Source organism: Ammospiza nelsoni, chromosome 1, assembly GCF_027579445.1.
Source record: "Ammospiza nelsoni isolate bAmmNel1 chromosome 1, bAmmNel1.pri, whole genome shotgun sequence".
Taxonomy (NCBI): Eukaryota; Metazoa; Chordata; class Aves; order Passeriformes; family Passerellidae; genus Ammospiza; species Ammospiza nelsoni.
Window position 1 is genome coordinate 111,049,511 of NC_080633.1, and position 136,656 is coordinate 111,186,166.

The 136,656-nt window shown below is 37.9% G+C and overlaps 1 protein-coding gene across 1 annotated transcript; it reads left to right on the forward strand.

Moving 5' to 3' along the window:
- The first annotated feature begins 24,900 nt into the window (after positions 1-24,900).
- ASXL3 (ASXL transcriptional regulator 3) lies at positions 24,901-121,194 on the forward strand. Its single transcript, XM_059482413.1, has 11 exons — positions 24,901-24,977; positions 56,044-56,152; positions 57,512-57,623; positions 67,130-67,251; positions 79,642-79,759; positions 80,678-80,797; positions 85,321-85,484; positions 106,426-106,522; positions 106,996-107,101; positions 112,880-114,818; positions 117,213-121,194. The coding sequence occupies exons 1-11, from the start codon at positions 24,922-24,924 to the stop codon at positions 120,891-120,893; spliced, it is 6,624 nt and encodes a 2,207-aa protein (XP_059338396.1). The 5' UTR covers positions 24,901-24,921; the 3' UTR covers positions 120,894-121,194.
- The last annotated feature ends 15,462 nt before the right edge of the window (positions 121,195-136,656 follow it).

The window sequence follows — 136,656 nt, forward strand, 5'->3', positions numbered from 1 at the left end:
TGTATCTGTTCTCATGATTCTGTATTACTGTTCGCTAAGTGTAACAGAGTACATCGTTTATGTTGTTTTCCCGTTTCGGAGTACGTCTGGGTTCGTTCTCTTTATTCGAGGAATTTTGCAACAAATAGTTACGCACGGTACAGCACGTATGGTTGTACACGTCCGTATGCGTGTCTCCTGCAAAGTTGAGTCTGGTTCAGCTCCAGCTGAGTGCGTAGAAAGACGACAAAGCTGGAAAGATAGGCTGCTGGCTACGCTGCTTTTTTGTATCTACACGAACTTTATCTTTTATTCATCTCTGATACAGATTGAATTGTTTAAGTAACATGCCGTTACTAGTCTTGCATCTGTTTCTGGTAGAGGGTAATGCTATCTTATTCCTATTATTTGTTTAGTGTATTTGTGAAGCACTTTCCTTGTAAAAATGTTTTCACCTCGTTATATGAATTCTTAGATAGGAAGTTCAGCCTCTCTCTCCTACGTAAATAATTATAAGGTATTAGACAGACACTACCTATAGATGTCTCTGTAAGCTGTATCGAGGTACTCTCGTGGGCTTGGGCAGTGCTAAATTCTGATGTGGCTCATTTTACATCCCCCAACATTTTGTAATAATGCAGCGTTAGTGAAGATGCTCTGATATGGTGTCGCTACTGTACTCTCTTATTTCTCGTGATTGTAACAGAAGTTTCACTGCAGTAAAATACTCACTTTTGCCAAAGTTGTTTTGGCAGCAGATGTTGCTCTGGTATTTGTTTCTCCGTGCTCTAAGCTGATGAACATACATTCAAAAGTCTATAAAATACATCAAATTGCTATCCTAACTTTACTCTTTCAAGCTGCTGCTACAGTTACCATTGTAAGCCGTATTTTGTTTGACAAATGTGCATAAAGGATTTTATTGTGTATCGAGTAAAATTGCTGTTCCCATGTGGTCTAATACATGGAAAAGTTTAAAGCCTCTGGAGAACAAAGGCTGAGCCACTGCTGTGAAGAAGGGCTAAGAGTCTTATTTTCATGATGTCCTATTGCTTCACATTTCCCCCTAGAAGAGTAATGATTTGCTAAAATCAAGTAGCTTGTAAGATGATACACTGCTGTATATAAGTGGTGGAGATACACAAGGTCCACAGTGTGTTTTGTCCAGCCTCCTGGGGTTGCCAAGTTCTGCAGAGCTTGTCCCAAGTCTGTTATGTGAATGACATGTGCTGCTGCTCAGACCAACTACAGTCTTGCATTAGTCTTTGCTACTTGTATACAGTCACATATGTTTGCAAATCACTAGGAAAGATTGAAGCTGAAATTGCTGCTCCTTACAGTGTTTTATGTTAGGACCCTGATGGTTCATTATGACTTTGTTTTCTTGGGATACATCAATAATGTATTACTGCATGGTTTGATTAAATCAATTTCTTTCCACAGACAAGTAAACAATGAAGTGATTGATACCTACTCACAAAAAACGACTCATGACTTACCTAGATCAATATGTTGTAAAATTGTGTACTGCTGAATTATTTTTAGGAAAAAGAGGATGAATTAATGTATAGAGCACTGTATGGATATATACATTGTAGATTTTCTATAAAAGCTCTTACACTGCAACAATATTAGGCTTTGAAAGTGAAATGCTAAAAGGTATGAAATTATACAGATAACATTGCTGGCATTGCTTTTATCAGTCTATTTTTCATGTCTGTGTATTACAATGTGCACTTTCAATGATGTACTTTCATGCCAGTTTCCCAACTATTTTAAGTTCACTCATAGATCTACAGAATTTTAGTTATTATTTGTTTGTTGTGAGGTGCCGTACTTAATTTTTTGTACACCTTTCAAACAGTGCTGAAGCAGATTTTCATTTTATGTTTCAATTGTACATACACAGCTATTATTAGCAGCACCCAGTAGCTTCCCAAATGCAAATGTTTCTATACTTGCAACATGCCTATAAGGTTAAGTATTTTGACCTCTGCTTTACCCATGCAGAGTTGAGACATGGAAAGATTAAGTACCTTACTCAAAGCTGTTCAGGAAATCTGTGGGAGAGGTAGTTATGATACCAACAGTGTCTCTGTAGTAGTTCTGTTTCACAGTCATAAAATCATCTTCCTTCTGTGGCTACACTTCTGCCTCATTCATTCTCTGTTACTACTTCTCTCACAGTAATTATGACAGAAATTGATATGGCCGTGTCTCTGTATTCAATCTATATTGAAGCTCGTAATGTACCGTATAATAGTTATGGATAAAAAGGAACACAAGAACTGGACTTCAGCCTGGAGTTCTTTCACAGCTCTCTGTTTCCCATATTCACAATGAAAAAAGCAGAAGTACTTTGGAAATATATATTACATGACTGTCTTAAAACACATTGTAATGTGTAAGCACTGAGACTCCAGACTGTCAGTGTTGTATTTACTCGTTTTCAGTATTTGATTAAGGAGTTTTTGAAAACCTCCTGCAATGCAGTGTTTTTTCAACTGTTCTCTTAATTTTTAAAACATAAGCAGGAAAGGTCTCCCATTCTATTAATCTCTTACTGTAAATACCATGTATGTGATACAGGCAATAAAGCAGGAGCCACTGGCATGCCCTCTATCAGAACTTGCATTTCATGGAAGAAGTCTCCTGCAGAGAGTAGAATCTTTCTGTCTGTGACACACTGCTTTTTTTCTTCATGCAAGTCTGCTTATCTTAGGGCAAGGCATAGCCCAGCTTAGAAGCATTCCTGAGAAATGAACGCATGTGCAGGATCAATGGAATGGTGGCATACCACTAACAGTTCATGTTACAGAGCCCATTTTGTAGAACACACATTTTTATGGACAAAATTGCAACTTGTCTTTACAACCTGCCAAAGGGCATGTCTTTGATGTAGACCCGATATGTCAACTCACTTTGTACTTTGCAGCAGGGCAGACTACAGCAGAGCTTATGTATGACCTGGGCATTATCTCCATGCCAGTTTTCTGCTTTTTGTGTCTGATAGACTAAGATAGAACACTTAAAAGAATGAGAACAAAAGAAAACCTTTCAAGGAAGGAGGAGAAACATCCTGTTTTTCCTTTGTCTCTTAGTTGATCCTCATTTGATGTAGCCGTATTGTTGTTTTCCGATCATACATGGAACTCATTAAAATTGTATAGAAAGGTTAAACACTTGAGTAGTTAAAGCAATTTGTAGTGATTCTTTTCAGATGAAAAATCTTCTGTTTAGCTTCACAAGGACTCTTAAGCTATTGCTGGAAGTCCTGAAGTAGTGAATTCTGCCTCTTAAAAATTTAATGTCATAAAATTCTGCATAAAAACTATTGAAATGAAAAATACTGAGAACAAAACATGCCCAAGGATACTCTGCCACATAAAAACTGATGACAATTTTAAGTAGGCTGCAATGATCCAACTTTTATCATTTGACTTCCAGACATGATCCATTGTTATTTGTAGGACTTTGAACCAAAGGCCTTAACAGAGTGAGTGGAGACTGGTCATTTTGGGAATGCAGAGCTCAGAAGCACACACCATCTGCCTATAAAGGGTGATAGTTTATGGTAACATTTTAAAAACACTTTTTTATTAATAGCTTGCCGTTGTTATTGCCCTTTCCTGTAAGTGGTATTTTGAAATACAGTTGAATTAAGTCTCTGCCACAAGCTGACAATAAAGCAGAAGAAAATCCCAAGAATGAGAACAGTAGTCCTTGTTTGGTTATTTGTGTGCTGGATCACTTCTCTAGTATTTTTGCTTTTTCTTCTCCAAATTGTGTTCTGAAAGAAAGGTTTTCTTAGGTTACTGAGGACTTATGTGCTTTCCAGTTCTATGGAGAGTCCTTGTGGTTCAGGTGACATGTGCATATTGGGTGAGTAATACTCATATCTTAATTCATGTGTTTCTTGTCTCCTGACAGGATCCAGCTCTTAACTAAGAGCTGTTTGTTTCCTCTTGTAAACTGTAAGAAAAATATGCTAATTAATTAGAAAAACTGATGCTGGAAAAAAACATAAAAACCAGCCATTGAAATTGCTCACTTGCATACTACTGTTTAATGTGGCTGGCTGTCCAAAAGCTGATTGTTACTTCATCTGCTATGCTGAGATAATGTAGTTGAAACAGATCACGTAGCGGTATAGAAGTATTTTTGTATTGCATCTTCGTATTTGAAGACCACAAAAGAAACAGAAAACTAGAAGAGTAACTTCTGCATAGCTAGACCATTGATGATAATCCCTTTGACTTTTATGTTAAGTCTTTGATTTTGTTACTATAAATAACATTTAAAAGCATTGTGCTAAAGGAGCTTCATGTGTCTTTAAAAAGGAAAATTTGATATAACTTTGTTTTACAGTATTAAGGATTTCTTTGTTGTTGGCTTAACAGAGACCTGCTATTATTTCCATATTTGTTCTGAGTTAATTCTTTTTCAGACATGCAGAAACATTGTAGCTTGGGAAGTTTTGATGGCCTTTCCCTTTGATCCACAATCAATGCTGCTTTGAAGAGCTGTATTTTAGTTTGGTTTGCTCTAGGGTTTCCTCCCGCTTGTTTTATTCAAAGTAATTTTTGCAGTTGTTAGACAAGGTTGAAGCTGCACTTATTTTTTTTCCTACCTTTTGTGGTTCTGGAGTCAATATTTTATTTTGTTAAATACCATTAATAAGTGTGGGTTTATTATTTTTTATTTAAAATAAAAATATAAAATCTACAAATAATATCATCTATTTCAGCTCACCTTTTGCATTTTTCTAGGGTAGATTGAGAGAAATGAGATTGTTATGTCTTGAGACAGCCCTTTAACCTTTGGCATTGCAGACCTCTAGGTAGGCAAGAACCTTACCCAGGAATGGGACCTGTTTTCAGTAATGTCACATTATTTCTGTCAAAGCAGGGTATCATAGGAGAAGACCCTAACAGGAACCAAAATATGAGCATTCCTCAATAGTATGAAGGTGTTCTCAGTGCCTTAAGGTATGATTTAATGTTCCCTATTACAGTACATATTTCCAGTGTCTTCTGGCTTACCTTTCTCCATAGAAGAGCTAATATTTTCCTGACATATTGGATATTCTGTTGAAGTAACTGTTCTAGTTTTTCTTCTTCCAAGAGTAGATTTGGTCAGTTGCATGTGCAACCACAGTGAAGTAGTTTCCACTAACTACACTCAAGACCCTACCACCCTGCCCAGCGAGGTAAGTTTGGACTTGCTAGCCCAGTTCACCAAGTCCCTGTATCCAAACCATGCCATTACAGCACCTTAGTCTGGACCAGGTAGCGTGCTGTTCTGAAGGTGGAAAGCCAAACTAAACTTACTGTACTTCCTGCTGGAGCTTCTTTTGCTCTTTATACTGTGATCAGCAAATTACAGTTATGTGGAGAATCATGTGCTAAACTTGACCTCTTGACTTTGGAGTAAAAATTTTTCTTTTGTAGTTTTTCTTGAGGTTTTTTTTGAGGTTTTTTTTAATGTTGTAAGCTTCATTGTGTTTTCTGTTTTGCTGGGTGTGATGATGATGGTCTTGGTATTCCCTGCAAATAGCAGTAACTAAATAGAGGCCTCCTTTTTGCTGCCAAAACCCGGGAAAAGATGTGATTAGTGGAAATTTCATTATTGGTCCATGGGTTCCAGATGAAACTGAGCAAATCCTCCTCCTGAGGAACTTGCAGACTGAAGAGACCAAGTATCTTAGCCTTCACTCTGGGTCAGCTTCCAATGCAAAGGCAGAGCAATAAGCAGTACATCTTGGTACATGCCATTTGCTCATCCTGTGAGTTTAGGTAGCAAATCCTTTTGCTGCTCAGGCACAACAGATTGGTCAAAAGTGGTTCATTTAATCACTTACCAACTTTGAATGACAATTAACATCCCCACAGAATCCCAGATTGTTGACATACTGGCCCTCTGAGGATGCTCTCTCTTTTAGAGGTCCTGCCAGATAGTTTTCCGTTGCTGGAGTTACTGTCTTGGGAGGAGATGTACATGATGAGGATGTAAAATGGTAGAGAGGTGCCTTAGACTTGCAGCTAATCTTGGTTTGAAAGGATGACCTACAACTTTCTGAATGGTGATATGGTTCTAGCACAGACATCAAATGAGTGTCAGGAGACAGATAAACCATCTGGCAGTACATGCTGGAGCTTTCTTGATGTCAGTGCACTGATTGTGGTTAGGGGTGGCACTTAGTGTTGAAGGGGTCCAGAGGAGCTCCATTAACTTTTGTTCAAGCAAGCTCTGGTGTTTGTGACATTGGAACAGGAACATCTGGGCGATCTGATATTTTCATTCTTTGACTTAAGAGTTCAGCTCTGTATAATTTCTTGAGCTCAGAAAGACAAAATATGTGGACCCTGCCATGTGACTTTACTCAATATTGGAGGACCTTTTACTTGAGCTTTTTAACATATGGCATCCAGCTTTTGCATTGCAGCTTATGACTGACGTGGCCTCTTGTACCTCAGGTATTTAAGATTTGCTTTGTAGTGTAGCATCGAGTTTTGTTTCTGTCTGACAGCATTTGCCAGGATCAGCAGCCACAGTTCAGTCTGTTGCTCTGGAGTCATCAGACTCATTAGGCTATTTGGGCTGTAGTTCTGTGTATAAGGTATTCCAGGTCACACCCTAGATTATTGTTAATGATTTTTGATCACCAGAAAGTAATTTGTTTAGAAGGCACATATTACATGCTATGTTTTGAAACTTGTCCTCATATATGCATAGATTGGTCTAGACAAGCTTGTGATGAGAATCTCCTCACTGCTTGTAGTGGGTCAGCTCTAGAAATCATTATCCTGTGGGTGACAGTTGCATCCTATAGAACATGGCCTGACTTACAGATAACAACATTTCCTACACCTCTACAACCTCAGAAGTGTTCCTTGAGAGACAAGATCCTGAGCTACTAGGTTATTTGCTTTGGAGGCTAATTAAAGGCTATTTTCTTTCTTTTTTGTGATTTTGCTTAGATCCTATAGACAGACAGAATTAGGAATTTAATGAATCAGTCAGGGTTTATAATTGTTTTATCCTAGTTAACTTCCCATGTAACTTAACATCTAGGGAAGGAAAAGAGCCTTACCCGAAGTATATATCGAACATTTGAAGGTCAAAGTTTGATTCCATTAGCTAACTCTTAGCAGCCTGGAAAACCACCATAACTGTGTAGTGGTTCACATATTTGGTGAGATGCCTGTCTAGAGTCTACTAAATTACAGTCAAATTCATGTCCCACATGATTTGTTCCTACTTTGGTGACTTGAACCTTCTTTTTTATATAAGATGAGGCTTTACCACTATCATTGTGTTGCCAAAGTACTTAACTATTTTTCATTAAGTGATACCATCTGGTTTGATTATTTCTTTTTCTGTTCCATAAATTGAAACTGAATGTCTATTGATATCTAATTTTAGATAAATGGTAATTCTTTTTATGCCTCAAAATTCCCAGTTATCCATCACCTGCTGGCAGTGCTGTATCAGTGAAGCATGTGACATTCCATGTCACTATGCCTGCCTGCCAATATTACCTAGCAAGGGTAAGAGGAAAAAATAGACCCTTATTTTCCATAGCCTGCTGTGGTTCTTCTGGACCAAGATTCTGGCAGCTATCTCAAAATCATTACATTCTCTGATCATACTAGCTTCTTTTAATCTCATTTGGAATTTCTGTAATTTAGAAAAATTCCAGACTGGTAGGACCAATGAGAACCTCTTTGGAACTGGGTGTTTCAGTTGAGAAAAGCATCTTAATTAAAGCATTACTTTGATAGAAGGTGGAGTTGGAAAGGGCCTCAAGGTCACCTTGTCTGTTCACTTGAAAGGAAGTCATACAACCCAAGTTAGTTTTAGTTTTGTGAAATCAATAAAATTACTAACTTTTGTTAATGATAGGAACTATGACTTGTCTGGCTTTGCTAGAATCTGCCCTTTTAGTGAAAATTTACATTCTGCTTTTAAAAATGGAAGAACTAAGAAAATAAAATTATTAGGAAAAGTTGTCCAAAGAGCATGATTTAGAATTTAGATGCATTGTGTTTTTTCTGACAGTGACTAGACAGAAAACATCAATTTTCTAGTGCAGATTGAGAATTCTTTATCCAGTTAATGGTTCTCATTCACGTTTTTTGGTTTTTGAGGCAATTTGGGCTTAGTCTCTTGATTTTTTTTTTTGAGAGTTTGATGCAGCAATGCTGCAGCAGGTTTTTACATACAGCAGTAGTGCTTAATGCATTCTAATCTATTCCATAATTTATTTCATTCATAACGCAGATTTTTGAGACATTTTGCAACTACACGTCTTCTGTTTTAAAAATTAAAATGGAGAATAATATAGTGAGGCTCGTCATCTAGGTGTGGAAAAAACTCAGAATTCACTGTAGAAGAAATCTTCAAATAATGGACTATTAAAGAGATGTTAATGCCTTTAACATTGGTTAAACCAGTAACCAAACATTGCTGGTTTCAGGATGACCCATGGCTCCATAGGTATGTACCTTCCTGAAGGTGCTCTCAGGGGCAACAGCTAAAGTAATTTTGCTAGATATCCCAGGAGGAAGTATTTGGTGGGAGGGGAGAGTAAGGATTAAATGTTTTGATGTGGTCCCTTGAATTCCTGACTTGAAGTTCTAATAATAATATATATATATATATATATATATGTGTGTGTGTGTGTGTGTATGTATGTATGTATGTATGTATGTAGATTTTCAGGTATTGGGTCACAGGCCTGTGAAACTGACTGGGAGAATCACAGAAATGAGGCTTCATGCCTTGGACATTTGATCTGTCCATAATGAGCCTCAGCATCCTTTGTGTAGACAATTATCAATAGCAAGAAATGGATGCTGCTCCCAGTTTCATCTTGCAGTCAGATTTTTCATGCTAAAATCCTGTTCCTCCAGTCAATGTTCAGGGATCAACAGTGCCAACTTCCCGTGTTGCTTTTGGAATGAGAGCTACCCATCTGAGTGCAATGTCAGGGATAACCAACCCTATGACTGTCTTGGACTGATGCCCCTGGTCTTTAGAAAAAGTCTGTTACTGAAATCTGTGCTTTTTGGAGCATGGGATTGGCTCCCAAGGAGCAAACACTGAAAAAAAATGGAATTACTGCTTGGAGCCATCTTGAATGCTGCAGCTGTCTTATGAGGAAGGATCTTCCCTGTTCTTTGTAATAAAACCATTCCAATGACAGTGAGCCCCACTAAGTGGTTGTGGTGTTAAAACATGCTCTGGCTTGGATTTGTAGAAGCACTTCAGAAGTAGAGGGCTGTGGCTTCACAAGGTAGACTTGCAGATTTTTATCAGTCTGTGTGTGCAAGTTACTGCATGCCTTTGCTACATGTATCAGTGACGATTGTTGCATTCGCTGAGTACCTCCGCAGGAGCTTCTCAGAACCTGCGCTGCTGATCTGCCCGTGGCAGTAAGTGTTTGACACTCACTGCAGCCATTGTGGGTTGTTAATTTAGCCTCCTGCCCCAGCAGCATTGGCACTTGAGGAGGAGGCTTCAGAGCTCTCCCGTGGCTGTCTGGGCCTGAGTTTTCCAGTGAGAGGGAGTGTGGGAGAAGTGTGAACAAACAGTTGCATGACTGACTGAAGGATGCAGGATATGATGCAAGAAAGTAATAATGATGTGAGCGAGCAGAGTGAAAGGCCTTGAGAATAAAGTCAGTGTCTGAGCAGAAATTGTAGCTATTGTGTTTCATGGACTCCAGAAACACAGTTTTTGAGGTGGCCTGTGAACTACACACTGAAAAAATCAATAAAAGATGATTTTAAAAGATAGAAGATTTTAAAGGTAAAATATTTTAAAAGATAAAAGAGCTATAAAAATTTTGGAGTAATGGAGTCAAAACAGTTTATCAAAAATATTATGTATATCCATACATAATATTTGAGAGTTAGATAAGAAAAGCATTGTCTTACTGACTTTTAATCTGTTTAATAAAAGGAACAAACCGAAAAACAATCTAAGATACCTTAGTAAAAATGAATAAAGTAATAATAAAAATATTTTTTTTCTTCAGGGACCTACCTGTTTTGTTGGGTTTTCTGGGTTTTTTTTTGTTTGTTTGTTTGTTTGTTTGTTCAGAGTTTTTTGGAGATTAGTATTTAAGTAAATAATTGTTATTTTGCATAACAGAACATTTCTGTCTCCTGCAATTCATAGGGTTAGCTATGTGCTTGGAAATAGACTGTTTGACACATTATCAAACTTTTCTAATCATACAAGAACAGGTTGCTTGGAGAAGCTGTGAATGCCCAATCCCTGGAAGTGTTCAGTGCCAGGTTGGATGGGGCTTTGACCAATGTCATCTAGTGAAAGGTGTCCATGCCCAAGGCAGGGGCGTTGAAACCAGATGATCTCTAAAATCCCTGCCAACCCAAACCATTGTATAGTTCTACAATTCTCATAATCTGTAACACTTCCATTAAATAAAAATCTAACATGAAAAATAATATCTCTGTCATTGTTAGTCAATTTTAGCTGTCCTTGATGAGGACAGACTCAGTTTCATACTGTAATTTTCTTGTGCTAGTTCATTTTATTAGTGTCTGAGCTGTAGGAAAATGTTTCAAGCTATTTAAAGTAATGTTAAATAGAGTGAAATAATGCTTCTGTCTTCATTTTGAGCCAGATCTACAGAAGTGGCAGCTTGGATAAGTGAGGCTGGTATATATGCATGGTGGTTGGGGAAAAGAAAGGTTATGAAAGAGCTGCAAAGAGAATAAAAGGCTTAAGAAAATTTAAAAAACAGTGCACCTGTTTGCTGTTATCTGCATTGTTGGAGCTGTTATGGCAAGAAGCTTCATGTGTGAGTTCAAGTGTTGTTAAATGTTGAATTTAATTTTATAGAAAGATATGTGTGTGGAGGAAGAGGGAGGGGATCTGAGAATTCTGAGAATTAATGTTCTGAAAAAAAAAGAGGTTTTAACTGCTCTGTCCATACATAATAATAAAGAAGCTTATTACTTTTAGCACTTGCATACATTTTCTGTGATTAGTAGGAGAGAATGAAACTAGGTTTATGTCTGTTAGCATGTCATGTAGTGAAAAGAGTGTGTGCCTGGGTTATACTGATGTAATCCTGGGGAGGTAAATTACAGTACTGCATTGGGCAGCAATGGAGAAAATGGAGGTGTTCTTATACCAATGAGAAGTAGAATAGCAAAGATAGTGGAGGAAGTAAAAAAATAAATCTGTCTGACAATGAAAAAATGAGGAAAAAGCCCCAGTTTCTCAATTCAGTGATAAAATCACATATAGTTTGTTTATTTATTAAATTTTCTACCATTTCACTTAATTGCATCATCAGCTAAAGTCCCCAAATGTTCATCTTTAAAGTTTGAATTTTTCTCAGACTTTAGGAGTAAAAGGATTTCAGTAAAATACCAAGATTAAAAAAAACATAGTCTGTCTTTTCTCCTTTATAAAATGCAGGGCCTTTGTCTTGGAAATAAAATACTATCTTTACATGATGTTACATTCAGTTTATTTTTAGAACAAGTTGTACTATGGTCTGTCTTGGCTAAAGGAGTGTTGTTGAAATTATAAATAATGCCCTTGAAATAAATGAAAAAGAAAACCAATTTGTCATCTGAAATATTTTCTCGTTCATTTGGTCGTAAGATCTCCTCTTAGAATTTTCAGAATCGGTTTGAGATTATCTTGCCCATATTAGTACTAGAGCAACAACTATAAAAAAAGACCTAGAGTCCCCTGTTGGAGAGATTCTCCTGCATTCTCCCACTGGAGACTCTAGGTCTGAGGCCATCTTGGGCACAGTGACTACAATATGATGGAGTTCTCAGCGAGGTAAGGAAGGGGTTCACCAAAACTATCTTGGACTTCTGGAGGGCAGACTTCAGCCTGTGCAGGACAGTGGTTCAAAGATCATCTAGGCATCGTCAAAGATCGTCTTGGGAACCAGCCCTTGAAAACAGAGGGGTCCAGGAAGGCTGGACATACTTTTAAGAAAGCCTGCTCCTGTGCCTATAAGATTTCTATCCCTAGGTGCTGAAGGATGAACCATCAGGGAAGACTGGCCTGGCTGAACAGTGAGCTTTGACTGGACTTGGAGAGAAAAAAAAGAGTTTATAAACTTGGGAAATAGGGGCAGACAACTCAAGAAGAGTACAAGGATGTCATCAGGTCTTGTAGAGGGAAAACTGGATTGGTGAAAGCTCATCTAGAGCTCCATGATGTCAATATTGTCAAAGATAATACAAAGTGTTTTTATAAATACATTAACAACAAAAAGAGGGCCAAGGAAAATCTCCATCCTTTATTGGGTGCAAAGGGGAACATTGTAACCAAAGATGAGGAAAAGGCTGAGGTACTCAATGCCTTCTTTGCCTCAGTCTTCAACAGAGAGACCCAACACCCTCAAGGCACGCAGCCTGAGCTGGTAGGGAGGGATAGGGAGCAGAATAGTGCCCTGCTGTGATCCAGGAGGGAGCAGAACAGTGCCCTGCTGTGATCCAGGAGGGACAGACAGTGCCCTGTTGTGATCCAGGAGGGACAGACAGTGCCCTGCTGTGATCCAGGAGGGAGCAGAACAGTGCCCTGTTGTGATCCAGGAGGGACAGACAGTGCCCTGCTGTGATCCAGGAGGGAGCAGAAGTGCCCTGCTGTGATCCAGGAGGGACAGACAGTGCCCTGCTATGCCAGCTGACACTCACCAGTCCATGGGGCCAGATGGGATCCATACCAGGGTACTGAGGGAGCTGGTGGAAGAGCCAGGTCACTCTCCAGCATTTGTCACCAGTCCTGGTCAACCAGAGAATTGGAGACTGGCCAGTGTGATGCCCACCTGCAAGAAGGGTTGGAAGGAGGATCTGGGGAGCTACAGGCCTGTTAGCCTGACCTCAGTGTCTGGGAAGGCACCATCTTGTGGCCTATGCTGGACAACCAGGGGATCAGGCCCAGATAGAACAGATTTAGGAAAGTCATGTCCTGCTTGACCCAGCTGATCACCTTTTTATGACCAGATGACCAGTCTACGGGGTGTGGGAAAGGCTGTGGATGTTGTCTACCTGGATTTCAGTAAGACGTTTGATACTGGCTCCCACAGCATTCTTGTGTAGAAACTGTCTGCTCATGGCTTTGATGGGCACACTCTTCACTGGGTTAAAAACTGGCTGGGTGGCTGAGCCCAGAGAGCAGTGCTGAATGGTGTTAAATCCAAATGGTGGCTGGTCACCAGTGGTGTTCCCCCCAGGGCTCAGTTTTGGGGTCAATATCGGAGCCAGCCATTTTAGTATCTTCTTAAATTATTTGGATGAGGGAATTGAGTGCTCCCTCAGTGAGTTTGCAGATGACAGCAAGTTGGGTGGGAGTTGATCTGCTGGAGGGCAGGGAGGCTCAGCATGGGGATCTGGACAGGCTGGATCAATGGGCTGAGGCCAATGGTGTGAGGTTCAATAGGGCCAAATGCCAGGTCCTGTGCCTGGGTCACAACAACCCCAGGCAGTGCCACAGGCTGGGGGAAGAGCGGCTGGAAAGTGACCCAATGGAAAAAGAAGGGGTGGTGGTTGACAGTGGCTAAACATGAGCCATTGTGTGCCCAGGTGACCAAAAACGCCAGTGGCACCCTGGCCTGTATCAGAAATCATGTGGCCAGCAGGATCAGGGCAGTGATTGTCCCCCTGTACTTAGCACTGATGAGGCCTCACCTTGAATCCTGTGTTCAGTTCTTGGCCACTGAATCCAGGAAGAACATGGAGGTGATGGAGTGAGATTAGAGAAGGGCAGTGGAGCTGGGGAAGGGTCTGGAGCACAAGTGTGATGAGGAGTTGGGGTTGTTTATCCTGGAGAAAAGGAGGCTCAGGGGGCCATTATCATTCTCTACAGCCACCTGTTTCCCAGGAAACCAGCAGCAGGACAAGAGGAAATGGCCTCGTGCTGCACCAGGGGAGGTTCAGGTTGGATAATGGGAAGAAATTTTTCACTGAAACATATTTAAGCATTGGAATGGACTGCCCAGGAAAATCACTATCCCTGAAGTGTTCAGAAATTTCCTGGACATGGCACTCAGTGCTGTAGTCTACTTGACAAGGTGGTGTTTGGTCAAAAGTTGTACTTGAGGAGCTTGGAGGTCTTTTCCAACCTTAGTGATTCTGTGATTCTGATTGTTTCAAAGGTAGAGTGTCAAGTCAGTAATTACACCAGAAACCCAAACTGAGGCACTGTAATTTTTTCCTACAGATAAAATGGATTATTCTTCCATAGACGTAAAATGTATTACTGTCAATTTCTAAAACTTTAAATACAAAATTATGTGCCCAAACCCCATAGACGTTGAATTTATTTGCCAGTAGCATTTCCTAGAACTGACAATTTTTAATCTTGCGTTTGCTGAGGCGATGTGACTTTGAGAATACTCAGATCTTCTTGTGTATCTGTGTTGTTTCTCATAGAAAAAGCAAAGAACCCATGACAGAATATACTGTGTAACAGCCATGTTTTACCCTCTGTTTCTTTGCTTTTCTTGGGTTACAATTACCACCCTGTAAGGTAACAGTCCCTCTGTTCAGTGTGTAGTGAGGGGTGTTGGGATCAAAAATGTCCAATGATATTAGGGACCTCTAAAAATAGAAATTTGTCTTGAACTGGAAGCCCAACTTTATGAGACATCTCTGCATTTATATTCCCTAGAAACATCCTCTATGATTCCCCTCTGTTGGCCAGTGACTTTGCTGTGATTCTGGTGTTTGATGATGGTAGTTGCTTGATGTGTGTGGGTGATGGCCTTTTCACACTGTAACCTGGTCAGTCCAGTCCTGCTTGACTTGGAGGGGTCAGCCAGTCTTGCAGCTTGAAATAATTCCTTTAGGCAGAGTCAGGAGTTTGGAACCTTCGCAACAATTGCAGATTATACTGAACAGTTAGAGGTTGTAATACCCCCATGGGGGAAGACGTGTTCTGTATTTTGTTTCGAGATCTGATTGCAAACTTTTGGTTTAACAATCAGCATTTTGTCTCTTCATGAACTCCTTGAATTCACTGTTCACTTTTCTCCTTTATAGACTGGAGGTCCTATTGAATTTGTTCACCTGTGCCAAGTGATTGCTCCTATTGGTTTTAATCTCTAAGGAGAATCAGCATCCAGCTGGTAGACAGTTGTACTGATGAGGACCCATTGATTTTTCTCTCCTGTACACTTACCATCAATAAGAAATGTCCTTAGCTTTCACAATACTTTTTTCCCTGCCTTAATGTTGCCCTGTTACCTGACTGTCAAGACTGGTCTCAGTTGCTGTTCACGTTGAATGTGGATGTGATTAACAGCCTGATAAAAATGTTTAAGTCAATATTTGAGAAGCCTAGATAAAGATAACACTTTATCATGAGAGCTTTTTAATAATGTGTTCTGTTTGATGTACACCAATGGTAAGGAATTGCTGTTTTGAACAAAAAACCCTTTTGTATCAAGGGATTTTTTGATTAAGCAGTGTTCAGAAAAGGAGATTTAAGAAAATGCAGAATGTTCATGTTCCGGTTTGGGGGAAAAATAATTCTTCCCTTTTTAACAGAACTTTTGCTTATCGTGTTGGTGGTTTTTTGGTTTGGTTGGTTTCTTTTTTTTCACTACAGTATTATTTGAAGTATTTTCTTCCATAAGAAGAAGCAAGCAGCATGTAAACAAAACATTCTGTATGCATTTCTCTAAAGTGATAAGCTTTAAAAAAATTATTGCCTTCAGTTTAGGATGGCCAGATTCTTTTACAAGGTCCCTGGGAAGAGGTGAGCACATATGCAGAGCCATTATATACTCTCACTAACCTGCCTGTGTTGTGACAAATGTTTCTTGGTAATAGTGTTAAATAGTGAATTTTTTAAACCTTTAAACAGATGCTACCAAAAATCAATATAAACCAGCAATATGGACCTCAATTTTACAATAAATGATGTGTTTAAGAGGACAAGTGTGGGTGGACTTAGGTGATGAGATGGGGGAAGGGACCATGTGGAAACACTGCTGAGAAGGACTGAACAAATAAGTGACACAAAGTGGATATGAGTTACTGAGCTGCAAAATATTCTCCTATTTTTGAAAATCCTAGATGACTAATTGTCAACCATGCCATATGTAAGTAATGTAGGCTTCCAAACTTGTGGCAATTAAAACTGCTAAGCATCCTACTCCAGGCCTGTGTTATATTCTGTGTACAAGTCAGTACTGAAGACTAATCTCTTATGACATTAATCGTCTCATGAGGAGAGACGGAATAAATCACAGTAGCCCTTCCTCTCTTCACTCATGAAGATAAATGCCATAACACGATGGCTGATCTTCGTTATGACACTAACCATTATATATTTAACAGAGATAGCAAAATCTCACTGACAGCTAACAAAAGAATTCTCTCTTTATACATTCTTTGAGAAGGCTGTATTTCTTTAGTTCAAAAACATGACTTATTGTATCTATTCTCAGAGCAATTTAAGCAGTAGATCTGGATTGTGCCAGTGAACTGTAGTCTGTACATAATGATGTCATGATTTAGACTAATGAAACCTGATGTGAAGTAATTGTGCAGGCTTTGTAAGGGAAAAAAGGTGCATAACATGCAAGGACTCTTAACTCTGCTCTTTTCTATTGTCTGTTTGGACAAGAAGCAATACTCTCTTGTTTAAAATGAACAACACTTCTCCCTCACCTCCAAAATCAAGCCATTGGTTTTGGATCAAAATTTTTCATTTTGTAGAAATTTTGGTTTTGCATTTTCCCTCAGTACTTAAACAGGTATACTCAGGGAACTTAAAGAACTGTAAGTAGATTTCTATTGTGTCTGTGATTGCAAGGGACTTCTATTTTTTTCAGCTTTATCACTTACTGCACATCTCTCAGAAATTTAATTCTGTGTTTTCCATGCATTGTAGTCTTTCTTTCTGGGATACAAATACTAAAAAATTATGTTCTGCATGTTCATTTGCTTATTATTTTGAAGGGTGTATCATCCTGTGAGTGAGGAACAGTCCAGACAAATGAGTTGTGAAATTTATAGACTTCCCTTCTGAGGTTAGGAGGACCAGTGTGACTTATCCTGGTTGTTCACCAAAACAGCAAAATATGCTGTAAATTTCCTGAGCTAGTTTCTTGCCATCTATCCCACACAATTAAAATGAAATAATAATTTTTATGGTTTTGTGTTTGCTGTCATTAGACATTCTATAAACATAAATATATTCATGGTGCATCAATGGAATCAATGTCAGTTGCAGCATTAAACTTCTCCTTTTAATGAGCAATTTTACAAGGTTGAAATACTTAAAATTGTCTAAACTAATATGTAAGAATATTTATGTAGAATTCATAGTTTAAAATATTCTGTGTTCTATTTTCTCTTCTGTTTTCTCCTGTTTTCTTTTTCGCCTTCTAGAGAACTTAGATCTGTGTCTTTAGGACACTGTCTAACAAGATAAGCTCTGATAGTAAACCAATGGCAAGAAAATCAGCACAACTGTCACTTCCTGTTAAATTTGGTACATTTATGGAGTAGCCAGTAGGAATTTTATTTCTCACATTAAAAGTAACCCTTACAGATTATGCTTGCCTGAGGAAAATAAAGCGATAAAAGCTTTTGAAACAAAGATATATTCGTTCTCTCTGTTGATTTTTCTGTAAAGTTTTGCTCTTTGTAATTATTTTTTATCCTGCTATGCTGAAACATAACTTATACAGCAAACCTTTCAGTGCCTCAGAAAAATAAAAATCTGTATCATCTTGCAATAGAGAAAACAGCATATATGGAAACAAATATGTTTAAGGTTTGGTGTTTCTTAGTTTTAAAGGGTTTTTTTGTTCCTTTAGTAGTGATGAATGTATTCACACTGATAGGAGTTCTTTCTTATCTGTAGTGTAAAGGAAGCTGACAGGGCCTCCATTCAGCTATCCATTTTTTTGTGCCAAGTAGATGCCAAAGGAGGATTTTTATCCCTGCCACAATTAGAGGTATTTCAGGAAAATGGCCTATGTGATCACTGAATGAGTACAGATTTCAGTAACACTTTCAGATGGCAGAGCTTTTTTTTGTTCCTTGTCTCTTCTCTGAAATAATAATTTGTAGTTTTAAAAGTTTTCACTCAAGTTTTCCAGCTTGGTCAGTGCTGGTGAAACTTCTGCTGTAAAGTAAGTAGGCAAGAAAATGTGGTCCACAAGCCGGAGAAGGTGTACATCACAATTTGTCCTGTCAGCACGTGAGAGCTGCAGTTGCTGCCAGCAAGGTGCCAGTGCTGAGTATCTATGCAGCTCTTGTGTGCCTGTGTGCAGGTTTGGGGGAACCCATGGCATGAGCTGCATCTCTATGAATACACTCGTGTTTGAGGGGGTAGAGGGCGTAGGAATGTCCTGTAGGCTTGTACTGTGGTAAGGATTAGGGAAGAAAGGTATTTGGGTAGGTGTGGGCAGGTGAGAGATACACAAGTTAGGGTTATTGCAAAATCTCAGAAGATGAGAGCATCAATTTGAGAGTAGGGAAAGGCTGGGCACAGTGAGAGGCAATGGAGTATTGGAAGAGGAAGCAAGGAGAGGAATGGCTTGCATGGCTAAGCAGAACTGGCATTGAACATGGCACTGTCAGAACTGAGCAGTCATTCTGGGAATCTGGATGCTCCATTGCTTGAACTGAAAGCATTGTTAGTAATCCTGCTGCTACTAGTGGAACCCATTCTGGGATTGCAAGTTTGACGCCATGCTCACTGGGGTATCTTTGATCCTGATCTTAGAAATCTGATAGGATTCTGTGTGCTCCCTAGGTTCATCCTGCTTGTCACAGAGGTGTTTATGGATCTGTCCTGACAGAGCCTGTAAGTGAAAGTTCCTGGTTGCTTGGACAGGCTGATTGTGTTAGTAAAGAGAGAAATATAAAGGTTTCCATTTTTCTTTTAGTATGTTAGACCAGCTCAATAAGTTATTATAATAAGTCAATTGTTCAGAGCTAAACACTTTACCCTACATTTTCTGTAGTGATGTATGAGATCAGCTAGCAATAGCAGGATGGCACTGCTGTTAGAGCTTGTGCCTTTTAAAGGAATAGCCCAACTGTATGTTAATTTTAACTGAATTGTAATACAAGTTCTTTTGAATTCAAAATGTCAAGAGTACAGTTTATCTGGAATTTCTAAAGCTGCCTTTATATCCATTTGAAATATGACATTGTAAATAAATTTTGGAAAGAACAATAAAAGTTTCAGACGTCTTGGAACAAGCCTCAAATGTTCTGGTTAAAGCAATGGCACGAACAAAGACATTATTCAACTTCTTTCTTGCTCTTTTCTTTCATTCAGTATTTTAGCAGATGATGATAATATCTTATGAATCTGGCAGGTTAGCAAAGCTAGATGGTTTCGGACCTACTTGCAAAGTCTGTAGTAGAAATTCTCTTGCAGGAAACACCTGCCCAGTTGTTCCCTATAGTTCACACTAAAGGAGCAGCAAAATGCTTTTCACCAAAATAGAGCTGGGGAAAATTACTCTATGAGTGTGCTTTAAACTTTTTGAGTTCTGTTGGTCAGTGGCATTACCGCTGAACCTAAAAAAAGTGTGGACTAGCAAGTATGGACAAAACTGATGTTAAAAGTTATTATGTTTTGGTATTTTTTATGTTATGGTATTTTTTGGTATTTTGTGTTTTCGTATTTTATTTTTTGTTATGTTATGTTTTGGTATTTTTTCATGTAATGGTATTTTTTTATGTATTCCTTTGTTATTGATGGGACATCTTTATTCCTTTTCTTGCTTGATGTTTCTTTTCTTGTTTATCTGTAGTGTCAAGTGGATTATAAAGACAAATACATAGCGTGGAGCATACTGAGAGTGATGTCTTATGAAATGCACCTTCTTCTGCTTAGATCTTATAATTTCCTTATTCTAATTTCAACTGCTCAAAGACAAAAGTCCTACCAGGAGAATTATTATTCCTGTTTCAAGTTCTTTTAATATTTTAGTACCTGGAAACCACTCTTTACCTTTTTTTTGATCACTATCAGCAAGAGTTCTGTGAATACCTGTTTGAGAACTTGTGTTATAATAGGTCATAGTGCACCTACCCTTATAAACATCCCTCTTTTTCATGCATGTGTTCCATCCTTGCTGTTTTCACCTCTTACCCATCTCTGTACACTTCCTTTCTTTGCCCTCTCTGTATCCTCCCCTACTCTCCAAACCATTTACCCATCTTTCTTCACACAAAGGGCTTTGAACTTTTACCAAGCTGCTGATAATTCCCCAATGACTGAAGCTGTTAATCAAAAATGAACACAAAAGATTTTAGTGGGGCATTTCCCACAATAGAAGTCAGTCCTCCTGTTAACCTCACATAAGCAGCTGTAGAAGACAATGCTGGATTTTTTCCAGGATGCTGTTATTTCTTGTACTCTGCTTGATACTCCATCTTTCAATTCATTAATTTAGTAATGTGTGGCTAGAAAATAATTTATATTTTCTGCTTAGGAGAAAGAAAGTTTTTGGGGCGTTTTGTTTGGTGGTTTTGTTTACTTGTTTGTTTGGTTGTTTTTTTTGTTCTTTTATTCACCCTGCTGTCTTTGGGCAGTAAAGATTGTCCATTGTGTAGTTCAGCCTCACTTATCTTTTAGCTGATGAGTAAGAGCACTGGGAATAACTGTACTGTTCCTTTTCCTCCTCCTTCCTAGTTTTTAAAAATAATGTTCTAAGGAGAATTGCTTCAGTTTCTGACTAGTGGCTCAGCCTATTACGATAAAATGATCCTGCTTTTTGTCAGCTACCTGACCTTCAGATGCCTGCCAGCAGAATCCAGAAGTGGAAGAAGCTCTGGCTGGTTTCAGACTGTTTAGTCACACCATCAGCTGTGTCAAGCCCACTAGGCTGATCTGCCCGCTGCTTTTGGACTACAATGCAGTATCAAAACACACTTGGTTCTTGTTTAGAAGAATTATTTTCTGTCAGTGTGATAACTGATAGCTGCAGGCAAAGCTTCCCACTTTCTGCAGGAATGTTTATGGGTGGCAAAAGGGCCAAGTCTCTGGTTTGACTTTCTTCACTTTGTCCCTCTGCTGTGTTCTCTTCAGTATCTAAAATGCAAATGGTTGAGCAAATCTGATTCAGCTAGTCACAAGCATCTGTACATAAAAATTAAACTAATAATGCCATCAGTTACAGGGAAGTCTTCTGATTTTGTAGGCAAGCTGAACATTCAGGATTTCTCTTATGCAAAGCTGCAAGTCTTGACTCTGCAATTGAGTCTTCCTGCTTACAGTTCACTGGAATGTGTTTTTCCTTGGTGTGGCAACTGATTTTTTTCAGGTAGTTGACAACACACAGACGATGATAGATGCCGTGGTGAGAAAAGGAATTTGTATTTCTTCTTGTTCCAAATAAGTGACATGACTTTTCCAATGAAACTGGGAATGCATGTGTTTGTGGCACCTGTGTGATTATTTAATATCTTGGAAGTTTTGAGTTGATACCTGTAGGTGACACAAATACTACAATTTGTCAGGCTGCTACCCTTTGTTGGGGTATTTGATTTCCAATATGCTTGGTATGATCTGACCCTACTTCTCCTTGAGCTGTTAACCAGGGTTTGAATGAACACTGAAAATGTGTTTTGTGCAGTGACTACTTCTGTTCTCTTTTTTTCTGACTGTCCTGATGGGTATCACATTATTTGTCCCAGTTATTTACCGTCTGTCCCCTTTTAAGGCTATGGTTGAATGGCAGGAATAAATAGAGCATATCTGATCCCCTGTGATAGTTGTTGCCGTCAGTGTAAACCATTCTTCTGCCATTGTCCCTCTTTACAAAATGCATTGAAACAGTCATGTTCTTCACGACAGTACTTTGGCATGCTTTAATTTCAGCATTATTAGTCACTGCCCATATATGATACGAGTGTTGGTGGATGCAGTGGGAGGAAGAAGAAAGATATTTAAAACAAATTACGGCTTCCTCCGCTGGTGTGCATTGCTATGTCTGACCAAGAAGCCTATGAGTTAACTATTCCTTCTGTGTTTTAGTATGTTGTTTGCCTTAAGGCACAGTTAGTTATTCAGTTTGAATTTCTAATATTATTTTTAAAAGTCTTAGAAATGCAAAAGGAATTGAAGGCTTTTGGCAGTGTAAGAGGTGAGATACAGAGGCAAGAGACACTAGCGTAATTAACAGTTCAATGTATTCATTAGCTCACAGAATCTTAAATAATATTCTCATGCTGTTTTCCATAACTGAGAGAAGAAAATTTTATTATAATGTAAAGGTTTTTACAAGCAATTATTTTTATTTTCTTATTGCAATAAATGATTAGGCTAAAACTGGGGGGAGGGGAGGAACAAGGATGAGGATGTGCAGCATGGTGGGAGGGTCAGGAAAAACCCATCCTTACTAAGGTTCTCTGTTACTTAATCTTTGTTATGATAAAGAAAACTAATTATGTATACAATAGCAGGATTTTCAGCTTAAGCAGTGTTTAAATTGGAGAATTTATGCTTTTCTGTTAGGGTATGGACAGTTCTTTAAACAGGGTTTAAAGGGTTAGATGAACAGAACTAAATTTGTGGAGTATATGAACTGCGGCCCACACTGCATGTCCAGTGTAAAGCAAATCCACACAATGGGCAATTATTTACTCCAGCACTTTCAGCCTGCCTAACAGTCTGCATTTCAATTTGTCATTATACCCTGAATGTGTTCACTTCATACTGTGGTATTTGAAATCTGCCCTGTGGGTTTCATTAAACTTTCTGTAGTGGTGTTACGCATCCTACTTGTTGGTTTCATTGTTGCTTGGTGAAGATGATCTTCCGTATCCGTATGTCTGGCCATTGTTTCCACAACCAGTTCAGTGCAGCTTCCTCAGCACAAACTGCTCTCCCTTCTCCCACTGTCCAGGACAGGGTGAATTCTGATGTTTGCTTAGCTTTATTGTTTCTTTCCCATTATCGTCAAACTCTCATGGTAATACTTGGCACTTTTACTGACGTTATAGAGCAGGATGTGATGTCATAGAGAAGGGGACAGGGCTACCCAAATTTTCTCAATTGCAGGGAGGAGCTGCCCAGGTGTGCTGAGGGGCCTGTACTCAGGAAGAGAAACAGGGAATCCTCCACAGTGAGTAACCCCACTTTCAAGTGCACACAGTTTCCTTCATAGCCGTGTCCAGTACAGTGTAGTATCCTCTCCTGTCCTTTCCAGTTTGCCCTTTGGAATGTTCCCAGTTTGGTTCTCTTTTCTCTTTATTTTGGTGGATTCTCATTTTACCTTGTACTTTGTCTTCTTTCTAAAGGTTAAAGTTTCCATTTTTGTCTCTTCACACCATTAATCTTTTCTCATCCTAGTCTTAATCTTTATACGCATTGTCATTTTTCCAATGTGTCATTGTTGTTCTGTCACTAATACATCATATCATTTCTCTTCCCTTGTGTGCAATGGCCCTTTTCCCAGCTCTGTGCAGTTTCTTCGGTCCTTGCGCATTGCTGTACATTTACTCTTTCCAACCTTCTCTTCTTCTCTTCTTTCTCCTTTCAAATCACCTTCTGTTTTTCCTTTCCTAATGGGTCCCTTTTGAATCTTGCCTACTGATGTACACGAGATAAGCTCAGTTCAGCTCCCTGACCTTTCTAGTGCAACTTTCATCTATACTTTTCCTTTGTGGAACTGAAAGATAAAGGATAAAAAGCTCATCTGTAACAAAGAATTGGAGGATTTGGTAAACTGGCTGTGGAAGAGAACCGGCAGGAAATCGAACTAAAATGGCAGAAAAGGGCTGAGCTGGTCAAGCTGTAATGAGTAGGCAGTCTTTGGCTTTAGGTGAGCTGCTGAATTACAGCCCTGGCCAGCACCCTTCACAGTTTGACTTGTGTGATATGATGTGGTGGTGTCTCTAGTTCCTAGTGTGCAGTTATCCACACAGTAGTAGCTGCTTTCACAATTGCCATTATTTGGTAGTAACTACTACAGAGAAGCTCAGGATGATTTGAATTAGACCAAACTGATTTCATAGTTACAGAGGGTAGAAATGCAAGTTCTGACTGAGATATATTGGCAAAATGCTCTGGGAAACTTGATTGTTGTGGCCTGTGCCACACCTTTTACTGCTGATTGAAGGGTTTTGTTTTCCAGGGCTATCAGTCTGGCATTTTACAGGAGCAAAAGAGTGGCTGTTTGTTCAACAGCATAAAACTGATGGGGACAAAAAGGAAGTGGAAAATCAGAAAAATTCTTACAAGATGGTTCTATCTGTAAAGAGGACTGAGTTACTTTGGGCTCAATTGGAAAAGGCAAAGGAGTGGAAAACTGAGCTGAACTGGAAAAATATACTGCACTCTGTCATGTAGCATCTTGTGTGCTGTGACTGTTCTGACTACTTCATTTTTCATTGTTTTTAGAATTAAAAGGCATTTTAAAATTGAAACCCCACTGTGTCAGTTCTTACAGTAGCTTCTGGTCTACAAATGGAAGGTTTTAGCCAATTTTTTTTCTGAGGTCATGGCAAAGCTAAGCGTAGAATAGTCAAATGACCTCAAAGAATTCTAAAGTAATAAAAATCAAAGAAAGTGCTAGTGGGTATTTTTTTTCCCCTTTTGACTCTTGTGTTTTATGTATTTCCCCTCATGCCTGAAAGAAAATCTGTTGCTGTGTCATAAAATCAGTTGTGTATTCCAACTCATTTATTTGTAACTTGATAAGAGTTTTCCCAGGCAGAGGTAACAGATGATGCACAAAAGCAGCAAGTAAATCTTTTTCTTGATGAAGTTTCCTGGGTTGTATCTGTCCTTCCAACAGACAGAGGACTCCAGTCTCAACACTGTCATTCCCTGCCTTTTACAAATGACTGCATTAAAACTGCATGATCACATAACCTTTCTGATTCACAGGACAGCTGTGTCTTGTCACTTACATTTGTTATTTCTTTCTAGGCGTTGGAAAAGTATCCCAACTCACCAATGACTGCAAAACAAATACTGGAAGTCATTCAGAAAGAAGGGTTAAAAGAAACAAGGTCAGTGTTTATATGTTCTGAATTTCTGCTATCTCTGTGAAAATGATATAAGAATGGTGTATAATCTTTACACAACTTCAAGTGCTGGCTTAATTCATTTCCGGTGTCAAAGTGGGAAATACATTTGATGGGTATTGATTGTTAGTTCAGGGCTTTTGAAAGGGTTAGTGTCTGTCTTAACTTGGTATGTTACCAAAGGAGTCTGGGCCAGCTCCAGTCCAATGGCCTGTCTTTAGAAAGTTAGTGCCATTTCCTCAGACAGCCCAGTGCTCCATCTCCTTTTTGCTTAAGGACTGAAGTTCATCAGCTGGGTTACCTCTGCCACTGTGTGCATGGAGAAAGGGCAAGAGGAAACTTGGTGCACTTTACACTTGGGTTTATGGTGTGTCACTTAAATCATTGTTAGGACCTGCTGGTGTTAGGACCTTGCCTGTGGTAGCAGAGATTGTGCTGATAAAGGTCTGGGAATGGAAGGAGAGGAGGGTTTGGATGCTGGGAACCAGTCTGTGTCTGCAGAGAGTGGATATAGTAATAGTGATACAGCAACTCAACTTGCTTGATAACAGCATACTTTGGATGTAGATTCAAGTGATAATAATTACCCTTTTAGAGGATAGATCTGTTTTCCAGAGAGTGTGGAAATCAATGAGTTGTCTTCCATTGCTGCCTGGTTCAGATGTACATGCAGCTTTTTATTCTCAAAGGTGTCTGTCTACTTGCTAGGTCCTCTAGTGACCTTCAAGTGAAAACTTGGGCAGAAAGTGAAAATAAGGAAAAACTGGTTGGCTGGTGGGGGTGTCCTACAAGATGCAATTGCCTCTTCTTCAAATATTATAGTAAACGTTTCCAGTTCAATAAATTAATACTTGTTGCTGTCTCAAATCACAAAGAGATATGTGCTTCTATTTTAATTATACTCTTCCAGTGTGGAACCTAAGGTTCAGAACAACAGAACTTAAAAGTCCATGTAAAGGTGAACCAGAAGTAACCATGGGATATATTTTTACTGAATTCACTGTTGTTCCTAGGAAACAGAACAGAACACAATCTGTGTGACTGTTTGCACAGCATAACCATGCACTTCATTGTTGGCAGCCTTATAACAAGCTCGTAATAGCTATATTTTGATAAAATTGCAAAAAGATGGTATGGAAAGTGAAATTGAATTTGCCACCTTTTACAGATTTAAAGTGCTTTAGTTCCTGTTGAGAAATTGCTTTGAGTATATTTGGCAATGATTCCAGGGAAGAAAGGAGATGAAAACTTTAGAAAATGAATGTCCAAACGTGTTATACTGCAATGATTTGCATACAACAACAACAAAAATGCAAGAAAACACAGTTTTGAAAATCTGTTCTATTAAGATACTGTTGTCACAGCAGTGAATGAATTGCTTTCTTCTTATGTCTTGTGATATGAAGCAATTGCATGGGAGAGGCTCTAACACCTGCTGATATAATTTCTTTGTAATTAAAAAAATTCTTGTTTTCATGCTCACTGCATGAATAAAATTTTGAGTGGACAACCTATGGAAAGGAATGAAAGCAATGTTTTCTATTTTAAACATAGAAAAAGTCTAAGCCCTTTTTAATTGCTGCAGAATGAGTAGTAAGAGAAAGATTCCTTTAAAGAGGTTCCAAACTAGATAATCTTTCATTTCTTTAGTTACTGAGAAACTGAAAATTGCAGAGAAATAGGAAAGAAATTCAGATTTGTTCTGATTTTTATTCATAGTACATGCAGGTATATGTTACAGCACAATAGATTGCAGGATACTGTATGTGATCGTGAGTTCTGGAAAACTCAAAAGGATAAAATTCAATGTTCTTTATACTTGAAACATTTTAATCCTAAAGTCTTTAACCTAAGTATTCTAAATTCTGCAATTGTAAAATGAGAAAATGTTGATTCTGTATTGATTGCTAAGTATTTTAATTTTCATTTAACTTCTGATTTCATGTAAAAATTGCACTTCTGCTGCATTTCAATATTGATTAGGGACAAACTTTCAGAGTTACCTCAGTAGCTAACTCATTATAGGAGCCAATAAGGAGTTTGACTTCATACGCAGATTTGTTGATTGGGCCTCAGCATGTCACTAATGTTTGGTTTTCACAGTACTTGAATTTAGAGTCTCCTGTCCACTTCGTCCCGCTCTGCAATTTCTTTCAGTACCTTCCTGCCAGTTGGTGCCTTTGCTGCTACTAAAGATGGTCTTTGCTGGTCTCTCTGCTGCAGCCAGCTAAGATGAGCAAGGGATGTAAATTTATGGTGTGCAGTCACCTGGCCATAAGCAGCAGAATGGCACTAGCATATTTTATTCTGTATTGATTTGTGTATTCTTCCAAGTCTGAACTTGAGCCAGGAATATGTTACTACTCTAATACACTTTACTTATTCCTTTATACTGATTATCATTGTCAGTAGAACCTTGGCAATTACTACATTAAGTTCTTAAGAAACTCTCCTCTCTACTCTTCCATTTATAGATGAATGAGGTTAATTGTCTTAGTCATTTTTCATATATATTGTAGCATTAATTAATCTAAAGCTTTTTGCTGTGATAGTAAATCTGAAAGACTAATGTATGATTTTCAGCCATCTCATTGTCATTATGTGTAATCTTTAAAAAGACACTGTCAGACTATTCAGCCTCTTTTCCTTTTTTGCCAGGAAGGCATCAAGTTGCACATTTATTTTTGTATTACTCATATAATTAAATAAAAAAGGATTAAATTACAAATTACAAAGCAGATATATGTTAGAAAATAAACCAAAAAGCTCTACTGATATACCCTGTGAGAGGTTATGCACCTACCTCGTTCTTTACATCTTGGGGAAGAAACAACTCATTTTTGTTTCTTAAATATCTTTCCTGTTATGCTTGTTGGTTGTAAAATGGTCAGTAGGCAAGCTGATCTTCTACTACCTAGAAGGAGTAAAAACTTTTAAGACAAACCTTTCAGGGATGTAGAAAATATATGGCTTTCTTCTGTGGGAGGGAGAAGTGTTTACTTAACTTTCATGCCTGTGCTGATGGTGAACAATGTCAGGCCAACAGACTTGGACACTGAAATCTCTTTACTAGGAAAACAGCAGCACACTTAAGAGCACAATGCTGTGTATTTTCTGTGCTGAAAGCATTTCCCTATCCTGCTGTAAATTTCTAGGCTCACCACCTGCTGTCTGTATACCCTAGCATGAGCTTTTGCTGATTTTGCTAGTGTGACACAGACTACTAGTCAGAGAATGATCCACTCTCTCGCCTCAGTGCTCCTTTTCCCCTTGCTGCTGCCTTGCTAGTTGTTTTCCATCTTGCATTTATTTTGTTACTTGTTAAGCTCTAAAATTTCCCCTACTGAATTGTGTTTAGGTTTTCTGCAGACTGTTTCTCAAATGCAGTAAAATTGCTTTAACAATGTACTCCTGTCATCCAGCATGCACGCAGCTTTTCCAAGCTTTAGTGGCATCTGCTTATTAGAACTTGTTTTCTTTGGAAGCATTATATTTCTTTTTTTGCTTATGGAAGTCCATGGGAAACCAAAACTTACTAAGTTGAGCTACATGGTACTACTGCTGCTTCTCTAGCTATAGAATCTGCTGCTGTGTCACAAAGAATATTTTGATAGATTTGAAGTAACTTGTTCTTGAGGCCTATGTATTAGTCAGCTTATTATTGCTTATTATGGCTAAAAACTTCCAAATTATTTTTATTCCAAATTTTGTGGGAATTGAAATTGAGTTTCTGCATCCCTACTTCTTTGGACCTGTCTTTTAAAGCTAATCACTGAGTGTTTTCCATTCTTTTGGAATCACTGATACCCTCTACAAATTCTCAAAAATTTTTATTGATAATTCTAAAGGCTGATCCATTCAGCTTTAATTATCTATGGTGAATTTCAGCACATTTGACTGATGTGAGAATACTTAATTTATTTAATTGTCATCTAATCAAATTTCCCATGTTTGTTTCTCGTGTTGGTTTTAGCAGCTGTCTAATCATATACACATTTCTGATTAGGCATTAGAACTCCTGTGCTTAGAGGGTAAGTGCTCAGTGCCAGCCCCTTCTTGAAAGACCAAGTCAGTTCCCTTTCTGCTCATATGCTTACAGAAATTTCTTTGTGCGTGTTGTGTGGGTGAGTTTGAAGTTTAATTTCCTGAAGCCCTTTTTCTTCTTTTTGTGCTCTCCCTTGTTTTCCTAAAAATGAAGAATCATCCTTTCATGAATGCTCAGTGTTTTAGCTGCTTTTTCCCCATGGGTTCAAGTCAAGCTAGTACAGTCCCAGAAACTTGCCCGATGATTTTCTGACCCTTTCTTTTCTCTTGGTTTTGTCCTTTTTTGTCATTACCTGGAAATTGCCTGCAGAACTAGCAAGAGTAAGCTATCTGTTTGTTGCATTTTCTTTGGAGCACTGCATCTTTGTGAGGAGTAGGACCACTTGAAGCCCACTTAAAATTATCAGGGAGTTAAAAATAAGACAGAAGCTGGTATGACTTAGTTATTTGGATTAAGGAAGAGAGGATTGAATATAGGCATAGTAAATCTTCAGCTACACAAAAGAAAGGAAGAGTGAAGGGGTTATCCTGAATGTCTGCTATGGGCAGAACAAGAAATAAGGTCTTTGAATTGGAATAAGAGAAGATGCCAATTAGAAAGTACAAAGTGTTTTTTTGTTGTTGTTGGTTTTTTTTAACAGGAATTATTAATTCCTCTCCTGAACCATGGAAGAGATGTGAAAGATTGGTAGGTCTCACCACAACCCAGTGTAGCAATGTGTCTGTCAGGAGTTAGGTAGATTTGGTTGATCCTGCCTTGAACTAGGGAAATTAACTAGTATATCCCTTGATCCGTGTTTTTCTATTAATTTTTCTAGAACAGTTTTCAGTACTTGGGCCATACACATTGTTTTAGTCCTAGGGGAGAATATCCAGCCAAGCTCTGATAAATGTTTGATGCTAATAACCCTAGATTATGTCTTGGCTTTCTGTAGTTCCCTTTCTCCTGTGCAGGGTGAGGCTGGGAAATTGACTTGTCTGGATAAGATTAAAGCCAAAGATTCTCAGTACAAGTTAAAAGCCAATAAACTTTCAAAATGGGACAAACTGCTTAATTTCTTGGAGTACAACTTTAGCCCACAGCTATGCTAGCTATTTGCTTTCCTCCTCCATTATACTCAGGACTGTGAATGCTGGAATGGGATAATTCCATAGTGTTTTTGCTATTCAGCTGGAGTAATTGATTTCTGTATGGTCAACTAACTTGACCATGACATTATTCTGTTCAGGTAATTCATAGAAGAGTTTTTTTAAAGTTGCTTTGTCTCACTCTATTTTCCATAGGAAATAGGAATCTCAAACTTCATTCTTGATGGTTTTTTGTTGATCCTTATTTCACCTATGGGAATCAGAGCATCAGTCGTATCTCCTCTTCTTTCTCTCTTTTTTCCTCTGCATATTTTGCCTTTTGCTTTGCAAGACTAAGCTATCTATTGATTTATTGTTGTGACAGTAGTCTTTCAGAAGACTAAGAGGAGATCCTTGCCACTGGCACTGGCAATAGTGCTGTTTCTTGTGCACTCCACAGTGTTGATAATATTTATCATGAGTGATATCATAACACATTAAGTCTTCTGAGCCTAGGAAAGCAGCACAAAGTATGACCCTAATAAATCTCAAAGACACTCTTACTAGATTTACAGTCTTTGTGCAAAAATATGAAACTAGTGGGTTATCTAGAATTAAATTCACTTTGAACTGCAGAATGGAGTCATCAATGGAATAAAACACACTATCCATGCAGGGTTTGTCTTTAGCTTTGAAGTTAGAGGGGACTCCTGAAAATATTACTGTCACTTGTGAATCCTTTGATCTTTTTGACAGTGTCTCTTTAAGCCTTTGCATTCTTCATCCTTAGAGCTATTGACTTAAAAAGAAATCCCTTCTGAATGCTGCTGTTTCTGTAAATAGGCTAAATGAGCTGGCAACTGTCTTCTATTGTTTATCGTTTTCAGGTTCCTTGTTTTATTGTGTGCATATAGGCAGAGAATTTTTTGCTTTCTTTCTCTGTAAAGTCATTCCAAAATGTCAATGTAATTCATAATTATTGTCACAGTTTTTATTTTTCACTTAAAAAAGAAGAAAACCAAATGCCCTGCAATTACCAAACACCCTTAAAAATTTAATAGAAAGAACCACAGTTTTTGTCTTAAGGCTGTGTTTGCCATCAGAAGAGCACGGACAGTTAGGAGGCTTCTTTGGTTGCATGTGTCTGATAGAATTTATTTGGGAGCCTCTTCAGCTGAGGGAGTGTATTGTTTTGTCTGAAGGTAGTTATTCCCTGCAATGGACTGAAAGGAAGTCCTGATGGAAAGAGAAGGGAAAAGCTATTCAAATTCTTTTGCCTGGCATTATTAGGTTGATTTTCATGCATCTAGAGATGTGGCTTTTGGCTGTAAAGCAGTGAAAGAAACAAACTTTCAGGACAACCTGTCTTTCTGCATAAATTCACTTCAGACATGTCTTTGAAATGCTGTTCTCTCCAGTGTAACAACAGACCACCTAATTTGGTAGGCAACTCTGATAGCAGCAATTTGCCAGCTGAAAATCTCAGGCTTGCTCCTTCTTGCCTAGACAATTCCCAGCATTGTTGTGTGGTGCAGTTTAGCCCGGTAAAAACTAGTGGGTTTTCTATATTGCATTCCAGCACTGGAACTGTAATTTGCATAATCACACCTCTGTCACCTCTGTAATATTTTTTTCAGGTTTTGGTAGTGATGTAGCCCTAGAACAGCTAAAGTATTAACTCAAGCCTAAGATCAGGATTGTGAATTCCTGATTGCATGCTGCTGCATTGTGATTACCCCACTGTTCAAAGCTTGCCTATATCTGGACAGCAGTATTCCCACCTTTGTATTGATTTGGAAAACTGGTTTTGAGTGAGATGTAGACCAGATGTTAAATCATAAAACCTCAAATGTTTGCGCTTAGTGAATTGCAAAAATGAAGAATTTTTTAGTGTGCTGAATCTTCCATTGTGTATACCTATATATTTCAATACAAGACATTTAGCTACCTGGAATGTTTTTGTTTTGTTTTTTTGTTTTTTTGGGTTTTTTTGCCTGAGCCACCATTATCCTTATTTTTTTTGCATATTTTAGTATTTTTGTAATTATTCAGAATGTTTAGTTTGTTTTAATACTGCTCTTCTTTCCTTCACAGGACACCGGAGTCTGTGTCTAGGGACTTTATTAAACAGTCCAGTAAAATCAGTCTGCATGTCAGTGGTTCTTATAAAACTATCTTTATAATTAAAGTGTGAACTTAATTTTGAGTTTCAGATGATAAATGGCATAGCTTAAGCTGTAAGCACCTTTTGAGTATGACACAGAATACGTTGGAGGGTACTGTTCTTAGTGATAAGAGTATTAATTGAGCATATGTAGAAAGAGAGTGGAGACAGAACCAAAGTAGTACTTATCAATGCTAAATGGTGAGCTAAGAATATAAGCTGGTCCTTGCCTCTTCCACTCCTAATGTCCCATCCATTAAATTGGTGCTGCCTGTGCAGTATCTACTATTTCCCATCTCTATGCAGTCCTGTGTCCCACGAGGTTCTGCAAGATGAATCTTCCTCCTTTCTCATTCGGGGTCATCCACCCCATGGTCTCCAGTTACCCTGATCTGCTGTCATCCTTTTTTCCTTCCTTTACAGAATCAAATCTACTCAGGCACCTTTCCAATGTGCCTGAAATTTTCCTAAGTATTACATTGTAAACATCCCAGTATTTGTTTCATGTTTGGACTTGAGGCCAGTCAAGCGTTCTGCCTTAGTTTGGTTCCAGGACCAATTATGAGAAAATAAAGCAATTCCATTTTTTCACCTTGTCTGGGACCTTCAACTGATGGTTTAGAAGCGTTCATATAATTTCCTCTTTTTGTACTTAGCCTTTGATTTGTCATCATGTTGAAGGTTGTTCCTGTATTCTTGGGTCAACTGAGATTTTAGAACAGTCAATTCTCTTTCCTTTAAGATTAGCATGTTGCTGTTACATTTCCATATGCATTTTTGCCCATTTAGTGTTTAGGACTTCAGTTTTCCATTTGGTACAATATTTCTCTCTATTTGAATGCTAAAACAGATAACCAGCTTTTCTTCTATCATATAAATTATAGGAAATAGTCCTTCTTTATTTTTTATTTTAATATTTTTGAAGGTCTGCCATAAACCTTTTTGCTTTCCGTCTATTAACAGTTCTGCAAAACGTATCTGCAAAGATTGGGAAAACAGAAATCTAGTCTGTGTGGCACACCTGTCTCCTAGGTGCTATTAAACTATTTTACTTATGCTATTTTGGTTTCTGCTCCTTCCACACAAGCCTAATCTGTGTATAAAGCACTGTATGAAGCTTTTGTTTTATTTGGTTAATGCTTTCCTGGTAAGGGAGAGTGAGCTGTATGATTGTTAAATATTCAAGGTATAATAATTCAGCGGATATGTGAAAAATTTGAAAGTTTATTTTTTTACCTGTAATGGGAAAAATTATGATAGTTAGTTTTGTGAGGTGATAAACATTTCAAGTTCTAAAGATCTATACTGCAAAAATTTTTTATGTTTAAGTGCACCAAAGTCCTTCCTCCATATCGCACCCTAACATTCTGAAATTAAGACTTCTGTTATTTAATGTTAAAGATACTAATTTTTTTTAAATACAAGTGGAAATCCGGCAACTTAAATGTAACAAATAATGTATAGCTGTGCACATCTTAAAATATTTACTAGTTTTGTGCAGTCATGACATCACTTCCTGTTAAAGGTTGTTTTATTTTGAAGTATGAGGTGGACATCAGCTGTGACTAGATAATATAAATTTGTCAGCTATTCCAGTGTTGCTTTTCATAGTGTAGTGATTTCTTTATCAATATATTTTTATGTTTAACGTAAGAATTTAAGTTGTTTTGGCCTTTTCCTATGTTGTGTCTCTCAGTGTAGACTTCTATGAAAAGAGACTGAAAAGCAACAATGTAATTGTTCATCAGCAAGGCTGATGAAAAGAGAAATGTTCTACATTATAAATTGGTGTTACCAAAAGAGTATATTGTGTCCTGTCTTCCCATATTTTTCCTAGACAGTGTAACTACACTGTATGCTGCAGACTTTTTTTCTATAATGTTTCGGTATTTTGAAGAGTAATTCTGCATTTAAAATAGTATCTCTTTTTCAAAAATAAAGCTATCCAAGAGACCTAAATGCATTCAAAACAATCAGACACTCTCTGAAGTCACATCAGCAAAGTTTCACCATATCTTCAATCCATCCTCCCAGCAGTGGAAGTTTTAGGGTTGGTGTATTTGTTTGGGTTGGGAGTTTGGTTTGGTTCAGTGGTTATTTTGTTTTGTGTGTCTGTAGTATGTTTCCAGTAGTGTAGTGCATTAAGCCTCAATTTTTAAAAAATATAACTGAAGAGATGCAGTTTTCCAGTCTATAGACTGTTTTTTTTTCCTTTTTTCCAAAGTCTGGCTGCAGTTGTGTGACTGTGTTAAAGGTAAGTAGATTAAATGTGTTCTCTGATTCTACTGCCTTAATCAGATTGTTTTGCCAGCATCACTTTAAGAGAAGCAAGGACATAGAACAGCGTTCCAATAATAGTTATCCAGACACAAAATTTTGAAAGATATTCTAGGGAGACTGAAAGTTGACAGAATGTGTTTTTCCTTTTATCATTGTTCTGAAATGAAGATCTGCCACATACTAACACTAAAGTACAGAGGCAATAAACCAGTGGTTTTGAAATAAAAATCAGAAGCAAGAGAGCTTAATATCAGTGCAGTTGATGTAACTAATAGATATAACTGATGCTTGCTAGGGGCAAAATGTAAGAGTCTTGCTGAGTAGCCAGAAACCTTGCTCAGCTCTCTTGTGCTTGGAAAAGGCAAGACTAATCTACTGGATTTACCTCAGGTATTATTTGGACAAATGCGATTCAACACATATGCCTGTCAGGAGCAGCCATATATATAAAAATTTAAAACACAGAAGGATACAGACACTTTAGCTAGAAGGAGTCATCCTTTGAATGTACACTCTGGTAAAATATGCTTAGGAGAAGAGTTTAATCTATTGAGGGCTTAAAACCTGCATTGAAAATTGAAGTCTGGCTGAGAACTTGAAGACATGCCTGTATTTAATGGATTTATGAGCTTTTGTTGCACCATACAAGTAACCTAAGAAGCTGCTTTTCCTTGCATGTGTAAAATGAATTACTCTAGGTTTCAACTTGCTAGTTGCTGATTGAGATTTACTTGTTGGGCTTGAATTTTTTTGGCATTTGTTTTGTTCTCTGTATTTCCCTTTAACATTGAAAAGTTAGTATTTAAGCCTTTTATTTATTACTGCTTTGAATTTCATTTATCCCACAGCTGACTTTTGTCTTTATTTCTAAGCATTCTGTCTTGAGGGACATGCACAACATCCCACAAAATAGTATAATCTTCTTTATGCTATTTCTAGTATTCCATAGCAACTGAGGGAAAAAAAAAAAAAAGGAGACTAAACTGAACGCTACAACACAGGCAATTCATTACAGATTTTCCGCTTAGTATTCAGTAAATTGTGAAGTCCTTATTTTCATCATTAGCATATTTTTCACAGAGCAGAAGCATAGCCATTTCTGGCAGACTGAATTAAATCTGTTTTACTTGAATGTGAAAGAAGAAAACATTGTCAGGCTTTCTATGAAAGCATCATTTTCTAGTAATAATTCATTTCTCTGGAACAGTTTGCTGTGGATGTCTTTATGTTTCTATAAAGATATGGGTGTGTATGTTTCAGTCTACCTGTAATTAAACCATTTCTAAGCTGTAGGGGAAAAACCACAGAAAAATATGTGAGGGGTTTTTTTGTTTGGTTGGTTGTTTTTTGGTGGTTTTTTCCCTGTTCATATTGCATGAGCTGAGAAATTTACTAGTTCTCTTTTAGAGATTGATGGCTATGCACTGGCACATTTAATTTAATTTTTCTTAGTACATTTTTATAGGAACAGGCCCCTCAAAAAGCATCAGAATTTCACTGTCTGAGGACAATGAAAAAGATCAGGTGTAACTTTCCAGAAAATGTTTTACATACGTGAATTTCCTTTCTTTGTAAGACTAGCTGATAGCAATTCCATTTGATTTGAGTCTCACACATAGTCTTAATTACTGTAAAATTAAATTATGTGCATCCTTGTCATTTCAAAACAGAATTTAAGAAGTGCCTGAACATATTTTGCTTTCTTATGTACTGTCATGTAAAGTAAAAATGTTTTATTCAAGATATGATTTTTCTTTCAGCAGTTTAGAAAGCTGTCTTCTATTTCTAATCCAATGAACTTTGGATTGGTCACTGAGTCTGTTTTATGATAGCTGTATGCTAGAACCAGTCATTGTGTGGCTGACAGATATTTACAATATTAAAAGATAACTGGGGACCAAAATGTATACCTCAAGGGAAAGTATATATAAAAAACCTAAAAATCTACATGTATGAAATTGTGTTTATGGGCTTGAACATGTAAATAACACCTACAAACACAAATTCACGACTGTACATGTACACATGCCCTTATATGCATATAAATTGGAAATCATATTATTATTATAATTATAATCAAATACATCCTTTGCTCAGTTATTCCAAGAGCTGAGTATGGGAAAGAGCTCAAATGGTCCTCAAGAACTGTTTTGCTGTTTGCCCTCAATAGCTAAAAGAGGACAAATTGATTTCTCCCTCATTGCCTTTGGTTCTCATTGTATTTGTAATATGAGGAAAAGAAAATGCATTCTAGTAGCTCTTTTCAGTAGGTACTACCTCCCAGCGAGAAAGAAACAAGTGCACATAGCTGAGTCACCCTATTTAGGATCTTGCAGCATCCATAGCTACTGCTGCATTGTTAATGTTTCAGTAGGCTTGCTTAAGATACAGATATTTGCTATCAGAATCCATGGAGATACACTATTCAGAGATTCACTGGCATGCTTTTGTAGTTATTTAGCAAATAAAATAAAACAAGTGTGGGATCCGGACAACTATTCTCTCTTGTAAATGGTCCCTAATATTTGCTATTCCTTCCTTTCTTTTTTTTATTTTACCAATACACCTGGAGTTTTTGTTTTCTAGACTGCTAAATACTTTAGGGGTAAACATTATCAAACATGAAATAATTGTGTAAAAAATAATGTGTCCTCTACAGTCATTGCAAAAGAAAAACAGCTATGACCCATAAGTGACAGCAAGGAGGTTTTTGAGAAGACACCTTGAAGAATATATGACAAGCAGGAAGTTGTTGTTTTGTTTTTATTTGTTACTTTATTTTGTTAAAGAATGCTTGTTTTCTATCAGGGAATCTTTCCTTGGCCAGTGAAAATTTGGCAGTTTCAAAGTGTATTTGTACTCTTTACTGTCTCTCCCCTTTGTCCAAAGCCAACATCACTAAACCCAGTACAATCATTGACCTTTCTCTGTTTACAGTAGTAGCTGATATAAATGTAAAATATTTCATCAAAATATGATTCAGTCATATGATATGAGCTATATAAACTAGTGTTGGTCTAGGATTATTTGTGTCCAAGGTACAATCCAGGAATTAATGACATGATTGGTACTGTTGATTAATTTAATATTCTATTTCTCATTCTGTTTTTATTAAAAACAGAAAGCAATTTTAGTCTACAACTGAATTTTCTTTTTGTGATCCATGTTATTTTACGTTTCTTTGGCATGTGTGGCTCAGCTCTTTCATTCAAAGGGACTTTAATAAGGACTTCAGCAAGCTTCCTTTCAGGTAGAATGATGTGGTTATCAAAAATGACTAGTCTGAAATGGTTTTTTTTTTGGTTATCCATGCTATATTTTCACAAAATATGTGATGGTTTCTTTTGTTATAATTTGAAAACATTGTATGTGACATTTTGAAATCGGATTGACTTCTATTTATAAGTTAAATAGAAACTTAAATTTCCTAGTTCCAGACTTAAGGGGCTGTCTAAAGTCAAAGAAGAATAAGGAGCTCTACTAATAGACTAATTTGCAACAGCTGGAGTAAGTTAAAGCACAAAAATAAAAGTATCTGCTTGGTCCTTTGAGGGAAGGAAAAAAAGTTTTACTATGCTGTTTTGCCAAGTTAAACTCCCTTACGTACTACAGGCGTAATTTAACATTTCACATCAACACAAATATTTTAATTTGACACAATACAATAAATCATACATTGCTATATTTTTTAAGGTACAGGGTGCACTGTGATTGCCTATTCTGTGTTTATTTTTGGGCTTTTCGTACAGGCAAGGGCTCTTAGCAAAAATATTCTATGCACATAATTGGCATGTATTAGTCAGCAAAGTTGTAGTAGTTACATTTATTTTAATATTTAGGGTGAAAGTATGGTCTTGCTTATTTTTCTAGGAACAAGTATTACTAGAAACAGTACAAGTATTACTAGAAAACAGTAATTTGCTTCAGATTTAATTTTATTCATGATTACTCCCAGCTTCCTTATTCTTTGTGTCAGTTTGATTTTTCTGCCTGTTTTGGTGATGGACAACATTCCCAAGTTCTGCTTGACTCTTCAAGTACAAGAGTAATGAGAAAAATCTTCTGTAAGGAAGGAATGATTCTTTTTATTAATTTATTCTCTCACATGATATGACAGACTTTAGAATTTATTCTTTTTTCAATTGAATGTGAATTGAAGGTGTAGAAGTAGGTTGTTTGTTTAAGTCCTAGCTTTCTCTTTTTGGGTTGGTTGCAATGTTTTGGATGTTAAAAATAAACATATGCTTTCTGCGTAATTGTGCCAGAATTTGACACTTAGTTTCAAAATTCTGAACTCCTTCACTTAGAAGTTATGTCCTGATTGAAAATTGGAGAGAGGGGAAAAAAAGAAACTGTGGAGATTTTCCTGAACTTTAGTGAATAAGAAGGCACAAGATGTGGTGCACTTTCTTTGGCTTTGAATAGAAATGGACAAAACTAAAATTAAATTTAGGGATTTCAATTTTTCTTGCTTCATAACAAAAGATTTAGCATTATTTTATATTTCTGCTTTAAAAGAAAGACGATTCTTTTATCAGGACAGGAAGTCATAGGATGAAGGTGGGGAGGACAGGAGAGAAAGAGAGAAGACACTGGGAGAAGAATAAGGAAGAGAGAAGATATAGGAAGCAAAGACAGAAGATGGGAAAGTAGAAGGATCAAGGAGAGAGGAAAGGGAAATAAAAGAAGAAGACAAGACAGAATGAAGAGGTGGTTATGACAATGCTCTGGCAGTGTGGGGTTGTAGGGCCAGACACGGCCTCATGGCTGAGATAATGGTGCCTCTGGGGTATCATATTTAAGAAAAGGCAAAATCAGCACTCAGGCAGAAGAGAAGGGTAAAAAATAAAGTGTAGAACCAAGGCCAGAGAAGAAGGAAGGAAGGGGGTGCTCTGGGCACCAGAGCAGAGGATCCCTTGAAGGCTGTGGAGGGCCACCCTGGAGAAAATATCTGCTCTGCAGCCAGTGGAGGAGACAACACTGGGACATTTGGCTATTTCCTGAAGGAGGTGTTGCCCACAGAGCATCCAGGCTGGAGCAGACAAAAACTGAGGAGGAGGCAGTGGCAGAGAGGAGCAGTTGTGGACTGAGTGTAACCCCCTGAGTGCAATTCAGAGTGGGAAAGGTTGAGAAATTGAGAAGGAAGGAGGAAGGATGACTCTGTAAGGGTAAAGCTGTTGTTTGAAATTCTTTTGGTCTTTATTTCTCTCTACCAAAATCTTTTTTTAATGGCAATAAATATATTTTCATCAAGTCGACTCTGCTTTGTCTCTTACTGTAACTTGTAAGCAATCTCCATGTCTTTATCTCAGCCCACAGGTTTTTCATCCCCTCTTCTCCCTGTTTCCTGTTGGGGAGGGAGGGAAAGGCTGGGTGGGCATTTGGCTGCTGGCCAAAGCAAACCCACCACAGGAGGAAAGAAATGAAAAGCAAGGGAGAAAAAGAGAGGAACAAATAAGGTAAAGAGAATAGAAATGAGAGGAATAAAGCTAGAAGGAAAAAAAAGAGAAGGAAGAGAAAAGTGAAAATGCAGCAAAAATAAAACTGAGAAAAGAGAAAATAAGAAAGCAAGAAGAGAAGAGGGACAAATAAAAAGAGAAAAGAAAAGGAAGAAAGAAAGAAAAGGAAAGAAAATAAATACAGGAAAACAAAATAGAAAGCAATGAAAAATAAGCAAGTGGAAAAGAAAGAACAGAACATAGAAGAAGGGAGGGAGAAAAGATAAAAAGGAAAGAAAAGAGAAATTAAAGGGGAAAGAAAAATGTACAGTGGGAGAGAGAAAAGAGAGAAAAAAGAGAGGAAGAAAAATAAAAGATTGAGAATAAAAAGAAATATAAGGGAAAGAACTGAAGAAAAGCAGACAGGAAAGAAAATAAAAGCAAAAAATAATGAAAAGGAATCAAGTCCGAGCAAGTTCACTGGGGCTGAGGAATCTGTAGCTGAATGCTTTTAGCAGAAAAGTTAAAATTTTTAACTGACAGAAAAAGCTCATATGTGGTAACCAAGACCCTGGAAATTATTTTCCATCAGTTAAAAGTGGTAAAATCCCTATATTAAAATAACTCAACTTTGATTTCAGCATTGCCATTCAGTGAATAGATATTTTCCAGGTAAAAATTTCCAAAGAAATTCTAATAAGCATTAAGAACTCTCTTACTGATTTGGACTGATTACTTTGGGTGGGTGGGTGGTGTGGCTGAAGTGGCCTAGTAAACTCTGGCACGACAGCATGTTGGCATACATTGGTTTTCCAGAAGAGTTCAAGTTACTGAGCCAGTTTAATTGGGATAACTGAGTAGGATTTTTGATAGTAAAAAAGAAAAAAATATGTTTAAGTTCAGCATTGCAATTTACTTCCATGCTGTTGTTTCTATCAGGAAGAAATATTGTTTAATAAAGTAATGTCATATTACAGCTCAACATTCAGTAACATATTAAAGATTTAAAGATTTCTGATATGAAAAAATAAATCCGTAATTCTTATAAAATAAAAAGAATAGTTTTAAACTGTGCAGTACTTAGTAAAGTTCTTTATATAGTACTTTGCTTGGCAGTCCTCTTTTATTATTTCCTTAAGTGGTTAAATCTTGCCATAATTTCAGCGTTTTCACTGACATACATTACATGCCTTTTCAAATTTAATTTGGATATGTCTTAACAGCATGTTGTGCTTTGCCTTTTGTGTTTTGTTTTCATTACTGGGGGAAGGTAGAAGGAGATGTATGTTCATAGACCCATCTTGGAGTTTTATAAATTTAGTTGCAATTGGTTTTAGTGGCAGCGACTGGGAAATTGCACTGAAATCGCGCGAGAGAGCCAAGAACATGACAAAGGCTCCGGCGCAGGAGCACGTGGGCGTGCGGGGCTCCACCAGGCTCGGTGATCGTGCTCTCCCTCAGCAGGGTGGTACCCAGCTCCCCTCCTCTGCCTCCTCTGGTGCCAGTGCAGCAGCCCAAGGGGTTAGGGCTGAGGCGAGCCAGCTGCATCTGGCACTGGGTCCGGGAGCGGCTGCAGGGAGCGCGGTGCCTTCGCTGACAAAAGGTGAAATACAGGCCTTGCTCCACCGGGTCTGAAATGGGAACCAGTTGTGTCAGTCTGAGGCCATCCTTCTCCAGTTACTGTAAACCAATATTGTAGCTGAAAGAATAATCCTCTTCTCTCCAAGCTGCTTTTCCTGTTCTGGGCTGCCCACCTCCCTGGATGCTGGCACAAGCATTCATATGGCTGTTTGGGGAAATAATCAAGTTTTAAATAAAGAAAAAAGGGCTGTGAGGGGAGAACATGTCATGGATACTGAAACATGTGGTCTGCCGTAGAGGGTAGCCACTCAAGCTGCTATTTTGAGTGACAGAGCTGATAGAAAGAGACATGAGTCCAGTATTAGTCCTGGTGTAAATCTTGCTGGTGAAAGCAGCCCTACAAAAAGGTACAGAAATGCACTATTGCTGGCATAACTGCAGGGTGGTGTCTTGTAACCATTACAGCTGTGGTAACAGAAATTCCTGCTGTGGATGATAAGAAGGGCTGGAAATTCTTCTAATCAGTCAGGGGAGAAGTTTGGCTGGAAGCTGTGACTTGCATCTGGATTATGGTCCTGGTATAGCATGATAAAGTAGGAATCCTACTCGGTCTTCTGATCTAGGCCTGGCTCACAGTGGTTTTCTGGCACCACTTTCTTCTTCCTTTTTTTTCACTTTTTCATTGTGCAACAGAGTTAATGAAGCCACTGTCAGATGCTGCACGGGCTTCTTCTGTGGGTGGTGCAGCAGCTCAGAAGTCCTGTTGTTCTTTTGCAGTGTATTTTTTCACTTTGTTGCAGATCTCCAGCAGAGGCAGCTAATCAGAGAATGAGCAGTTGCAGCAGTTTCCAGGCTTCTTGAGCAAACTTTAGGCAAAATCTCCTGGGAGCTCCTGGGAGTTTCTGGGAACTTTGGTGGTACACTTCAGCATGTCAGGGGACAGCTTATGGAGGCATTTGGCTCTGTCAGTTCTGACAGCTTTTTTTGGCTGCTTACTGGTTGTGGACTACCTGTGTGGTAGTTGTAAGCTCACTGTGGATAGAGACTCCTAAGATGGGCAACATGGAAACTTAGGATTTCTGGTAATAGAAGAAAGCTTCTCTGCCCACAGAGAAGGATAGGTGTAGTGCACTGGAGGGAGGTCAGTTGGATCGTCAGAGGAGACAGCCAGAGCCAACTGAGGCTCAGCCATGGTGTGTACATGAATAGGAAAATGAGGGTGATAATTATTTGAGATCATATCAAGACAGTCACCCATCTTGCAACCTGGTGTTCTTGCTGTAGCTGGAGGTTTACTTCTTGTTGGATACTTGAATTACATATGGTGCAGATTGACATCTCTGAGGGTTGTCCAACCCTCAGACAATCCATGGATGAACCCTTGGTGTTCATCCACGTGGTTTCCATGATACTACTGAGGCGAGCCCAAACCTGTTAAAAGTGACTGCACGGCTCTAGTGACAAGGGTGAAGAGCACAAATGCTCAGGTGGTGTTTTTCTTAGTCCTATAAATGAGGTGGAAATTCTCAGGTGACAGAGGACACATCCATCAAGTCCAAGTCTGGCTGCATGACTGGTGTTACAGGCAAAGCCGTAGCACCCTCTTTGAGGAATAAGGACTACTGAATAGGGGCAGGATTCAAAACATGGAGTATGGTAAAGGCATCTTTGCTGACAGTCTCAGTCTTCTTTTCTGGAGGGCCTTGAAGTAGCTACTTAATGTGAAGGTTGCTGGAATTTGAAGAGAAATAAAGGCATGGGGAGCATCATGGAAGTATCTAGGGAAAAACATAATTGGAAAAATGTTGCACTTGCTTTATGCAGTCTCTGCACAATTTCAGAGCACCTAAGGGATAATGCACAAAATGGATGCTACTGTGCATAGATGGAGGGATGCAGGCTGACAAAGAGGGGCAGTGCATGCAAAGGAGGGTGGGTGTGCACAGTGCTTTGCCCTGGAATGAGTACTGAGTCTGAGGCAGAACAACATGAGTAGTGCTGGGGTAAACATCTGCTGCTGACCATCTGGCCAAGAAGTAGATGAGGCCTTGAAGTAACTGCTGGGTGCCTTGCACTTATTGCAGACCATAGTAGTTGTGGGGAATGCAAGCAAGCCAGGACATTCCTGAAAGACAATTTCTTGATGCAGGCGATGTGCTTCTTGGCTTGTTACATGTGAAGGTCTGGTTGAGTGTATGAAGGTTGGTGACCGCCCTGGTCAAGCTATGGACAAAAGGGTCCAGGAAGGCTGTTTTATCTCCCTGGGTGAATGACAATGGCTCATTATAATGCACAAAAAAATCCAGCTAGTGTGGCAGAAAGCCAGTCTGAGTGAGAAGAGGCAAATCATGCCTGGCCAGCCACTTCACCTTCTATGTCCAGATGACTGGTTCTGTGCATGAGATGATAGCAGTGGATATCTTTTACCTTGACTTCAGCAAGACACTTGGCATTATTTTCCATAGTATCTTCACAGCAGATCAATGACATAGGAGCTCAAAAAGTGAACCGTAAGGTAGATGGACATTTGCTCTGACTTCACGCCCCAAAGTGTTTTGATCAAAGGTGCTAACTCCAGTTGGTGACCAGTTATTAAATGGTGTTGCTCACACATTGATACTGAGGCTGTTACTGGTAATGTGGCTGTTAAACACCTAGAATATGGGACAGTGCACACTAAGCAGGTTTAGAGGAAGCAGTTGGTACATTGCAGAGTGGGCTGTTGTTCAGAGGGATCTACACAGCAGAGAACTGTGCTAACAGGAGCTTGTGAAATTCAACACAGGCAAGAGCAAACTTCACCTGGAACACAGTCATCTGTGGTGGTATAGGCTGAGGGGCTAACATGGCAGGAATCAGCATTGCAGAAAATTACCTGGGAGTCCTGGTGGTTAACAAGGCAGCTATTTGTCCTTCAATGTGCCCTTGCAGCAGAGGAGGGCAGGCCCATGTTGGGCTGTGTTAGCAGGACTGTGGCCAGCAGGCCAAGTGAACTGATCCTTCTCCTCTGTTCAGCACGTGTGAGACTGCATTTGGAGAACCATGTCCAGTTTTGGGCCTGCTATACCAGGAAAGAGATTGATACAGCAGAGTCCAGTGAAGGTTCACCAAGATGGCTGGAGGCTGGAGCATATGGGAAATGAGGAGAGGCTGAGAGCTGGGCTTGTTCATAGAGCAGAAGAGAAGGCTCAGGGGGATCCTGTGGCCCTCCACTGCTAAGTGATGGCAAGGTCTTTTTCCTTGTCATCTTCCCTCTTCTTCTGTGGGGAAGACAGACCCAGGCTTTTCTTGGAGGTTGCACAGTGATAGCATGAGAAGCAAAGAATGAGAGGCAGCCGATACAAATTGGAACATGAAACATTCTGATTTGATACTAAGAAAAATGCTTCCCTAGTTAGAGCAGTTAAGCACAGGAGGAAGGTGGTCCAGGGAGGCTGTGAAGTCTCCATTCCGGGAGATTGCACAAAACTTGAGTGGACAAGGCTGAGATCCAAGTGGTCCTGCTTTGAGTAGAAGGTTGGACCAGATAACTTTTGGACTAGAAAACTTTTGGAAGTTCCTAGCAGTGTAAATTATATGAGGCCATGAAACTTGGTGGAGATGAATGTTCTTAAAAATAGCTGTAACTTTTTTTTTTTTTTAAGGAGGAGAGGTGGGTGGGGTGGGTTGTGATGTATTTTTTATTTTGCATTTGACTAATGTTATTGTGTATCAACAACACATATACACACACACACACACACACACACACACACACACACACATACATAAGATATTTTAAACACTAAGTTAAAACACTAAAGGGAAAGTTATGCAGACTGGCCAATTAGAAAGCCAAATTAAACTAGAGAATTTGGGGTAATTTCATACAGATCCCTTGTGTGGAGTGATTAAGTTTTAGAGGCCAAAAGGCATTCAGTGATTATTGACTATGTCTTGTTCAGTATAGTCACTTTACTTTCCACCTTAACAATTTTTTTTTTCCTTGAGGAGTAAGCTTCTAGGCTTCACCCACCTTGAAGCCAAGAATATTTGGAAGGGTGGGGTGTTTTTTTTTTCATTTTATACATTGCACATTTTGTGGCAATGTTTTTCTTGGGTTTAGTACATTTTTGACTGTAGCACAGTCATTACTTCATTTTTCTAAGCATATGTATTTAAAGCCCACAAGGGTCTGTGAAATTTGATACTAAAATAAGACATCATATATATAAAAACCATGGTTTCTTATGAAAGCCATTTTTTAACCTCTACTCCAGAATTCCTTTAATGTGGTAGGAATTCATTTTTTTCCTTTATTTATAGTTTTGTCCTTCATGGTGATTATTGATATTGGAGCAGAAAGTGAAAAATGTACTACTGCATTTTAATGAAATCAGTTAAAAGTATTAAAAGGAAATATTTTATTAAAAGAGAAAAGGACAAAAAAGTACATTCTTGGATAGGAAGTAGCTGTCAGAGAGAACTGTGTTATTTAGACAGCATAAGAATTTGTTACATACAAAAAAAAAAAAATATTTTTAAGTGGTGTTGAATGAAGAGGGTGTTTTCAGTCCAGGGGACACCCTGGCTGTCATGACTCTCTCTGACACATGCTGATTTCTTGTTCTTTTGGGACGATTTTCTTTCTGAAACCCTTTTCTTTCAGGATGATTTCAAGAGGTACTCTTTAATATTTGCCTGTGTCTTTCAACAACATGTTCAAAGCGCTCTTTTTTGTTAGCATTGCATTTTTTCTTGTATTATTTGTACTACATTTAATGAAATAGTAAGGATTCAAAGTTCAGGGATGCATTTACATATATCCTTTCTTTGAGGTTTTTCTTCACAAAGAAGAAAAACCTGGGGTTTTCCCAGGTGTTAGGGAGCACGGAGAAGTGTAAACATTTCTCTATAAAACTTGTATTCTCATTTCCTTTCTGGTTGAGGAATGCTTGTTGCCATATGTGAATATCATTTAAAGAGGTGTCATGGTGTTTCAAACATACTTTATGGAAAATTCAAAGTTATTCAAGGAGATCTACTCAGAGGCATGGCTGGCAAAGGGTAATCAGCAAAACTAATAGCTATGGGTACTTGAATTTCAGGAAAATTGTTAATATTTTTCAGTCCATAGTATATAATGTGGCATTGGTATGATAGGTTTGTGTGCTTTTTATTTTCTCTTCTCAAATTCACCTGCTACACTGAGAGCATCTTGTTTTCAGATACATTACAAATATTTTTTGGGGAAAATACATAACAGTAGCTCCATAAAATTCTGTTCAGGAACCCTTAAATTTTACACAGGTTCTGGAACTTTTATAAATAAAATTTTTCATGTGACAGATAAAAAGGGGGAAAAAGCCTGGCTGGCTTAAGGAGTACTGAGATTTGCAGTGAACTTTAGTTCATGGGGCTTTTCATTTTATTGTTTTAGAAGAGAGGTAATAAAGCTCCACTTTCAGCACGGATGAACTCCATTTTCTGTTTTGCTCTGAAACATTACTGTGGCTATTGTCACCAGATTTGACACCATCAGAAGTTTTCTCAGGCTGCCAGCACCATGAGATAAAATAGATTTTGCTCTAGATAGCAAAAAGATTCATTACCAGTGTTATACAGTATAGAACTTTATCTACCTTGGCCTCAGACCACAGAGCACTCAAAAGGTAAGGGTGGAAATGCCAAACCTGATTGAAATGTCTATGAAAGGCCATTGCACAGGGCAGAGGGCAGGATCAGATGTGTTTTCAGTAATCTTTACCCCGAGGAAAAAAAGAAACATCAGATACATGACAGTGCTGCAATACAGCTAAAAGCTGAAAAAATGCCTAAGACTATGGCATCATTTTCAAAAGTGAGTCAAACTCTTAGCTACTTAGAGGGAATTAGAATTAAAACGTATGTGTAGCCATGTATGAGAGCTTTGCTTTCCAAGAAACATCTTTGACTTTGTGGTCAGTTAGTCACTTGCAACTGATTGTGGGTGAATGCACCCAGTCTGGCAAATTCTTAAGGAAAAAAGCCACATTTTCTTACCAGCATGCCCTGTCTTTCTGTCCTGTTTGCCTTCAGCCAGCAGTTTCATTCACTTGTCCACCTTAGTTTTGACATGATGATGTATGTCTAGATGTTTATTACATTTGTGCTTTATTACATATGTGTTAATGCTGTGTAATCACTGCACACAATGACTGTATCTAGATGTACAAAAAGTCCAGAGGGAGATTGCTTCTTGCAAGAGGATCCTGGGATTAGTAGAACTAGGTCCTAAAGGTAGTGGCATAAGCTCCAGTATTTGTTTATTATGTATATTCTTCATAGAAGTCTTGAATAGTATTTGTACGTTTTTCTTCCAAGGTGAGCCAGTATTGTTTAATGGTTCAAAGGCACTTTGGTAATAGAGTGAGGAAACTGTTCTATGAAAGCAGCTTCACTTCTGACTCCTTCCCTGATTAAAGTTTGGGCTCATTCAAAATGTGAAACTAGATTTAGGTGAGACTGTAAGTGAGAATTCCTGCTGAGAATGCAAAAAGAATACCTTTTCTTAATACCTAGCTTGAATTTAGGATCCAGATTGAGTTTTTATACATTATTGCTCCAGATCATTTTGTATTTGAAGGATATTGATAAGGTTTAATTTCTTGGTGATGTATCACTTTAGTCAACTGTGATTCCAGCTGCTTGTAACTCCTTCAAGGCTGCAAAGGGTAGGGTTCAAGTTCATTGCTCAATTCTTCTGGTTTAGATATTTGGGGTTCAGGACTTTGGTTACCTTCAGTGAAGACTGATAGGTAAGTGCTGTTTGTGAGACACGTTGGGTATCTATGACAGATATGGTACATCTGTACTGGTCCTTGCTTTTTTCCATCATACTATCAATAATCATGCCTCTATCTCCATCTGATTTAGAAAAACAAGAAATCTCTATGACAGTTGAGGATGAAGAATGTCAGTAGTAAAAACAATAAGTCTTTTTCTCTAGCATCCTGCGGTAGTTATTTGCATTCTGTGAGCCTATAGACAAATGAGCTATACTACTTTGTCTTGTTGCCTGATAGCCTGGCTTATTTGCTCTGCCCAAGAATAGCAGCCCTGTTGGTGATACTGGAAGGCTGAAAAGTCAGGTACCATGTGTGAAGCATAAGTAGGACCAGAGATGTAAAAATTTTCTTCAGGGTGCTGCCCAAATGAGAACAAAACTGGTGTTAATTCTGGTTAATGTGGACAAAAATGATTGAAAATAAACTTTAAAAAACATATTTATTTTAAGAATTGTCTTTTAATCCTTTAAAATACATTTAAATATTCAAGTGGGAGAGCTTATTTTAGGAGTAAACCTGAAGTATGATTTATTCAGACTATATAAATAGTATTCAACCTGTATGTACTTCAGTTCCTATAAAACTTAAGCAAATAACTTAAGGCTTAAGACTTTATTTATTATGACTTTATTATTTAAATGGTTAAGACTTCAGAACATAAATAGTTTTGACAGTCATGTCAGCTGTTCATATTGAGTATTCTCTGTAGTTCTCATTAGTAGTCCCTTTAAAATTAAAAAGCCAATTGGAAGCTCAAAAAGAAAAATGCTTTTTTTATTGCTCCAATTTATGAAATAAGAACTTTATGTGAGAGGCTGAGATCTTCCAGCTCTAGAGTTTCACTAGACTGTATATATAAAAATAGTAGATGGTTCCCTAGCTACCTACTACCCACATATTAAGAGATGGTTTTATTGTTTAATAAATCATGTTGGATATGTGATATTTTGGAAAGTCTCTCCTTTTTTCCTTTTATATCCTGCACATCCAGTGTATTTTCATTCAGCATTTAAAATTCAATCTCTTAATCAAATTGAGGTTCTTTCCAGAAATTATTTGACAGAAATAAGTACACTTGTAAAGATTTAGTAAATACGGTGTCATTGCTATTTTAACATTGAAAAATACGACATGGATTAATTTCTGTACAATAAATTAGATAATTGATGAATGCATTTGTAGTCTCTGAATAAATAAAAAGTGAGATTACATTAAAGCTCTATTTATTGTCTGATTGGGGTATTTTAATTATTTCAAGCAATGAACAAATTAGCCTTGCAGTGGGAAAATAAATGGAAAAAATCAAAAGCAAGATTTTAATTGATTGTTCAAATCAAATTTTCTTTTTGGGAATTTAAATTGCTTTAGTTTGGATTATCATGTTTGGTTTTACAATTTTGCTACTGAAATAAGGATGGCTGAGTGCAGTTGTACCCGGAATACATGGTCTCTATATAACAGTGGCTGAGAAAGCAAATATACTGCTGGCAGTCTTGCTGTGTCTTTTGGGTTTTCAAGGCCAGGTTTTGATAGTGGGGGGCCACAGGGGCGTCTCCTATGAGAAGCTTCCCTCATGTCCCATGGAGTAAACGCCAGCTGGCTCCAGAACCAACCCCCTGCTGCCCCAGGCCAAGCCCATCAGCCGTGATGGTGCTGCCTCTGGGCTCACAGAGCTAAGGAGGGGGGAGAACCCTGCACAGCAGCAGCTACAGCTGCAGGGAGGAGGGAGAATATGTGAGAGGCACAACTGTGCAGGCACCAGGGGCAGTGAAGAAGGAGGGAGAGGAGGTGCTCCCCATGCTGGAGCAGAGATTGCACTGCCGCCTGTGGTGAAGAACATGGTCCTGAAGGACTGCCCCCTGCGGAAGGGACCCACCCCAGGGCAGGGGGAGAGTGTGAGGGGTCCCCACCCTAAAGGGATGAGCAGCAGAGACAATGTGTCATGAACTGACCGCAACTCCCGTTCCCCTGTGCTGCTGGGGAGGAGGTAGAGAAAAACATGAGTGAAATTAAGCCCAGGAAGGAGGGAAGGGAGGAGGGGAGGAAGGTGTCTTAAGGTTTGGTTTTATTTCTCATTTTTATACTTTGATTTGATTGGTAATAAACTTGATGCTTATTCCCCCAAGTCAAGTCCATTTTGCCCGGGGTGATTATTTGCCCGGAGTGATCTTTCCCTGTCCTTACCTCGTGAGCCTTTCCTTATATTTTCTCTCCACAGCCCAGTTGAGAAGGGGAGTGATAAAGCAGCTTTGGTGGGCAAGTGATGTCCAGCCAGGGACAACTGGTTGGTTTATTTAGACTAACTTGATGTGTTTATTGATGAGAAAGTTGTAGATGCTTGGCAGGAAATCTTGCCAAAAACTCACCAACAGCTTTGTTTTCCACTGTTTACCTGTGCTTTCTGCTTCCCTCTGTGCCAAGGGAATGATCCTGTGCCATTTGAGTATGTTAAAATATCTGGGTCTTTTATTCAGTCTTCAATTCATTGGACATCTCCTGGTTGTTCCCCCTGAGCCCAGGCTGGTGAATGTGCCTTGGCCCCAGCACTGACTGCTGCTGCAGCCCTGCCAGCTCCATCAGGCCTGGCTGTGGGAGGAGAACAGCTCTGGACTGGTCAGCAGCACTTGGCCTGTCACCTTGAATAGCACAGCTGTCATCTCTTTTTGGTATAGCTGCTTAGGTTCCTGGTGGGTTTCTGTGTCACTCCTGACACAGGTCACGGCTGCAGCCTTGGGAGGCAGGGTGGGACATTTTGCTGACACTTGAGAGCAGGACTGTGGGAACATGGCTCCTTGAAGATTGTGGGAGAGCTTTTAGGAGGAATCCAAGGGCCTCATCATACCAGGCATGCAGTGCTGTGTGGGACACTTCAACAAACAATGCAGGTCTAGACATTGAGTCAATTCTCCAGCATTTCTAGCTGCTGAATGTGTTGGACCAAGTATACTTAGGGCACATGATTAACCTCAACCTTAACCAAAATGTAGATTTATTGAAGAGGTATAGCAGGTTACAGTGCTGGATGGGTGCTCAAGAGATCATTCAACACAAACACTGGGACAGGTTTCAGTCTATGCATCATCCGGGACTGGTGTTTGGATGATCTGATGAAGGTCATTTTACAAACTCCCCTGCTCTGTTTTGGTGTTGATTAAAACATGAGCAGCTACATTCACACTTCTGGCTATCCATGAACTTTCTTTTTCTTCCCACAGTGGCCATGAAGAACATTCATCTCCATTGACTTCAACAGCTTTTTACATATTTCTGGAAAATTACAATTATGCTTTCTTTTACTTTTCCATTTACTGTACCACACAAGTGGGTTTTCTGTGGCCTTTCCTGATCAGTTTTATTTCCTTTATCTGTTGTCTCTCTAAAATTGATGTCACTTACATGCATTATGAACATATTGTATTCTGTGTGACTTCAAGTCATGCCTAGAAATTATTTCTTAAGCCTTTTGGTTTTACTTCATTTCTAGCAGTGAGTAAAAATTGTTGCTCCCATGTGACTATTTATGGATGTGTATAAAAAGAGCAGATGATTCAAACAAATAAATGCTGAACAAATTTATGACACCAAGATGCTCCTCTTACAGCAGTCACCATTAGATCTGGGGATATGTCAGGCAGAGGAGGGGGTTGCACCATGTACAGTGGGGCTGAGAGGCTGAAATGCTGCTGCTGCAGGACCCAAGGTGCCTTGTCTGCAAAGTGTCAGGGAACTTTCAGTCTGAGACACTGTATTGGCTGGACAATGCAGCTTTAGTCAATTTATTTTCCATATTTAAGACATCTTTTTTTTGCCAAGATCATAATTTTTGTCTCTTGGCAAGCAGTCTAGCAAAGTCCATTAGAATTATATGAATAACCACAGAAGTTTTCAGGGTTTTTCTGACAGAACCATGTGTTTGAGAAGTTTCCAATATAAAAATAAGTCACGTTTTTACTGGTGTTTTTACAAATTTTTAATAGGGTTTTGGGGAGGGTGGCAGAGGAGGAAGTACCGGAAATCTGTACTTCCCCTACACGTTTTAGTAGAGATTGGTGTGTGGAAAGTCTGGGATTTCAATTTAGGTAACACTGGCTGTGTGACCAGTAGAGGGAGCCCAGAATCACAAAATGTTGGAGATAATTTTGACTGGGGGAGTTGGGGGTGCAAACTTTTGTTTGATAATATGCAGATATTTTGAAGTACTACCAGTATATAGTGATTTTGGGAGAGAGAATTTATGAAACATTGAAATACCTGATGTCTTATGAATGATGAAGTTGTATTAGCAACCTTTTTATTGGAAGGTTAATGAGTGTTTTGTTTTCTTTTCTTTCCTATGTTGCTGGTTTTTGTAACATCATAACATCACTTTTACAGAAAGTAAGTAACTTTTCATCTTTTTAACTGTTTTTCAAGTGTGTGTGGGGCAATAGTGCTTGTATATGTGTATAGATGTATAGGTATATAAAATGAACATACAAGCTGAAAAATACCAATCTTAAAGACATAGTGCTGCAGATTGTAACTTCTGTATATAAATGGCTTCTAGAATACTGCAGTGGTTTAAAACAGTCTCACCCAAATGATGATAAATAGTATGAAAGTTCTGCATCTCAAGACTGTAAATGGTAAACATATTTCTTGTGTGCAGACTATGGCAATAAAACTTGCAGCATATCAATTTAAAATATATTATGGCTCTAAAAATTCACAGATATCAAGTTACAAAGTTGAATATTATTGTATCCAACATCATTTAACTGAATCAAAGTTGAACTGATTTGGAGTGTTTTAGGAACTGGGGTCAAGCTGTGCCATTTTTGATATTCAGAGATACTCATGCCTTGACTGCTGTATTAATACATGCCAGGAGCTCTGAGCAGAAGGAACATGTCCTCAGGCTGTAGGAGAATTTAGAAAGCATGCAATAAGTAGTACAGATCCCTCAGAAAATGCTCTATGATTCAGACATCAGTCTGCATCATGGGATCTATGATTGCTGGCTTTTTGAACCACAGTCCCATGTGTTGTGATAGCATGTGTTGCAAGCATTTCCAACATCAGTTGTGTGTAACAATTGGGATTTTTAATACAGTGTTTTACGGATGCCAGTGCTGACAGAAGAATAGGCAAGTAATTGGTTGACATGGGTCAAAGCACAGCTGACAAAGGACACCGTGGAACTTCAGTTTGATCTGTTAGCTCAAAATAAATCCCACCCCTCAATGTTCCCATATTATTTTTATTTGCATCTTAAGTGTGTTCTGTGTGGTTGGTTTTGCGCTCCTTATGGACATACCCAAGTCCAGTTTTCAAGAAGGGTGGATGTGGCCCTTTGACTGCATGCCATTAGGAGCTGCAGATACCTGTAAGAAACAAGAATAGCAGTAGTTAAAGTGCTTGTTGGCTCAGTAGCTGATACGGGTTTCTTTCTAAGTCAGAGAGTAGTTTCTGTTGTCCACTTGCCAGTTGTCTAGACTTTGAAGATTAAGATATCTGCTGTGAGCACAGTAGTGATCATAAGATGTTGCCAAATCCTCTATTTTGGGCTCATTCATCCTGTATCGTTTCAATTGGTTAATGATATCTAAAAATAAGTGTGGAGTCCAGCGTATATCCATCAGAATAGGAGGAGAATACAAATCGTGCATACATGCACACACAGTTTTGCTTCTTGTTGACATACCAAGTTTTTCTTCTGCTGCAGAGTCAGCAAGTTCTTTCTGTCTTGCAGAGAAAGCCTTAATCGGTGATAATGTTTCACTAAAAAGATCCAAGTCTGAGAGAGTTGAAATTGCTTCACGTTATGTATGTTAACATATGGAAGAAATTACACAACCGTAACTGCTGTATTAAATGCTTTGTCTCATTGCTTGTCAAGCATTAATACAGTAAGGAAAATGTGTAAAGAGAAGTGTCCTACATATTACAAAAATGTTTAAGTAATCGTTAAACTCAATGAACTCTCCTAATGTCTTCTGTCCCACTGCTAGCAGTATCATTTTATTTCCAACATATTTTGGTTTGTATTTTGTTAAAGTATTATATCAAAACCAAATGTGCCGCTAGTTTTATTTGCAGGGAAGCCAAAGAAACCACAGAAACTTGTCAGAATTTTCATATTGCGTGATGATCATGTTTAGAATAGCCATAAAATAAATATCTATTGCATATCTGATGTGTTTATCAAAAAGCAGCATTTTTACCTGCAATTTTTTATTTTAGATGTAGTAATTTGATACATTAGGTGACCTGCAGTAAATAAATTATAATAGACAGGACTTCCTGGCCTGAGGGCACTTTATAGTTTAATTTTTACCGGAAGAGCAATTACCACACTATCGATCTTGCCATTAAAATAATGATATATGTACAGTAAGGATGAATTTTTTTGTAACAGAGCCATGGAAATCAACAGAAAGCATAACCATATGAAATACAACAATTTCAATCCAGTTTCATGTATTAAAAAAAAATCAGACTTGCAATTTTCAACCAAGATTGGATGTTGTGTTATAATACCACAGACTAAGGAAGAATAATTTCTGATGAACTTCGAAGCCCCTGCTCCTGGTTTATAGTTGAGTATATAATTAATCCTGAAATACTTTGCAACACACTTAATTTAATGCAGAGGCATTGTTCCACTTAACCAAGTGGAATATATTTACGTGGCTGAAGATAAGTGTGCGTGCAGGCTGGGGACCCCAGGGAAGAAGCACAGTTTCAAGCTCAGTCCCTGAGTACACCGTGTACAGTAGCCAGCAAATGGGGATAAAGATGTGATAGTACATCTACAGATCTTGTACTTGAATTTTTAAATTAAAATAAAATAATTTATGACTGCCTTCTTCCCCAGCATCTTTTAGATCAACTTTTCAGAATAGTATGCATCTAGCTAGGGTAGGAATATTTGCTTTCTTTTTCTCATGTAAACATGTATATAGTACAAAGATATCCCTGTCCAAATGCTCATTTTTTTTCTAAATGTGTTGTGTTTCTTTTTAAATAGTCCTTTAACATACATTCCACAGTGGTATTAAAATTATTACCTTGAGGATGTCAGTCTCATAATCTCTAAAACAATTCTAATTAGAAAAGATTATGTTTCATAAAAGGCACAAATGTCCTTATATTTGTATATAATCATGCATGCTGACCATGTTGAGCCAGAAGAAGGCTTTACTATATATCACTTTTAATTTTAAATGTGTTCTTTCTGGGCTCTTTATTATTCTTTTGTTGCCTTTCATCCTATGGGATGCAGCTGCCCTTGAACTTGGTACTGTTTTGATCATTGATGTGCAGCAGCCACATTGTCTGTAACATTTTAAAAATGAGGCTTCATGGTGTTATTTATGAAGTAATTTCACATAAATATTTGGACTTTGGTTCTTTCAGAATGTGGAGCTGGTTTCTGTATGAAGAAAAACGTAATTATAATTCACAGACTTTTTGCCTCAAGCCTAGGGGACAGATGCATATGATTAAGTTTGAAACTGGCCTGTTATTGTAATGTAGATGTTTTCAGGGTTGAGAGAATTAAAAAAAAGGCGGGGGGGGGGGGGGGGACAAAAAAAAACCAGGCAAGCATGAGTTTTTAAAAAAAATAGAACGAGGGAATAGTTTTACAAGAGGCACTCAATCTTAGACTGCACAATTTTATTTTTCAGTGGAACCTCTCCATTAGCTTGCCTGAATGCAATGCTTCATACTAACACTCGTGTAGGTGATGGAACATTCTTCAAAATCCCTGGGAAATCAGGACTCTATGCTCTCAAAGTAAGTTTAAATTTTGTATATGGATTGTACATAGAGCTATTAATCCATTTTATGAATGTCTCAATAGATATAAAGGTAAACAGATTAGATTCTTTGGCAAGGAAATGACCTGATAGTCCTTCTAACTGCTTTCAGATGTCTTTTAAAAGGATTTATAATGAAAGTAAACATTGAATGTTTTATCCTAGAAAGCATATACGTGTTCTCGAATTTGGCACATGGTATAAAAAACACGTAGCTTAGTTAAAATGCTGCTTTACTGAGTTGCTCACAGTAAGGCCTTTGTTTTAGGACTAGTGAGCTCAAGAGGATCACTGACTTTCTAATTAAGTAATTGTATTGATGTTTGATTTTTGAATAGTGAAAAATTATTTGCAAGTCTAATATAAATCAGCTTTTAATTCAAAGGTTGCATCATTGCTTTTGAGAAGAATATAATTATAGTGATAGAATTTTGCCTATATTCTATTTATATTCCTTTTTAATTTTTTCATTTTGGTATGAACATGATGTTTATTGTGGGTGGAAATTTTTTCTCGTTGTACATGATCAAACTTAAAGGAGTTTCACAATAGAAGTAGAATAATGTGAGGCAGAGATGAGAAAAAAGAAAGTGAGGTTATCTGCTTGGCAGTGTAAATGTAGTCAACTGAAATTTTAGGCTGGGGCGAAGGATCTTTTGTAATTTATGACAGATGTATTTGATGTAAGGGTATAAAAATATAAAAGTATATAAATTTGTCAGCTCCTGCTAACTAAAAATCCTGAAAAAATTGAATATTTGAAATTGAATTAATAGTTTTCAGAAGCTGTCTTTCCTAATTTACTAGAACAAATGCTGTTGTTTTTCTTTAAATCGGGAGATATTCTTGGCACAATTCCAGGAATTCACAATCACTCCCATGCTTGTGAGCTCCAGGTTGCTTCAGCTATTTGAATTCAGGAAACAGGCAAAGGCAGAAAAGAAACATTAAAGGATTTTTGTTTTGCTGCAGTGTTGTAGACACTCAAGTGGAAAACTAGGATTTTTAACAGCCACACAAGTCTGTTTCTGTTAAAAAAAACAAAAAGGAAAACTGGAGAATCTTGCATTTTATGTGACTTTTTTGGTTTTAAAAAGTGCATGTTATGACCTCACAAAACAGCTTTTTCGCTTTTAGTTTGCAAGTTTTTTCATGAAAGTCTGTTTTTTATGGCTCTCTCTAGAGTAACTCACAGGCATATTTTATTTTATTCTTGCTTTTTCTGAAATGTAAGCATGAGAGTACACTGCAGTAATCTATTTTCGGAGATGCTGCAGGATCATGATTGATTTTTTTCTTGTTAATTTTATTTTTTATTTTTATTTTTTAACTGTAGAAAGAAGAATCAACATGCCCTACTGATGGAACATTGGATTTAGGATGTGAATCTGAGTTAGATGGCACTGAAATGGCTGAGACAAACAATAATAATGGAGAAGAAAATGGTGGTAGGTGATTTAATCTCAATATTAGAGGGCATATTTTGGGGAAAAAAATTGTTTTCTTCAGATTTTCATGGTGTGTTTTCTAAGCAATATAAATAATCTTTTGTACTCAGTGGAACTATTTTGAGTAATTCCCTCTCTTTTTTGGCCTTATGAAGGAATCAGGAACGCTAAATGCCTTTATTTTACTTCAGGTTTTAAAGGACAAAGTGTAATGATGTTGGGTGTGTTTTCAGCAGGTAATTTTTTGGCTTACATTTTTTTGTTTAGGGCTCAGAGCTGAAGTATAATTTGCCTTTACCAGGCTTCAGACTGGCAGTTGTCAGATTCAGACATCTCATTGATTTCAGTGTGGACATGCAGGGTTGGTCCGTCAGTAGAGTTCTGGGCAGAGGACAAAGGTTTGTATTTTTTTCTTTCAGGCAGAGCTACTCCTGTTTGCCATCATCACATAATGACATCTTGAAGTATCAAATGCTGTGCATTTTTTTCCTCTAAAATAATAGCAAACTGAGACATTGAAATAACTTTAAAATGGCAACCTTATAATTTTTTTTTTCATTTTTGAGAGTTAATAATTATTCATAAAGAGGACATCAGTCACCTAAAATTACTTTGCAAGTAACAGGAGGAGTATTATAACTACACTCATAGTGATTATAAAGTGAATGCTTTATAAAAAAAATTAGACTGTCCAGGACTTCTGAAATGAGCCTTCCCTCGATCAGTTCTCTTCTGCTGTCCCATCTCAACCTGTCCCACTGGGGGACTGCTGCCTGCTGTTTTGGCTTACTTGGTATATGGTGAGATGGTGTCCTGTCTACAGCTAGGGCATGAAAAGGCTCAACTCATGTTGTTGTTCTGCTACAGGCTTCCTTTTTTAGCTTGAGCAGCTTACCTAGCTCCCAGGCTGCACCTTTACAGGACTGATACTGCAGTTTTTGTATTGCTCTCCAGCAGCATTGGAAAATCATAAAGTGTTCAGTGATAGGTGTAACAGAACTATCCAAGGCATGTTGTGGGTCTGTCTAGCACTGAAGTTTTGAAGCTCTGTGGAAACAAATGTCCAGAGTTATTAAATGTCTCTGCTTCTTCATTTTCTTTGATATATGATGTCTATAATTTAACAGACTCTGCATGTGCAGTGGTTTGATGTTTATGTAGTGTGTGCTGCATGTGTAAGTGAACTTACGTGTTCTTTAACAATTCCTCTTTGATACTCAGAAAATTTGTTGATTGCAGGAAGAATAGAGCAGTAAAAAGCGGTGTAAATACAGTTACAAATACAAAGCAAAAGTTGGTGTTACTTGTTATAAACAAAGAAAAATCATGGCAAAAAAAGCCAGGCAATTATTTAGGAGTGTTAGGATGTAAATAGGATATTATAGAATGTAAATAGGATGTCATAATTCCAGAAGTAGAAAATTGCTGGGTTTTGACTGGGAGAAGGCTATGTACTATTTTCACAGTTCACAGTAATAAAAATAATTATAGCACTTGTGATGACATAAAAGAGAAGCTGCAAAAAATTTAACATTTTGAAATAGAGCATTAAATTACACCTAGATTGGTTTTAAAGCTGAGAATTTGCCATCATTTTTCATCTTTAATGAATCTTGGAAAATTGCAATATATTTAACATTTTGAGAACAGGACATTTTATTTTTTTTTTGTCCTGCAATGGATATCAATGGATATATTTTTAAAAAGTATGTGGCATGGCAGTAGTGAGTGTCTGTTGCATATAGAAAAGCCAATGCTTGACATGATCAATTAAGAATGAAATGCAGCATATATTTAATAAATAGCATATCAGTCAGCTAGTACAGGACATAATTTTGCCAAACATTTTTCTCAATATATGATATTATTAAACATAATATCATTTCTTGAGAGTGCAAGTTTGTTGTTAAAGATATCATTTATATACATTTAGAATTCTGATTTCATTTACTGTATAGAAGGCTTGGCTTAAAATAGGACCATGCCCAAAAAATACATCCAGTTTTTGGTGGATTGAAATTACAAATTATTTAATCTGAAAAGTCATAAGAATCACCTTCCACAGTAGGCATTTTGCTTTGGAGGATGTGATTTGACCACTCTTCATTCAATATTTTTTATGTCTATAATTTTTTGAAAACTATCAAATCTTTCTAGTTTAAATTTATTGGTAATAAATAAAAATTGTGAGACTTCTTGTGATTGCCTTGTAAATTATTGCAGTTCAACAGCATGAATTTTTTTGGACTTTCAAGCAAAAGAATAGGTCATATTTATGCAGCAGAAAAATGTGTTCAATAAATCAGTATATCTGAAAAGCATTTAAGAATCACAACAGAAAATAAATTGAACATGAATGAGATGCTTTTGCTAATTAGTCCAATGTAGTTCTTAGACTGTAATTCTGATAGTACTGATTAAGGAATATAGGCAGAGATTTTCCTTTGGGTATAGCACTAGCTAAATGATTACCAGTGTATTGCATTCATTATAGCTGTAAGAAGGAATTAAGGTAAACAGGAAAGGATTTATAAAAGACACATAAGAAGTCCTGAGTGAACAAATAGGTCCTTTGTTCTGGGGAATTTAATAGGGATGGTCTCATTAGTTTATGAAAGGTGAAGTGGGGACTTGATGGGTTTGTAAATACTTGAGAATAGTTATTTCTATAGAAAATATTTGGTCTAACAGACCAATTATACTTTTCACACTAGAGCTGGGGATTTTTTTTTCTTTCCAGGAAATTATTCTGTGGCATAAAAGTAGCATTTAGTTCAGTGCAAAAAACACTTCATTAAATTCTCTGGCTTGTTTTAGAATATGTGTGATACCTATGAGGATGGGCGTTGCTTGCACATTGAATTCTTAATTGCCCAATTGATTACATTTTTATTTGCCCTTTTCCACTCTGATAGAGTCCAGAAGCCACAGTTCTGACAGATTGATCAGAAATTGTTTAACAAGAGTTTAAAAAATGCCTCTTTAAATGTAGCTGGAAGCAAAAGGATGAAACTGTAAGCAACAGCCTCTGCCCATTTGTGGGCTTTTAGACCACAGTCTTTCAGAATAAAAACTACCAGCTGACACTCAGAGAAGAATCACATCATTCCTAAGCAGGCACATTTTTTGCAATATAAATGCAGGCTACTGAACAATTTTACTAGCATAATAATGTAAAAATTCCTAACCGTTATGGAAAAAATACTTGGCAAAAGCTATTACACCACATCAGTATTGCTAAGTAGACAAGTAGAATGGTCACATCTCAGGATTTTGCAGATGCTGTGGAGAATTTTTCTTTCCCCACCTTCTCCAAAGAAATGTTAAAGAAACTCTTTATGCTACAGTTGATTTTGTTTGGAATGGGATTTCTAATTGAAGCTCTGTAGCAGCCCCATATCTTTAAAATTCCATTTTCCTCAAATACAGGGGTAGCATGTAAAGATGCTGTGGGTAAAAGAATTAAAATCCCAATTACTGTTGCCTGGGAAAATGATGACTATAATATCCTTTTGCCCATCAATAGGATGTTCAGTTCTCAAAAAGCATTTGTCCCTAGGGTTTCTGAAGCCAGGGCTAATCCATCAGCCATGGAGCACAGTTGATTAAAAATGGTCTTCGTGCGAGCCAATGGAATGCACAATGATGTACATGTGGAGGAGACAGCAATTCCTGCTGCAGCGTGACTTCCCTCCCCACCTCAGCCCCAACAGGGCTTCTCATGTGTGCCCAAATAGCAGCAACGTGTGTCTCCTCTTGGAACACTTTGGCTTTCAGCACTTCCTACAAGTGTATGTTCTTCAACTAGGAACATGAAATGGCAGACTTAATTCCTTAGGTAATTTTTTTGGAGATAGCTGACAAAATGATAGACAGCAGAGGATTATGTTCATGCTGAATCCTGAAATTTTGCTTTGTAGCTACTGTGCTCTTGAACACCTTGTGCTTTTTAGACTAGGAAACCCTATAGCAAACAGTGTATATTCACCACTGTTTGAAACCTGAGTCCCCATATGGATATTCAGTTCCTTTCCAGGAATGGAATTCCTGGCGATTCAGTGAAACCTTTTACTGTTAGCATCTTGTCTCTTGGGAATAATGTTGCATGGTTCTACTGAAAATGTTTGTGACACGTGGCAACATCTGGATGTGAGATAGATTCTTCTAAAAGCAGAAGAGCAGCAATGAAGTAGCAGCTCAAACATAGCATTTTGGGTGACACATCAGCAGGTTTTTCACTTTGCTTAGATTTTTTTTTGTGTATTTTTCTTTCATCTTCCTGCAACTATAAAATGAAAATATGGTACCTGGGATTGAGTTTAATTTCTTTTGTTTCATTACTGCTTGAAGGGAGTCATAAGAATAAGAGAAGATACTGTGAAGCTTGAGGATGTTTCTCATCTATTTGTTTTTTTTTTCCTGTACATTAGTTAATGAAGTCTAAGAAATTGGTAGCTTAATGATGACAAGCTGTATATTTTCAGTGGAAAATGTTGACTTGCTTTGGAATAAAGATTCACAGTTTTCCAAGTTTTGTGAAATGTTTGGGCTCAAAAACATGCTATTAATAAATGGGATTCAGTGCAAGCTACAAAGCTGATGTGGTATTTGATGTATTTTTCCAAAAGATACTATTCAATACTATTTATTAATTCACAGTGCTAGTATTGCTTTTCAGAAAGAATATTGCAGTCACTGGAGTACTCTTGATATATACATCTGTTTTTGCTTGCTTTGGCAAACTCATACAATTAACTAACTCCCAGACTGGTTTTCATTTTCAAGAGCTGATGGCAACAGCCGAGTTCTGAATTGTTCAGTTTTGGCAAGTTGGGCTCTAGAGATCAAAGAGTGATGGAGGTGAATTACTCGATACATCTGTGCTGGCAAAGTGCAACTATTTATGTCAATACAAGTATAGATCTGTGTCACCCAAAGAAAATATTGAATTTTATGGATATTTTAGGGAGAGCTATTGTGTGTGTGTTTTCCTGAGGGAGTTCTCTCTGAAATTTCATGTCTCCAGAGCGTGTGCATACATTTTATGCTTGAGGTAGACTCTAGTCTTTAGCATATGGCAACAATATTAATTGATGTTTTGTAATGTGGCCATTAGTAAACAATCCTTCTCATCTGCTGTGGTTTCTTTAAAAAAAAGGGAAGTGGACTGCTGTTGATTTTGCTTGTTTGATTTTAAATCAAGATGATCTGACTGAACTAAAAATTAATTGTGCTGTTGATTTTGGGAAAATAAGCCCTTTACTGGGCAGGAATTTCTCTGTCCATCTAGTTACATAAATCTGTTTACAGTTATTTCTAATAACTTCCAGTGGCAAGGAGACACAATAATTTTTTGTTGTGTTCCTCAAAAAATTGTTTCTTTGAAGAAACATGTGTTCCAATATGTTTTACATGGGTGTCATTTATTGGGTGGGGAAGGTAAAAGGTAATAAAAACAATGGAGATAGCCTGTAAAATTTGAAATTCAAAGACAGCATTGCTTATTTTTATAAATTATAGCCTTTCATAATAATTAACAAAACTAGTCTTGGAAAAATGGAAGAGAAGAAGTTATTTTAAATGGAGCTTCCCAAAAACATTTTTAACATACTCTTTTTGCTACATAATTCTAATTCTATCGTTCATGTTAACAGTCTCTGAACACTCACTAAGGAGGTCTTATCTTCAGAAACCCAGCTGCTCTTCCAGCTCATAACCTAACAGTTTACAGCTTAATAGTTGCTTTTGCTTTATTCCTTCACTCGGTCCTGGCCCTTGAGGAAGCCGATTTAAAGAATGGAGCCTAATTATTCTCCACTAAATGGAAATGCCTCCTGTAGGCTTAAAACCACTCTTGTTTCCTTTTTCTACTGTAGCAATAATGGTGAATCGTCTTTATTTGCTACCCAAATATTTTCCCTCGATCTGTCACGTTCTCTCAGGGCTTTTTCCCCCCCTCCCCAGCACCCAGTTTATTTTTAGCATTCTTTTCTGATACAGATTTTCAAGTGAACATGGATCTGATAATATTCATGGATCTTCAGTTCTTATGGAAAAAGTGGCTGCAGCTTTCCAAAGTTGTATATATGTACAAAGAACACTTTAAATTTGTTTTTCTTTTACTGTGATCTTTGGTTTCCATAGGAAAAATGTCTGTTTTGTTCTTAAGGCATTGAGTTTTTCACTAGGATCATCAATGGTGACTTCACTTATATATATTTCTGTCATATTTTTCCCTTTCTTTATGTCTAACCCATTCAGAGAAAAACAGTTGGACTTTATCCATAGAAATTAAGAAATAATGACAATTTTATGTGGTCACATGCATTTTAATGCAGTCACACTTTGGCACAGATTGATTTAAATTGCTAAGTAGCAGAACATGTTTTAAAGATTAAATTTATTCATTGTCTCATATTTGTATTTCATTTCATACAGAAAAAAACAGTTCTTATTGTTTATTAACAATATCTTGATTATCTTCTAAATAAAGCTTGTATGCCAATTTTAGTATTATTTTTTGCTAATAAAATCAGTAGACTCTATAAGTTGTTAAGCAATTGTATAATTTAACACAATGTATTTAGATTTTTAATGCTTGTGTCTTCTGCTTTTGGAAAATAGGCAATGGCATCTCTTACTTACTAGAGAGTTAGGTTCATAACCATGTTTTCTGTCAAGCTGGTTTTAAATGGAAATGGAAATTTAATTAAAACATAAAAAGTGAAATTTAAAATAGTTTCCTACTATCTTACTATTTTAAGCTACAAGATATATGAAGAAAAATAGAATGTACAGAATAAGTTTTATGAATGAAGTATAATTTGTTATAAATAAATTGAGTTTCTCTAATCACAGTGTCATTTAAGCAGCATATTTCAACCTCATGTATCTATTTCTTTAATCATGAACTACAGAAAAAACTCAGGATTTTTTTCAAAACTCTGAACTAGTTTTGGGTTGCACTAAAGAACCCAGCCTGAAGTGAGGTATTCTTTCTGTATCTGTAGGAGAGATTGCAGTGATGGAAAGCTATTTATTGTTTCAGTGGGTTTCAGTTCCAGTTGTTTCACTCACTAGAACAGCCCCTGTTTCTTGGTTTAGCACTGTTGTAAAAGATTCAAAGGAGCAGAGGCAAAATAAACCAATACACCAAAATTATTTTATGCAAAACTGAATTGTAGGAATTTAAAGTATGGCGTCTTATAAATTCTGTCACAACTCCAGGTTTTTTGTTAAAAGAGAAATGAATGAAAGTAAAAAATTAATACAGAGCTGTGCTTATTTTTATTCCTGCTATATCATGACTTTGATGTTTTTGGTTCTGGTGTTGAGCATCATCAGATCGTTGTCAAACCTCTTGAGGATGAGCTTTATCACCAAAATAAATAGGGGAGACTCCTGGATAATGTCCTAGATCACCTTAATGAAAATCTGAATTTCCCATTTCAACAAGAAGGTAATAGGAGTTGCAGTGAATCTGGGGAACAGGGGTAGGTTTATCATGACAGGTCACATTGTATCTCTCCTATTTCAGGAGGGGCACTTAAATTTACCAGTTTCTATTCTTTAGGGATTTTTGAATGTGTTCTCTTCTCCTCTTGTTAACTTTGGGGTTTGTGAGCGCATGCTATTTCTGGGATTTTTTCCTTCAATTCTTTGACTCTCAATTACTCTTTGACAGTAAAAAAAGTTTATTTGAAGGAGAAGACAAAATCTGGGCAATTTGAAATGTCACATTTTTATTTTTATGTAGGTATTCTTTGTTTCAGGAGCTTAGCTGTTGCAGTGATTTGGATTATATGAACCAGCTATTGTTTGTTTTCTGCTGACACTTTGCAGCTGTTTTACATTGTCTTATTTGATAGTAAGCTTTGCTCATCATGTAGAAAAGATTGATCCAAACCAGGTGATTCTGTAAACTGAGAACCTGTTTTGTGTTGCACCTTCTTTGTGTATTTTGACAAATCCTGCAAGTATAAGGTAAAAAAAAAGACAGAAATCAGTTATAAATCTTGTGATAAAACAGTTTTTCTTTTACCTGGTAATGAAAAATTCTAATCTAATATGACAGTTATCTTGGCATAACAGCAGTGCCATAGAGTGTATTCTCTCTTACTGAGGTAAGTTTTAATTACTTTTTCTTTCAGTGCAAAAAAAAGATTTAATAACACATGCATCTTGTGATGGCCATTACTTATTGGTAGCTAAATTTTCTGTGTCTTTTTGGCTTACAAACACAAATCAAAGAACATTACAACGTTTCTTCTCAGAAACATTGCTAAAGGCACGGGACTTAGGTACTTCAGGTGTCTGCTCATCCCACTGAGGGATGGGCAGAGAAAATAGATTAACACTGGGCTACATTATTTCTGGCACATGTCTGTGCAGCCTCTTTGAGTGTATCCAGACTATTCTGGTGGTGCAAAGTATGGCAAATCTTGGAAAAACATTTACTGCTGCAAAACATAATAAAGAAGGTATGTCAACGCACAAACCAGCTTTGAATGCTGCTGGAAGGCAGACTTGGACTGAGTCAGCAGAGTAGAATGGAAGAAAATCTGCTTCATTTCTGGATCCATGCTAATACTGGTTTAGCTGAGCACTCTTAGGTTACTAGTGAGAGTAATAGTAATGCAAGGCATTAAGAGTGGAAAGGTTTCTACAACCCTTTCAGTTGAGTTTGCTGACCACCGAGACTAATGGGATCCTGCAGCTATTCTCACAGCTTTCATATCTGTTTAATAAAGCTGTTAAAAAAAATCATATTTTCATTTATTTTTAACCAATAGACTTTTTTCTGTGTCGCACGCAACGTTTGTTCAAGAGGCTGTTTAATGCAAGTACTTGTAGTATTTGTTAATTAAAGCATGTATTATTTAGAAGGCTGACAAGTACAGCAGCATGTATTACCTGACAAGTATAGCAGCATGTATTACCTGAGAGACCAGAATTCATCTTGCAGGATATTCCAGTCTACCCATTAAACAGCAAAATGTGTTCTTAGCTGTACCAAGAGGTACTTGTAAAGTAGGTGAGTCTGGCTCCTAAGAAGACATTACAATCTGGTATGAAGTTACATATGTATGAATCTTTTTAGATCCAGGGGTCATCAGTGTCTCTTGTATAAATGCTCATTTGGATATCTTATAATCCATTGAAATGTGTTGATGAGGAAGGTAGTTTTTATCTAGTTTCTGTGTGAAATCTGTTAAACTATTTCAGTTACCTTTTCGGACCTGAAAGGCAAAATATGCAAGGCCTCCTGAACTGCATAGAAAGGGTATGATGTGGTACAAATATTAGTGAAGCAGTGCATTTTCTTAGAATATGGCTGGATTTTCAGCTAATGTGGACCTCAAGATCAGCTGAATTTTCTACAGCAAGCTTTTTGGTTTTGAGGCATTTTCTTGTGTTGATTTATTTTTCCATCCTTATGACTCTCCAAAAAATAGGGAAGGTAACCCCCATAACAGTATTCTGATATTTTATTTCTTTTTATAAAGTTTGCCCAAAGCAGACATCTGAGGAAATGTCTTCCAATCGTGATTCAAGCCTTACTAATGCACCGGTGCAAAGCAAGCTAGTATCTTCCTTCCAGCAGCACACAAAGAAAGCACTTAAACAGGTAAGCTTGTATTGACTGACCATCAGTTGGCTTCCCTTTAGCATCTCTGGCATTCCTCTGTGAGTGGGATGTCAGCAGAATTTAAAGAGTCTTCTAAGGATTTTTAGTGTTGTGTTTAGTGGCGTTTTGTTGGGGGTTTTGCTATGTTTTTAGCAAGGGTGCAGTCCTATTTGTTGTGAGTTTAAAGGGGTTTTAATTGTACTAAGCACTTAAAGTCAATTTCAAGTAAGCAGAATTCTTTATATTATCACATCCCTGCTTTTCCTATGTAAGCATTTGTGTTGAAAATTTTATGTGAGGTTGATAATAAATTTTAAAAAAACTTTGAAAGAAGTGCTGCAGATAGGAAACACTCTAGGTGTACTTGTTTAGTTTTTCTTTATGATCTGTTAACTAATTTTTTTTCATACTGAATTTGCTGCTACAGGATGTTAAAGTGGGGTTGGGTTATTTTTTTAAAAAACTTAGGTTTTGGATGATTTAGGTTCCATGATAAGTATTAAAGCTTGCAAAAGCAGCTGATTATTCAAAGTCACCTATTAGCTGAAAGCATAATAAGGTGAAAATTATTTTCCAGCATTGCCAAATTAATTCAACTTACAACCAGACAAATGAAAAATGAAAACTAAAATGGTAGAATTCAAAAAACCTCTATCATGACCTCTTCCCCATTTGGAGTTGTGACTTTTCTATAGTGTTAGGATAATGAGGTGATGTTGTAATTTTTCTCACAACTGCTCTCCTAGTTATGCTTAATGAAGATCATGTATTTAATGGGGTAGTTTGTTGCTGAGTTCTTTGTTTAGGCTTAAGTTAAGCAAAGCCTGTGCACATCTCCTCTAAACACTTTAGTTTTTCATGCAGGCTGAGTTTAAATCCAGTAAAATTAGTAGATGTTTATCTTTCACATAAGGTTATGTTGTATTTAGAGGCTTTGATGACTGAAAAGGATTGAGGTCTTACGTGTATTTCTTCAGGAAAATTGAACAATTGGCACAAAGCAGCTCACTAACCATTAGGATAGTTGTGAAAAATTTGCACTTCTTGGGAGCTCTTCTATGCAGATCTTTTGGGATCTGCGAACTTACAGATCCAGGGGTGGAGGGAGTAGGCAAAGGGGAAAGAAGGGAATAAAAAGAGCAAAGCCACAAATGTTTGAACTTCTGTAATTGTTTAAACTCTACCATTTGTCATTTAGCAGATATGTAGCATTGAGAATAATTTTAAAAGGGCAAATTAATCAGAATAGCTTAATTAATATAAAAAGTCATAACATTGATATGAATCGTTGAAAACATTCCCTAAGGCAGTAGGGTTAAAGCAACATCAGAAAGTTAAGTAATCGATAAAAAGAAATTAGTTTTAATTAAGTTGATGGTAATTAGATCCTGTACTTCAGAGTATGAGAGTAGCATTACAGCTATCAGCAAAGTGTTTTCTCTATGCACAGTGTGAGACAAGTGGGCATTTGTACAGTGGAATAGTAGTTTTTTTCTTTATTTTCTCTTAAAGTTTCAGGTTTTGGCTACTGCCATATATACACATTGCAGGTTTGATTTGGTGTTGTAGTAGAGGTGAATAAACCTTAACAGTGATTTTATTTATAAAATTGCTGTTGGAAATTTATTCTTTTGCTTTCCAATCTTTCAATTGCTTTTATGGATGCATAGTACCTAAAATTCATACAAAGAACCTGTCAAACCTTTGAATACAGAAGAAACTTTTAGACACACTATGTAACACTCTTACAACCAATACAAACTTACTGATTCCATGCTAAAATAACAGAGGATAAGCCATCCTCATACTCTCAGCAAGTGCTTATAATATATAAATGTATATATACTGTGTATAATATACTGTAATGGGGTCTTCCTTAGCTGTTGCTTTTTATCTACTGCAAAACGGTCTTCAAAGAATGAAAACCTGCAAGTCAATTTTCAGTTTCCTACTCAATTTATTTAAAACCAGTGTGTTCTTCACATTACTTTGATCTTGTATGTATTTGTTTTGTAACCTCTAAAAATAAAGTGAGAGGGAAGTTGATAATGTGCAGTTCTGCTTGAAGATTTGAGCTGGAAATAGAATATTTTCACTACTGTTTATCTACTTATTAACCACTCATGTGTAATTCTCTTTAAATTATTACGTGCTGGATTTACATATGATTTGATTTTTAAAATTAATTCTGGAGATATATTCCTGGGTTTAGATTGCAATCTCCTGTTTGGTTTGTAACAGCCCACATTTCAGGATGTTCTCATGAATCAAATTAGTCACAATGCTGCCTTTCTTGAGCTCTGCAAGGAGCATGGAGGAAAGGGAATTTTTTGGTTTTGGCTCTTGGTTTTGATTTCTGTCAGGTAGCAGTGGATTTGGGGTGTTTTGCAGAGACTAAGAAGGCTTGCAGTTGCAGTGGATTTTCATAAGCTCTGTGTCAAAGATCAGCCCTTATGTCCTCACCTTTCAAAGGCTGGGCTGCCATTTTGGTCTGGACACTTTCACCACCTTCCATGGTGTCCTTGTTGGGAAAGAGATTTTGAGTGTTTTACCACTGAGTGTGTTTCGTGCTTCCCTTTGGTTTCTGACAGAGTTTCAGTTTTCTCTTGTAAAATGCTTACACTTTGGTCTGGGTTTGTGATGTCCCACAAACCAGTTCCTGTTCATGAGGGTATAGGCAAGAGCCTATGGTGTAGAGCTGCCTTTTATGCTTGGCTTTCTGATGGCAGATTTTACAGATTTCTGTTTCCATTGAGCTGTTGGAAGTGCTTGGTTATGTGTGCCCAGCTGTTGCTGATCTTGTACCTTTGAAAAGAAGGCTTATGGCACGCTGATTTCCGATCAGTACTGATCAGTTCCATACTGATTTACCTCATTTTCACACTCGAGAGTTTTGGCATATAAGGACCTCTTCCTGGGAAGGTACTGAACTACTCCTGCATCTGCTAGCAGTGATACATGGGCACACTACTGTGTGCATTATTCTTGCTCTGGACAAGGCTAACTCCAGTATGGACATCAAGTCATGGCATAGTACCTACATGCTTCTGTCTGGTCCAGTTTCTGTTCCATTGACTTGAGGTAATACTTTTTTGTGGAAGTCTTCGCTGTATACAGATTTATCTTTATCTACCAAGATGTTCTTGGAACATTTCTCAGAAGAAAGGATCATACCTGCAAACTGGCCTCACATAGGTAACACTGAGAATGTGTGAATATCCAGGACATTGAGGTGGTGTTAGTGTCTGTTGGACTCTGATAGCCAAGTGTAAGAGCACCTTGCTCATCAGTGTACCAGGTGGTCCCTGGGTCAGTACCAAGAGAGGAGAAAGAACTTGAAGATGCGCTCTCATGGTGTCTGGGATGATAGTAGACCTCTCAGACATGGAAGAAAATCCTGCCTCCCTTTTGGCGCTTTGGAATCAGCACCAAGAAGGGTACCCATAAATTTTCTGTTGGGAGAAGAGAAGGATACTCCATTCAGACTCAGGATCTGAATACAGAACCAGGACATGTCTGAGACTGTGCTGGGCATCCAGATCTCTTTGTAGAGACAGAAACTCCAGAGACAGCAGCCAAGTGGGTTTGGGAGGAGAGAAGCTCAGGAAATAAGGGAATCAACACAAGGTATGTCACTGCCATGATTTGTTTTGTTTTCCTTAACTTTGGGCTTTGTCTGCATGCTTGGTGGCTGGGTTCATATATGTGCCACTATATAGTTCATAAAGTGGGTAGATGCAGTTTTTTAATGAGAAGGAAAGCGCCCATTTGTAGGATTTGTTCTTATGATAGAAATGGCGACTCCACACCCTTTTTTTTCCTGTGGATGCTGTCATGCCCCAAGCAGTAATAGAGCAATGGGGAAGTTAGGGTTTAGCTCATATATTGCTTCCGAATTGTAGGACATTAGATCTGACCAGCTCCAAATAATATGATATTTCTACCACAATGTAATTCTTATTTAGAAACCAACCTACAAGAGACTAAATTTCAAGATGGTTAACACTGTAATTTAGCCCTGATTTACCCAAATTCATATAACTAGTTTACCAAGATATGTTTGTTTCCTTTTTCTTTTTTTTTGGACACAGGTGTCCAAGTGTCTAGGTTGACACTGAAGGTAGAATCCTGATCTCCCATGAGGGTGGTGTGAATTTGCTTCCCTGTCTTCAGCTCACACTGCTTACCTTTCTTTGAGAGAAGAGCAAACTCACCAGTCTTGCTCCCTCCACACTCATTCTGTTAGGACTTCTTTCCTTGACTACAGCCAGATACATGCAGGTTATCTTGAAGCATTTTGCTGTCCATAGGAAGTAATCCAGTATGAGTCTGTCTGTGGTGTCTCTCCTTTGACTCATTTGAGCAACTGCTCCCTCACATGCTCTAATATAAGCCTGATACATTTGCCTGCCCTGCTTTCCCTTCCTCACCCCAAAGAAGCAAAGGTGACAGAAGAGATCACTATGATTTTGTCCACTTAGAATTTAAATGCAGGGTGTCTTCCTGAAAGGCTCTGAAAATCCACTGTGAACTGAGAGGTATTTTTTATACTGAATTCCTCGTTACAGAGAGTTTGCTGCACTTGCTCAGTGTTTCTCTTAACCACCTTCTTATGTTTCATTTCAGATGCAACAAATGTACCAATGCCACAGTTGGAGAATTCTGGCTCCCTAGCTGAAGCATTTGATCAAATGTCTGGCAACATAAGTGATGATTCTTGACAAATTTTCCTGACAACAAATGGAAAAGAAGGAAAACATGTTGCTTTTTGACTTCTAGAGAGACATGGGAAGGGACACTGGAGTTTACAAAATGCATTCCGGAAAATGGAAGTTCGAAGATGATAAACTAAACTGATTTTCTGATTGCCAAGACAAGTCTAGGGAAGAGGACAGAGAAGCTATGGCAGGGAGACTGCATAAGGGGGAAAAGAAGCTGGGAGAGCAAGAGTTCCAGCAGAAGCTGTTCAGGGAGTACATGCATTGCCCGAAGGCTGGCTGCACGGTATGTCCCTCTAAAGGTCCCTATGCATGGGCAGCACGCACCAGCTGCTCAACACAGTGCTTTGGTAAGACCCAAGACAATGTTTGTGAGACTTTCTTCTGGGTCATCCCTGTGGTCCTCAGCCCTTCCCTGTGATGGAAAGAAGGGGACAGGAATCCACACAATCCCTGCTTTTTAGTGCTTTTGTTATAACCCTCCCACTTGCTGGAGCGTTCTGCTTGTTTCTCCTCTGGGGTTGTTGGCACAGCTTTTTACTGTGCTCCTGCACCTTTTCTGTTTTAATAAATGTATTTTAGAGAACTTCTTAGTCTGAGAAATAACTAAAGAATTTTAAAGCAATTATAAGTGTTGAAGCGTAGTTTCCCCTCTACCTCAGTGTCGGACAGTATCCCTCATTCAAAATATGTCCTGGCATGAGCATTGCATTTGTTTAAACCTGCCACTGCAACATAGTGAAATCTTCTTCCCAAAAATAGGTTGAAAGTGTTCTCTTTTCTGTAGATGCAGTGGCTTTTTCCAAGTCTCAGGTAGTCAAGCTGAAGATAGCAGCCTAGTTCTAAGCATTGCATTTATCTGTCATGTGTTTCTGTAAGTAGCCTGTCCCTTAAGTAGCCTGGGGAACTATTTCAGATGGATTGGTCATTGCTGTTGTGTTATTGAAAATAAAATCACTAGAGACTGGAGTCCCAGTTAAGCTTTTCCATTGGAGTTATATGATTTTTCCTTGTAGTGACAGTGAATATCTAAGTATCTTCTTTTGGGCCGTGTGAAAGGAACAGCTTTTGATTTTAATAGTTTGTAACATGAAATTAAAACCAGGTGTCAATGAATCATGCCTTGTTTTTGAAGTGCATCCTAGAAAGTGTTGGTCTTTTCAGGGAAAGGCAGGATTTGGAACAGCTCACAACTCTTCAGAGCTCTAGAAAACCTCCTACAAAATGTTGACAAGCAGTTTCTGCAAATGGTGTTCCAGGAGCTGTTGTGTAGGTCCCCAGAAGTCTGTGTCCTCAGGATGTGTGGGCAAGCAAGAGTACCCAGGCTGAAACAGGGTGTCAGGCAGAAAGACATTAACTGCTTACATTGGTGCAATGTAAATTCTCTGAGTGGTAATATGAGAAGATTTTTGATCTGCAGAGTCTGGCCATTAAGCCCCTGCTGTGTGCTTTGGCTCCTGTGCAGAGGGTGCTTGAAAATCAACACATCATGGAAAGTGTTGATTACTGTTTTAAGATTTTGTATTGACACTGCTATCTGTGTTTTAATTTGTTTTTAAACTGCTTTCTACAAACTGTTTCCTTACCTACATGTGCTTTGTTGTGCCAAAGAACCCATTTCCCCATAAAACACTTTTCAACTGATGGATGTTGTTAATTTAATACTACACAAAACATTTTAAAAAAGCCCAATTCTTCTCATTGTTAAAAAGCTTTCACTGTGTTGATGCATATGCTATCATCATTCCCATTCACATGCAAGTCAAAACAGACATTGAACAGATCACGTGTTTTTTGTCCTTTTTTCTGTGGTTGGGAAAGCACCAAAAGCATTTACTCTGCAGTCTGTTGTGATCTGCAGCAACTGTAGCTGTGACTGCATTATTTTAATCCTGCAGAAAGTAGTGCTAGCTTGCAGGTGTACAGACACACATGTGAACAGATAAATCTCCTTGTTCCGCCCCACAAAGGTCCAAGCACTTCAGTTCAGTGTTGGTTAGCACACAGATAAATGTTCAGTGTTAATGTGTACTGTAGTCCTACAGAAAGCCCTACTGAAAGCCCCTGAGCCCTTCTGAAACCTAACAAACAAATATATTTTTTTATTCCAAATACAGATGTAACTATCACAAGGTAGGAGGATGGCATGGGACAAGGATAGATGCTTATTTGAGAAGGTGTTAGCAATTGTTTCAAAATAAACCCCAGATTTCCAAACTTCCATCCTGTTGATTCTGACACTACTTTTCATCTGTAGATGACCAAATGTGTACTCTTGGCATCACACCAACATGTTTAGTGTACTAGTATGGTTGGAAGTAAATTAATTTGCTTTGGAAATGGCATTTTGTGCTTGGTAGTTGTTTCTATAGGACATCTATATCGTGTTTTAATCTTATGGTGGCATGCTTATAACTGAGTGCTTTGTGTATGTTTAATATAAGAATTAGTGGCATCTAGGAAATAGTAATGGGTTTACTCTTCATGATTTGTGGTGCTTACTGTTTTAGTTTAACTGCTCTGTCTGTCTGTGAAACAGGTTGCCACTGAGAAATTTTAATTTAACTGAGATGTGGGAATTAAAGGCTCTTAATTTTACTAAACAAAATGAGGGTGAGAGAGAAGACAAAGACTGAATTTTGTGCTGGTGTTAAGTGAATTAGTGATAAACCATAAATCTGTTTCATCTTTGTCAATTTGGGATCCATAATCATGATGTGGAGTTGTTACTTATTTTGTGCAAGAGACTTTGCTCAGTGTATCATAGCCAGTGTTTTCACATGGCAGAATGGAGGCATTCCATAGCTTTGCATTTCTGATCCATAATGTGTGAAATTTCAAAGGGTATGTTTCATTACATGAGTTTCAGAATGTAGACTTGACATTTATGGAACAAGTAGAAATCTGGGACGATGTTGCTTAATGCAACCAAGTGTTACATGTCTTTGTTGATAATGACTTAATTTTTAACATTCTCAGCGTGTCACACATTTAAGCTCAAATGAAAGTGGTTTTCTGCATTAATGGTTTATCTGTGTGCTCCATTTTTTCATTCTGAGTTTAAAAGACATGGGAAAGAAAAATAACAAAAAAAATTGCCGAGCAGCAGTAAAATCAGAGCACAGAGGATGACATTTTGCTTCTGGTGCTCTTTTGGGGGAGTATTTTGCTCCCATCTCCAGTTACGATTTAGTTTATGTTGTTTCCTTTCATTCCTGCTTGAAAGATGACTTTGAGTTTTTACTGAAGACAGTCAAACATTGTGTCACATGGGTGAAGAAGTCCTTCCTGTGTTAAGATCAACTAAACATGAAATGACTATTCTTAAGAGCATATAATGGCATTCATGAAACCTCCAAAATACTGCTATACTCCAGTAGGGATAGAAACTCTCTGAAAAGCAGAAGGAGTCTTGCTCTTGTCACCTCTTTATTTAAAAAAACCCACTTGGAACTAGAAGTTCACTGTTAATTTCATGGTGTTTTTCTTTTGTCATCTATCTTCAGTGTTTATGTTTTCTTAATTTTCATCTTTTTTATTTTATTTTGAATTCTTTGGATGAAAATGGATTGATAGTTTACTTAAAGATTTTGGCAATAAAAATAGCTTCATTAAACCAAATAATTATGCCAAGCACTGTATAATGACCATGGCAGTGTTATTCAACAGATGGTCACAGGTTCATTTTTATGAATGGGAATACTGGGAATTCTCCATACTCATTATGTGCGAGAGATTCACAGATGTCCTTTGCAAATCTGCTTGTGAAAGACTGGATGTAAGTATTATGTTTTGGTGGTAATTTTAAGAGAGCTTGTAATGTTTTAACTTGTATATTACATGAACTTTCATTTCCTTTCATTTTTTAAAATGTATTTGTTATACAAATAGGATGGTAGTAATGTCTTACAGAATACTACGACAGTGATAAGTTCTAGGTATTTAAAACATGCAGCTTTTCTAACTCAAGCATTTAGCATGAAGTGATTGAATGCATTTGAAATGTAAATGTAGCATCTCATTAAAGAAAAATATTCTTTATTTGAGCTATCATATGCACTACATGTGTTTTTTTCTAATTTATCATAGTGAAAATGACACCTTATCATTTGATAAAATCATCATCTGTTTCTTGCAGTTCTGTAGGAAGTCCAGCTAGGAGGTTATATATCTCTAAATATGGATGAGATGGAAAAGGCTGTGTCTGTGAAAGATGACAATGTAGTATGTGTTAGTTACTGTTTCTGTATCTACAGGGATATCTGGAACCATTTTTCCGTGGAATAAGTTACAACATTTCTCATTTTCTTCAGTGCTAGTTATAAATTTGATTTATTTGGCCGTGGTGAGTAGGAAAGCACTAAATTAGCTTGGCGCACTAAAAGCTCAGTATAGCAGGCATTTGGTGCATGTTTCACTTGGAGTAATCTCATTGACTTCCCAGCTAAGCAGAATTAATCTTGGGTTACAAGATTCTTGTCTTATCCTACAGTAGTCTTGTATTCTAAAATGAATGTCCCTCAGGCTAGGTATAGAGAAGTTATATATTTGTCCTCAGTGGAGACTACAGGGGTTGTCCTTTTGTACTTAACTCTTTCTGGGGTTTGGCTTCCCTTGTAACTGGGTGTCAGTCAGCAGTTTCTCCTGCTGCAGGGTTGTCTTGCAAAGACTTGTCTGCCCAAAATTGTCAGATCCTGCAGCTTCAAATTCAGGGGAGAAATTACCACAAAATTGTTGTGATTAGCTGGGTGTATCACAACAAAGCTGTCTGTGCAGAATCTCAGCCATCTCTTTACCCTGCAAATCATATGTTAGATTATTTACTTGTTATCTTTGTACCCTCTTCCCCCATCTTACATCTTTCATTTCACAAATGAAAAGACAGAGAGGCATGGGAAAGGTTATGTTTCTATTCTCTGTACTCAGGGTAATTCACTGGTAATTCATTAACTTTCTGTTAAAAGTTTTGCTTAGATTTAACATCCATATTGTGAGGGATTGGGTTTTGGGGGGGTTTTGGGGTTGGGTTTTTTGGGGTTTTTTTTGTTTTTTTGGTTTGTTTGGTTGGTTGGTTGGTTTGGTTTTGATTTTTTTTTTTTTGTTTTTTTTTTTTTTTTTGTTTTTTTTTTTTTTTTTTGTTTTCTGGATTTTTTTTTTTGTTCTACAGACTGTCCTTCAGGTGTGTGTAGCTTTACTGTCAGCTTGATTTTCAGACTTCACTTGGGCCCTTTTTGGTGATCAGTTCCTTGCGCTGTGAAACTGGAGGAGCTGGGGAAGAGCCTGGCAGCGAATCAATGCATGTTAGGGAAAAAGAAACCCTGAAAAACAAATGTTTGTCAAAGGGAAATGGTGTCTTTAAGGTTTTTGCTTGACCCTTGTATATAGAGGTGCTTAGGCTGTAGCTAGAGGAGTGCGCTATGCCTTGAAGTAAATAATTCTGGTAGCTTTGGCCGCTCCCAGCTGTATTTCCTCATCTGATTGTCCAGGGAGTGTCTTGCATTAGTGCTCCATGGGCATGAGTTGGCCTGTGCTTCTTGTAAATGCCAGATCAGTTGCATAAATGTGTGCTTAAGGACCACAGGGGGCCCTGCCAGTAACAGAAAAGAAGGTAAGAGGTGCTCCTGTCAAATATTGGGTACCGCTGCCCTCGCTCCAGCAGCACGTGTGTCAGCTGAAGTGTATGAACACTGTGTGCCTGCCACTGGTGGTGGATACACTGCTGGTTCCTTTCTCTCCTTCATGGGAGTTCAGTCTAAGCATTGAAAATCAACTGTGGGGCTTGACAGAGAATCTGCCTTTGCCACGGTGGCTGTATAAGTCATTAAAATGGTGTTTCCATGGATGCTGGCTGCAAGGCTGTGAAACCTTGGTGAGGGTGGAAATTGTCTTGGAAAGTCAGGAGGAGGCAGGAGGACAACAAAGAGCATTGTTTGGGCTCTAACCATTTGCCTTGGGTGGAGGAAATGAGGATGACATGAGGCAAATCAGGCAGTGGGGCACCATGATATGATGTTGTGTTATATTGGTATATTGGTGGTGCAGACATTGCCAGTCTTTTCAGTTAATTTTTAATGAACTTTTTCCCACTGTCTCCATGGTATTACTGTTAATTAAGGATCACCTGATTTGCCACTTTGGTTTGCAGGGTCATTTTGAGGAATTTTGAAGAAATGTTAACACTTTAGAATTTTCCATCCACAAGTCAGACTGTGCTTGCTTGATACCAGTATGAAATTTCTGTCTCAAAAATGTTTGAAGTAACAGCTGTTCTTTATGGCTTTCTGCTGCTTCTTTGGTTCAGTGTAGATCTGACCAGCTTCCTCTCTTTGTTTGATTTCAAGTGTTCTAATTTGATTTTTATTGCACAGTGCTTACGCGTCCTTTCAGAAGTACAATAAAATGGGTTAATCCATGAAATAGCTTCTCTGTGGCCTGGTGTATTTTATGTTGTGTAGAGTGTTATTTAGAGGAATAGACCAATATCGATTTCTTTCTTCTCAGAGGTTTTTTTTCCCTATTATTTAGCTGTGTGAACAATTTGGAAAGGTATTACAATCCAATAAAGTTACAGACTTAAACCTTATAGGGCATAAGTCATTTATGCTCATAAACCTTTGGGATAATTCATATCAAATATGTACCTTGTTGATATGGTATTACTTTAATAAATCTCTCAAGTTCATAACACAAATCACAATTGTAAAAATAGAGTGCACAGTAAGAAAGGAGAAAAATAGACAGGAGGCTAGGAGAAGTCTGTATTAAGCCCAGCCCATTCCGATTAATACCAGAATTTTAATGCTTGCAGATGTATTAATTGGCAGGTATTCATATTTTTATGTTTTAAGACCTTTTGAATGATATATAATTTTTCATATAAAGCAGTCTGATGGATATTTGCTATTTCTAATCTGTAGATATTTTATATTACATTATCAGCCCTGTATTTGATACATTTATGAAACACAAAGCACTACCATTTGTAGAGATTTATTCGTGTATCATTTTCCCCCAGATTTGCCAGAACACCATCATGTTCGTGTTCTGAAGGTTAATGCCCAAAGTCAAACAGACAGAAGCCAAATGCTGCAAGGTTTCCAAGATTAGGACTGATTCCCTTCACGAAAATAAATGATTCCTGCCATGTTCAGTGATTTTGTGCAGCACTACTCACGGCTGAGTGAGTGCATCAATACTGTAGTCCTTACATGCTGTACATACTGATGACACTCTGTGTTAACTTGATTGACTGAGCAGTATACTGGAGAGGATGCACCTGCGAGAGATGTGCAGACATATATATTTTTATTCTGATTTTGAAACATTTTGGGTTTACTTTTTTTTTTGGAAGTCTTAGTTTCACATTTCATGAGTTATCATGTTGTGCTGTTAAGGTAGAGCAAACAGTTATGTGCTTCTTTGTTGTCAAAATGGATTGGAAAATGATCTAAGGTGCATCTTCTTTCTCTATAAAAAAAGGAGAAAAAGCCTGATTTTGTCTTTTAAAAGAAAATGACATAAAGAGGACGAGTGTGAAGTCTGGCAAGTCAGTAGCTGTGTAAATTATGCTTATTTTAAGGGATTCAGTTTAATGGTAGAGAAATGTCATGTGTAATTCACTTATAAGCATTATTCTTTGCTACAGTTATATGTTTTGTTATCGTTTTTGTAGGCTTTGAGACAACAGCAGAAAAGAAGAAATGGAGTCTCAATGATGGTAAACAAGACTGTTCCTCGTGTTGTTTTGACACCATTAAAGGTGTCCGATGAGCAGTCGGATTCACCTTCAGGTAAATAGCTAAAGGACCGTTTGCAAGATCAGCTCTGGTCTCAGAGCCTTCCTCTGAATCAGATGTGTAGCATACAGAATTTGGAATTGCTGAAATACTGTTTCCACTGGGTGGCTTTGTTTAACATCTTTATTTCTTTATCAAGACTCGTGTCTCAAGGCTGGAGATTTTTCTTTAATAAAGAGCTGAAGGCACACACTAAAATGACAATTGGTAATAGCAGCAGCTTTAAAGGAATGCAAAGTAACATTTTGTTTGGCTCTGGAGCTCTAATAGAGGACCACATGCTGGTATTCAGTGCCATAAAAAGAGGAGGGGGGGGGGAAGGCAAGCTTCTCCCTGAATGAATTTGTGTCTCAGTTCTGCATTGCAATACTCAAATCCTTTTGTTAGCTTTTCTTCTTATACCATGCTTATCACTGCAGCATAACCTTGACCTTTAGCTCTGGTGATTAAGTTACTTCATTTTAAGAGATTTCTGTGTCTATGTTTAACACAAATTGACAATTGTATTTCCAAACATATCTTTTTTTTAAATGTTTCTTCAAAAAGAAATTATCTTTTTTTTCAGCCTTAGGTTGCTTTACTGCCCCATAACTTAAGGTTAAAATATTTTTAAAATATCTCCTGGGCATTATAGAACTGTTATTTTTATTAGATCGCTGAACATTTTTATTGACTGCAGTGTTCAGTAAACTTTAGTTTTCAGCATTTAATTGATTTATTGAGCTTTTACATCCAATTCCTCTGATGAGGAGGAATTGTATTGTGACCAGAAAAGTATATTGCCTTTCAGCAAGAAAATGTCAATTTTTTAAAAATCCTGTTTTTGTTTTGTTTATGGTGTAGGGGGTGCTGAGGGGATTGTTAGTAAAAGTGCAAAAGCATCATATTTGAGGGATTTTACTTTTTCCAAAGGATCGGAATCTAAAAATGGCGAAGCAGATGGTTCTGATAAAGAGATGAAACATGGGCAAAAGTCTCCAACTGGAAAGCAAACAAGCCAGCACTTAAAGAGATTAAAAAAATCTGGTTTAGGTGAGTAGGAGTAAAATAAATATCTTACTTGTAATACTGATAGTTTTCTAAACTCGGTGTTGTCTTGGAAAGTTTTATTTTTCTGTTTACCTGTCCCTTTTTCAAACTCAGCAGCTGATCCTTTCTCAAGAAGACATCTTTCTGTCTACCTGGAAAATCCATGGTCAGTTTTTTTTTCATCCTCAGTGGTTGCTTTTTAAAGTTTGACAGACCTAAGCAATTGCAGGCAGAGAGGTGATTTAGCAATTAGATTGTGATTGTTATGTAATGATTTTTTGGGGGATGGGGGCGGTGTGTAACAGATATTCTTTCTTCATGGTGAATTTGCTTGCCTAATGTGCAATTGTTCCCAGAGAAAGTAGCATATTTGCTTACATCCTTGCCCAATTAGAAGATAACATTCTCTTTTCTTCATTTGCGTTATTGCATGTCATATAGAGATTTGGCATAAAGGTTTTGGTTCGTTCTTCTTTGGTTGATTTACTTCTTCAGCTGGATCTGTAACTATTTTGAAGCTACATCTCTTGAGGTGGTAGATACAGTTTCTGATTTTATTTTCTGTGGGTTTTTTGGTGAGGTTCGTGGATCACGTTCTGTAATTAACAAAGAATTTTCTCTGAAGAGATACTAAGAGTAAATTCTAAATCTCCATGTCATAGGCAGATTTTCCTGCCCAGCATGAAATTTAATTGGAAAAGTTCCCTAGAGAGCACAAAATGTAGTGTTCACTAAGACTCTTGTCTCTGCTTAAGTGAAGTCAAAGAATGACATAACTGTTTCTTTATCTTTAGAAAGTACTTTTTGCATTCAGCAGAATGCTGAATCATTTAGAGAAGTATTTTGCAATGTGGCCATGTTGGAAGAGATAACAAACAAGCTTTTTGTAGTGCTAAATCCTAGAAGTCATTTTATGTCTGTCTTTGTGGGGATAAGACTGTTCTTCTTTATTAATCATCCAGCCTAGTCCTATTTTTATATATAATGATCCTGTAAAATAGCTCCAAGGCACTTTGCTTCCTAAATGCCATAGGAGAGTTGTTCAATGTGCTATTGCCAGTTCCTGGCAGTGTAAGCTATAAGCCTTATTGTGTCACAGCCTCCCGTGAAAGTGTACTTTGGTTTCATACATGATCTTTCTGCAGATTATCAATCAGTCCCATGTGGATAGCTAGTTCTCTATGTTGATCCAACATCATTATTCAAAATAGACAATATTACAGTATTACAGCTTTTGCTATGTAAACTGATATTCAGTGTTAGATGATTTCCTGTCATTTTTCTCTACATTTAAGACTGAGATGCGTAATTTCAAGTATATATTCCTCTCTATCTTCAGTTATGACATCAACTGTTGGCTCATGATATCAAATGAATTAATTAAGGGTTTTTTTGGTGAATTTTAGTAATTAAACCTATTGGCCTTTTGTGACACCACACATGAAGTGCAGGGAACTTTGTGTAAGATTTAAGGGTTTCTGTTCTTGTACCTGTTGAAATGTTTCTCTCATGACACAGCATTTCTTGGGATGCTAGAAGTGCAGTTGTAGAGCAGCTTTGAGAACAGGTCCACGGTCCTGTGTAGTGCACAATTCAGGTCCAGATATTGTTTGGTTGTCTGAAATTCTGCTGATGTGCCCAACATTCACGACATGTTGTGTTTAGTAGACTTTCTGAGCTCTGATTTAATAAGATTACTTTTTTTTCCATTTTAGTTAACAGATTTTGCCAACAGTGTAATTTCTGTCCTTTTTCTGTTTTCATTTTCATATCTTGATGTAGATTTATGGTGCTCCCATCTCCTTATGGTTAATTCTCTGTGTTGAGGAGTAAACTCTTATTTTCAAGTCTGCAAGCCTGAGTTTCTCTCTTGTCTTACAGCTTCTATTTCTGATTTGGACAGTGATACCCTTGAACTGTATAAGGGTTCAAAATGTCTTTCTGTGTGGAAAACAACATAAAAAACACTGGCACATGTTTTGTCATAAACTCTTCTCAGCTATGATTAGTGATGCAGTAGTGTCACACTTCCATGCTGCTCCCAAATACTTCACTAAATCTTATTACAAACTTGGGACCTGCTATACAGAACCTAAATTAGCCATAGGAAGGGAGCAGGAGACAGAATTTGTTGTTTTTCTGAACAGATTTTGAGAGTTTTTTTTAAAGTAGAACTGTGGTGGGCACCCACAGTTTGCTACACACACAGAAGCAATACACACATTTCTTCCAGAAGCTGATAAAACCTCCATAGTACTTTGTAAGTGATAGAAGGCCAAATAAATCAGAAAATGTAGATTTGAAGGCCAAATAAATCAGAAAATGTAGATTTGACTCTTTGTCTTGGGCTTTTAATGCTATGAGAGTATCTGACACTGAAGGATGTTACTGATTTTGCAGTCATGTATCTTATTTCAGTTTGAATTATCTCTGTGTGTATGCCTTCCCAAAGGATATGAAGCTCTAGCTGGGGAAAATGTTACTCTAATTTGAAGTCACTTACAAGATGGGGATATGTATTTTGTATTGATTAAAACAAAGAATATACATACAGGCATTAAAATTCAGTACATCATACAACTTGTGTTATGCTCAGGGACTGTGTTCTTTTTACATTTATATTTAGTGGGTGGAACAGATGGTGAGGATAGTTTATTGTGATGCATTCATGAAAATGGGCACTTCTTCCATGCAATTGTCCTGTATAACAGGGCATTCATTTGTTGGTAATGGAGTCTTAGCTGTACTGAAATAGAGTATGCTAGAAATATATGTTGGAAAAGGTTATTCTGTGCTGAGTGCAAAGTAGTTCTTGTCTCATTCAGTTATATTCAGCTGCTGAAAAATAAAATAAAATTACAAGAATGTTTACAGGAGGCTGTGACTGAAGTGGAGCTTTTAGAATTTACAAGTCTTCATTTTCTTGCATATGGTATATGTATATTTTGTAGTTACAGACTTTCAGGGAAGAGACCACCCACCATAGGTCCTCTAAGAAATCCAAAGCATAGTTGCATTCCTTCTATTGTGATTACTGTTAAGTTACTACTTGCTGCTTGTAGCATTTGAGACATTGCTAATAACCAGTATGCCCAAATTTTTTCATTTTTAAAACATATTTAATCTTCTTAACATGTCAGTTTTAATTGTTGCTGAGAGGTCCTATGTAAATGCCAAATGCCATCATTCATCATAGCAGTGGAATAATCTTTTAATCACTTTTTTAGGTATTCTGATGGAGTTTTTTATATAGTTCAGACCCCTCTTACACCATTTTTGAAATATTTGAAAGTACAATAAACTGAAACCTGAAGAAGCTTCCTGGGAGGGTTTAGAAGCTTTTGAGAAGCTTTTTCCAGCCACCTGAACTTTGATATGTTAAGACTTAGAGGAAAAAAAGGATTGCAGCAGTATATAAGCACCTTGAAGCACATAGCTCTTTAGGAAACTTTAAAAAGTTTTTTCTAAACATTATCCTAGAAATACTAACAAAATCAGACCAGACAGGATCTCCAGTGGTCATCAAATTTGTTCATCATAGGTCAAAATCAGATATGCATCTGTTATTAGTGACAGGTATTTGTCTAACATATTCTTAAAACATTTTGATGGAGACTGTAGTACCTCCCTATGGATTTAATTCAGCATCTCCTTGTTCTTGGTGGCTGAAAGCTTTCTTTTCCCAGCATCTTAACAGATATATTTCTTACTGTGCAAGAGTTTAAGATGATAGCCTTTCTGTCCACTGTTTAAAGTAAGAAGACATTATTCTGTAGTGCTGTGCAGGAACCATATGTTTGTTTCCCTTTCCCTCTGCTTTGTCTTTATCTTACTCCTGTGTTTGTATCGTTCGTCTCATACCTTGTTCACTGATCTCACAATTCCTGCTGCTGCCTTCTGTGTTTTGATCATTTTAGATCATAGTTCTTAGGAAAATTCTGAAAAATTCTTTTGGTTTTTGTTGTTAATGTTTTCAAACATTAACATATTAAATATTCTCATCTCTTTGATCACTCTCTATTCACACATGTTTTAGCCGGTGCAACGGGACAAGTTCTGTAGGCCATAGGGCACTGCTGATGGCAAAAGAGAAGCTGTCCATAATTATTGATTCACATCAGCCTCATCAAGCAGCCTTTTGCTTGGAAATAGGTGCTGGTATAATTATTGTTGATGACATGACAGGATTATTTTCTGCAGCTGTTGAGTTGGTCTCAAGCTGGAAGTAAGAATACGTCAGTTGTGATGTTTACTGAAACAGAAGAGATTAAGAGACAAATGCATTTTGTCTCTTTATTATAAAATAAAAATACTTTATCTTCAAGAGACAAATATAATTTTTTTTATAATTATACAAATATAAAAGCTGTTAAGACACCTAGAAAAGGCTGTGTTACCCTTCTCAGAGTACCATTTCTCTAGAGCTTATTGTATTGTACAGTAAAAGTGAAAAACTTAAAAAGAAGACTTATTCCTACTCTCTTCCTTTATTTATGTTTAAAGTTATTTCTGTTTATTTACTCCAGGACATTTGAAATGGACCAAAGCTGAGGATATTGACATAGAAACACCGGGATCTATTCTAGTGAACACTAACCTGAGGGCTTTAATAAATAAACACACCTTTGCTTCTTTACCTCAGCATTTTCAACAGTACCTCCTGCTTTTGCTTCCAGAAGTAGACAGGCAGGTAAGTAGCATCATAAAATATTTCTATTTTTAATGAGACTTTTTTACAGCATGTTTGTATAGGCTGATTTGACTGACTAGGAATCGTTCCAGGAAAGAATTAGAAAATCTCCATACTTCCTTAGGTAAAAGTGTTAGATGTAGAATGACTGTAAAGTTTGTCTGAAAACCAGCTCCTGCTTCTTTGCTTCCTGAAAACTCTGCAGGTCCCTGATTTGTCTGAATGGAAACTGGGCAGCAAATCTTTCAAACTTGCCAAATCACTTAATTAGCTTTTCTACCTATGGTGTTGAAGATAAACTTCTCATTCTCAAGACTTCCTTTATTTTGAGTCTCTTTTCACCTGTGATCTTTCTTGGTGCTCTGCCAGCAATGTCCAGGTCAACATTAGTCAATTAGTCAATATTTGTTCTCCTGCTCTTCATCTTTTGCACAAGCCTACAAAAGCTCTCTCAGCTCCAGTGCACTGAATCCACTTATTCACACCTTTTATAAGGAATATCTTCCCCAGAACTTATGGCTGTGTGCTCAGATCTGTTGAGAGAATGACTTGGAGAGGAACAGGCTGGAAATAAAATTTCAGTTTTGTGATCTTTCCTACAATGTCTGGTCCTTCCTGCATTTGTTGGTCAGATTGCAGGGTTTCTTAGGGAGAGGAAAAAAAAGAGTCTAGCATGTCTAGCAGTTAAAATAGATGAGAAATTTCATTTACTCACTTGCCTCACTTAGGGATTCAGTCTTACCAGTTTCAATGGGGAATACTTATGCACTTAATTCAGACTCATTAACTTACACAAATAGGGCATTATATTTTTTGCAGATGGTCAGTATCCCTCTTTTAATATAGTAACTAGAGAATGCAGATTACTTAAATGAATAATTAAAACCTGCATCTTAAATCAGTATTTAATTTCAGTATTGCAGATTTTATTGCTTAAACTGTTAGCAGTTAATCTATCACTAAAGCAGGGAGAACTGGTGCAATGTGACATAAAAGAGAAAAAAAATTGTATTGATGTACATTTACTCGGCCTCTTATCAAATTAGATACTGTATGTTGTGGACCACAAGTATTTAATAACAGAATGTTAGAAAGAACATCAGAACAAGATCCATAGGAGAAACAATATAAATGTATTTATTCTCAAGCTCCCACAACGCAGTCAAAGTCAGTATTGACAAGTCTTAAGAAAAGTTTTTTCCCTGCTGTCAAACAGATTTTAACTTAGTGTCCAGCAAATATTTTTCTGATAGTTTTGATTTTTTGTTCTCTTTCTAGTTATTTCATCAGAAAAGATTAAAAAAAATATACTAGATAAAATCATGTTTTCTCTCCAGCCATCAAAGACCCAATGTTCATAAATTACATTTCAAGTATGGGGTCTTTATTTAGAAGTTTTATACTTTAAAATTTATTTTTTAAAATGGAGTATCTACAACTGACAAGCCGCTTACCTTCTTATCAGCGTTCTTACAGCAGAGTTTTTTGGCAAGAAAATCAAGAGAATATTTTTGAATTTAAACATGCTTCACTAGTTAAAAGCATTGCATTTTTTTCACTTTTATTTCAAAAACCATTCACATAATGCATAAAATATGTTATTTCAGAGGCCCAACACTGCATAATTGGACACTGTTACTTCACAAGCAAATGTTGTGATGAGACATTTGCAGGTGTCCTTCTCTCTGTCATCTTCTCACAGCATTCTGTGGGTTTGTGTAGCATCCCAGGTTTTCACCTGCATTTGGAAGGCAGGAGTCACCTGTCATCTCTGGAAGTTAAATGGAAATGTTTGGCCTCTAAGTGTGAAAGTTGGAAAATTATGTTCAGGTGGAGAGTGGAATAGCCCTGAACCCTCCCTTTGCAGAAGTCTTGGCAGAGGAAGGAATGCATCTCTTTTCTTGATGTCTGAGAATATGTCCTCAGCTATGCCTCAAGTATGGCATCCCAGATACAGACAGATGAAAGCAATTGAACTGATGTTCTTTTCCTTCCTGTGGCAAGTGGAAAACACCAGTGTAATGCTCAAGGATCAAATAAAAGGATAGAGAATTTTAGCCAGGGAGTTCTGGTGGGAGTCTCTGCTGTTGGTCACTCTGACTGAACAAGGCAAGAGTATTCAGTTTTCCTCTTTTATTTCTACTTTCTAAATCAAATGGGGCATCAGGCAAGCTATACTATTCTTTGAATTAGTGCACATCTTTTGGGGTTCAGTTTTATTGTTTTATATTGGCCTTTCTTTGATTAATCTGAAAATTCTTATTTTGCTTTTCTGGCTCAGAATTGTTTCCTCCCTTTGTGCTGCTCTGCAGTTGGCTGCTGTTGTCTTCCCCAGAGAAAGCTGCATTTCTGTCTTGCCATGTGGATAGAGTATGTGAAGTACTGTAATAAATGGCACTATAAAAATGTAATAGAGTTATGCTATTTGTGTATATATAGTGATCTGTGAAATAAATTACTAATGAAGTGCAGTTTCATTTAGGCTTTATTACTGCTTCACATAGAAAAACCCCATGATGAATGATTCTTTGTCATTTCTGTCATAAACACCATTTTTCTGGGTGGTATAACTCCTCCTCCTTAAATCGTACTCAGCCAAAACTTGTCATGCATGTGTCACTTGGAATAAGCATTTTTAGAAACCATTAGTTAAGGGAGTTGAGGTTTTTTGGGGTTTTGTGTGCAAGTGTTTATTATAAATAAATGACTTCTTTCTCAACCTTGGTTAGTCTAATGTGTTCAAGAAAAGTTCAGGGACAAGTTAGGAGCTTGTTGGGATGTGTTTTCTGATTGTTTTTCATTTTCAAGTGTTGTGATTGATATCAGACAGCGATTGGACCCCATGGAACAGAAAGCCTTAGGAAAGATGTCCCAGAATGGAAGAAGTCAAGATCTATTCTTCTGATGTTCATGCTGTCCCTACTCCAGCTAGATTTTTGACGAAGTGGAAGAATAGGGTCATTGCTTTTTTTTCCCCTTGGGAAAAGATAAATTGTATCATGAATTATAATTACAATTTAAATTGATTTCAGATGGCATATTAGTTTAAATTCTATTTTAGTAGCAATGAGGCCTTTGTGTAATTTTCTGTATTAAAAATGCCTGTAAAAGAACTTGGAGCAAGTTGACAGTTATGGTAGATGCATTTTATCAAGGATTTTTTTTGTTTTGATTTGGATTCAGAGGGAATAAGTATGTAGACATTGTTCAAATCATAGAAACAAAGAATGTCCTGAGCTGGAAGGGACCCATGAGGATCATCCAGTCAAACTTCTCACCCTGCACAGGACAGCCCCAAGAATCATACAATGTGCATTGTCCAAATGCTTCTTGAGCTCTGTCAGGCTTGGTGCTGTGACCACTTCCCTGGGGAGCCTGTTCCAGTCCCCAAACACCCTCTGGGTGAAGAACCTTTCCCTAATACCCAACCTAAACCTCCCCTGACACGACTTCAGGCCATTCCCTTGTGTCCTCATCACCACAGGTCATACCTGAGAAGCAGCCATGTCCCAGACTTGTCTGTTTAGCAGACTGCTCCAAAATCTTGCATCACTGCATACCAGGAACCTCATGACCGAAATTTGAACATCCAGATTTTCAGCTCCTCATTAATCTGTATGGATTCAAAAACTCAAAATCCTTGAAGCTCATCTGATACAGAAACCTGTTGGGTGATTCCCTGGGAGACCCACGACTGAGCTGGAAATATAGAAAACATGCAGGTATAGAAACTATATGGAAGGAAAAATCTCTGCACAAGATATTTAAGTTATCACAAATTCCAGCAAGGTATTTTGCTTTACAGCTCTAATTAGAACAATCTACAGCTAAGGAACAATGGATTTTTCATCAAATACCTACTTCTGACATGGATACATCAAGCTGATCATTACATGTAACAGAAGCCTTCTTGACTACCTCTCAGCAAATACTCACCTTCAAAGCAGGAAATTTTTCTGTATATCTAGATTGCTGTATGGCATCAGTGAGTCTTCAAATATTAATTAAACAATGTATATTGTGCAAGGATGGGTAACAGGTCTGTACAACAGGCTGCTGAAAATGAATGGCAGTTGGCAATGTTGTCTCTACACCAACTTTCCATGTTGGTGCTCCTGGGAAGTCAAATTCCTGCTCTTAACACGGGGGAATGGGCAAAAGGAAGGGAAACACACCCACCTACTTAGCTTCCAAAAAGAAATGTAACTTCATCTGAAGAGCAGCAGAAAGCTGAAGTGACTTTACTAATCCTTAGAGTGCTAAACAAAACGTTCTCTCCTGAGTGCTCTGAAAAAAAAGTGTGTCTTTCCAGACGCCATGACTCCTTAACACCCTTCTGATCTTTGAGAATTTAACTCTGTCTTGCATTTTCTCTTCTGGCAATACTGGGCTCATTGAGTCTCTTGTGATTTGCACCTACCCTGCCCTTTCACATAGGATGTGAATTTCTTCCTACAAAAATACTTCAAATCCTCCTCAGATGTGTGTTAGGTAGCCCTGCCATTTTATCAGACCGAATCTCTTCTGGAAGAGCATTTAAAACAGTAGAGGGAATCACAGCAATAATTACATCTTGTCTCAGCTTTACTTGTTTAATGAAAGAAATTTACCAATTATCTACCTTTTATCTACAGTTTATAGCTAGTCAAGTTAGTTACCTAAATTTAAAACTTCAGTATTCTTAAGGAATAACTTAAGGTGTGTAGTATTGCAGAAGGTCATGTGAATATTTCAGGTTTGTAGCAGGTCAGTCCACTGAAAAGAAAAACATGATGTACAAATCAAAGGATTCTAAAATGGATCAAAACCCACCTTATTCTCTTTCTTTTAATTTCTAAATCAGCTAATCCCAAAATAATTATTGCCTCTTGGGTGAGTGCTAGTATTGATATGTAATCACATCACATCATCCTTTTATTTTAAGGTCAGTGCAGGTTCTGTGTTTCTGTCTTGGCCTGTTCATTTTAGGTTGGTGCAGTTTGAAGCTGTCACCTTGTAAAGATTCCTTCTCCCCCTGCATTGAGAAAAGACACGGGGTGATGTCAGCTAGTGATTTACTCTGTTCCTTTGAAAATATTAAGAAGTAATTTTGGGGAAGGTTATCTGCAGAATTCCAATTCAAACCTTTGTTTTCATGCAGTATGAATCAGCTTAATATTTGTTCCTGCAATTTGAGCAATGATAGCAAAAGGTAACCATTGGACTGATGTGCACAAATTACTCCCACTCCCAAGCACATCAGTTGGAATTCTGTGGTGGAGAGTGGGTAATGAATAATACAAAATATTACTTCACTTGTAAAAGGCAAGAAGAGAAGTCTGGTATCTGACATTCTGAATGCTTAGTACTTAGTAGATACCTCACTGTTTATTAGTATTTTAGTATTTTAGAAGAGAGTGAGTGAAGCTTGATTTTCACAATTTGCTTTTTGTAGCAATGTAACCATCTACCTGCTCGTTTTATTAACTTCATCAGTGCTTGAGGATTATATGTGCCATTGGTATTTTGCAGTATTTCATTTATAAAAAGACCAACTGCAGAAATTAGTGCTGCATGTATTATTTGCTTCCAGCTTTATTTTAGGTTTCTCTCCATGGAATTATTGTGCAATGTTAGTTAAATGGTTACCTTATGTTACTTTGCTGCCTTTTTTGCTTATACTGCAATCTTTTAGCTTTTTACTTTTCCATTCTATCAATCAGTAGCTTTCCAATATTTATTGTTATGTTCCTGTAAATGTTTGAGTTTTACACTGAAATAGTTTTAGGGTAATGACAAAAGCATTTAGTTCAGAGAACATTTGCAATTGAAGGTTAAATGTAACATATGTCATCTGCACCTAAGCAGATTTAAAAAGCTGTTAAATTGGCACCCCTGTGTGTGCAGTAATTGAAGGTCATTTTATGACACATTTTTCCCTTTAGCTGACATTTTTTCTTTGCTTTTACTGGATAATGTGGACAGCATGGTGTTGTTGTAATGTGCCTTATTTGTACAGCTTTATTAGGGTAGTTCTAATGCAGGTATCTTAGATAGATACCTGTTAAAACTACCCTAATAAAACTTTGGAATTTATTCATCTATCTAGATGATAGATATTCATCTACCATCTAGATAAATGAACAAATTCCAAAGATTTAAGCTGCCTTTTCCATAAAAATCTGGGTCTGATTCCTGAGCTGAGCTAGCCAAGGGTTTTCAGACAGATTACTACTCCCAGCTGACCCTCTGTCCTTATGCAGCAAGTTAATACTCATTTTACCTAACGCACCTGTATGGATGGTGTATGTGTGTATTTCACAGTCATGTATTAACAACAAACATCAGTTTCACTTTATGTGAGTTGAAAGCTGAAAGATTTTACATCAAAATCCCAGTTGTCCTTAGCTACAAGAGAGCTACTCTTTCAGCTTCCCTAGGCAGTCCAGAAAGGCTCACTGCAATTGCATTGCAATCTGGCTGCTCTGATTGATGTGGTAATGGAATTCTTGTTTGCTTGTTTGCAGTAATCCCCAGAGGTCCTCCTCAGTATCAGAATGTCTACATATGTAAATAGGAAGCTTTACATTTTTGATTAGGTGTCATGGTTTCATATTTCTACAGGCTTGGTCACTGTATTTCAGAAGTGTAAATCAGTGTTTTCCACCCTGCCACATCCATGTTGTGGAAGTTCTTTTTTGATTTTTAAAGCCTAGTTACAAGCTCTTATCACACTTAAAACATGTCTCACCTTTTAAGAACACATTTTGCAGAGGTGTTAGCAGAACTATTGCATTTGCTTTTGTCTGTAGCAAGGCTAAACTCAGTTGGAACATCTAGTAGGACACAGCAATGGTGCTGTGCCCCTTGAAAACTAAAAAATACAAGATTCACAGCTGTCTCTACAGCATCCTTTCCCATAAGTCTTTCTGATGTGTGAGGGGCCCTTCACTCAAGGTTGTTCTTCTGATGCAGACTGGTGAAGCTTTTGTTCCCCTCTTGTTCCCTTCAAGCAAGTTTTCTAAAACACAGTGCACAGCTGTTAGGACTTAAAAAAAAGAGGACTTTGTACGCAGAACAAGTTCCTTTTACATTTGACAGAATTATTAGTACTTCAAAAAGAGAACTGATAAAGCACCCCCCTGTCAGTGGGAAAGTGTGTGCCTCACATAAGTGCCTTTTTAAAAGACTGTTCTAGGAGCTGTGTTATGAGAGCATAACTAACGTGTGGACATAAGTGGTAATGTATGTGGACACAAGAGACTGGTATGCTGCAAGTCATGTAGCTGTTGAGGGTGCTCTGCAGCACTGCAGCGTGCAGTGTGTTCCAACTGCCCCTCCCTTGCAAAGCGCTCATGAGTGGCGAGTCGGTCTGCAGTGCCTCCAGTGTTGCCACTGTAGGGCTGCACAGGAATTAGATGGAGAACTGAACATTCCTTTCCATTCTGAATCTGAAGACATTCAAGGACTTGAAGCAGGATGTTGGATGCAGGTGCAGCAAAAGGAAGAGCAAGCAGAAGTGATCCATCCGTGCTTCTGCAGCGCTCTCCTCCTCTTCTCCCTTACTCCCACCCTCTCTCTCTGCTTCTCCCCTCGCCTTTCCCTCCCCTCACCCTTTTCCAATATATTTGTTTGGCTTAAGTACAAAAGCATAAAAAAAAAGTTGAGACTTTTTTTCTTATTATTTCAGAACATTACTATCCTTTGAATTATTTAATCTCAGATTTCATTTAGTTCTCTCTTGTGTTAAGGACATGCAGCCATTTTTTTGCATAGAAAAGCAGTGTTTTCTAGTGCCTAGAGAAAAGAGATTGGATGCAGGATTTTCATTTTTGACAGTCATCAAAAATGACAGACTAATTTTAGATGCTTACATGTAACTTCCCCTCACCTTCTGCTTCTCAAAGGTATATGTCTATAATTTTATTATTAAAGGCTAAGTGAATAGACTCTGGTTGTTTATATCCCTTTTCCTGTACTCTCCACAAAATGTGAACATTCTTGGATAATTCAATAATGTTTCAGTTTCTCAGAGTCTCTAGTCATCTTTCCTTAAACAAGTTCCATACATGCTTGCCTTGGTCACAATCCATATATGCTTTTCTGCCTATTTTCCCCCAGGCTTATGTGCCTTTTCTAGTACCTTTATAAATACTTGGTTTTTTCTGTGTGTTCTGACATGCTTGGGTTCACTAATTAGGTGAACTTTGTATTAGGGGTTTTAATTGTTACTTCTAGAATTTAAATGCAGTGACATGGTACTATTTGCTGCATGCTCTTGGGGTTTTTTTTCTATTTTGCATGGATTTTGCTTCATTTTAAAACATGCCTTATCTTTTCATTTTGCCAGATTTATTACTCGCCTAAAATTCTTCATCTAATTTCTTGCATCTGAGCTCAAACAGATTGGATTCTATTGTCTTTTTTGACACTACTGCGTATTGGAATGAATATAGCTATCCCACTTGTCTTCTTGATTTAGACAAGGTCTAAATTAACAAGTCACATTTCATTTTGAAAACATATGTTTGCAATTCTTCAGTTTTACTCCGCATATTTCCCACTTTAGTGAAGATGGAAAAGGTCTTTGTTTCCTTCTCTCAAAGATGCTTCTCGCTTTTCTTCCCATGTCTGAAGCAATTATTCCTGTAGTAGTAGATATTTTCTTTTTCATCCTTTGATGTTTTATTTCTCAGTTTAATCTGGTTATTTTTATATGACTAAAGTAATACTCAGAATCGCTTTCACCATCTGTCTTAAAAATCTGTCTTTTCATTTTGTATTTGAAGGCAGACTGTTCATGTTATGTCAGTGATCAGGTAGAAATGACAAAGAGCTTTTCTTATAAGAATTGATAACTTCATAATCAGAACTAAAGAAAATGAGCCATAATCTGGGTCATGTTACCCTTTACTGTGAGGAGGTGAGACCCATGGAAGAGAACTTATGCAGAGTGAACATGAACACCCAAGCTGAGGTACATCAGAATTGCTGAGAGAGCCATGGAATGAGTTGGTACCTATCCATGTCACCTCCCCAGACCTGAATTTGTGGTGGCTGACTTTGCTGTTCTTTCAGCAGCTCTTGAGTCAGACCATGTATTTCTGTGTGCTGTATTTATGTATGTATATAGTGTTGGGTGTATCTCTTACCAGTCATGTATCTCTCAGTGTTACTGTGGATGTTTTGTGGTCACAACCGCAGAAAGGCCCTGGTAATTGCATCTTGTCAGAAGTATTTCCTTTATATTCCTGTTCATATACTTCTTACTCAGAAACTCCTCCTCTCTTGGTTGTAAATACATGGCACCTGGTTAAAGAAAGGATAGATTTTTCATCAGCCATGGCACTGTGTAAATGTGTGCATTTTTCTGTTTGAGATGAGCTGCTGAGTGTTCCTTATCTTCAGGCAAAGAAACAATTGCTGTCCTATTGTGTCTGTGGGTTTTTGCAAGGCTTGTCTATTTTTTTTTTATGTTCTGTGTCTTCAGCTGGATTACTTCTTTCACATGCCTACCATCTATGTCCTCAAGACCTGAAGTCATCAATGTTTTGTACTAAACTTGGTGATTACTGACTCCTTAGCTATTCGTTCCCCTCCTTTTTTTGCTTCTCTCCAGGATTACACTGTGCCTTTCTCTGCATGTTTCTCTTTCCTTTTTTTTATGTATATCAGAACTCTTGACAAGCTTTTGCTTCTCTTGAAACAAAAGACAGGCAGAGAAGAAAAGGGGAGTGGTTGTTGCCCTCAAGGGGATCAGCATGTGTGTAGACCTCTTCTATAGGCTGGATGACAGTCTGGTTCAGATTTTAGGGGTCAGGGTCAGAGAAGAGGCATGAATTCCACTCAGTGGCATGAATGCCTTTGTGATGTGAGTTTAACAGACCATCCCATCTAACTCAGCACTCAGAAGGCCACACCTAGTGTACCTTGTCCAGTTCTAGGACTTTGCCTAGATAAGAGAAGGGCCAGGAGCATTTTTATCAGTGTGTATAAAAGGGTATGGCCCTAGCAGAGGCAATAGGTACAAACCAAAAGGCAGGAGCTTTCATATGGACATGAAGTAAAACTTTTTTTTTGTAAGGGCATTGGCTGCCTAAAGAGGTTGTGAGTTCCCCATCCTCAGACATACTAAAAATTAATTGATTTTTATTTCCATCTGAAGTGTGCTATTATATAGTTCAATAATAACAACCATGTTAATACTTTCAGTGTCATTCTCTCAGGTCTGGCAGATGAATGAAAACTTTGTGCCTTAACTTGATAGGTTATCTATCATGTTCAGGTACTGCCTTTGGATGTGGTTTTGTGCAACCTGGCCTAGTGGAAGGTGTCCCAGGCCATGGCAGGAGGTTGGAACTTGATGATCTTTTAAGGTCCCTTCCAATCAAACCATTCTTTGATTTATTGTAGGATTTGCTGTTTGGTACTGGAAATTAGGTGGGTTATTCCATTTCTAGTTTCTAAATCAAATTTGAAAAGAAAATATGGTCATGATTATGGGCAGCTCAGCAGAAACATCTGTTCAGTCAACCTTTAAGCAACAACAACACCAGGGAGGCTGCACTAAATGAAATACCCTTTTCATCAAATAAATACTATTAAGTCATCATCTTCAATATTAAGCCTGGCTGGTTTAGTTCAGAAGCTGTGGAAAGAACCCAGAGGAGGGCATTAAAATTTGCATGAGCCATAAAAATGTCTCAAGAAAAATTACTGGACATGAGCTTTTTAATCTACTAGAACAAAATTAAAACTGAAAAGTATCAAATGTAATACAATCAATTGCTGTATTTCATACAATAGACAACTAACCCATGAAGTGTTTTGCATACTAAAAGTTAGTATTGATTGCTGCCACAGTTCAACTGATATAAGTAGAAGATGATGGATGCACATATATGAGTAGTAGCCACAGTTATATCAAAGAGACTGAAATATTTATGGATGTTAAAATTTCCTTTTTCAGTCTTATGCCAGCTAAACTAAATAGAAATAAAAAACTTTTATTTGACAGCTTTCCTAGTAACTGGCTATTATGTGGTCTTTCACAGGCTTTATCTATATGATCTGTTCCTTACAATTATCAAGGTTAGTTCAACCTCTGCTTTGATCTGATATTTGTTACCATATGGTACCACTCAGATATGACTAAATGCTGAAAAATACAACATCTTTGCTTAGCGCTGAGTAGTGTAGCAGAAACATTACCATCAGAAATGCAGCCATTGTTTAACAGAACTTGCATATTTTTTGTGACAGCTACAGCTGCTTTTCCTTTTGACCCAAGTGTATTCACACTCATTCTCTATTATAGACTTGCCAACTGTTAGAGCATCCTTTTAGTTTGGTCCCATTTATCACAATCTCTTTTGAATAGTAGTTGTTTAAGTGGAAAAATGACTTTTAGATAGGTAATGGCATATTTGAACAGTCAGCAGTATTCTATATGAAATGGAGAAAGTTACTCAATTATTTTCTTACTAGAAATACATGCAAGTTCACTTTAAAGTATTTTGCAGATGGATAGAAGTTAAGTTTTATAATTGCCCTGTATTATTTAACAAGGAGAGCTCTAGCTGTGAATAACTCTTTGACATAATTGGTTCCCAGGTCACTAGCCAAAGTAGTGAACAGGATAATGATTGTTTTGTATTCTTGTAAAGAATTTAGGCTTTTATAAGTGCAAGCAGATCTTGTTAGTTTCTGAAGAATGTGTCAGTCAGAACATGAGCAGTCCAGAGACTAACAGGAGCACACATAGTAATAAGTTCGGTTTTACTTTGTAGTACCTCATGCTAAAATATCAGTATGGACAAAGTATATGGCCTTGTAATACTAGTCTCTGCAGCCATTCAGTATTTCCCAATGAGAATTTCTGTCTTTTGGGCTTAATGAGAAATCTCCTCCACAGGGTTGTCACACTCAGCCTCAAGGGAGAAGGTATCTACCTTGACTTTTAACATGGCTCAAGCTATCAACTGCTAGTAAAAAAGTTGTTGATGAATAAGTAAGGGTCCTTCCAGCCATCATGAAGCATAACTGGTAACAGATACAATGAGTTTGTGTTTGAGAATGATGATTCCAGAAACTGAGTGTAGTCTAAGGTTTTAATTGTATGCAGGCAAGCTAAGCCATTGTCTTATGAGATCACAGTGCTTCCAAAGGTCACTCTGTCCAAGTGAGGGGCTCTTTCAGATACAAATCATGGGCTGTTATGTTAGACTGCATAGAGTGACTCACTGGAAGGGCATGAAGAGGTTAGAAGCCTGGAAGCTAGAATACAAGAACTGACTCTTGAGCACCTTTCTTTGAAATTGGAGGTTGACAACTGGTCAGAAGTTAAGTATCTGCAAGAACACTTTTAGGTTTTTTTAAATGATATTGTAATAGATGGCAATTTGTTACACCATCTTGACATAGAAAACATGGCAAAAAAGGAAAATTTATCTCATCTTCTTTACACTAAGGCAAAATCAACATCTGATTTTCTTTTATATTGGCTAAAACTTTTTCTGACTGTTCAGTGGTGGATAATTCACAGCCTCTCCCAAGGAAATCTAGTGCTTCATTGTTTTCACTGATAGAAAGCTTTTTCCTCAGGGTCTGATCTGAATCTCTCTTGTTGTAATTCTGACTGATACTCTTTGCTCTTTTTGGCATGTACATGTAGCGTGTGGAGATTGCTGTGTTCCTGTTTCTTTTTCTTGAGAAAAAGCCCATAATAATGCAGTCTTTGTAGACCTAGGGCCTTAAGTCTGTTCTTAGCCTCATTTATCTCCTTTGCATTTTGTATGGTTTCTGAGTTGCATCAGTCAGAATTTAATGTATTGCTGCAGCTCAGCTGGTAACACCAAGGAAAGCAAAACTAATTTCTCTGCTTTTGCACAGTACTCCTGTTTCTAACTTAGAGTTGTGCTCACCTTCTTTGCAGTTGCAAGATCGACTTATATTCAGTTTGTGAACAATTCATCAATACAAGTACTCTTTTAAAGAACCATTGCATAGACACTTAATTTCCTCATTTTGCATTTCTCTAGTTCTGTGTTATACAAGTGTCAAACTTTGCATTTGCCACTATTGCAATGCCCTGCTTATCCCTGTTGTTTCCAAAGTAATTCACAAAACCATCAAAAGAATTCTGATGCTCTCTGTACATGCTCTCTGACTGATAGTATTTTCAAATTACTTCCATCTTTTTTCATGCCTCTGAATACACAGACTCCCAGTTGATAATAAATAAACAATAGTTCCCTAAGTAGAGTTCTGAGTAGTTCTTTGGTGACCTAATTGCAATTTATATATCCTGGCATTGCTTGAGAAAATGTTAAGCAACACTGCATTGTTATGATCAAGATACACAACTTGTGCAGCTTCTCTTCTATCACAAGGCCATTTATTCTGTCAGAGAGATAATAGACTGATCTGAGGTAACCTTCTCTTGACAAATCTACATTGGCTGTAGCTCAACTCTTGGTTAATTTTCAGGCAGTTGTGTATGGTGTGATATTTACATGGGTTAGTGGTGGGCTTGGCAGTGCTGGGCTAATGGTTGGACTCAATGGTGTTACAGGTCTTTTCCAACCTAAGTGATCCAATGATTCTATCTTGTGCTTTAACCATTGCACATATTTTCCAAAGCATGAAGACAGAGGGAAGAAGCAAGGTATTTAAACACAGGTTTCTTGGGTCAGCTGAGAGGCTAACACCTAACTTCTTTAAAATGTTTAAAGTGCCATAGATTCTGGGTTGTGTCTGCTCAGAATGTGTCCACATCAGTATCTTAGGGCAGCCTAGAGTATCACAAAAAATAATGGATGGTCTGTTCATAGGCCATGGAGTTCTGAAGCTGGCTAAGTCTGTAAGTCCTCATCTCTTCCTATTCCCTTCTTTAGACAGAGGTGATGCATATATGCTATATATGTATAACTAGCATGTATAAGTTTGTATTTGTACTCATCATTTCTTCAAAATTTGTCTTTTAACAGTTCTGAAGTAGATTCCTATCTGGACATTTAACAGGCTACACTATCAAGCCCACATCATTTGAATGCATTTAAGTAATATTTGTTGAGCTCCTTGCCTGTTCAAGATCAGTTCTGACTCTTTTGCTTTTTGTTGCTGGTATTAATTGTATTAAACACCTCAACCCATTAGATTTGTGGTGAAGGTTCATGCAAAGAAAGAGGAAGTTTTAACATTAGCTTTGTCTCTGTATTCCTCTAGTATTCCCCAGTGTTGCACAGTGTACTTTTTCTTTCATCCTCTTCTTGCCTTTAATGTACTTACACAATTATTTCTTCTGGAGTTTGATGTGTCCCTTTCCAACTGTGTCTAATTTTGGCCCATTATACCATGTTCTGCTGTGGTATTCTTCCTTAGTAAGTTGACCTCGTTTCCATTCTCTACATGCTGTGAGATCAACAGTGAGATCCTAACTAAGACAATGTGGTCTTATTGTACAATCCCCATTACTCCTTTGCAGGAGGCTTTGCACTCCATGTGGTCAGCATTGTTTATTTAAAGAACTGTGTCAGTTTTTTTTTTAACTCCTTTTTCACTAGCACCATGTTCTTCAGGATTCTTCCAACTAATTCTGCATTTAAGGAAGAATGCCTACTTAAATCATATTTTTAAAATTCTTTTGTCATTTCCTTCTTTTCTTCTTTTTCACAAACAAGCCTAATCTTTTATATTACTATCAGTCATGAATTATCAGATAATCATTTTGCCACTTAAGTCAAAAATGTCAATTGTCTGCTAAATCTTCCAAGTCCTCCTACATACCATTTGCAGTTCTTGCACTAGTGTTCAACCATCAAAGACTGAAATAAATGTACCACTTCCATCACATTATCCTCTTCTTTAACCCCCTGTTTTATAAATAAATTTATTTTGGTAGTGGATAACAGAACAGGATTTATTTGAATTTGATTTGCCCCATCATATTGGGTTGTGTATATAAATATAGCCAAATTCTGAAGAATCAAGCAGGTCTGTCTATAGAGCATGTTCCTTTTCTCCACAAGGGATGTTTGAAATCACTGTTTACCTATTTCCATATCGCCAAACTTTCTTGGGGCATCACCATGTGTTGAAGATGACAAAGCCATTCTGCCTTTAGCATCTATTAAACCACCACTTCATTATCAGTATATGTCTATCACTGCTGATAAAAATATCAACAGATCCCTAGGTTCTGAGGAATCCTACAGCCTCCTTGTCACTTCTGATCCACTCAGTCTGATGTCTGGATATATTCTTAAGGTAAAGGTGGTGGGACATCATAAACAGTGAAAATTGTAGTTTTTGCACATGTCATACCTACCAACACCTTCCTGAGGCTCATCACACAGTCTCTGTTGTCCTCATTCCCTCATTTCAGATGTAGGTCAAGTCAATACTTGAGCATAAAGCTCTGCAACATGTCTGCCTTCAGACAGAATGTCAGTCACTAAAATTGCTGTATCTTCAGATGCTCCATCTGCACTGCACAATAATCACAGGTCAGTGAAATGCTGGTGCCCAGTGCTAGAGAATCAAATTTGTTACAAATTCATGTTACAAAACAGCAGTGGTGTCTCTTTGCACACATAAATAAAATGTTATGTTTCCTGTGTGTGATATAAATGCTCCTAAATTTTTCATTTGTAATATTTTAGAATCTTTAATGCAAAAGAATCAAAATGTATTTTCTCATATCTTCCATCTTTTGTAGATACCTTTGGGAAAGTATGTGAATTATGGGATTGTTCCCCCAGATAAAATATAGAGTTAGTAGCAATTTTTAGAAAGGGTATAAAAAATGAGTGGTACTGGACCCCTCATTTAGATGAATCTTCACTTCCTTTGCTGATTTTTTGATTGCTTTTGTATTTGTATTTTTGGTTGGTTAGTTTTGGTTTTCTTTGGTATATTTGTTGTAAGGCTGAGAGAATTGGGATGACTGGGCCTGTGAAAAAGATGGGGGAAAACTTTTTTGCAGAGCCTGTTGCTGTGGGACTGAGGGGTAATGGTTTTAAACTGGAGGAGGGTTGATTCAGATTAGATATAAAGAAGAAAGGTTTTTATGAAGAAACCTGGAAGAGGTTGTTCCTGGAGGTGGTAGGTGCCTCATGCTGGAAACTTTCAGAGTCAGTTTGGATGAGGCTCTGAGACACCTGATGGTGAATGTGTCCCTCTGATAGTTCACTGTGTCCCTGCTTATTGCAGAGGTTGGACTAGATGACCTCTAAAAGGTTCCTTCCAACTCAAACTATTTTCTGATTCTAGTCAAATGGCATGATATTGACACATAAGCTTCCATGTAAGAAACATGGTATACTACACAAGAACTGTATACAGTGGATCATTGGAAATTTTATAAATACATTAGGAGAATCTTGAGTCATTTGAAAGAGATATAGAAACAATAGATTGACTAATTCCTTGTCTTTCTAGCCAAAATCAGATAACCTACCAGTATACACTTATGCAGTAATTGCTGTATACTTACTAAACACCAATGTGCATCTTCGGGTTGAGCTAAAAAAAACAACCCCTGCCTTATCTTCAGAAGAGAATTTTCAGTGGAACTTGGAGGAAAATAATTGAAGTAGTTGTTCTAGAAAGGTTACTCAGTTTGTTCTGATAAGAGTGTTTGACATCTGCTTTGTAATGCAAATTGATGCTGGGTTTTAAAAGATATGTTTTGGGGTTGGGTGGTTTTTTGTTTGCTTTCAATAAAATGAGGAACTTTCAAAAGCCATTGTGAATTCAGCATGAACGTATTAATTAGAAAACATAATACTAGCATTGTGCTTAATCAGAAAAACCCAGAAATTTAAAGCCCAACAGAATGAAACATGAATTTTCCAAGAAATGTTTGTTGTTCCAGCTCATTAACACACTGTCTCTGTTGGACAGCATTTTTTAAATACCATAAAAATTAACAGTGTATTTAAGAACTGCTTTATTGTTTCTCCAAATTCTAATTTAAAGCTGGTGGTTAATCGTGCTGTCTCTATCATCAGGGCTTAGAGAAGTGAATACACTCCATGGTTTCAAAATTTCCACTTTAACTTGTTTGATTCAGGTGAAAATGCATTCTCCAAATGAAGTATGAAAATATTTCAGTGGAGGTTGTTAGCTAACATTATAAAAGGATGACCTCTTAGTCCTTCAAAGTTTAACAGAGCATAAAAGATGTTAGCCTGATTTCACATTATTAGGGTATTGACAAAAAGCATAAAACATCTTTTTTAGTTTTGTTGTTTCTGAGGGACTTCTTCAAAACAACTAGACATAAAATTACTTGGGTTTTGTCTGTTCCAACTTGTTCAAACTGTTTTTCACTGTGTAGAAATCTTTAAATGAACTGAAAATGGCTAAATTATTGAACTTTTTGTTAACTTAGTTTGGGTGGCGGTATCTGCTGTCTGCATAGTGCTTTATTCTTTCTATAACATTTCCAAAATTTCTGTTTCATTTGCTTTATCTCTTTGACCATTATGAGTTTCTTTAACATTTTTGTCCTCATCCTTTTCTCTTTGAGCTTTTTCTGGTTGAATAAATCCTTCCTGTTCCGTTCTCAGCAAATATTTTCTTTGATCTCAAATTCCTAAGCAAGTTGGGTGAACTGGGGCTGCACAACTCTTTATTTCTTCAATTTTTGATATTAGTGTCCATATGTGTACCAAGTCTAGATAATGATATCTACTTTCATACTCTCTACAATATTTAAGCCTGATTCTTTCATGTCATGTTAAAATAGATCATTGTAATCTTCTCCTCTAATTAATTTGTGCGTTTCCACGTTCTGTATCATTAGATGTTCCTGTGTTTAGATTTTGGTTCTTCTAGCTACATAAATCTTCCATGAATTATGTAGACCTGTGAACACAGGTCTCTGGAAAGGCCCTTCTCTGCCAGTTAGTCAGAGGCAATGACTACCATGCAGTCAATCAGTGACCTCATGTTGAGTTTGTTGTTCTTACATTTCTTAACCTAAGCATCTTACACATCATCTTTTCAGTCTTGTGGACATAGTGCCCCAATATTTGTAAGCTGCTGCTGTTCATGCCTAAAGTGGTCAGCAAAGTGTGCATCTGGTTTTTTATACAGTTCACAAATGGATTGTTATTCTATTGTTAGTTGACCTATAATAATTTCTCTTAGGTAATCAACATAATTCTCCCTTTTTGCTATTCTTTTGGGAGTTTGTTTCCCCTTCTTTTTTTTCTTTTACAGATACTTACTACTTGGCATTTTTTCTGGTCCACAAGAACTAATGACCTTTACCCATGACCTTGCTAACACTTCCTCCCTTCTGTTCTGAGGTTCCAGCCTGTGCTTTTTTCTCAGGTGAACTAGATCACATTTGAATTTGTTTGGACCTTTTCCTAGCATTTAGCTTGGGATTCACAGTTTCTTTTTGAAACTTTGTTAGGAAATTCTTACCCAGAAACTTGGCACTTTTTTTTCTGAAGTATATTAGCCAACAAAAATAAAAGGTGGGGTAACTCTTCCTGCAAAGCTTGATTTTCTCCTGTCCTTACAACAACAGGGTTGCAATGAAGCTAATACTGTTTTTCTTGTATTCACATGGTAATATAACTTGGCAGTCTTTACAATGCTCTTCATTTATGCAGTCTGGTGAAATATCTCAATCACACTTGGCTGCAGTTTCAAATTATGTTTAATGCAATCTGATAGTGGATTGCTGCTGACAAGTGGCAATCTCTTTCCACCTATTGTGGTACATTTCAGCTTTGCATGAAATCTAATAGAGGTGTGACCTTAGAATAAGTTGGATAATTTTGCTCATTTAACAGAAAGTTATTGTCCACAAATCATTACTTTCCTATGAGATCTTTTCATGTGGCTGATGATATGGCTACACTGTTTGTCATCAGTTGAGCCATGGAGTTTCAGAAGGCCCATACCTTTGAGCCTGCAGTTAAATGTGGTTAAATATTATTAGAATTTAATGTCTGTATGACTATTTTTTGCAAAACACTTCCAGGCTTAGAGAAAAAAAATCTTGAATTTAATGAAGATTGGAGTAGAAAATATATTGGCAAGTGAGTGTTTCCATTTCATCTCCTTTTATGTTGAAACTTAAGGTAGCTTCAGCACCATTCTTAGAGGAACAAAGCGTTGTTTGTTTAGTAAGTTGTGATTCTCTTCTTTGTGACATTGCATCTAACCTTTCTAGAAAGTTGTGTAAGTGCTGGTTTTGACGCTATACTGGTTTGTTTGTTCAGGTGCAAGAGGGACTGGTATTTAAAAATCCCTGTTTAATATATTAATTGTGCAATTTAAGTATTTCTGGCAAAATTCATTTATGCAGGAAGAGGATAAAGTGTCATAGTAGTTTGATTTATACAATAAGTACACGCTCTTTATCACCTTTCTCACCTCACTGGTTTTATTATCTTGGTCCTTCTGCTGCATGTTTCACTGTATCTTTCAGTTTTCCTCTAGTTTCAGCATTAGTCATAGCCTACCTGTAATTAATATGCACGTGTTCCATAACCCACATCATGAGATGTATAGAAACCTTACATATCCAACCCACTTAAACCCAACTTCTGTGACATGTTGGCAAAACAATGCCATGTAGCAGGAAAGCACAGGCAGCAGTTCTGTAAGTTCATATCCTGTGAGGAACTCTGTACCACACACATATTATTTCCTTACTATAATCAAATGCCTTTAGCAATGCCTGTTTTTCAGAGTCCATGCTAATTGCTATTTCTCTGATTACTACTTAACATCTTTCTGGTTTACTTCACTGAGTTAATTGTGGGACAGGATGTCAGCTAGGCTATGAGTAAATTAACAAAGACTTCTTGAAATAGGGCCTCTATTATTAGTGAAATATAGAGCTCCATGAGGTAACTGCATCGAAATATCATTCAATGTTTCTGGTATGCCTGTGTCTTTCTGGCTCTTGTTTGAAACAGGCACTGAGAACTAGGGGATATTACTTAGCTAAATCATCTGCTAATATGCTGGAAAATGTGCTGGATTTCACTGCTAGATTACAAATAGTGTTGTCAAACATTTATCTCTTACTTACCTGGAAGGATGTGAAATAGTGAGAGTGCTTGTTCTAGCAACATTACCTCTGCTACTGTTTCCTTTCTTTTTAATTTGCTACTTTTTGTACTGTCTATTTATTATGCTAAAGGTGATACCCACTGCTAATTTGTTTCATATAATTACTTTTTTCAATTATAATTCTTTTGGAAACAGAAATATCCTCACAAGTCTGAAAATATACACTAAGTTTTTTGGTAAAAGACAGCTCAACAGTCAGATTGCTTTTAAAAATTATTGTAGAAAATATTGTGAATAAGACTTTTAATGTTGTCTGATCACTGCATATTTGACAGATGTAGGAAACACAAATAATTCTAATGTTCTTTCACAGATTTCACTTTTGATGCCTATAAAATTATGCGTAGAGCTGTTCTCAGTTTCAGTTATGAGTTTATATCAGTTCTTTTGTTAAGAAATGCCTGCCATCCACTCTTTGGCCAATACAGCTTATTAGCTAACACGAGTATTAGGTTTATTTAGAAACACCGAAGTTACTGTCTTCATTGCATTTAATTAATTTGTTTTGCACCATATTATAGGCAGATGCACAAGTACAATAATGATCTTGATTTTTGATTGCGTACAATGCCTCTAGACATAGTCTCAAGACAGGGCTGTGATTAAAGCACATCAATCAGTTGCAAACTGAGTTATCATCAGTAACACTTATGACTGAAGAGAGCACATTGATGCTGGATTGGTTCACTCCCATTTACAGTAACGACTAGCATGAAAATGCTGTTTTAGTAGTAGTCATTTTGTGTTCTTCCCACTGCCTACACTTCCCCCATTTCCCCTAATTGAAACTGTGTTTTGATGTGATCTTAGCTGGCGCTGTTTCTGACGCTGTCTTCTGCTACCACGGCTTATTTTCTAGATGGGGAGCGATGGAGTTTTGCGCCTCAGTAGCTCCGCTCTAAATAACGAGTTCTTCGCGTATGCGGCGCAAGGGTGGAAACAGCGGCTGGCAGAAGGTAACTCTCTGCTTGCTCTCAGGTCTGCCCAAGGTTAATTGTTTTTATGAAGAGTGTCTCTTTTTTCTACATTTGAGGAGTACTTTTAGAATAGAAACTGTAATAGACCAGTAATTCAGCAAAAGAGAAATTGCTGATTCCATTTTGAATTTAGAGTACATTTTTGCAGCTTGCTGTGGCAGCTTATTTTGACAGTTAAAAAAAAACCCAAGTATTTTCATCACTGTCAGCCTTGGAAACATGAATGCATGCAACTAAACCCTGCCAATATACCCTTGAAATACTGATGGTATATGGTAAATTAAATCTTTCTATATCACTCTCCGTTTTGATTTTCATTAATTTCATTTGGCATTGTTGGATGATTGTATCAGAAATCACTGTATGTCATCTTTGTATTTACAATTTATAATTATCCATATTAAATTAATCCTTGACAACTTTTATTCAATATGTTAGTATTTGTTTTTTAGGAGAATTTACACCAGAAATGCAGTTGCGCATCAGACAAGAGATTGAAAAGGAAAAGAAAACAGAACCTTGGAAAGAAAAATTCTTTGAAAGGTTTTATGGTGAAAAGTAAGTACTGAAGCTAATAAAAGGATTTTTTTATATTTTCTTTTAGGAGGAAATGAAAATATAATTCTATGCTTCACATAGCACGGTCATATGCTGTAAAACTTAATAAAGCAGTTATCAAGAGCAGTCATTCCCCAATATAAGAAGTTGTGGGTAGAATTATAGTCGTGTGTCTGCACTTGCATTACAATTGCATTTTTAAAGAGTCATAAGTCATCCATAAAAATTCATTCCAAAGAGAGCTTAAGACACAAGTATGTGAATATTTTTTAATTATCTTTTAAAAGATAGCATTAGGGCAATTCCTCCCTCCTGCAAACTATAAATACAGCTTCTACAGTTGAGAAGACCAGTAGCAATAGAAGACCAGAAGCAATATTTCTGTAATATGTTTTAATTTGTTTTATTTTTTCTCAGCTAGTTGCAGAGTTACTGAAATCAAATAGTTTTTGATTTTTTTACTGAGATGTCCCATTGGCCTGAGAAGAATATATGACATAGAAAAAATGTTAGCTAGAGACAAATGAAAGTGACAATGACTAGTTTAATTTTAGAAATAAGATGGAAAGAATAAATAAACACTTTTAATTGACTAAAATTAAATATAGTATCACTCCAGGTGCACAACTGGGGTGAGTCAGCACAATTTCATTGATGATGATGATGCAGCAATGGCATTCTTCAGCAGCTAATGATTCAGTGTTTATCTTCATTTGTTTAAAAAAAAAATTTAAGGAGATTCACATCTTCTTAAAATCCAAGAATTTTCCTTTTAGAAATTATTTTTAAAATCTAATTCATCAATACTTAGAATTATATCTCTGTTTTTAAAAATACTAAGAATTTATTAGAAAGTATAAACTAGCTATTTAACAATTACTGATTTTTTTCTTTTTATTTTTAAGTGTTTTTAATTATATCCCAGAACCACAGAGTGGTAATGTTGGAAGGGACCACAGTCGCTCATCTGGTCCAAGCTTCCTGCTCAAACAGGGTCATCTCAGAGCACATGGCAGAGGATTGTATTCAGGCAGTTTTCCAGTGAGAGAGACTCCACAGTCTCTGGGCAATCTGTTCCAGTGCTCAATCACTGCATAGTGAAGTTCTTCCTCACATTCAGGTGGAATTTCCTGTGCCTCAGTTTCTGCCCATTGCCTGGGAAGAGCCTGACCCCATCCTCTTGACACTCTCCCTTTGGGCACTTAGAGAAATTGATGAGGTCTCCTTTCAGTTGCCTCTTCTCAAGGCTGAAAAAACCCAGCTCCCTCAGCCTGTCCTCCTAAGAGAGATGCAACAGCCCCTCAATCATCTTTGTTGCCCTCCACTGGACCATCTCTAGAAGCTCCATGTCTCTCTTGTACCAAGGAGCCAGAACTGGATACAGCACTCCACCTGTGGCCTCACCCGGGCACAGCAGAGAGGCAGGAACACCTCCCCAACCTGCTGGAACGCTCTTTGTAATGCTTCCAGAATACCCATGGCCATCTTGGCCCCAAGGGTGTTGCTGGCTCATGGACAGCTCATTGTCCACCAGGAACCCAGGTCCTTCTCTGCAGAGCTGCTTCCCAGTAGGTCAGCCCCCAGCCTGTGCTGGTGCCAGAGTTATTCCTCCCCAGATGCAGGACCCTGCCCATCTCTCCCACCTCTCAGGCTCCTTCTGAAGGGCTGCACAGGCTCTGGTGTATTGGCCACTCATCCCAGCTTTGTGCTGTCAGTGAACTTGCTGAGGAGGCATCTACCCCTTCATCCAATTCATTGATGAGTAAGTTAAACAATATTGGGCCCAGTGTTGAACCTTGGGGGACACCACTAGTGATGGGCCTCCAAATACAGCCTGTGCCACTGATTACAACCTGCTGGGATTCAGTCAGTTCTCTATCTCACTGTGCTCAATCAAATGTATGTGTTACACTTAGCAGAAAAATTGTTCAATGGGAAGCATCATTACATAAGTTGTCTTAGTTTTGCTGTCAGATATTTTTCACTTAAGAAATCCAGGGCACAGGGAATCCTTCATATAATTGATTATCTTAAAGAGTAACTAAAATGTTTCTGTAGTAACAGTACTACTTCTCACAATCAGCTGTCTTGGACCACTGGGAAATGTAGTGAAAATGAGGCAAGAAATGGACAGATCCATTTTAGTATTTTATTTTGTGCACCATTGCTAGATGCTTTTCCCCCAGTGTATTTTTTCTACAGCACCTTATCTTTACATATAATGAAAATTCTAGGCTCTAATGTGTCAGACTGTCTTATTATAAAGTGCTTAATTTCTTAGTCAAGAGCTTTGAGACTTCAGTTTAGTCCAGATGTTGATACTTTTAGTATCAAAAAATACTAGTTAGGTTTTCAGATAAAGAACATAATGGCTTTTCATTATGCATGTCAATAGAAGAGTTGGTGACTAACCTTTCATGGAGGAAGGGGCTGTGTAAGATCCTGGTATAGGGCCTTCCACAAGAAGTAGAAGTTTATTACCAGCAGTGCAGGAGTTCTTCAGTCAAAAATTGCTGTCACATGCACAGAGAATGATGCTCATAATTCTGCAGAGCCAGCAGTCCTGCTGTGCTGGCTGAATGCTGGATACCATGGTGCTTGGCAGATAATTGCTCAGTCTGTGATGATACATGTCATTTGGTTTCTTAGGTTTCTGACATCAACATTGTTATGCAAAATGTCATATTCCACATCATTTCCATTTTGACTGAAGTATTGAATCTGGTCCTCCCTGCCCTATCCCCTGCTTGCACTGTTTCACTTGCATTCTTCTGCTTGGCTGTCATGTAGGCAGATGTACTTTGCTCACTTAAATGCTTTTCCTCATTGTTTACTCACTGACTGGTAGCTTTTACTGTAGATTCCACCTTGTGTTGGTTCATGGGGCAGTCCTGTGCCAGGACAAGAGCTGGACTCGGTGATCTTGTGGATCCTTTTCAACTCAGGATATGCTGTGGCTCCGTGATTCTCTTACCTTTTTTCACTTTGGTTTTTAAACTAGCTTTCAGTATGATTGGGCTGTGTCTCTTTTCAGCCATGTTGATTTGACTGAACTAGCAGAATTTGTAAGCTTCCCCGAGCTGGTTCTCACATTCACTATCTGCAAAATGAATCTGTCTTGCAGGCTAACTTGCACACTTTACAGAGTAGTATTTTTGCTCTGACTGAAGTGAATTTGATCTTCTAATATTCCATAAGTAAATTCAAGTTTCACCTTCTACTTAGGGAAGGACTATTAATAGATGCAGAATCTCTGTAAGCATTTTTATGCACTCCAGTTGATAGCAATCAAAGACTTTAGGGTGCCTTTTCCCTGTTGGCTCTCAGCATTGCATCTTTCGCTCTTTTCTGTACCCAGGCTGTTTATCGTGGCACTGTCAGTTGCAGTTTGTGTCTATCCATTTTTGTTCTTTTTCCACTTTCTCATATTTGTTCATTTTTCCCCTCTCTGACTTTTTTCAAAATACAAAATATTATTCTGCACTCATTTATTTAGGATCAGCTGATGCATCTTGCTAGAAATCCACATTCTTCTGGCTTGTTGCCCCAAGATGGCAAGGGTTATACTCTATTATGTCAATATATTATTTCTTTTCTCACTTTTGAGAGTTACATGTCAGGATAGTACTATCAGCTAGATCAGAGCTTTAATTTTGGATAGACCTCCTTCAAATTTTATTGCTGATTTAATCCTTTTCTTACTTTGGTTCTTTCCCCCCCGCCCCCCAACTACTATTTATCACAGCACTAGGATATCAGCATTCATATATCCTTGAGTAGCTTTTTGGGGTTTTTTTACTGGATGACTGAGTGCCCTTACTTTACCAGTTGAATCCTGTCCTTAGCACTTTCATTGAAATCTGCTTGCTGCTGCACTCATATTTTTTGTGCTGTTTTGCAAACTTTGGGTGTCTTTTTCTCTAAGGGAAAAGACAGATCAGCTGTTTATTTTGCAATCTGAGATTGCTTTAAACATGCTGATCTTGAGCCTTCTTTAGAAAGCCTTTTTCTTCAGTTTCTTCTTCAACATAGTAGTATTTCCAATACTGAAAAAAATGATTAAGATTCAGTACGTGTTCTGCTGGCCTTAATCTGCTTTATCTTATTTCCCTTACAGTTCTTTATCTTCAATATGTTAGAAGAATGTGTGTATTTGTGTAGTGTCCACGTGACAGTTTCATTCACCTTTACCCTGTCCTTCATTCCTTTGCTGATTTTCAATCCATGAAGATAACCATCAAGCAGTATCTTTTCATGATGTAAACCAGCTAGAGAAAATGGACCATTGATTAAGTTTTCAGTGATGGAGTGGATTTTTTTTTTCCTTTCCCATTTTCCTGAGATAACTTTGTCTCCTTAACACAAGGAATTCTAGAGGAAGTTACTTACTCACCAAAAGCCTGGTAAACTTACAACCTGAACTTAAACCACGTGGGGAACTTATAGTTTATGCAGAAGAAAGACACATCTTCTGAAATGCATTCAGTGTGGGAGTTGTTAATTTGCTGCTCCTAATTGCTCTCTAGAGGATCCTTCCTCAGCATATTGATGGCAAAGGGAGACTTTGTTCATTATTAGTGTCTAGTTGTAGGCAATACTAATAATTAAGTGTGCTTTTTGGGATGCCAGTTCCAGGCTGGGTTGGTTTGGGGTTTTTTTCTTGGGTTTACAGCTCTCACTGTAATACATCTGTTCAGTGTTTTTAAAATGCACAACCACAGATTTTGGTTTTTTATGTGTTCTGTACTTTCATCTGAATAGGGCTTTGTATCTCTGTATCCTCTGGCTACACACTGACAAGCAATTTTTGCTTCCATAGCTTCTGAATATCTTTTATGCTTGCTTGTTTCCATTTTCTGATTAAATGATAACAGAGATCTGTTTAGTAGATTAGAAGATCCTTAAGACCATGAAATTTCTTTTAAGGCCTCCCACCAAGCTTTTGTGTGTTTTCTACTATTATGGAATTGCTGAGGCATAAAGTCTGCTTGGAAAATCTTCTTAAAGGTGCTGAGCGTCTGTACTCCCACTGGCCTTAGAAGGAAATGAGGATGTCAGAGCGCATACATTTTTTAAAACAACCTTTTTTTTTCATCTCTTGGTTTTAGTTTTGTTTTGGGGTTTTTTTGATGTTTTAGTTCTGCTGAAGTAATAAAACTTAATTTAAGCTAGTATTTTCAGGATCAAAGATAAGAAAATCTTCAGAAGCACACATAGTATACATGGTTCCTTTGCACTTCATCCCTGAGAATGAATGCATAGATTGTAAATATGTATCTTTTAGCTCCTTAAGAATGTTAGACTTCTTTCATATTGTCAGCTTTGTTGACCCTAAAAGCAAGTGAAGGAGGGGAAAAGCCCCGAGTTCCACCCCTTAAGGTAAAATGCTCCCACTAGGAGATGATGCAGTTGTGCATTTCTTCTGCAATGGATGCTGTACCAGTGTTGCAATATTGTGCTGGCATTAAAAAAAAAAAAAAAAAAAAAAAAAAAAACAACCACCAAAAAAACCACCAAAAACCAAAAACTGGAATGTAGACAGAGAGATTACTTAAAAATATTCATGGTTTTTAACACTTCTAATGAAATCTCAGTAGTTAGGTTTCCAAAATACATAAAACTGTATATAAATTAGTTACCCACCACTTAAGCAAGCCACTATTGTAAACTTGAAAATATGTATTTTTTGGAAATAAAAAATGTGGGTGACAAAGGTTATCCTATTCCCTTATCCTTAATGTGATGGAAATACCTATTTTAATTTCTGCTTTTCTTTAGGTTGGGAATGTCAAGAGGAGAGTCAAAGAAGCTCACTGCAGTGCAGAACAATGATGAAGATGAAAGCAATTCTTTGTGCAGATCTTCTGGCACACCTGGTCCTTCTAAGCAAGCAACCTTTGAGGATCAAGAGGAGAAAGGTGCTAAAGTTCAAGCTTTACCAGAGAGAGATTATAGTCCATCTCGTTGTAGTACGGAGCAGGTTCCTGTCAAGGATCTAACAGCAGATTCTGAGGATATACTGATACCTGAAGAATCAGTAATTCAGGAGGAAATTGCTGAAGAGGTCGAGACAAGTATTTGTGAATGCCAGGAGGAGAACCATAAGCCAGAGCATGAGTTTTCTGAGGAGTCTGTAAGTCCAGCTGGCACAAATGAGGAAACAGAGGCAGTACAGCTTGCAGACAGCACTGAGTCCTGTGTCATGATGAATGATGTAACTGATACTGCATCTCACATTGAAATTAAAGTAGAGTTGAAGTCAGAATGCCCTCAGGAGGAGATGTCAGTTGTGATAGATCAGCTGGGGGATTGCATATCACCAGCACGATCAGCTTCATCCACAAACTCTGTCAGCGGTACAGCTGACAAGGATTCTGAGTCTGCAAAAGAGCTAATTGTGCCAGAAATGCAAAGTGCTGCTCTGGAAGGCTCCTTGTTCACTGGTGGAGGCATTGCAGTGGATATGGAGCTTCATAGTGACCCTGAGGAGCAGTTGTCTGAGAATGCTTGTATTTCTGAAACTTCCTTTTCCTCTGGAAGTCCAGAAGTTTGTATTGCCTCTCCTGGAGGAGACACTCAGTCGACTTCAGAGGAGCCCTGTACTCCAGCATCTCTTGAAACAGCTTGCTCATCTGAAGTGTCCAGTTCTGAAAATATTGAAGGTGATATTCAGCAGAAGGCCAGTGATGAAAACTTGAACACACCCTTAATGTCGGAAATCTCTCCAATGTCCACCTCACCTGTAACCTCAGAAGCATCTTTGATGTCAAATTTACCTTTAACATCAGAGGCATCACCAGCTTCTAATTTACCTTTAACATCAGAAACATCTCCAATGTCTGATTTGCCTTTAACATCAGAAACATCTTCAGTATCTTCTGTTCTTCTAACTTCTGAAACATTTGTGACAAATAGTTTGCCTCTTCCATCAGAGATATCTCCAGTCTCTAATTCCCCAAGCAGTGAAAGACTTATTCTGCAACAAAGGAAATCACCTTTGTTGGAAGACTCCCTTCCCACTCTGAAAGAAGAAAGCTCTGTCATTCCTAAGGTGGTTCAAGAAGAGAATCTTGTTCAGCCAAAACAACTTCACAGTGCCCCTGAAAATATGAAAGTTGGTCCACTAACAATTATACCTGATACTTCAGTATTGGAAGAGTCCCAAAGCAAAAACCTCGGTCATCAGCCATGTAAGACACATTCTGAAATTGAGAAATCCTACATTGCATCCATCCCAGAACACAGTCCTCCAGAGGTGATCAAAAATAAAAATCACAGTGTTCAGCAAAGAGGTGACAAGAAAGGTACGCTCTTGCCCTCAGAGGTGTCTGTCTTATCAGAAGGATCACTTGGCAAAAATATCGAATTGCTTCCATCAAAGGCACACGATAAACTATATACCTCATCTCTAGAGAAAGCTACATTCTCTGAAGTGTGCAGAAGTAAATCTCACAAGCTAACAGGCAGCACCCAAAGTCGTCTAGAGAGTTCACATTCTTCCAAGTCTTTAGAACCCACAAAATCACCAGAAGCAAGAAATGAAAGTAGAGACCCAGAGATCCCAAAGAGGAAAACAGCAGAACAGCACAGTTTTGGAACCTGTAAAGAGAAGAGAGCTAGGATAGATGATGATCTGCCTACTCGCAGTGCTTCCTCAACAAGTCCATCTGATAAAGAACAGCCGCCCAGAGAGGAGCCCCGAGTTCCACCCCTTAAGGTAAAGTAATGAATAAACAGGGTGGCTTGGAAACAAAATGTTTATTGTGTCCCTCTATGAACTGCATACAGGCACAGTACATGGTATATTTTTGGGGGATGTATAAGGGTTGTTAGTACTGATGGTTTTGCTTTACTATTGCATTTCCACCATGCCAAATTACTTCTGGTACAGATATGTATACACTTGTTCAGTAGGGTTCTTTGCTACAAGATTGATTTTGTTTGTGGCAGAGCTCTCCAGGATCCGTTGGTTTAATCCAATTCAAGATTTTCCCCACCACTCACATGCAGCACTTGTTTTTCTAATTTTGTGCTTGTTCCCATCTGTATTTTGTGCTTGTTCCCATCTGTATTTTGTGCTTGTTCTTCTGTGGATGTCTTCTCTAGCAAGCATGACGAATAAACGTTATCATAACCATTACTTAGAAAAATAACCAGCCCCTTTATCCAGCAAGAGAACCAAGAGCCAGAATAGTTGAAGATCCTTTTGCAAGCCCAAGGCTTGGGGTAGGCTGAAATATAAGATTTCCCTGAAGAATTAACTGGAAACAGACCTATCAGGGGGAAGTATCTGATTTATGTATATATAGAGACCTTTGTTAATCGCAAAGCAAAGGGCAAAAAAATACACCACCTAAGCAAGCACTTGTGTGTGTATTATACTGCTATGTAAGAAAGTATATTTCAGTTGAAAAGGGTTTTTTTCATAACAGAGAGTTCTGTAGATTCAGTTATATATAGGTTCAGTGTTTTGAGCCTTTTAATTTCGTACTTGATGACATCAGCCAAGTTTAAGATCCAATTTACTGTATTTAAGCCGTTGACTTTGCAATACTAGTTCCTGATTATTCAGAAATGCCCTTTTCTGCATTTATTTTTAACTTCTGCAGTCACTGAACATTGTTAATATGGCCGGGAGGGCAAATAGACTAATAGGCTTTAATCACTAGTGCAGAAGCATATTTCAGATAATTTATTTTTAAGAGCAGTGATGCAATTGGAAGTTAGCCCCATTCTGAGTTTAGTGATATTCTTTCATATTTGGAAGGTTCTATCTAGCCTAATAAATTCTAATAACTCTCTAAGCATAAAGGAAATAGATCACTAGGGAATAAAGAAAGGTCATTACTATAATAATAATAAAAAATAACCAAGTACTTAGAGCTCTAGGAGTTCTGGTAATGCAAAGTGGAAACTGAAAAGAGTTGCTGCTGAAACTGAAAGCAGAATGTTTTGAAGAATTGTGGGCAGTCAATTTTAGTATGCTTTTTGTGTAAAAAAAAATTGGCTCTTGTATCATCTCACCAACAAACCCCTATCATTTGTAATTAAAGGAGGAAAAAAGAACCCAGTTCTTCTAAGTCGTTCTGTTGTATGGCTGTCACTTCCCATCATATCTTATGACTACTTTTTCTACAAATACTACTTAGTTTTCTACTCAGTTCCTTTCAGAAGATAAGTCATAGCATAAACCACTAAGTCCTATTGCTAGAGACAGCCAGTAGACATATGTCCATTTTAAGAAATTGAATTTTTCTTTTCCAACCTTGGGGTATCCTGAGAGAGTGTATGAGTTACAAAGCGGTTCCAGGATTCTTAATCCTGAAAAACTATATGCCTAATTGGAAACATCCTAATAATTCCAGTGATTTTACAGGTTATTGTTTTGCTTAAAGAGCTAGGTATTTAAATTTTTTATATTTGTGGGTTTGCTATTTATAGTCTTGAGGATTTAATTTTTGAAGTGCAGTAATGTAAAAGTTATCCAGGGATGTACTAAAGTGAGTCTCTTAAAAATGCAAGTGAGGAAAGAAAAGACATATCCTTTAGTGATTTACTTCTTTTACACCTTTTAAATCCTCCATCATGGGAGTTGGAAAACAGGCTCCGTGGAGATACCACTACATCCTGTCTAATGGCAAGATTTGTTGCCAGATTTATAAGCAAAACACAGCTTTAATCACTGGTGACCAGGGAGAAGGGCACTATGTGATGGTTACTTTTTCACATGTTTGCAGGAAGGGGTTTGCTTGCAAGTTCTTGTCCAGTATCACTGCACGAGGCTTGCTGATCATCTCAGGTGGATGCACTGAATATAAAACAGGTCTGACAAATTGTATCTGATAAGCATCATGTTGTCATCCAGTTCAATCTTTCTTCCTGTCAGAAGGATCAGTGTGAGTAGGCTAATACAGGTGTCAGTTATTCACGCTGCAGGATGATAAAATATTGAAGCATACATATCATTTAGTTTTAGCAGGTTTTTGTCCACCTGCATTGAACAGTAATTCCTTTCATTATCTTTCTCTGACCCTTAAAGAGACAGCTGGTTATTTTAGTGAGTTGATGATCATATTAAAATTTACGGGGTTTTTTCTTTTTCTTCCTTTAGATTCAGCTTTCAAAAATTGGACCACCTTTTATCATCAAGAGCCAGCCTGTTTCTAAACCAGAACCTCGAGTTTCCCCAAGTACATCAGTCAGCAGTGGGAGAAACACTGGGGCTAGAACTCTGGCAGATATCAAAGCAAGAGCCCAGCAAGCAAGAGCCCAAAGAGAAGCTGCAGCTGCAGCAGCCGTGGCAGCAGCTGCCAGCATAGTCTCTGGTGCAATGGGGACCCCATGCGAAGGTGGGAAGACAAGAACGCTGGCACACATCAAGGAGCAAACAAAGGCCAAGCTATTTGCAAAGCATCAAGCCAGAGCTCATTTACTCCAGACTAATAAAGAATCAAAGTCACAGTACAGCTCAAAGGAAAGTAGTACCTCATCTCTGGAGATACCAACGACTACTGACACGAAGATTGAAGGTTCTACTGGTGTCATTATAGTTAATCCTAACTGCAGGTCCCCTAGCAACAAGTCTTCTCATCACCGTGAGACCACCACTTTATTGCAGCAGTCTCTTAACACAGCTACATTACCAGAAACTGCTACTGAGATACCTGTGCACAGTTCTGATGAAAATATACCTGTGCCACAATTGTGTGAGAAAATTATTTCATCTACCTCTACTGAAAGTAACAGTGTACCAGTGCTTTATAATAAAAGTTCAGTCTCTGTGTGTGTTTGCAGCACTGCTGTGTCTGGAGCAGTTAAAGAACTTTCTTTTGCAAGTTCTGTTGATAAATCCTCTGTGTTAATGTCTGTTGACAGCGCAAACACAGCAATTTCAGCCTGCAATATAAATATGCTGAAAACCATCCAAGGGGCTGATACTCCATGCATAACCGTTGGACCAAAATGTATTGATAACAGTAATGTACCGGTCTCCATAGACAGCACAGTCTTATCAAACACCATCGATGACAAAAGGTTGCCAGTGCCCAGTAGCAATGTGAATAACACAGTCTCCAGTCATTATGCCACTGTGCCAGCTTCATCTATTGCAAGTAACTTGCCAAATCATCTCGCTGGTAGTTCTGTGCTGATTCCCCCAGTGGGGGCTACCAACAGATTTCCTTCTGATAAGATAGCCATAACCAGGTGTAGCGAGCAGAGCACTGTCTCCATCCACACTACCGTCAGGTCAGCTTTAAGTTGCAGTGAGGCCCTTGCAGCAGCAGATTCTGTTGCAAGGCCACCTATCTCAATGTTTACTGGTAACATGGTGACAATAAACTCTTATGATAACGCTACTAAATTGAATGCTGATCTCTTAGAAAAAAGCTCTGGAGCACGAAGCCGAATGGATCTCTCTGGTAAATCTCATCCACTGAGCTTTACACAAACTGCCATGAATAGGTCGATACCTTGTAAAGTCATTGTTGACCACACTACGAACCAGAATTCCAGTCTGTCACTTTCTTCCTCTATTGAAAACGCAGAGAACAGCATTGACCTGCAGAGCAGACCTGTAAGGACAGAAGCTGCCTTACAAAGTATAGCTTGTCCTCAGGTGTCTGTCATAAGCAGGCCTGAAGTGGTTGCTAATGAAAACCTTGAGCACAGTTCCAGCTTTATCGCCATTACAGCAAAGCAAGACAGCAAAAACTTGCAGGCAGGTTGTTCAAGTCTTCGAGAAGTGCCTCTTGCTCCTCAAGATAAATTAATTGAGGTGGTTACTACCAGCCAAGGCTTTGCTGAGCAACTAAGAGGTCCTTCAGCACTGAAAAATGAAGCCAATGCTGCCTGTGCCAATCAGTACAACACTAACAATAGAATTTGTTGGCGTGATGAGGAGGCGATGAATACAGACCAGCCGGTGGTCAGCCATCTTACCTCTGGTAAGCATAAGGAGTACACAGAGCAAAACTGCTTGAAAAATGTCAAAAGCGAACCTTCCAGTTACACACAAATGTCAGAACTGCAGTCCAGGAGTCTTTTGACAAGCATTGCTGTTCCCGTTAAACTGGAAACTAATGAGACTGACAAGTGCTTCAGGATGGACACCGAGGATTTTACAGTTCCTGAAATGCCTGCCCAGAGTGCAGAAATAGCCACGAGTGTGCAGCCACCGCAGACCTCCAAGACATCCATCGCGGACTCCATGGAAGACTCCCTGTCCCTGACAACGGAAACCCTAAAGAGAGTTACGAGTGCCGGGGGCTCCAGCTGTCGCTTGTCGTCAGTGGAGGCCAACAACCCCTTAGTGACACAGTTACTGCAAGGCAATCTGCCTTTAGAAAAAGTGCTGCCGCAGCCCAGATCAGGAGCCAAGCTAGAAATTAACAGGCTTCCCTTGCCTTTGCAAACTACCTCAGTATGTAAAACAATAGTGGCTGAGAGAAATATCGTTGAACATGCTTCCAACTCTCCTAATCCAGATGGTAAAGGATTTACAGCAGGCAGCATAGCCCCACTACAAATCAGAAAGCGTGAAAACCATCCGAAAAAGAGGATGGCCAGGACTATAGGGGAACACGCTCAAATTAAATGTGAGCCTGGGAAGGTGTCAATGGACACAGATGTTAAAGTGGCTCCTTGTGTAATTAGTTCCAGCATGAATCAGCTAGGGCACGGACAGCCATTTAAGCAGGAGTGGCTTAACAAACACGCCATTCAGAGCCGGATCACTCACAGCCCAGAGATCAAGCAGCAGAAGAGACCGTTGCCTTCATGCAGTTTCCAGCAGAGCTTATTTCACATTGATAAAAATGGCAGCTTTCACGCAGAAGCCAGTACCTCACATAGACAGCATTTTTACCAAATGTCCATGGCTGCAAGAGGCCCCATTCCTACGGCAGCTTTGTTGCAAACTACTTCAAAAGGCCCACCTGGCTGCAACTCATTTGCTTTTAGCAGACACCTGGAACAGAAGGGTTTGGGAGACGTGAATATTTCTACAGCAGCTCACCAGCTGAGGCTAGGAAGTGTGTTTTCCCCTAATATTCAAAATAAGGAAGGTGATGACATTGTCAGTGCCTCTCAAACTCTGCAGAGTAAAACATTAACGCATCCCCCTGCTCCCCCTCCGCCCCTGCCACCTCCTCCCCCTCCTCACCCAAATGCAGAAGTCCCCTCTGATCAAAAACAACCGACAGTTACTATGGAAACCACTAAAAGACTTAGTTGGCCTCAGCCAGCAGGCATCTGTAGCAATATAAAATCTGAACCTGTTTCTTTTGAGGAAGGTTTAAGCAGCAGCTGTGAACTGGGCATGAAACAAGCTTCCTATGATCAGAACGAAGTTAAGGAACAGTTAAAAGCGTTTGCATTAAAAAATGCAGATTTCTCTTCCTATTTACTTTCTGAGCCACAGAAGCCTTTTACCCAACTTGCTGCTCAGAAAATACAGACGCAGCACCCACAGCAGCAGCAACAGCAGCAGCAGCTCTGTGGAAATTATCCAACAATACACTTTGGTAGCACAAGTTTCAAAAGGGCGGCATCTGCAATTGAGAAATCGATTGGGATTTTAGGAAGTGGTTCAAACACTGCCACAGGCCTGTCTAACCAGAACGCGCAGATCCCGGTTCAGAAATTTGCTGACAGCAGCAACGCCGATGAGCTGGAACTGAAATGCTCCTGCAGGCTGAAGGCCATGATCGTGTGCAAAGGCTGCGGAGCCTTCTGTCATGATGACTGCATAGGGCCTTCCAAACTATGTGTAGCTTGTCTGGTGGTGCGGTAGGAGCTCAGTCAAAGATGCAGTATCCCTTATAAACGTGGGGGAGCAGGACAAAGGAACAGAGAAATTGGAACAGTTTAGGCCACTTATGGTTTGCAATTAGTGGATTGATTTTTTAAATTTTTTTTTGTTTGTTTATTTGTTTTTTTGTTTTGCTTTTTTTCTCCTACGTGGTACTTTCAGAAATTAGTTATTCTGCCTGAGTGCCATTTTCTGGGAAGAAGAGGAAACCTGTAGAAGTAGTTTAAAATAAAGATAGCCTTGTTACTGAGGCATCTATGAGCTCTCTTGCTGTGCTAAAAAGAAAAAGAAAAATGCATTAATGCATGTAATTCGTAGCTTCTATTTATTTGCACAAAGTGCAGCACATTTTTTCTCCACTGTCTGATATTTGATATGAGCTGCAGGTTAAAGATCAGTGGAACAATAGCACTGTAAGAAGTGGAGTAACTATGCAGAATGAATAACACACTGAATAGCAGCTGGTGTGAGCGGGGTAGTGGCAAGGTGTGGGGTGCCGACCATTGTAGATTCTAAGTCAGTTTGCAGTCTTTCTGCTGACAAGATTGTTTTCTTCAATTGACTTTCACTATCTAGGGCTAAAATATAGTCACTTCACCTAACAAAAGAAATTTTTAAAAGGAATTTAGATGGTTAGAGAAGTTTCCTTATGTGCCTGCCAGGGACTGTGGAACTCAAATCTTACTCATCATCTCTTCTTTGTTGATTCCTTGAGAAAGATTTGTGGTGAGTTAGTGGGACCAACACTGGAAACACATCGGCTTCAGTAGAGTCTGGAGAAGGTAACTTCTCTGCTGGAGATTAGAAATCTCTTTTCTCTTCCTGTTTCTCGCTCAAATGGTCTTTATTTGTATTTGCCTCTCTAATCTGTCCGCTAGGTTTGTTAGTCCCAAATATATATAAAATTATGGTCAGACATAGGTCATTGGTTCTCGAGGTTGTAGTCTTTTTGTGGCCTAAAAATAATGCATTCTTCTGATGAATGAATAAGGAAAGATTTTAATTGCATATTGGTTGAATGTCAGCTTATCATTTCTTTTCCTCTTATGTGAGTTACTGTATTTAAATAACATCTGAGAGTTTTGCCATTTAAAGTAATTCTTAGAAGTATTTGCAACACTGACTTTTTTTTCTTTTTTTTTCTCTCAAAGAAAGTCAGACCCCTTTTAGAAATTTGGAAGCAAAGTGTATTTTTAAAAGGGATACTGCATCTTTAAAGTAACCTTCAGTAGTTATCCAGTACTGTATTTACATTCAGGACTATAGCTGCATTTCAGATGTGCTAGCCACCATAACAGCAGAAAAGAAAAACGGTGATTTTTTGAGTCCTATTCACCTAATAGGAAAATATTATAAAGGGATAAAGCACATGCAGTTGCTGGGGAGATGAAAACACTTTGGGTTTTTCTTTACTCCCACTTCCAAGAACACAACATGTGGAGTTCAAGTCACCTGCCAATATGTGGTTGGGTCTGCCCAAATGTCAGCATCAAGAGAAACAGGTTTTTTTACCATCACAGTAGAACCTCACTAATCCAAAGACCTTACAGCCTGCCCAAGAAAACTGATTTTCCTTGCACAGTTTTAAGAGAGCAGTGTAGTAAGAATGTGTGAGATGTAAGACTGCTTGGTTTCTTCGTGCAGCGAACTGTTGCGTTCTGAAGTACCAATGTGAATGATAGAGCTACATTTAGGAAATGACAAGAATGCTGTATTTTAGAGCATACTTTTTTTGTCTGATCTTTGTTTGTGTGCTTTTCATCAGCTGTAACTGGTCTCCCTGGCTCAGGGGCATATAGTGAGGTTCTGCTGAGTGAAGGAACCATATTTATTTTCTTGCGGGACCATTTTCACAAACATGATAAATGCCGTTTGTTGTCTTAAAAGTGAGCTGGAATATCTACAACATACATTCCTGTCATAGGAAGCTCTATGGTGCACCTTGATGTTCTCTTTTATTGTAATTAGCAACATATCAATATTATTTTTGACACTGTGTGGTACAAAGGCCATTTGTAATAACTAACAAATTTGTTGCTAATACAATAATATTTTCTTTTTTCTATACAAAAGTGCTCCTTAATATGACGTGTGAACTAAGGAACGGCTTCTCAGCACTTTCAGGTCTTCTGGTAGGAAAATAAGCCAGCCAAGCAAAAACCTAAAAGTAACCAAGTGAAAATTAGCATCCACTGCTATGCCAGCTGCGGGTGAAACAGCAACTGGGCAATACTCATGAGTAAGCATGAGTGTAGTCAGTTAATGTATATCAGATTCATAGTTGAGGAGCCTTTGTATTGAAATTGTATTGCATTGTATTTATACTTGGTAGAGCTAGGATCTTCTATTTAAAAAAAAAAAAAAAGAGAGCAACCAGTCTTAGACTTCTATTTACCTATGTTTATACAAGCCTGCTGGGAATCCTTATTTCTAGCTCAGGTTTTCCTGTCCACAGCACATAAGTCAATATTTGTTTGTACTTGCATCTTGAAATAGTTCTTGTATTGACTGACATAATACAGAAATAAATTCCGGCCACAGCATAGTTTTCCTTTGTTCGGAGGGTAAGGGTGTGACTAATGTGGTAGGTCACTCATTCTTGTCATGTTGTCATTTTTGTATCAGGATTGCAACTTGCATGTGTGAGGTCATGATAAAATGTATTTTAAATGGCATTAGACTGGATGGTGCTATGTTACATTATACAACTGACCAAACTCTTCCATAGTGCAGTTCCACTCCTTTCATTTTGGAGTCATTGGAGATGCACCAGGAATAAATTCAAGCAATTAGTTAGCAACGGTGGCGAAATGTTGTTAAAGAATACGTTTAGGGTATGAAAATACTCAAAAGCAACCGCGGTGATGCGAGAGCCTGATTGAATCCTAGCGTGACTGAAAACCTTACGTGGATTTGGTATCACACAAATGCCTAGGGGAGAGTGACCCTAGGCCTTTGGTAAGAACACAGTCACATTTAGACATTAATTTTGAATTACTCCTTTTTTTGTTGTTGTTTGATTGTTCCGGTTTCAGGCTCAATGTCATTGTGTTTTCTGATGACCAGGCCGTTTGCACCGTGGGTTGTTAATAGTTTATGCACTGAAAAGTGGTGGAAGAATTACTTAAGAACACACTGCTCTGTGTTTGTGTGTACGTACGTATGTGTCCCAATGTCCAGCATGTATAATTTACCTTTTTTTTTTGTTTTTAAATCTCAAAAATTGTCCCCCTACTCCTACCCCTGGAGCAGCACTTTTGGGTGAGAGGGAGAAATGCTTTTTTCTTTCCTCCCTCTTTGTTGTTTTAATTGCATACCTGTGAGATATGCAGATAACGTTAGGGCATTTGCAGTGAGTGTGTTTGTGTGTTTCTGTTCCGAAATAATTTTCCAAGCAGAAACTCCCTTTGAAATAATGTTAAAAAATAATTAAGAAATGGTGAACTGGATGCTCCCTGTTTGCATTTTATTTATCTGCTGAGATCTAGTACATGAAATAGCATTTAAAAGACAAAAATAAAGGTTGAGCCATAAAGCGAAAGGTATATTCTCTGTACAATGGACTTTCTTCTTGAGGGTGGTGCATGTTGTCAGGGTAAGCTACAGAACGTGCAGATGGTTTTTCAGGGCCCTGCAATTCCTTGCACAGTTTTTAAGCTGGTGCATATGGTGCTTTATAATGCAATTTCTGAAGTAAAATTACCTTATGCTGCACCCCCTTCCCCTTGTGAACACACGCACAATTTCAGAATCGTTATTGTAGCCTCTGGTTTAGCAGTTTCTCCAAGGTGTGGTGAAGTACCAGGATAAACACTCGAGATGAGCTGAGAAGTGTCACCAAAAGGGATCATTTTAGCTGACGCACATGAAGGGCCCTGCTCTGAACACTGAATGACTTCTGCAGTCTCCTGGCAGCAGCGCAGCCGCTCATCTTCCGCGGCTCTGCGGAGCACCGGGGGGGAAGCAGCCAAATATTCAGTGGCTTTATCATGGACCTGTGTGGCTAAATGTTTCTGGATCTGTGAAATCCTGTTGTCTTCAGTCATCATGCTTTGTCACTGTAAAACCAACGAAAAGAAAAAAAAAAGCATTTTTTAGTCTAATTTAAGGAGCTGCTTCTTTTATAGCACATAATATTTCGCTTTGTACTATATTTGATAGTTAAAGAATAATTTAGTCCGTAGAATAACTTTGTTGTATTTGTACTGTTCATGAATGTTACAAGAAAAGTGCTTTACTTTGTTGCCATAATTCTCTTGTACTGCTGTAAAATATTTTTTCTGCTTTGTGGAAACTTAACTCGGTTCACATTTTCAGTACAGGGTTTTTTGTGTGTATGTAATTTTTTTTTTGTCAGTATTCTGAATGTTTACATCTGTTCAACATTAGCCATTCTATGCCTTTATAGGGCAGTATTACTCCTGCAGTATAACAGCAATGTGAAATCCACTCGTACCTAACATGCATGAGAAATACAGATTTATTGGGGAGATCCCTAACGTGCATAGATACTTTTTCTATCTGCATTCAGTGAAGTAAATACCCTCCTTCAGTCCTCTACCAAAGAAAACGTTATCCCCACAGGACAAGCTCGGAAAGTGGTTCTCTGAATTTTCAGAAGGGGGTGTAGTTGGTTTCAGCAAGATTGCTACAGTTTAATGCTGTTATGCTTTGCTTTGTTACCCCACCAGATGCGACTGGGTGAAACAAGCATTTTAGCAATTTTTTGTGTTTCAAGACAGTGTTTTGTTTAGAATTCAGGGATCATGCTTTCTTTAATGGTGCTGTTTGTTTTATTATTTTTTTTAAGAAAACAACCTTTTGTTGCCTACAGAAATGACCATTCACAAAACCATAAATTAAATAAAATAATTTGTCTTCATAACTTTTCTCCCTTTCCTTTCCCTCTTCCCTGTCCCTTGAAAATAACAACTTGGGCTTCAATATTAAAATATTCTGGAAAAAAATAAAGAGATAAAATAATATTTGTCATTTGTTTATTTATTTTATGTTCAGTGCCTTAGGCAGGAGATCCTCCTTGTGCACGTCCGTTGTATGTACAGGTTGATGGACTAGAAATGGGAGAGATAAATCATCCCTTTGTAAAGGTTTTTTCAATTACTATGATGTAAGGCACAGTTTGAATGAATTCTGATGTAATTTGAGTATTAATCATCTTATATTAGTAAAATGAAACTAGATGTTGTATACTAAGTTGTTTAAGTAGAATAGTTTGTAGATGAAAGGGATTATCTTACTTCAGGTAGTTTATGCTGGGTGTATTTTAGTGCTTTGCCTCTGTCTGCAACCCCGTCCAGAACATGCTTCACAACAGCAACCATCCCAGTGTGCACTTCCCTGATCTCCCATTCCCACCACAGAAGAAATTAAATGTCCATGGTGCTTGAAAGGCAACCAGTCCAAGTTATATTCCTCAAAGCAGTTATTTCCTCAGGTCCGGAAGGCCTTTCTGAGAGGGAAATTCAGTAGCCATTATATTAAATATAAAAAGCCACAACATTTTCATCATGTTAATCTGCACAGAGAGCTTTGAGTACTGATGGTGAGGGTGCAAATGTTACAGGATTAACAACAAGCAGCTTTTTCACAAGCTTGCTCGCAAATATCCTAAACACCATATTTTTTCTAGCCTCCTGTCATTATTTCAGATGTGACACCATCTGAGGGTCTTGTTAGCAGCAGATGACAGCCCTGTCTGCCAAAATCTGTCCAAATGCAGAAATAAGGCAATATCAACCTCTGTAATTTATAATTCAGTGATCTTTTATTCATATCCAATAGCCATCTAGGAAACATCTACTGTCATGTAGACAATTTAACTTTGTTCTGGTTAGAATTGGTTATTTTTGCATGGGCCTGTGCCAAAGCAGGGACCAGCTCTGTTTCTGGCAGTAACAGCTTTTTAAAAATTATTTTATTTTTCATCTAAGCATTGTAAATAATTTTTTTAAGCTGTACTAGCTAAAGATTAACGTTTGTCCTTTTCTTAATTTTAAGCCTGCAAAATAATTTTGTGCATTTTTATTCCATCTTAAAAAATAAGTATTCGGTTTTTCTGAGGTGTTTTCCAAGGACTTTGCAGGTGTTGCGAGGTGAAGCCTGTGGTTGCTTTTATGTCAGCGAGCCCAGCCTTACCCTGGCGGTTCAGCCAGCAGATGGCATCAGGAGAAAACAGGCTGCTGTGGTCTCCGAGCATTCCTGTCCCCCGGCAAGATGCACAGCACAGAGAAAGCCTGCTGCGAGTACTGAGAGTTTCTAGCTTCGTCTTTCCTTTAGCTGTAGTGAAAACAAGCCTTCCTTCCCCCTCCCCAGTCCTGGAACTTGGCTTTCAGTAAAAACTATGCCCTGAAGCTCACATCATCCTTCCTGCTCTTGGCACTGTCTGAGTTGTGCAGTCTGGAATTGAAGTAATGACACACTGGAAAAAATTCTTCCCCAGGCCAGAGACACAGCTTTTTTTTTTTTTTTTTCCCCACCCCGCAGTTTCCTTTGTTACTCGTGGATGAAGAGTGGCAGGACAAAGCTCTTTGTATTGAGGGGCTCCACAGAATATAATATGAAGGTACTAGCACAGCTTGGTGTGCAGAGGATGTGCTGTTACCAAGCCTGGCAGTGCTGGATGGCAGGCTTGCAGAGGAACGACCATCAACCATGGAATGGGATGGTTTAGGTTGGAAGGAATCTTAAAGACCATCTAGTTCCAACTTGCCTGCCATGGGCAGGGACAACTTCCACTAGACCAGGTTGCACAAAGCCCCATCAGCCTGACCTTGAACACTTCCAGGAACAGGGCATCCACAGCTTCTCTGGGCAATCTGTTCCAGCATCCCACCACCTTCACAGTATAGAATTTCTTGTTAATATCTAATCTAAATCTACTTAAATCTAATCTAAAACTATTCAGTTAAAATACCTTGGAGCACCACCACCTGGGAGACAGCTTTCCATGCTGAGGAAGGTAGATAGTCACATGTTACCTGCTGGTAACTGCTTGTGGAGCAGAGTACATTATTTGTACGGCTGGGTTTTTATAGAAACGGAGCTAGACGTAGAAATAAAGCCACATTCATTGAGATAATTCAGGAACCTGGACATTGGCACTCTGCAAATACATAGAAGGCACTGATAAGCGAAGCTTTTATCTCAGTTAAATGTCAGGCACTTGCTTCTAAGTATTGAAGGTTCATGCTCAGAGCTTGGGAGATGCCTCTTGATTCACCATCAGTGATGTTATCAACCGTTGTTTCACATAGTCATGGGGGAAAAATATCTAGATTGTACTTTTTGGAAGCTGATGACACTGGATAAATGTGAGTTTCTGTGTACAGGTCACCTTTATGTTCTGTGTCTTTTGTCCTGATCTTGTAGACCTTATTCAATCCATCAGTTTTATCTCCATGTCTTTCCAACAAAAACTGAAAGCTTTCTTCAAATATCTCTGGCATCCTCACACATCTGCCAGCAGGACAGAGAATCGTTTAATATCCCACACAGAAAAAAACAGATTCAGAAATACACTGATTATCCTGGATAGTTGGTTTCTATTAATAATACATCATTGCTATATTGAGAAAAATAAATGACTGTTGATATCAAAATAAAGGGGAAGATGTGAGGGGTTGGTCAAATATTGGTCCTTGCTGTAGTCGTTTTTGCTTCTGATTCCCAACTGCTCAGATCCATTCAGCAAATCACTTTTGCATTCCCCTTGATTGGGAATTCTCAGCCCAACATCTGTTGTGTAGAATCTTGGCTATTGCTGTTCTGTGCATTTCTGGCATTTAAAGGGGCAAGTCTGGACAACGGTGGAGAGACTTGTAGGCAGTGCCTCAATCTTCACTCATTTACCACTGCATGGTGCAGAATAAGATGGAGTCTTTGGGAAAAATAACGGAGTAGCTATGGAAATGCAGTAACACACGTTCCTCGACTTCCTTAACTGAGTGAAAATGTCCACACCTCAGATTTTTTTTAATGAGGGTGAGCAGGAGCTGACCTGCAGGAGTCAGAATAGACCATCATCCTAACTTCCATCCAGATGTGAGCATTTACAGTTCAGCAAGACCAAAGTGTCTTCAGAATATTAGGAAAACAGAACCAACAAAGATAAAATCATTGAATTTTTAAGGTTGGAAAATATCTCTAAGATCATCCAGTCCAAGTCAGTGTCAGCCTAGTTTGTCACAGGAAAGAAGCATGGATAATGATATAGCATGAGACTGGAGAAAAATAATCTTAGTTGCATTTTTGGAACAAGTGGTCCTGACAATTGATTTAATTTTTAATATCTGCAGAATTGCAAGCATTAAGAACAACTTTTGTAGCTCTAAATTCAGAGAGAAATTGAAATATTTAAGGAAAAACAGGCCCACATCTAGTTGACAGGATAAAATTACGAAAATTCGTGGCTGGTTTCTTAAAAATACGATTGAAGGTATTTTTCTGGTTATAAAATTTAAGTTACTGTATGATCAACATTATTCTAATTGATGGGCTTTGTTTAGATTTTCTAAAATAGGAATTTCACAGCATTAGTTTCTTGGTTATAAAATTGCTTGCACTGCCACACAAGTCTGTTCTTTGTTGCGTAGGACAGCTCAGAAAGTAATGCAAAAATACATTCAGTGTCACCTAGTTCAGATAAGTGCATCACGTTTCCTATAAAGAATTAATCTAAGTTGGAGAGGAAATCCTTTTTGTCTTTTCAGCTCCTTCAAAATCAAGTGAAAGGGCAGTGAAAATAGCCATGGGATTCAAGGAATTTGAAGGGTATTACTGGATTTGGGGAAGGTACCTTCTCCATTCTGCATCTTCTAAACTTTTTGAGCAATAATGTCATGACCTTTATGAAGTGTGGAGGTGACAGCAAAGAGGAATTATATGTACAATGGTGCCAGTGGTACTCGAATACTTAATAAAAAAGGATTTAGAGAAGCTTGGGCAGAAAATGAAATCACTTTTGTGAGGAATAGAAAGGAATACGTGTGAGGTGTCAGTCACAAGGGGTTCTTCTCTCTGGCATCTGATAATTGTGACACAGTTACAAAAATAAAAAGATTAAGGACAACTGGAGCAGAGCAAAGCATTAGAAAAGTGGGCTATGAAGTACATTTAAATCAGGATTAAGTATTACAGAATTTCTTCTGCTGCAAAAAGAAGGCTGATTTTATTCACATGATTTAGAACCTAAGAAATAGGATTGCCAGAAATCCAAAGGCCAGTTTGTCTCTGGTGCTCCTCAGTAGTCTCACGCTGCTGAGGGTGGTGCTGGTGGTGGTGGTGAACGTCTGCTTCACCCACCTGGCACGGCCTTCACTCATGGGCAGTTTGTTTCAGTGCTTCACTGCTCTTACACTTAATTAGAGGGCTTATCCTAATGTTTAACCCAGATCTTCCTTGGTGCTGTTTAAGCCCATTCAGTCTTATCTACTTTTCACAGGCATGGAAAATAACTTCTTCCTAGACTCTTTCCAGTCTATTAGATATCTAGGCAGCTAATTTTTCTCTCTTGCTTGTCCATTGTTTAATTGAAATAATCCTGATAATCAGCCTTTCTTGATAGGTCATGTTTTCAAAACTCCTAATATTTTCATTGAGCTTCTGTGGACTCCCTCCAGTTAGTTCAGATTCTTTCTGTTTTCAGATGCCAAGAGTGAACTCATTATGTCAGCTTCAGGCCAAGCAGAAAGGTGGGACTGGTCTGCAAGCCCTAGAGGCTAAAATTGTACCCTGTGTCCCAGATCAGTGTTTGGTTTGTCAATGACCTGTTTGACTTGGGTTCAGTTTGGGCCCAGTAACTCCCTGCCTTCTTTTCAGTAAAGCTGCTTTTAGCTTCTTCTTCCCCATACTGTATTTGAAGAATTATTTCTAAGTATAGAATATTCTGTTTATCGGTACTTAGTGATATCATAAGCTTTTAAACCATAACTTGAACTTGTCCAAATAATTTTAAAATCCAATTCTGTGTCTCAAGAAGCTTACAGGATTTCTTGGGTAGGTATCATCTGCAAATTCAGAAAAAGAGGACCATGCTATCACAGGATAGCTCCTGTTGAAGGGCCCTCAGTAAGCCATCAAGCCGAGTCTTCTGCTCAGAACTTGGTGTCTCATCACTCATCTCATTGACTGAAATGCTTGCAATGAGCCAAGCCAGAACTGACTCTGCTGCAGTTGCTGCCATGACTGTGTCAGAATGGTTTTCCCCCCATTTCTGACTAACTGGTTTACAGTCTAGCCTAGTTTACTTATGAAAAGGTCATAGAAATAGTGCTAAAAGCTCTTAAGTCCACAGAGCCTGTTACTCTGTCAGAGTGGGAAATGAGACTGGATTGGCTCAGCTTCTTGACCAATTCATATTGACTGTAGCTGTTTTATTTTTTTATCTGTGGGGGTGCAATAAACCATAGAGTTGTGCTAACACTCTTTCAGAGGATTAAATAAAGCTGATGAGACTAACTCCCTGTCACACCTTCAGTTTGTTTTTTTTCAATCTAAGTGGTTATTATGTTCATTCTTCCCCAGTTTTACCTGCATCACCTAATTCCACAGGGTCTGGAAGATAAGTCCCGTGGCAGAATCAGCCCCACTTCAAGTGCTCCCCAGGGACAGTCCTGATGCTCACATCAGTATAGAACATACAGCTCATAGATGTTCTCCCTAACTTAAGACTGAGATGTACCCTTTTCTCACTGGTGCCAATTATGCTAAGTATCTGATAATAATCAATATTTTTAGGGGTGGTTTTCCCTCTCCTTTAAGTAGCTGACCAGCTGGCACTTTGCTATTCCTCCCAACTGCTGATGTCCATCAAGAATGCCTTTTTTGTCGTTGTATTTAATGTCCTTTCCTGATCAAACTTTATTTTTCTTTGGCATTTCTGATTTCAGCATTACAGGCTTGTACTGTAGGTTATAACTTTTTGTGCACTACTTTTCCTCAAGGAAAGAAGTGCTCCAGAAGAGGAAACATTGCTAAAAGTTTCTGGCTATCACTTATCACTTCTCTGCAGTAAAAATTGACTTGCTTCTTCAAAACCTTGTTTGAACTGAAAAAGAAACACCAAAAAACTTTGTGACAATTGAAGCCCATTAAGTAATTTTAAGCTAAATTTTAAAATACCTCCCAACCATTATTGTAAATTTCCAAAATTTAGAATGTGAAATTGGTTTCAAGGTGTTCAAGATCAATAATGTACAATAGGCAAGAGAGGAGCTACGATATTCAGATCATAAAGACAAACTATGAAGAAAATAGTACCTTGACACAGCATATGTTTTTATCAAGATAAAGCTAGTCCTGAAACAAAAAGAAGGGTCCATACTGAATATCAGAAAACGAACTGTAATGCTAACTACAGAAAAACAATAATGAAATAGTGAGCATAATGTCTATCTGTTCTAAAACATTAAGAGCCCAAGGGATTAAATCCCTTTTATACACCCCACAAAGATCATTTCAAAGGACTAATTCACCTGTCATAAACATAAAATCAGCTGCACTTCCTCACTTTCTTACACATTTTGCAGAATTTAGTATTTTTTGGCTGGTTTTCTGTGGCTGTACAGCTGGTAGTTATTTGCTCCAGTGTTAGGCAGTGTAAATGGGTACCAGTTCACTATTACAGGATTCTAAATCAACTTAATGTTCATTTTACCTGTGAAGAGATCTCTGTCACTTGTCAAGAAGAAAGAATCTATTTCCTCTAATGTTAATATATGGTTTGGAGCCTCCTCATGCAGAAGTATTACATGTACATGAAGTAAAGACTGGTTCAAAGCACACACACAGAAAATCAAGGATACCACCGGCATTATTTATGTTTTGATCCTTTTTTTCCTTAGAATAGACTGAGATTTGTTTGGAACTGAAATGCATATGCAGAAGAATTCCAAAGTTGAACATCCAACCAAAGTGCAGCAAAACCCCCCCTGCAGCTGCCACTATCAGCCCTCTGCAGTGATGCCCTCCCTGTCACTTTGCCAAGAAGGAGCTGTTGCAGAAAATAAAGAAATTCTCTATCCTTCGACCAAGCAGGAGAGGTCTCAGCTTTGGCAGATGCAGGAGTGTGAAAAAAATAAATAGTAATCAGACATTTAGAAAGGAAAAACATTTTTTCTTCATGCCTCAAAAATAATCTTTCTCCTGCTTGGTGCAAAAAGTTATTAAAGAGTATGGGGTTCGTACACACAGAACTTCTCCTATCAAAATCAATGGCATAGAGAAGTAGGCTTATTATTGCTTAAATTATAAGGTTTTATTTAAAAAGTGCTTGGTATTAAACAATAACCTTTCCTTATAATTCAAAATTATTATGTTTTAGTTGTCTCCCTACTTGCACTCTAAAACTTATTCATTATACTTTATTATCTTATTTACTCTAGAACTTATTAATGTACTCATCCTCCTACTGAAAGTTGCATGAATTCACTGTGTTCACTCTGGAGCAACAGGGAATGAGCAGAGTTATGTAGCACAAGCACATAAAGTGTCCCAAAGTACGTGGGTGGAGTAATCCTGATTATCTCTTAATTACACATGCATTTGTGTGCATTATGCATGCAAGTTTCATTGTAGTTTCAGGGTATATCTGCCAAAGACTTTTTCTGCTGAAATTACTGTCCTGGTAGGCAGGAGGACCTTGCCTTGCAGTCGGTGTGGGCAGCAGGCCATACTGCCTAAACTGCTGATGTCTTGTTGTAATGTTTGTACCTGTGTCTGGAAATGTTTGTGAGCTCCAAGGCCAACTGGCAGAGCCAGCACTGGGACATTCCCTGGAATGGAGCTTCTTGGAGCAGGCCAGAACCTCAGCAGAAGTTGTTCCTACAGAGCATTAGTAGGCATGACTGTGTTTAATTGCTGAAAAAATCCTGGATGCCTCTTAATTTACAGTCACAGAAGAAGCCAAGATGTCTGTCAGGATGCACAGGGTTTATTTCCTGTGTGTGAGTTGCTCACATGTAAAAGCACAGTCAGACAAAGAGTCTGAGATGTAACACTTTTACAGGCATACCTCAGCCATCAGGGAATGTGGGCATATCAGAGTTGCTGCACTAGAAACACAATTTTAGCCTGAAAATTTCAGGCACTAACATGGTAACCCTAAGAGTGGGGCTGAGTCTGTGCAAAGAATTGTTTTAACTTTTGATCTTATTCTTCCTTCTATCGTTTGTTGCTGTGCTTTGGTGAAAAGCTGTTAAGTGTAAGATTAACATAGTTGCAGATTTCACTCATGATCTCCTCACTGTTGTGTTTCTCAGTTTTTTCTCATTCAGCAGCTTAACGAGCTTATGTTCCCAAAATGAAAATACAGACGTAGCTCACTTATACTGTTGGGCTCAGCATTACACATCTATCCCCTCAACTCTATTTCAGTATAATGTTTTTTTTTTTTCTTTTCTTTAAACATGCTGTGTTAGTCAGCTGTACTTCTGAAAGCCAGAATTTACTTCACAGAAGGCAGAAAGAAAAATTCAGATCTCTAATAGAGTCAAGAAATTCCTTTCTCTAGTATTTACAAGACATTTTGGAATTTTCATTGTCTTTTGCAAAGACTCAGTGTTGTATTTTTCCTCAGGCAAGAACACCCACAATATCAGTGCTCTCAGCTTTTCATGATCTCTCCTCTGCCTCAGAAATGTAACCTTTCTGCAGCTCCTCTTCTAACTCTCTGGTTGTATCTCTTCCATACATTTCCTTTCCTTCTCATTTTACTGCTCTGACTTGTCCAGCGGTGTGGTGTCTCCTGCATCTGCTGCCTTTGGTCTGATTTTTTTAATTCCTTGGAAGGAATTAATTACTTGTTCAACACTTGTTGGCTGCTAACATTGAGACGAGCCTTTGAGACAAGTCCTCATTTCTCAGTGATGCTTCTCTATGAAAGATAACGGAGACACAGCTGGATGTGTTTGGGATGGAGGGAGATTCTTTAATACATCCACAAGTCCAAGGCTCTGCTTGAGAGAACCTCATGGGATACAGCTTTGGAGAAAACAAGCCCCAGAAGAACAGGCTGGTTTTCAAGGATGACTTATCCTTACTCAAGAATAGCCCATCCCTACAAAAACATAATCAAGCAAGCCTGCAGCAGAAGGCCTGCACGAATGAATGAGGACCTCCTCTCTTTGGGAATAAATGTTACCTTTAAACATTATCTTTTCAATTTCATCTTTCTAACAGAAGGACTCCCCCTTTCTCTTATCTTTATTTTGGACTTTTTGCCCTGTTTTGGTCTGTGAATGTAAGTCCTCAAGATAAGGCAGTGTGTAAAAACCACATACCAACTGTTGCTGCATTTTTATGTCTCAGAGCTGTCATGTGGAAAAACGCATAGAAAGATGGGTGGAAATTTCCTTCTAACAGTCAACTAAAACTTTATTATGATAAAGAAAATATTATTAGTCTCATAATTATTAGTTATTATTTATAAATAGAAATATTATTAGCTATTATTCATTATTTTTTTTTCCTATTTTTCACTATTTAGCTTTCAAATATCCTTCTTCTGTTTGTTTGCCAATTACAAAACAGGGGGAAAAAACCCACAAAAACTGTTTATGGAGTCTCAAACATCCCAGCATAATTCATCTTGATCTTGGCTCATGTGAGCTGTGTGAAACGATGATCCAAACCAATTTCTGCTGAAGGAACATTCAGTGAGGAAAGAAAAAGGAAGGTTCTATTGGTTACCATCCTGTTCATACCATCTCTGGCTTTCCTCAGGACTCTGTTATTCAGGTTATACAAGGCAATGGAGTTCCTGTCATGAGTATTAACTGATCTATCAATCTTGATGAGCAGGATTTACAACTAAATTACTGGTTCCCAAAACACCAAATGAAGACATTGGGTGAGCAGAATTCCAAGGTTGCTTGGTATGCTGCAGAGGTAAATATGGGTAGAGCCCAGATGACATTTTCAGTAAAAATTATCCTTTTGAACACATTGTATACTATATTCAAGAGAAGTAATCCTGAATCATACTTGTTTAAAAAAAATTTTAGAAGTGTTTGTATAGGATTTCAAGTGTGTGCAATAATTTCTTCCTCTTTTTAATCCCTTGTCATTGCTTTGGGATGGGTAACTGGATTCAGGGAAGTTATTTAAGTGGAGGGGAGCATGCATAAAGCAACATTTTGTTGGGCTAATCACCCATGTTTCTGTAGCCTGTGCTAAGGAATGTAACTCTGGCTTCTCAAGTCTGTTACAGGATTTGGGATTTTAGGATAAAAAAACCTTCTCAAAATCACAAGCTGGAGTTCTGACCCCATTAAGAAATATCCAAAAGGAGAAATATTCTATTAGACTATTAGATTTATGCATTATTTCTCATTATTTTCATGATCTATACATACCTGATATAGCTAGTTTAATTAAAAATAAAAGTAGACAGATTATTCCGGGAAGAAAATGCTAATTCTTTCCCTTTTGTTTGAAACATATGACTAAATGTACATCCCCATTATTTAAATTTAAATGCAAATTACACTTCAATATGTAATTAACCTTATCTTTATTTTAGTCTTCCTAAGAGCTATACTGTACTTTAGAAAATGTAATTTGACTTTCACAAAAGCATGGTTTCACCACTGTCTTTGTGCCTGCAATATGAAAAGAAATTCATATTTTTCTCACGAAAACTGAGCAACAGCTTATTGAATTAACACAGTAAATATCAGTCCAAGTTAAAATTCACAAAAACACAGGCTGAGTTAAAAATTTCTTACTC

Coding starts and splice junctions, on each gene's coding strand:
- ASXL3 (XM_059482413.1), top strand. CDS start 24,922: ATGACTGCAAAACAAATACTGGAAGTCATTCAGAAAGAAGGGTTAAAA. Junction 56,153..57,511: donor CAGGACTCTATGCTCTCAAA/GTAAGTTTAAAT, acceptor TTTTAACTGTAG/AAAGAAGAATCAACATGCCC. Junction 85,485..106,425: donor TTCCAGAAGTAGACAGGCAG/GTAAGTAGCATC, acceptor CTTATTTTCTAG/ATGGGGAGCGATGGAGTTTT.